Below are 114,342 nucleotides of genomic sequence, written 5' to 3'. Positions count from 1 at the left end.
GGAGGGGGCACCCCCGATTCTCCAGGGCCTTCCTGGCTCGGCCCCGCCTCCACACCCGCCACTCTGCTTGCCCAACACTAATAACAGCAACGGCGGCTAACTGGGTGCAGTGGTCTGAGCGCTGTGCATGGGCACGCACACGATTCCTCAGCACTGCCGAAGAGGCCCCGTCATGCACTGTCCTGTGTGGCTCGCAGCGGGGGAACAGGCGCAGAGAGGCCGGGGACTTGCCGGGGCGCACGCCGCCAGTTCACTGAGAGCGGACTAAGCCCGGACCCCTGGCCGCCGCCTGAGACGCTCTAAAGTCACCATCGCATTGATTCTTCTCGGCAGCTCTCTTTCTGTCTCTGTTTCACAGATAAAGTGAGGTTCAGAGGCGTGTTCAGAGGCTTGCCCGAGGTAAACGACTGGTGCTAAGACCGGCAGATTGCACCCCAGGGCTGCATTCGTTGCTGGCCCGAGGGAAGGGGAGGAGGCAGGAGCGGGAGGGGAGGCGGGGGCAGAAGGTGGGGTGGGAGCTTCCGAGGTCGAGGAGAGAGTGGACCGGGGATAGGGTGATGTGCTGGGTACCAGTGGTACGAGCTGCGGTCATCAGTCAGTGTTTGGACCCACACAGGCCCTACCTCTGGATAATGGCATCACCGCTCTGAACCCTCTTTCATCTGTCAAATGGGCGCCGCGCTCCCTGCCTCTTGGATGTAGATGTGATCACATACACAGAGCAATAACCAATGTTCCACATTCCCCGAAGCCTGGCAAGGCAGGCGCCTGAAATATATTTGATGCCGTTTGTGAATATCATTATTCACTGTTGGCCCCATCAGTCTGAATAGGGACCCTCCTCACCCTCTCCCTCAGGGAGCCCACCAGGCTTGCACAGGCTTCTCCCTCCCAGAGGCCCTCCATCTCACCCATCCCAGTCAGCCAAACCACAGGATTCCCCTTCTGATGTGGGGCTGGCCAGAGTTCCCTTGCTCCGGGGCTCCAGGGCTCCAGGGCTCTGTGCCAAGAGTCCAGACGCTGGAGTTGGCACGGTCCCCACTCCTGGGGAGAGCAGATGGTGTCTGAAAGTGCACTTGGCTCAGCCAGGGTTTCTGGCAGACGACAGGCGGGGAGACCCACCAGAGGGCAGAGGAGAGGGACCTGGAGCCAGGTTGTTTTATCTGGGAGAGATAACCTGTCACTAGCTCCTTAACTTGGCTCTGATTCTTTTTTTTTTTTTTCATACAGCTTATCACTACGAAACATATTGCATATTTCTGTCGCTGGAAGGGTGAATCCTCTCCCCATCAGTATCAGCTTCAGAAGGGCTGGGATTTGATCTGATCGCTTTTGTTCGCTGCTGTGCCTCAGGGCCTAGAACAGTGCCTGGCACAAAATCGCCCTTCAATACATATTTGTAGGAAATGGGGGCGGGGGAGCGTGAATTCCCACCAGCCTGTTTTCCACCAAACCTTGGAGCACTTTCTACTATCACTTGGCATATCCTGCGGCCCAGAAATTCCACTCCGACCAGACGTGAATGTATGTCCACCACAAAGCAGATTTCCTGCGATGGATGGGGTAAATAAGTTGTAGCATCTTCACACCAAGGAAACTACGCAGCAAAGAAAAGGAAAGATCTACAGCCACATGCAACAGTGTGGATGAGGCACACAACTGAAATGCTGAGCAAAAGATGGGAGACACAAAACAATACTTAAATGGTGTGATTTCATTTATATAAAATTCAAAAGCAGGCAAAATTAAGCCGTTTTGGTAGAGGCTCTGTGAGTAGTTACCCTCGGGCCTTGGGGGCACTCTGGGGAAAGGTCATGTTCTTCTCTTGAGCTCACTTGTGATTATCAGGTGTGTTCAGTTTCTGGAATTTAATCCCATTGTTCACTTATGATTTATGTCATTTTCTATATCGAGATTATACTTCAAAACAGTTTAAAAAAAAAACAACAACAACAAAAAACAAGTGAGTTGGCTCTCTACAGACTGACCTGGGGAACTTTCTAAGATGTATCAGTGAGGGGAAAAAAGCAAGATCTAAAACAATACCTACAGTTGCTATGGAAAGCAGTATGGCAGTTCCTCCGAAAATTAGAAACAGAGTTACCATATGACCCAGCAGTTCTACTTCTGGGTACTTACCCTGAAGAACTGAAAGCAGGGTCTTGAAGAGGTCCATGTTCATAGACGTTGTTCACCATAGCCAAAAAGATGGAAGCAATCCTAGGGTTCATCAGTAGGTGTCTGTATGAAGAAAATGGGGTATCTATTTATAATTCAGCCTTAAAAAGGAGGAAGAAGGGGCGCCTGGGTGGCTTACTGGGTTAAAGCTTCTGCTTTCAGCTCAGGTCATGATCTCAGGGTCCTGGGATAGAGCCCGGATTGGGCTCTCTGCTCTGCAGGGAGCTTGCTTCCCGAGCTCACTCGCTCTCTCGATCTTTCTCTCTCTCTCGCTGCCTGCCTCTCTGCCTACTTGTGATCTCTCTCTCTGTCAAATAAATAAATAAAATCTTTGGGGGAAAAAAAAAGGAGGAAGAAAATTCAGGGGTGCCTGGCCAGCTCAGTCAGTAAAGTGAGCGACTCTTGATCTCAGGGTTGTGAGTTCAAGCCACATGGTGGGCATGGAAACTCCTTTTAAAAAATTAATTAAATAGGGGTGCCTGGGTGGCTCAGTGGGTTAAGCCTCTGCCTTCGGCCCAGGTCATGATCTCAGGGTCCTGGGATCAAGCCCCGCATCTGGCTCTCTGCTCTGTGGGGACCCTGCTTCCCCTCCTCTCTCTGCCTGCTGCTCTGCCTACTTGTGATCTCTCTCCCTCTGTTAAACAAATAAATAAAATCTTTTAAAATAAATAAATAATTAATTAAAACAAAAAAGGAGAAGACTTTGATGCACGTGACAATATGGACCACCTTGAGGACATTATAAAAGGACAGCTGAACCATTCTACCCCTGAAAGGCATCCAGACAGTCGTAGGAATAGAGACAGAATGGCAGTTGCCAGGACTGGAAAGATGGGGGTGGGGTGTTGGTTTTTGTTTATAGCTTGTATGTTTGTTTTTATTTATTTTATTTTATTTTTAAGTAAGCCCAATGTGGGGCTTCAAGGCATGATGCTGAGATCGAGGGTCACAAGCTCCACTGTGACAGCCAGGCACCCTTGTTTGTTTTTAGTTCAGTGTTTATTTGTTCGTTTATTTGTTTGTTTTTTAAGTATAGTTGATGACACACAGTGTTACATTAGTTTCAGGTATTAACATAGTGACCCAAGTGCCCTAAACCTTATGCTATGCTCACTACAGGTGTCGCTACCATCTGTTACCCTATAGGTGTCATTACAGTATCACTGATCATACTCCCTATTCTGCACGTTCCACCTCCAACTCCTTCATGCTGCAGCTGAAAGCCTCCTCCTCCCACTTCCCTTCTCGCAGCCTGCCCATCCCCTAACCCCTTCCCTCTGGCAACCATCAGAAAGCATCAACTTGGGATGTTGTTTTTTATTTTTACTTATTTGTTTATTTATCTTTAGACAGGGAGAGAGGTAGCAGAAGTGGGGGGTGGGAGGGGCAGAGGAAGAGGGAGACAGAAAATCCTAGTGTGGAGCCCAGTACAGCGCCTGAGATCGTGACCTAAGCTGAAACCAAGAGTCGGATGCTTAACTGTCTGAGCCACCCGCGGGGCCCCAGGGACATTTTTCTTTCATGGGTAGAGTTTCAGTTTTGCAAGATGAAAAGAGTTCTAGAGATTGGTTGCACATTTATGTGAATGGACGTAATGTCACTGATCTTTACCATTACAAATGGCTAAAACATAACACCTATGTTATATATCTTTACCACAGTTCTTTTAAAATTTAAAAATACCAAGTAGTTATTCAGTTTGCTTCTTGAAAAAAAAATATGTAAAATATTCTTGTAAAAAAAAAAAAGAGATGTGAAATGTTCCATTTCAGTAACAACACCACCAACAATGAAACCCATCAAGAATAGCAAACAGGCTGCACCTGGGGGACTCAGTGGGTTAAGCCTCTGCCTTTGGCTCAGGTCATGATCTCAGGGTCCTGGGATCAAGCCCTGCAACAGGCTCTCTGCTCAGTGGGGAGCCTGCCCCCCCCCATCTGCCTCTCTGCCTACTTATGATCTCTGTCTGTCAAATAAATAAATAAAATCTTTTTTTTTAAAGATTTTATTTATTTGACAGGCAGAGATCACAAGCAGGCAGTGAGGCAGGCAGAGAGAGAGAGCAGGAAGGAAGAGCAGGGAGAGAGGAGAAAGCAGGCTCCCCGCTGAGCAAGGAGCCCGATGCGGGACTCGATCCCAGGACCCTGAGATCGTGACCTGATCCAAAGGTAGAGGCTTAACCCACTGAGCCACTCAGGCGCCCCAATAAAATCTTTTTTTTTTTAAAGGGTTAAATAATCATTCTTCCTATTTGCCAGGCACCATCCTAGATTTATTACATATATGTATCAGTGATCTATTACACCATAACAAGTCATTCCCCCAAACCTTGTTGCTTAAAACAAACATTACCATCCAACATAGTTTCTGCTGGTCAGGGATCTGGCAGCGGCTTGGCTGGGTGGTTCTGGTCCCAGGTGTCTCATGCTGGCCAGAGCGGCAGTCATCTCAAGATCTGACTGGGGCTGGAAGATCTGCTTCCAACATGGATCTTTCACCTGGCGCTGAGTGTTGGCAGGAGGCCTCAGTTCTTCCCCATCTGGGTCTCTTCACTGGCTGCTTTTCTGCTGTCACAACATGGCGGCTGACCTCCCTCCCAGGGAGCCACCCAGGAGACAGAGCAAGAAAGAGGCTTCAAAGCCTTTTATGACCTAGTCCTGGAAGTCACACAGCAACCCCTATGCCATATTCTATTGGCCAGAATCAAGTTTTTAAGTGCAGCCTGTAATCAAGGGCGAAAGGAATTCCCTTCCATGTATTGAAAGAAGGCATATCAGGGGCACCTGCCTGGCTCAGTCAGAAGAGCACGAGATACTTTTTTTTTTTTTTTTTTTAAGATTTTACTTATTTATTTCACAGAGAGAGAGACAACACAAGCCCAGGGTTGTGGGAGAGAGAGAAGCAGACTTCCTGCTCAGCGGGGAGCCCGATGCTGGGGCTCCATCCCAGGACCCTGAGATCATGACCTGAGCCGAAGGCAGAGTCTTAACCCACTGAGCCACCCAGGCGCCCCCTGGAGCATGAGATTCTTGATCTCAGGACTGAGTTCAGGCCCCACCTTGGGTGTGGAGATTAAAGAAATAAAAACTAAAATAATAATAAGAGTAATTTAAAAATAATAATAATAGGGGGCGCCTGGGTGGCTCAGTGGATTAAGCCGCTGCCTTTGGCTCGGGTCATGATCTCAGGGTCCTGGGATCGAGCCCCGCATCGGGCTCTCTGCTCTGCAGGGAGCCTGCTTCCTCCTCTCTCTCTGCCTGCCTCTCTGCCTACTTGTGATCTCTCTGTCAAATAAATAAATAAAATCTTAAAAAATAATAATAATAATAAAAGGCATATCAAAGAACCTGTGGAGAGGGGTGCCTGGCAGGCTCAGTCAGAAGGGCATGCCACTCTTTTTTTTTTATTTGACAGAGAGAGAGATCACAAGTAGGCAGAGAGGCGGGCGGGGGTGGGGGGAGGGCAAGCAGGCTCCCTGCTGAGCAGAGAGCAGGGTGTGGGGCTTTATCCCAGGACCCCGGGATCTCGACCTGAACTGAAGGCAGAGGCTTTAACCCACTGAGCCACCCAGGCACCTCAAGGCCATGTCACTCTTGATCTCCAGGTCATGAGTCTGAGCCCCACAGTTGGGCATAGCACTTACTTTAAAAAAAAATAAAAAGAAAGAAAGAAAAGAATCTGCGGGCATAGTTTAAAACAGCTTGGATGATATTAAATCATCCAGTCCTGACAACAGTCCAATAAGGTGGGTCCTATCATTCGTCCTCACGTTACAGAAAAGAAAACCAAGGTGCAAAGAGGTTATTGGTCACACAAAAGGGGCCGAGCCAAGGCTTGAATCCAGGTAGTTGAGCTGGGAACCATTTTTGTAATCACTAATATCAATCAGTAGGGAGAAAATCAATTAAAGAGAAAATATTTAAGGACCACTGCAGTGGGGGGGGGGGGTTGCCTGGGTGGCAAGTAGGTTAAGCCTCTGGTTCTTGGGTCTGACTCATGACTCAGGTCATGATCTCAGGGTCCTCTGGCTCCTCACTCAGCACAGAACTGGCCTGGGATTCTCTCTCTCTCTCTCCCCCACTCACTTTCTCCCTTTCTCTCAAATAAATAAATCTTTTTAAAAAATGAATGAGCATTGACAGGACTTGACTGTTTAGATGTAGTAAGTGATGGAGTCTTGGATGACACCCAGTCACAACCTCCATATTCCTTTAAATACTGAAAGACATGCATCCAAGAAAGGAAGGACAGCAGAGAGGTTAAGAACATATGGTTTAGGGACACCTGGGTGACCCAGTCGGTTAAGCATCTGCCTTCAGCTCCGGTGATGATCTCAGGGTACTGGGATTGAGTTCCACAATGGGCACCTTGTTCAATGGGGAACCTGCTTCTCCCCTTGCCTGCTGCTCCCCCTACTTGTGCTCTAGTCTCTCTTTCGCTGACAGATAAATAAAATCTTTTTAAAAAATTATACAAGGGGGTGCCTGGGTGGCTCAGTAGGTTAAGCCTCTGCCTTCAGCTCAGGTCATGATCTCAGGGTCCTGGGATGGAGCCTAGTATCAGGCTCTCTGCTCAGCGGGGAGCCTGCTTCCCACCCTCGCCCCCCACCCCCGCCCACTTGTGATTTGTCTGTCAAATAAATAAAATCTTAAAAAAAAAAAAAGTATACAAGGTTGAGGGATAGAGTTAGACAGAACTATAGTTAATTTGGTTTAAGGTAAAGGATTGTGCCCTAATTTCTTCATCTTAAAGAAAGCTGATATTATTAACCACTCTGTAGAATGTCTGAGGATTAAACAAAATCATCCAAAAACGACCAGCTTACAGGGTCTGGCACAAAAAAATACTCGCTAAATGGTAGCTTACAAATAGATCTCTTAGTGAAATGTAATCCTATTGAATTATTTATATAAATACTATCCTATTAAAATGTCCCTTCCTTGTAATTTTGAACATTTTTTTCTTACTTTGCTGAAAAACAGGAAAATATGGAAAATACAGACTAGAGTTCAAGTGGTTTTAGAAGGTGGGGAAGGCGCAGTGCTCAAGAAATCACGGGCAGGGGCGCCTGGGTGGCTCAGTGGTTTAAGCCGCTGCCTTCGGCTCAGGTCATGATCTCAGGGTCCTGGGATCGAGCCCCGCATCGGGCTCTCTGCTCCGTAGGGAGCCTGCTTCCTCCTCTCTCTCTCTGCCTGCCTCTCTGCCTACTTGTGATCTCTCTGTCAAATAAATAAAATAAAATCTTTTAAAAAAATGAAAAAAAAAAAAAAAAAAAAGAAATCACGGGCAGCGCCTGAGTCAGTCGCTACTTGTACCCATTACACAGATCCATTAACTGAGACCTGGAGCCGTGCAGGGTCACAAGACAAGTTACTGGCAGGGCCCAGCCTTCAACAACCAGATTTTCGGCAGATAAAGGGGCCTCGGTTCCTCATTTCTCATACCCCCTCCCCCACGCTACCCCCCTTTGCTCAGAATCAGTACTAATAGTGAACTGGGCGGCACGGAGAAGGAAGTTGCATTTATCATCACTTGAGGAGCCACGGGAAACTCTGAAAAAAGGAAGGAAAACCCCCTCCCAAACTTGAGTCTCTCTGAAGGAGGAAGGATTTTTTTCTCATGATAAGACCTCGGGATGCACGCAACGACCATAAGGAGCTTCCCCCTTGGTCCTGGCTCAAATCTCTGATTTGTGGTCCCGGCTGGAAGAGAGTTTCAGCAGGCTCGCAGCGTGGAGGGCTTCGCTTATTTTGTGAGAAAGGTGTCCCGGAGAAGCAGTTGGCGCGCAAAACTTCAGCCACACTCAAGAAGGTAGCTGCCCGACCACGCCCCAAATGGCGGACCCACGAGTCTGGCTGGCAAAGACGCTTTTCCCAAAATGGAGAGGGGAGAGAAAACGTCCATCACATTTTGGCCCCGCCCCCGCCAGCCGCTAGGGCCAATTAGCGGATGGCAGGGCGGGTGCCAGACTAGGAGAGGAGGCTGTTGTTTCCCCAGCAACAACCTGGGAGCTCGAAGGCCGGCGCAGCCTCGGAAGGGTCCGTGCCTCGGGTCTCTCGCTGCCAGGAAGCTCCTAGGAGACGCGCGAGCCGAGCCTAGGAAGTCGGCGTCCGTGGAGACAGGGACAGGTCAGGCCCATGAACTGCAATCCCCGCTGCCTCTTCGCCCCACCTAACCGTTAGGTGCTCTGAGGTAGGAGTAACGCATGCGCGGGCTTAGAGGCGGGGCTAAAGCCGCCCTGGACTGAAGACGCATGCGCTTCTTGCCACTCGGCGGTCGGCCGCGAAGAGGTGGAGCTTTATGTTTGTGGGTGGGACCACGGACCCTTGGGGCGGGGTTTTCCTCCGAGCTGAGCAGAAGAAAGACGTTTTAGTGGCGGGTGGTTAGTCGCCAGCTCCTCACCCAGCTCTCACCCCACCCCACTCATTTTTCCGGGGCTCTCCTGGGGAGGCGGTCAGGATCGCGGTTAAGCCTGCAACCTCAGTAGTTTGACGAAACTAGCTGGGAATGCTAGTACTGCCCCTTGACTTGGTAGGCCTCAGTTTCCCCATCTGTCAAGTTGGAGATAACAGTACACTGACTTCCTAGGGCTGTGATTACATTTTTCCCTTAGGGCCATGGCTGAGGTGCACGTGATCGGGCAGATCATGGGGGCCACCGGTTTCTCGGAAAGTAGCCTCTTCTGCAAGTGGGGCGTCCACACAGGTATTCTGGGACCTGGTTCATTTCCCCACCCACACCCCCAGCCCAGAGTTTCTACCCTCCTTCCTTCACCCCCCTGGCCTAGTTCCTGATCCTCATCTTCCATGGCTCCCAGGACTCCCATCCATGGCCACACTCTGACAATGTGAATCGGGCATTGTTCGTCCCATCCCATCTCTCTGAGGACTCTGGCTCCTCTCTGAACACACAGCCCCCAAAGGTATGGGGTTAGACATCCCCCCCACACACACTCCCAATCCTCAGAACACTAGCCAGCCTAACCCCACTGAACTTAGTGGTGCCCTGGGTCCCTCCTCTATCTTCATTCTTTGCTTTATTGAGTTCTAACTGTGAAATGGGTTTCCATCCCAGATTTACAGAGGAGAGGCCACCCTCCTGTATTTGTAATTCTCTATGAGAATGGAGGAACCCCTTCCAATCAGTCATCCATGTTCATCCACATAGGACTAGGAGGGACTGCGGAGACCCCAATTTTCATGTCTCCCCATCAGAGGCAGCATAGCAACCAGTGTAACGGGTAGGGCCATAGGCCACCAGCTCTGGGCTCAAATACTAACTTCCTCACCTAGTGATTGATGGCTTTTAGATCTGACCTTTGTGTTTCCTTGTCTAAAAATGAAGCTAACAGCAACTAAGAGGCAGCAGAGTGTTGAGTTTAAGAGCAGACTGCCTGTGTTCAAAACTGCATATTAATTATGTGGCCTCCGGCCCTTGTCTTTGCCTTGATTTCCCTGTCTGTACAATGGGAATAATAACAGTGCTTGGTTCATGGGCTTGTGTTGAGGGCTAAATGAGTATCAACAGCACTGAGAAGAGGGCCTGGTGCAGTAAGTGTTTGCCTGGCTTGTAGGAACTAGATGGGGTTCATTAGTAAAGCCTTGCGTGTGCTGCCCCACAGAGAGGAAATGCTCACAAAATGAGTGGCTTTTGCCATTGTCATCTCTGGAGGTCCTGGGTCCTTTGCGATTTCAATGGAGGGTAGGATGGTGGGTGAGATCTCTGGGGAAGGGAGAGGGAGGTCTGATAAGAGGCAGGCTCCAGTCAGACTTAGTTTCCAATCTGGACCCTACCACTCACCTGCTCTGAGACCCTGGCCGGATGCTGTCCCCTCTTGGAGTCTCATTTTTCCTCATCTGTAAAGTGGGAATATTTGTCTTTCAGAGGAGTGCTGACAAATCTTGTACGTGAAGAGCCCGACTCAGGGCCTGGTACTTTCCTCACCTGGCCCAGGAGGGAGCAATAACTAACATGATTGTTAGTAGTTCAGGGGCCCCTTGGTAGGGGTACAGTTATTCCAACAGAGAGCTCAGGAGCAGCCAGATCAAGGGCTTGGGCCCTGTAGTCAGAGAGCACAGTTTGAGTCCAGCGTCACCATGGGACAGTAGTCAGCCATGTTCCTGCTGTGCCCAGCATGGGCAACTGTGCTTGGCACACAGCAGGTGTTCAGTAAATGTTAATGGAATAAATGGCCAAGTGACTTCCCTTCTCAGAGTCCGTTTCTGTACCTGTAAAATGGGGATTATATTAGCACCAACCTCCTATGAGCACTTATTTGTCCAGCAAACATTTATTGAGCACCTTTTGTGTACTGAGATCAGAGTTTGAGGTCCTGGGGACTCAGCAGTGTGCAAGAGGTGTGGTCTCCCAGGGTTCCCAAGTAGAGGGACAGAAAATTTTTAAAAAGCAGGTAAGGAAATGAGCACAGGGATCACTGTCAGTGGTCACTACTGGAAGAAAGGAGAGATGACATGCCAGGGACTAGCGTTCGGATAGGAGGATGAGGGAGCACCCATCTGTGAGAGGCAGCACACTTGAGCTCAACCCTGAAGGATGAGAAAAAACCAGGCACGGGCACATCCAGGAGCAGAGCTTTCTGGGCAGAGGCCAAACCCAGTGCAAAGGCTCTGAGGAGGGGAATAGAAATCAGGCCAGTGAGGCTCGAGGGTGGTGAGGGATGGGGAGAGTGGTGGGAGGTGAGTTGAGGACTGGGGCACAGGCCAGGCCATGCAGGGCCTTATAGGCTCCTGAAGGGAGTCTAAAGTGGGGGGGGGGGGGGATAAAAGTCCCAGAGGGCGGATTAAATGAATTCATGGCTAAGCCAAGAGCACAGCATCTGGCTTTCTGTCACTATTATTGTCAGCCCCGTCTATTGCTATTATTATGTAGCTTTCACCATGGGCTTGAGCTCTTGAAGGACACCTTCAGCCCCATCTTCGTCCTTGGACGAGGCCTAACATGGGCTGAGAAGAGCCACAAAACGCTATCCAGCGCTTAAGCAGCACTCCCTGTCCCAAGGGCTTTCTGTATATTGGCTCCTTCAATCTTTTCACAAGAGGGATGTGTTCTTATGCACCTATTTTACGGAAGGGGAGACCAAGGCAGAGGCAGGTAACTCGCCCGAGGTTGCACAGGCGGGACAAAGTAGTACCAGGATCTGAACCCAGACATTTGGCTCTCGAGTCCACACTTTGTAACCCCTGACCCCCCCACTGCCAGGGAGAGCCAAGGGTCCTCCAGCCCCATGGCTTCCCCTTCCTGATGTCTGCTTCCCACCCCTCCCTGCAGGGGCGGCATGGAAGCTCCTGTCAGGTGTGCGGGAGGGCCAAACGCAGGTGGACACCCCCCAAGTAGGGGACATGGCCTACTGGTCCCACCCCATCGACCTGCACTTCGCCACCAAAGGCCTCCAAGGTGGGTTCCCAGCACAAGCCCTGGAGCAGACTGAGGGGAGGGGGGTCAGCAGCACCCAAAGCTGCTGCACCTGGGCACACCAAGCCCCATCCCTGTTCCCTAGGCCCTTTGGGTCCCTTTCCTGGCCAGACCTGGCCCCAGAGAGGCTGAGCTGGGGCCTCTGCAAGCTGGCTCTGGAGTCTGTAGGACTAGGCTAGAGGCCAGGGCTGCAGGGGGTTGGGGGAAGGTGGGGGACCAGGGAGAGAAGGGAGGTGGCTTTCAAAGAGACAAACAGGAGTCTTCAATCAGGAGCAGGCGGGAGGGGGCTGTGAGGGAGAGAGGCAGGGCCTGCAGCCCTTCTGTTCTGCAGTCTCTGCTCAGCTGCTCACAGAGGAAACGAGTATGCGGGGGAGGAAGGGTATCAGAAAACCTTTTCTCGTGGAAAATTTAGATCACTGGAGAGGAGTGGATTCTAGGAAATAGCCCAGGTAAACATGACATGTATTTCAACAATATAAATAATATTGACTGAGTGTCTGCCCTGTGCCCCGCCTGTGTTGGGTGATGACGGGGAAATGTTGGTGATTGAGACAGCACAACCCAGCCCTGTCCTCACGGGGTTCACCATCTCCTTGGGAGAGACAGAGCTGTCCCCGGACAGGGCAGCCCAGAGTGGGCAGGTCTGGGATTGGGGGTTGGGGATCCTACAGGGTAGGGGAGCCCCAGAGGAGATGCCTGACTGCCAGGGAGTTCAGGGAGAGCTTCCTGGAAGAGGGGATGCTTGAGCTTTGCCATAAAGGGCTAGTAGGAGCTGATAAGGTGGAGGGGTGGAAGTGGGTTCTAGGCAGAGAGCTGTGTGTGAAAGGCCCAAAGGGGAGAGTGAGTTGGGAGCATTTGGAGGATCAGGGGTAAACAGGAGGAGGGCCAGGGGTGAGGTGGCAGGGGAGAGGAGACAGGCCATAGAGCTGAGGCCATGTCCTGAAGGCACCAGGGAGCCACAACACGTGACTCACGAGTCAGATCTCAATTTTAAAAGATCCTTCTGGGTGTCTGTGGGGGATGGACTGGAGTATGAGACAGGCAGCCTGTCCTCCAGCTCTGCAGACCCCACATCCTCTAGAGTGGGCCCCATTCTTGCCTCCTCTTTCCTCAACCCCCATTCTGCCCATCGGCAAACCCCTTTGGTTTTACCTTTGAAAAGTATCCTAAATCCCCCCACTTCTCTCCCTGGGCCCCCTAGTCTTCCCAGCCTCACCTCTTACCTCTCTCTTGGACAGTGATAGCCACCTCTTCTCTGTGCTCCCATCCTGCCCCCAGAGTGGGTCTCTCTATGAACACCCAAGTTGGGTCCCATTCCTTCTTTATGCAGAACCCTCTACGGTCCCCATCTCACTGAGGGTAAAAGCCAAAGCCCTATCATGGATCCTTAAGGCCCTGCTCAATCTGGTGTGCCCCTGCCCTTCCCTCTCCCTCTCGCAGACCGCTCCAGCCACGCTGCCCCCATCAGGTGGCTCCCACCTCAGGGCCTTTGCACTGGCTATTCCCTCTCCTGGGTCCTTCTTCCCTAGATATCTGTGTACATGGTCCACTCCCTTCCCTCCTTAAGGCATTCACCCACATGTCACCTTCTCAGTGAAGCTTCCCTTGCTCACCCCTTTCTAAAACTGCATCCCTACCCCCACCATACACAGCTTTATTTTTCTCCAGAGCGGTGATCACCATCTGACATACCCTATAATTTGCTTATTTACTACATTCGCTGTCTAGGATGTCAGGAATTTTTGTCTGCTCCGTTCACCACTGTGTCCCCAGCTTCCAGAATAGGGCCTAGCCCAGAGGGGCACAGAAAGGAGGGTGAAATGGGGCCAGATCTCCTAGGGCTTTGCCTACCAGGTTGAGGAGCTGAACCTCATGTTCTAAGGACATTGAGAAACCCAGGGAAGCGGGAGAACGGTGCTTCCAACCTCCAGATGGAAGGTGTAAGAAGGCTGGTCCTGGGCCCAGAGCACACAGAGTGGGACATGGTGAAGGAAGAGGGAGGTGTCCAGCACTAGGCCCAAAGTGCTTACCTGGGGACTGCGCTGCCCTGATTGGGGGACACAGAAGAGGAGGCTACAGAGAGGGATGTCAGCTGAGGCCAGATTCAGAATGTTGAGGTTGGACTTATGCTGAGGGCACTGGAGAGCCACAGAAGGGTTTTTAGCAGGGGAAGAACACAGATTCAGAAGGATCCCTTTGGCTGCCTTGTGAATGGGCTCCCAGAGAGAAGGCTGGTGCAGACAGCCAGTGAGGAGGGGGCCCGGGGCTGTGGAGATCGAGGAGGAGGAGACCAGGGCCGGGGAGACCGAGCTACACCATCTACACCATCACTCCTTTCCTTCCTCCTCTCCCCCCCTCACCACCATCCTGCAGGCTGGCCCCGGCTCCATCTCCAGGTGTGGTCGCAGGACAGCTTCGGCCGCTGTCAGCTTGCGGGCTATGGCTTTTGCCACGTGCCCAGCAGTCCAGGCACCCACCAGCTGGACTGCCCCACATGGCGGCCTCTGGGCAGCTGGCGGGAGCAGCTGGCGCGGGCCTTCGTGGGTGGCGGCCCTCAGCTGCTGCACGGGGACGCCATCTACAGCGGGGCTGACCGCTACCGCCTGCACACAGCGGCGGGTGGCATCGTGCGCCTGGAGCTGGGGCTTCTGCTGCGCCACTTCGACCGCTACGGTGTGGAGTGCTGATGGTGCCTCCAAGGACAGGCGGGTACCCGCACCCCTGCTGACCTGCCCAGGGCCAGGATGGCCCAGTGCTCAGAAGCGTGGGCTCTGGACACTGTCGGATCTGACCCCAGCCAACAGCTGGCATGGCTTCTGTCCTGGCGAGCACCTCAGGCCCATGGTTTCCCCTTCAGGTCCAGTTTCCCCATCTGTAAAAGGGGGGCAGTAAGTGTGTGGGGTCGCAGGGTGCTGGGTGAAGAAAGGTTGCTTTGCCCATGGAAGTGCTCAATAAAGGAGAGCAGTTCTTACAGGTGTGGGTGCTTTCCTGACTTCCTTCTTGGGTCAGATGTCCTATGCTCTATCCTCCCACTGACACCCTCCTTCAGGCCCTCACCTCCTGACACACCCACTTCCCCCATCCTCTGCCTCAGCCTCCCCACTCCCCACTCCCCTCAGCCCGTCCTCCCCACTCTGGGTGCCCCTCTCCTTGGGGCTTCTCCCTCTTGTGCCCCTCTCCCCACTGGGACCCCATCTTCTGGCTGGTCCTCTTCCTCAGCCTCCCACTCTCTGTCCGCTGGGATCCCCACCCTCTGATCCACCCGACCCAGTGTCCCCAACCTCTGAGTGAGCCCTCCCCGCCTGGTCTTCATTCTCTCCGTGACCCCGCGCAGCCCTCAGAGCCACACGCAACCCATCTGCCCGCTTAGGTCGCCCTTGGCCGCCAGGAGGCAGCACCCCGTTCGCGGGGCGGAGCCGGGGTGCCCGCCCCCTCCCCCCCCCGGGGCTTAAGGGACCCCCCTCGGAGCCCGCCCACGCGAGATGAGGACGGTGGCCCGGCCCCCCCATGTCCTCCCCCTGGGGGCCGCCCCCGCCCCGCGCGCTTCCTGGGTGGGGCCGGGGCGGCTTCAAAACCCCCCGCCGTCCCAGCCGGTCCCCGCCGCTGCTGCCGCCGCCGCCGCCGCCCTTCGCGCCCCAGGCCGTCCCACCCCCTCCTCCCGCCGCGGATCCGTCAGACAGCGAGGCCCCCGGCCGGGGGCAGGGGGGACGCCCCCTCCGGGGCACCCCCCCGGCTCGGAGCCGCCCGCGGGCTGGCCTCGGCCGGGAGCGGAGGAAGGAGCAGCCGAGGAGCAGCCCGAGGCCCCAGAGTCTGAGACGAGCCGCCGCCGCCCCCGCCGCCGCCGCCGCCACTGCGGGGAGGAGGGGGAGGAGGAGCGGGAGGAGGGACGAGCTGGTTGGGAGAAGAGGAAAAAAAGTTTTGAGACTTTTCCGCTGCCGCTGGGAGCCGGAGGCGCGGGGACCGATTGGCGCGGCGCTGCCCTGCCAGGAGGCAGGACTCGGGGACCCCCAGACCGCCCCCACCAACGCCTCGGACGCTTGCTCCCCCTGCCCCCTCCACGGCGTCCCCCAGGCTCCCCCATTCCGGACCAGCCCTCAGGAGCCGCCAGCTCGGACTCCCGCGAAGACTTGACCCCAGACCTCGGGCGCACCCCCCTGCACGCCGCGCCCCCACCCCCAGCCTCTCTCCTGAGCCCCCGCGCATCCAAGGACCCTTCTCCTCCGGGATCCGGGAGACGGGATATCTCTCAGACCTGCCTCAACTCCCCTCCTCAAGACCACCCACCTCTGGTACCAGATATCGCCCATCTCGGTTTTTTCCTTGGGATACCGAGAAACCACCCATCAGAGCCTCCCCTCCACCTCCGCTCCGTTCTCCCTGAGGGCATCAAGCCCCCACCCCACCCCGACCCTCCTACCTTTCTTCGGGAGACCCCCGGCCCCTGTAGGGGCGGGGCCTCCCTTTTCCCACCCCAGCCGGGCTCACGCTCTCGGCAGTGCCGGGGGCGCTGCCTCCCCCATGCCGCCCTCCGGGCTGCGGCTGCTGCCGCTGCTGCTGCCACTGCTGTGGCTACTAGTGCTGACGCCTGGCCGGCCGGCCGCCGGACTGTCCACCTGCAAGACCATCGACATGGAACTGGTGAAGCGGAAGCGCATCGAGGCCATCCGCGGCCAGATCCTGTCCAAGCTGCGGCTCGCCAGCCCCCCGAGCCAGGGGGAGGTTCCGCCCGGTCCGCTGCCCGAGGCTGTGCTGGCCCTGTACAACAGTACTCGCGACCGGGTGGCCGGGGAGAGCGCCGAGCCGGAGCCCGAGCCTGAGGCGGACTACTACGCCAAGGAGGTCACCCGCGTGCTAATGGTGGAAACCACCAACAGTGAGCTCAGAGGGGCCGGGGACCCTGGAGGGGAGCCCCCAGGGGGCGCCGGAGTGCAGGGGTCACGGGGGAGGAAATTACTGGCAGAGGAAACTAGCCAGAGGAAGAGGACCCCCGGGGTTGCCGGGAACGCGGGCGGGGGGTCTCAAAGAGGATAGGACTGAGCTCTCTAGCTCCCAGGTATCCGGCCTTGAAGACGAGGAGATAGTGAGCGAAGGGGACCGCTTCTAGAAGAGACCATGGGAACATGCAGTATCGTGGAGGCAGTCCCCTAGAGGGGGGGAAGCGATTGGGGGGGGGGGGTGGAAGGGTAGAAAGACTTCCCTCTCTACCCGGCACTAGAGTGTGAGGGGTCGTGGGGTGAGGGCTGCAGGGAGGGGAGCCCGCTTTGGGAGAAGCGAAGAGCCCAACATTTGAGAAAGGAGAGGCAGTGGGGAAAGCTGACCCAGAGCTCAGGGGTCACGAGGCGAGAAAATTCAAGAACAGAAAAACTAAGTGAAGCGAACCCCGGAGGTGCCGGGAAAGTGGAGAGTGGCCCCGCTTGCAGCTTTCGCGAACAGGCGGGATTGGGGGAGGGCCCACAGAGAGGCGGCGAGGGGGCTGATGAATGCGGGGAATCGTGGGGTGGGGGGAGGTCAGAGCGGGAGAGCAGCGGAGACCCTTGGGGGACGCCGGGGATAGGCGCGAGGTGCTCCGAGTATTTGGCATAGGGACGTGAGAGGAGCAGGCTCAGCGGGGGAAGTGAGCCCCCAAGACATCTACAATATTGGGTGGTGGGAAGGGGTTTAGAGAGAGGGGAGACAAGCACGAGAAAGGGGAGACCGATAGGGAGTACAGAGAGCCATAAACAGTGCCGTCCTGGGAGCAGCGAGCCCCCCACGTCGCGGGAGGGGAGGAAGTGGGCTGAGGAGTCGAGCCCTAGAGGTGGGTGGGTGCGACTCTGCAAGATCGGGGTGAGAAAACTGACTGGGTCGGGGTAAGGGTCAGGGAGCCCCACGTGGGTGCCACGCGCGAAGGGAGGAGCCTGCCCTCTCGGAAGCGCGGGGGAGGAGGACCCCGCGGAGCTGAAGGGGGAGAGTCTGGACCCCAGAGTCCCAGTTCCTCTCGGAGAGGCTGGGGAAACCCCAGCGTCCGGCCGCCTCGCCCTCCCTTCCCTTTCCTTCCCGTGCCCGGGGGGCGGGGATCGCGCGCGGAGCCTGGGGCGAGACGGGGCAGGTCGGGTCCCCGCCCTCGCGGCGGTGGCACCTCCCGCCCTCTTCAGCTCGGGGCGGGGCTGCCGCTGGGCCCGCCCACCGACCCCCTCGGGCGCCCACGCGGGGACGGCTGCATTTGCCCTTTCGGTCTTGGGTGGTGCACCTGTGGGTCCCCGGGCCTTGCGCGCGCCTAGTTGGCAGCTCCAGCTAGATGACGCCTCTCCCCACCCACCTCTCGGGCTCACCTTTTCCGTGGTCACTTCGCCCTCCTTGTAGAGATTTAACACCGCACCTTCCATCCTCGTGTCTCCCCTCCCAGTCAGCCTCCATCTCGCCCCCAAACCCTATGTTCCTCTTCCCGTGTGTGTCTGCCCCATCTCTGCCTTCCACCTCTCCCACATCCCCATGCATGGGTCTCCACGTTTCTGTTTCCTCCCTCTTTCTCCCTCTTATCTCCATGCCCTGCTCCTTATGTCTCCCATCTCTGCAGTCCCTCCATCTCTCCTTCTGACCCGTCCTGCCCCTCTTTTCTCTTTCCTCCCTATCTGTCCCCTCTATCCCCTTCAGTGCTCCTGCCCTACCCTTCCTTTGAGGTTTGCTGAGTAACCCTTGGGTCAAGATAGGGCTTCTTTGTGGGGGACAGGGGCTGGCCTAGCTAGAGTAGGAAGGAGTAGAGGCAGGGACCCATGGAGGGAGCTTCCTCTGCCCTTTCTCATCAGATCCTGTCTCCACCATTTCTGCACCCCTACTGCAGGGACCTAAAGCATGTGCCCCAGTCCATCCAGAAGGTCACGGCCTGCCCACTCATCCCAGACTTTTCCGAGACTACAAAACACTCTTCCTAACTTTCTTCTTCCCTGCCCAAAGCCATTCCTACCTAGAATGAACTTTGCATTATCTAACCAGCTGAGGGAGGGAGAGAAGAGAGGAAGGAATTAGTAATAATAGTAGTAATAATAATAATATAATAATAATAATAATAATAATAATAATAATGTCAAAATAGCAGGGAGGCAGCATAGCCCAGGAGTTAAGAGCGCAGTTTTTGGGACCAGACTGCTCAAGTCTGAATCCCAGGTCTGTAGCTCCCTACTTCAGTCGGCCTGGGGCAAATGACCTGCTTCCCAGCTCTAAAATGGGTATAATAATCGTCTTTTCCTATGGGGTGGTTGTGAGGTTTAAACGTCTTAACCCTTGTAAAGGGTTGTGAATAGCACCTGGCAAATAGTGAGCACTCTTTAACACATGCATGCCTCCCCCCCCAACGCGGGCTCTGCTGCACGCCTTACCTGTGGTGTCTCACATGATATCCCTGTGGTCAGTCATTCTGCAGGTGAGGGTCTGGCTCAGAGGGTGGAATTCCCTGGCCCAGAGTTACACAGCCGTCCATGAGGAGAGCCTGGTTGGGAGTTAGGGCGCTCCATGTGGTTGCCGGTTCCTAAACAATAGCAGGAAAGTGAGGCTCCGGAAGGAATGGGACTTGCCCAAAGTCACAGAGCTGGAAGGCAGCAGAGGCCAAGGCTGATCCAAATGCTCTTGATCCTAATTTGCACCTGAGGCTCCGAGTGGAGGACTGAGCAAGCACAGGGGTCCCCTACTGCCACATACTAAGGGGACACTTTACCCACGATGGGTGAGAAGGGTGGGTCAGACCCCGTTTTACAGAGCAAGGAGACAAACCCAGAGAGGGCAAGCCATTTGCCCAAGTCCCACAGCCCAAAAGTGTCACAGTCGGGTTCCCAGCAGCGGTTGTCAGCCCTGGAGCCCAAGCTCTTAGACTTGGGGTGTGCCTGCCGGCTCCCCGCCAAACCCCTGACATCCCTATCCCCCCCCTCTGCTCCTCCTGTCTAGGAATCTATGACAAAATCAAGAAAAGCCCGCACAGCATATATATGCTCTTCAACACATCGGAGCTCCGAGAAGCGGTGCCCGAGCCCGTCCTGCTGTCCCGGGCAGAGTTGCGCCTGCTGAGACTCAAGTTAAAAGCGGAGCAGCACGTGGAGCTGTACCAGGTGCGGGGCAGGGGGGCCAGACCGCGCCTGCGCGCTGGGGCCGAGGTGGGCGTCGGGAGGCTAGTGGCTGCCAGGTCCACAGAGACAAACTTGCGGAGAACTTAGGCGCACGCCCAGTGGAATCGTAGGACTCTTGGAAACTTAGAGACTCCTAGCACCCCTAGGGTATTAAACACCCAGAAGGCTGGGAGCTTGAAAGTTCGCCGGCTCTGGGCCGGTTCTGTCCAATAGGGTAGCCACTAGCCACACAGGGCCATTTAAGTTGACTACAATGAAATAAAAGAAAAAAATTCAGTTCGTCAGGCTCACTGGCCATATTTCAAGTACTCCGTAGTCACATGTGGTTAGTGGCTGCTATTTTGGATGCCACAGATAAAGAATATTTCCATCGTCAGAGAAAGTTCCCTTGGATAGCTCTGTTTTAGAAGATTTCGAGTCTCTGGGAAGATTGGGGCCCCCAGAAGGGCTGGAGTCTCCAGAAGGTTATGTGACCTAGAATCCACGTCCTTTGGAACTGAGGTTTAACGGTGGGCGGTAGACTCTTAGAACAAAGGAATCTAGTCTATTGTCAAAACTTCTTGGAGTCTGGAAAATTCAGCTTTGCAAAGCCAGCGCCTGGAGTGTTCTGCCTGGCCGCCAGAGGATCCCCACACAGGGTTTGGGAGGCGTCAGTAGCATTTGGGTTTGGGGCGTGTAAGACGGAGTTCGGTGTCCTCAGACTTCTCAGGCTCATTGAGTATGTAATTCTAGGGGTGCTCCCGAGCATTGGCATTCTGGAATGACTTCTAACAGAAGCCCCTAGAAAGTTACAGCCTCTCAGAAGTCAGGGCGTCAGCTTTGCAGAATTGTAGGCTTGCTCCATGGACCTCAGGATGTCTGTGGATGATCTTAGCGTGGTGGGCTGTCTGAGCTGAAAGGGGCCTGGCATTTCACCAGTGAGAAAACTCAGGCCTGGGCTGGGGGCAGACGCTGAGCCGTCCAAGTGCCTTGAGCCCTCCCTGGCCCCGGGGTCTCCCTACTCTCATCCCAGGGCAGCTATGCAGGTGGTGTTTCCTGCAGGGCCCCACAGTGTGGCTGTCTGGGAGGGGACCATCTGAGGGACTCTCTGGAGGCCTGTTTGGTGGAGCAGAAGGAGTGGGGGTACAGTCAATGCATTTGGGGGGTGTGGAGAACCATCTACTCACTGTTTCCCTCCCCCCACATTCATCATCTCCTAGAAATACAGCAACGATTCCTGGCGCTACCTCAGCAACCGGCTGCTGGCGCCCAGCGACACGCCAGAATGGCTGTCCTTCGACGTCACTGGAGTCGTGCGGCAGTGGCTGAGCCGCGGAGGTGAGGACAGCTTCTTTGTCCCACCCCTATTTTGTAATGGGAGACATCTCATTGCCTACCAGCTGCCGCCCCATGTTGGTGCCAGAGAGCCAAGACCTGGCCTTCCTCCCAGACCCTCGAAAACCTGAGTGATTCCCGCTTAATCCATTTTCTGAGCACCTGCCTAACTCTGGGGGATGCTGGGGATGCCGCAGTGACCCAAAGAGCCCCATCCTTACCCTCCCAGAGCGCTTGGTCCATTGTTGGGGGAGGAGAAGGGGAGAAAGATCTGAAAACTGGGTAGGGCTGGCCTGGGGAGCCCAGAGGAGATATCTGACTCAGTCTCGGGTCAGGGAGGGCTTCCTGGAGGATGGGACATCGGAGCTGATATTTGAGGGATGAGTGGAATCAGCCGGGGAAAGGAGGGGCAAGAGTGTTCAAGGCAGTCCCTGAGTCCAGGGAGTGCCTGACACATCTGATCTGTCTGTAAGAGGACCGGTCAGAGGACTGTGTCTGTCCTGCCCATTGGAGTCCATGGTGCCCACGTCCCTTTCCCTAATCTCCCACTTGATGCTGGGGACGCAGTGGCAACTAAGACCACTTCTCGATCCTGCCCTCGAGGGGCCCACAGTCACTTCCAGACATCTAGAAATCCTTGCCAAAGCCGGAGAAGGCCATGATAACCGGAAGGAGCAGTGTGGGGGTGGGGAGGTGCTCAGGCACCTGGACCCATCGGAGGGCTCTGGGAGGGCTTCCTGGGGGAAAGTGATAGTGTTGAGACCTGTGGGATAAGTGGTGGTTCGGCCAGGTGTTGAAAGATGAGGGCTCAAGAGCAGGTGGAAGCTGGGAGGAATGTCCTGTGCAGCTGGACAAAGGCCAGCCTCGGTCACTGCCGAATCTAGAACACCCAGCATGGGGCCGAGCACCTAGGAGGAGCTTAGAAAATCACCCATTCATTCAAGAAAACTTTTTCCCACAGCGGCCCTGTGGGTTTGCCTCCCAGCCCTACATTTTCCCACTTGGGGCAAGTCCTCTCCCCTCCGTGGGGCTCAGCCTCCATGTCTGCAAAATGGGGAGCTTTGGTGAGGGTTGAAGGAGAAAATGCTCCCATGCTCACAGAGTGTTTAGAACAGGGCTCCTCAGTAGATGTTTTTATGACTGTGGGCTAGGCCCAGCGGGGAAGGAGAAAACAGGCATCCCTGCCCCCATGTATCCTGCTTTCCACTGAGGGAACAATGGGGGAGATAAATAGCCAAACACAAATGTCAGGGAGGATAAGTACTATGGAGAAAATAAAGTGATGTCACTGTGGAGGAGGGACCTGTGTCCTGGAGGGCCTCTTGGAGGAGGTGACCACTGAGCTGAGGCCTGAAAGGAGGAGGAGGAAGCAAGAGGATGCAGGGAGAGGGTAGACGAGGAAGGCGGCAGACAGGACTCCTCCCACCTCAACCAGCGTTGCTCCAGCCCCCTGCAGCTTCAGGGTGAGCCTTACCTCACACTGCGTTCCCTCTCTCCACTCCCACAGAGGAAGTAGAGGGCTTTCGCCTCAGTGCCCACTGTTCCTGTGACAGCAAAGATAACACACTCCAAGTGGACATCAACGGTGAGGCCCATCTCCCTGGCCCGGCCTCATGGCGGCGTGCGTGCATGCGCCTGTGTGTGTGCGTCTTCCTCCCCGGTCCCTGCTCCGGTTCATCCATCTGAGAGTGTGTGTTTCTGCTTCCCCCACCCCCCGCCCCTCCAAACCAAAGCAGGGCTCAGTTCCAGCCGCCGAGGTGACCTGGCCACCATTCATGGCATGAACCGGCCCTTCCTACTCCTCATGGCCACCCCACTGGAGAGGGCCCAGCACCTGCACACCTCCCGGCACCGCAGGGCCCTGGACACCAACTACTGCTTCAGGTGACCTTTCTGCCTTCGACCGGGGGCTCCTAGGCTGGGGGACATGACGGTTGGCTGCTGACCAGGTGCTCTCCGTTGGGCACTTGGCTATGCATGGCCCGGCCTCTCCTCCGGCCTGGGAGGCTCGAAAGACAAGCACTGGGAGTGCTCAAATGCTGGGATGGGTGCCCTGGGAGCCCTCGAATGTTGAGGTCACTTTGTCTTCTTGGTGGTGTGCTGGAATCAGGCTGTTGAAATGAGGGACACAAGCGTGTGGGAATTCATTGGTGGCAGGTTGCGGATCTAGAAGGTTGAGTCTAGGATACTAGGATTCCGTGTGAATGACATCTGAGAACACTGGACTCCAGGAATGTTGGGATCCTAGAATTTGGGAATTCAGAATTGGAAGAAGATGCATGTTGGATTCCTTATGCCATGGCATACTGGAGTCCTTGAATATTGGGATCATGATGGGGGAAGCCTGTGTTAAAATACCAGCATCCGCAGATGTTGGGGTTGGAGAAAGCCAGAGTGGATCCTAGAGTGTTGTGGTGTTGGAGTGGTAGAATCTGGCAAGGCTGGGATCTTAGGAAGTGGCAGCTTGGACCTCTTGAGTGGATGGGCTCCAGATTGTGGGATGCTTCGATGCTATATCGAAATGGTGGAACCCATGAATGGCAGGACCCCAGAGAGCGGGAATGTAGCAATCCCAGCAAGTTGGAAATGCCAGTGGAGTGTGAGAACCTTGAGATGCTCGAGTACTACAGTCTAAGAAAGTCAAAAAGTTGGATTCCTTAGAATGTGGACATTCAGAGTTGGACTTTGCAGAGTTAGAACGATAACCTGACCTTGTCCCTCCCCTGCTTAATATTCTGATGGTACATCTGCTCTTTCTTATATGCCGTTTCCCTGCTGGAGAGTCATTTCTGCTCCCAAACCCAGCCTTCAGCCCAGCAACCCTGTGAATGAATGCACGAATTGAGGTCTTGAGTGCTACTAACATTAATAACCTTACAAAGGGAGGCAGCCAGTCATGTGAGGCTCTGTAGGGAGGGACACAGTGTCACCCAGGAAGCTGGGCCAAAAAATTGAATGTGCAACTGATCGAGACGGTGGATCCAACTGCCAATTTTCCAGAAACCCAGGGATAGGGAAACAGTTTAAACATTACCATGCGCTTGCAATCAGCCACAGTTAGAAGGTGGGAAACCTGACCCGCTTTCTTCAACAAACACAAGGCAGAGCAGGGGGTAGGTGATGATTCTGTAGATTTCTAAAAGAATTTGAAGAGATAGATCAACCAATTGCAATGGGTGGAACTTATTTGGATCCTAATGCAGAGGAGTAAAAATAAAAGACATTTGTGAGACAGTCGGGGAAGTATGAACTCTGACTACGTATTTGATGATATCAGGGAATCATTGTGGATCTTTCTTATGTGGTATTGTGGTGATGTTTTAAAATGGTCCTGGGTTTCTTGGAGATATGTGTGGAGACTTCTGTGGATGAGATGTCATGGTGGATGTCATGGTCTTCGAAATCATCCAGTGGGGGAGAGGAAGTGAGAGGGGGCAGAGATGCAGTGAACTTGGCCATGATGTGGGATTGCGGAAGCTAGCCTCCCTATACGCTTCCCCAGCATCCAAGGACGATGTGAGGCCCTTTGGCCTGTCCTGGGGCCCCAAGTGGGTTTCTTTTACCTCTCAGGCCCTGACTGGGTGGCAGAGGGAGTCTGCAGGAGGTTAGCAAGAGGGGCACCTGGCTGGCCCAGTCAGTAGAGCATGTGATTCTTGATCTCTAGCTCGTTGGTTCAAACCCACACTGAGCATAGATTGTACTTAAAAGCTTTCCAAGAGGCCTTAACTCTTACTGAACACATGGGTTACATAGTGCCTCAGAGTCATCTGCAGGCTGTCCCCCAGCCCCAAGCCAACCCTCAGTTTCAGACTCAGTAGGTCGGTTGGGCGGGAGGAGAATTTGCATTTTGCACAACTTCACAGATGGTCCATCTGCGGCTGTGGGGACCGCATGTGGAGAACGTCCCAGGTGGGTGTTAAGAGTCACAGACTATTCAAATCTTAGGACCTCAGAACCCTTGGTCAGAGTTGAACCAGAAGTGAAAGATTATTCTGGACAGCGGTTCTTTCCCTTTTCTGAGTTTAGGACCCCCTCAAGAAGTGGAAAGCCGGCAGTCATCGCAGAAATAAGTCTATAAATGCACACGCATATGCCCGTGGTTTCGGGAGCTCAGGCCCCTCGCTGAACCCACACAAGGACTTCCTGATGCCTCCTTGGCCCTTAACAATACCTTATTTGCTCTAACATCCCCTGGGTCTTTGGACAGGTGGGGAAACTGAGGCCCCACCAGACTGGGGAGGAACTGGGCTGAGCTCATAGGGATCTCAGATTCCTGGCTCCTTTCTCAGGGCTCTGTGGCTTTTGGAGAGGATTTGTCTTGCCCCAGCGAAATGCTGTATCATCTCCTCTTCCTGCTCTGCCTGAGCTGACATGGCCGTGCTCAGGCTCCCGGGTGGCGCAGGGCTGGCTGGGAAGCAGGCCCCAAGCTCCATCACTTACCCGCTGTGCAGGAGCAGCGGCACTCCTTCTCTGGGCCTCCGTTTCTTCACCCTTCCAGTGGGAATAGTAATAAGGCCTGCCTCCCAGCGTTTTGAGATGAACTCGTTCCCTGTTGATTAATTTCTGGCTAGGTAAATACCTGCATGTGGACCAAACCCAGACAGAATACTCAGAGACCCTCCAGCTCTGACCTCCCCCCCCCGAGGAGGAGGCAGCTGGCTTTATTGTCTCTGTGTCTCCTTCTAGAGACAGTCTTTGAAACACTTATACATAACCCTATATATATATATTTTTTTTTAAATATTTTATTTATTTGACAGAGAGAAATCACAACTAGGCAGAGAGGCAGGCAGAGAGAGAGGAAAGGAAGCAGGCTCCCTGCGGAGCAGAGCACCTGATGCGGGGCTCGATCCCAGGACCCTGAGATCATGACCTGAGCCGAAGGCAGAGGCTTTAACCCACTGAGCCACCCAGGCGCCCCCATAACCCTATATTTTTTAAAACAGATTTTACTTATCTATTTGACAGAGAGAGAGGGAGAGAGAGAGCGAGCACAAGCAGGGGGAGTGGCAGACAAAGGGAGAGGGAGAAGCAGGCTCAATCCCAGGACCCTGGGAACATGACCTGAACTGAAGGCAGATGCTTAACCAACTGAGCCATCCAGGCGCCCTTCCATATATTTTTTGTTTTGCCCAAATTGTAGAATCCTTTGGGGGGGGGGGGGCTGTGTGGAGAGGGTGCTGCAGACTTCTTCCTCCCTCCCTCTCTCTCCTCCTATCTTTTCCTTTCTTCCTTCTTCCCTCCCTTCCTTATTCGAAAAGTAAAATTCACCCACTGTCAAGAATTTGGAAAATTAAAAAAAGAATTTGGAAAATACGGAAAGGTTTCACCCATCACACCTCCACATATAAAAAAGTCAACATTTGAATATAGTTCCTTCCAGTCCTTTCACGCAAAAACAGAGTTTGGATCATACCATCCTTGTAGCTTTGCCTAGTGTTTCTTTCATAGGTTATGAACCTGGAATATAAAGCGTACTCGGCTGCCGATGAATCAAGCTTTTTAGCCAAGGTCCCTGCCCAGCTCAGACCTGGCCCCAGAAGCCAGCACATAAAATGTCCCAGTTCCTTCCAGACAAGCAGAAGCCTGGGCCCCCGCTGGGGAGGACTGGCTTTTGCTTTCTGAGCCTGGAACAGAGATTATGAACCCAGAGCTGTACAGTATTACACATCACTACTCTCCAATGTGCTTTTTAAAAACCTAACATACACACACATACAAACGTATATTTATTTTAATCTCTAGACCCAGTGGGGGCTTGAACTCACAACCTCAAGATCATGAGTTGCATGCTCTCCTGACTGAACCAGCCAGACACCCCATGTGGCAATAAGTTTTAAGAAGGAAAATAAGTCAGAGGAAGAGGAGAGGGGAAAAAAAAAAACCCAAAAAACTAGATATCGGAGACTATTCTTCTTATTCTGGTTAAAATTTTCTTCTATTATGGAAAATTTGAAATGTGGACAAAAGCAACGAAGATATAGTATAAAGAAGTCCCATGAATTCTCACCCAGCTTCAACAAGTATTAAGATTTCTCCCACTTGGCACACCTACTTGGCTGGCTCAGTCAGGACAGCGCACGACTCTTGATCTCTGTGTTATGAGTTTGAGCCCCACGTTGGGTGGAGATTACTTAAAAATAAAATCTGTTTTTAAAAAATTTGCCCCACTTCAAATATAGACATTGCCATATTTTCTTGCATAACTGAAATGTAATTATTATTACACTGAGTGGAATTCGTGATCATTTGGATAGGTATTTTGGATATCAATTGAGCACTTGCTGCATGTCAGCCAGTGTCCTAGGAGGTAAGGCCCCTGCCTGAAGGACATCTGAGCATACATTTAAATGAACCTGAAGGACCGAGCCAGAGTGGGTATCTGTGAGAATAGCAAGTCAGGAAGAGGGAAGAGCAAGTGCAAAAGTCCTGGGCCTGGACTGTGTTTGAGGAACAGGGAGGATGCTAGTGTGGCTGGAGTCAGGGAGAGTGGGGAGGGAGTTGTGATCAGGTGGCCAGGCAGCATCTTGGGGTTCCTGGTGAGGAGTTGGGCATTTGCCCCTAGTGACGTGTGAGCCATGTCAGGAGCCAAGGAGCAACATGACACTAGCATGTGGCCCCAGAAGGCAGAGATTTCTGTCTGTGTCGTTCATACTGAGTCCCTAGTACATCCCAGCCAAGCACAGGGTAGCGGCTCAACAAACAAGTGGTGCACACATAGAACTTAGTGCATGTGGATGGTCATTTGGCTTCTTGCACGCTTGTTCGGAGCCTGGTGGGAGATAAGGTTTACTGTGATGCCCTTAGCACAGGGCTTGACTAGCTGGAGTGCTTTATCGGTGTTAGTGCCTATGGTTGCTATCACAGCTATTGCTTTTACTGTCACAGGCGATGCAAGGGACACTGAGATGGGGACTGTGCTGGGGGTGACCAGGGTGTCCCCCGCCCTCCACCCTGCAACCCACTCCCCTTGGCCCTTGCAGCCCCTGCCCCTGACCCTGCCTCCTCCCTCCCGCCTGCAGCTCCACGGAGAAGAACTGCTGCGTGCGGCAGCTCTATATTGACTTCCGCAAGGATCTGGGCTGGAAGTGGATCCACGAGCCCAAGGGCTATCACGCCAACTTCTGCCTGGGGCCCTGCCCCTACATTTGGAGCCTGGACACGCAGTACAGCAAGGTGTGTCTGGCCTGGGGCAGGGGAAGGGCTGGGGGGAAAAGGGACCGAGGGAGTGAAGGGAGACGAACAGGTAAAATCTGAGAGGAATGGGCCAGCAGGGGGAGATCAGAGGGGGCGGTGCAGAAATGGGAGGAGACTGGGTCAGAGCTGGTAGAGAGACTGGGCACAGGGGTGAGACCCAGGGAGACACAGGGACTGGGCAGCCTGGGAGGAGGGGAGAGTCAGTATGCGAGAAAAAGGCCAGAGTCCACAGACCGCCACCGAGATGGAGACTGAAGACAAGGCAAGAGACTGAGACTGAGAATACAACAGACCGAGATGAGAGAGAGGGAGGGGGGAGAGGTGGGCGAGGGTGGGGGCACCCTGCCCACGCCCCCCACCCCCCACCCTGACCCTGACCCCGCCCCCGCCCGCAGGTCCTGGCCCTGTACAACCAGCACAATCCTGGCGCGTCGGCGGCGCCGTGCTGCGTGCCACAAGCGCTGGAGCCCCTACCCATCGTGTACTACGTGGGCCGCAAGCCCAAGGTGGAGCAGCTGTCCAACATGATCGTGCGCTCCTGCAAGTGCAGCTGAGGCCCCGCCCCGCCCGGCAGGCCCCGCCCACCCGGCAGGCCCGGCCCCGCCCCTGCCCGCTGCGCCGGGCTATATTTAAGGACACCACGCCCCAGGCCCCCCCCCCCCCCGGGAGCCATTAAAGGTGGAGAGAGGACTGGGGTCTCTGTGCGTGTCGTTGGGTCCCTGACTGGGGTCTCCCTCCCAACATTGCCAGCGTTCCCGGATTCCCGCTCCATCTGCCCCTCTTTCGCTGTCTCCACCATTCATTTCCTCCCACAAACACCTGCTGAACCCTCCTCAAGTTCCAAGTACTCCCCAGACGCGCGGCTAGATTTATTTATTGAGCCCCTTGTGCCCTGTTCCAAATGCCTTATATTGACTAACTCATGTACTCACCGTAACAGAACTCTGAGATACAGTGTCATCTGAGATAACACTTACTTTAAAGTTGAGGAAGCCAGAGCCCAGAGAGGTTAAGGGAATAGTTCCTGCCCACCAGGCGCCTACTTTCTGTGGAGGAGACACTTTCTGTGGAGGAGACACTTTCTGTGGGAAGTGACGCTAAGAAAGGAAAGCAGGACAGAGTAAGAGATGGTTTAGGGGAGGAGGGAAGGCCCCTTGGAGGAGGCAGCATCTGGGACTTGAAGGAAGTCAAGAAGGCAGTATGGGGGAGCAATGGGGAAGAGTGTTCCCTGTAGGAAGACCTAGGCACAGCCTAGCCATGAGGATGAAGTTGGAATGAGTGACACAGAGAAAAGGCCAATGTGGTTGGAAGGGAGGGACAAGGGCAAGGGGACTGGGAGCTGACTCAGTTGATTAAGGCTCATGGGGCAGAGAGTAATGGTATTTCCCCCGCCAGGTATGGCTGTAGGAGCTCTCCGCATTCTCCCCGCAGCCCAGCAGAGGAGGGGTTGGCAAATTACCGCCCGCAGGCCAATTCTGGCCCGCTGCCTGTGTCTGTAAAATAAAGTTTTATTGGAGCAGAGCCGTGACGCTCATTCCTTTGTGGACCACCTCGGGCTGTTTCGGTGCTACAAGGGCATGGCTGAGTAGAAACTATAATGCAGAGTCACAAATAGTTACTATCTAGCCCTTTATAGAAACAGTTGGCCAGCTCCTGCTATAGAGATCCTTTGTTTCCCCCCTTTACGGATGGGAAGACCAAGGCACAGAGAGGTTTAGTTACTTCAGTTAAGGTCACACAGCTAGCACATGGCAGAGCTGGGATTCGAGTCCAATCAGCTAGAGTTGAGGATCTAGGCACATGATCTAGGCACGGGCACTGCTTCCCGGTCCACACAGGGCCTGTGGGAGTCTGTGGGAACTTGTACTCTGAGGGCAGGGCGATGGGAGCCCTGTCAGTGTTTGGAGCAGAAGAGGAGTGTGAGTGGACTTCAGTGCTCAGAAGGTCCCTCTGGCTGATGGTTGAGTACACTGAACAGGGGTGAGGGGAGCTACAGACAGAACCATTTGTCCAAGTGAGCAGTGCTAGGGGCTTGAGCCAGAGTAGCTCCCCGTTGGCTGTCCTCTTTCTTCCCATCTGCTCTGGTCTTGCCCATGAACTCTCCCCTGCCTTCTCTTTCTCAGCCCCTCCTGTTTCCCCTCTTTGTCCCAGATTTTGGTCCCCCCTACTCCCCCATGCTCTCTTGCCCTTCCCAGGGCTGGGCCCTGACCTGCTCCTGGCCCAGGGATGGCTCTCGGTGGGGTCACTGTGTAAGGACATGCTGCCATTTTCACCAGCCTCCTGTGTGCAGACTCTCGCAGGCGCACGGTGACACAGACCGTTGTCCCTGCAGCCTCACGAAAACGCGGCACAGCTACACACAGCTATACACATGTTCACACTCATGAGAGAGGTTCAAATGTGGACCGCGTTGCACAGTCTCACAGACACGTTCACCTTTCAGAGCCACAGTGGCTACACAGAAACGTGCGACACTAGTCACAGTCCACATGTGCCGCCACATTACCCATGCACAGCCCGGCCTCAGAGCTTCACCTGGAGTGGCAGAACACAGTCACACGAACACGGCCACTGCAAACCAGGTACGGATTTCGAGAGGGTGCCCCGCGCAGACACACACCTCCCAGGCTCAGAGGCCCATCAGGAAGTAACACAGAGACTCCTGCCGGGACTCACCAACAGTCACACAAACAGCCTCCGTGGGGACATGCTCACAAACAGGCACAGCGCACGCACACACAACCGGACACGACACGTCCCAGTTCCACCCAGACACACATCACACACGGATACACACGTCATGATCGCGCAGACTGTGGGCCGGCTGTGCCCACTCAGTCTGACATCTCACGGCCCCACACGCTGAGGCCTGGGGAGTCCCACGAGGCCCCACAGACAGCAGCTGGCCCCGTCATACCCAGACACGCTGTCACACCCCGGGTCCCAGACGGAGCCATCCCACACACCCAGACACACCCCCAGGGTCGGGGCCCTCACACGCCCAGCCCGTGCCTCGGCTTGAGGACAAGTCCTGGCCGCACACCCCGCGGTCGCCCTTGCCACGCCCTCGTGACACACCCCGCCCACCTGCCCGCCTGGCTGAGTTGGCGCAGAGGCCGCCCAGGAAGGGAAACTTGCGGGCTCAGCACCTTCCTGGACTGCCTGCAGGCGGCCCCTGCCCTGCTACCCAGCACCCCCAGCCCCGCAGGGTGGGGTCGGTCCGGGGGGCGGGGGGAGTCCTGGCCCTGGCCCAGCAACCAGAGCTGGGGCAGGACCCTGGGGTTCAAGGAGACCCGCCCCCCTCCCCCACTCCTGCGGGCTGCCCCGGGAGGGGAGGGAAGTCGTGGGGGGAGCCTGGGTTCCGGCTGGAGCCCCAGCTTCCCGTCCAGCCCCCACGGGGCAGGAAGCAGGGCTGGGGAGGCCAGCTCAGGCCTTCCTGCCCCCTCCCCCCAGAGAGGCCTGGGAGCTGGGTCAGCTGGAAGGAGTGGGGAGAGCAAGGGAGGGGGAGGGGGGATGAACGAGAAAGCTCCTTCTGCCCTCAACCTCATGATAGGTGTCTTTTGTGTTTCTTATGTAAAGTTGAACAGGTTCAGGACACGTGTGTGTGTGCGTGTGTGTGTGTGTGTGCAGGCTTTGTGCAGTGAATTTTGTGTGTCCAGCATGAGGGGTTTCTAACACACCAGCGGGTGCCCGCCAGGTTCTGTCCAAGTGTGTGCCCCTGGCACGTGTCCCTGTGGTGTGCCCGACTGTGCTGCGTACGGGTCCGAGTCCCGCGTTTCCGTCTAGAAGCTGGTGTGCTCTCTGGGCTCTGCAACATGAGTCTGCGTGTAGGAGTGGGTTGTACCCCTGGGACGCATGGTGTGTCTGATTATTTTCTCAGCCTCTTTGCTACTGTTCTCTGTGTAAATTGGTGCCCTCTTCGGTGAGCATGACTCGAAGTGTGGATGTTTTCTGTGCACGTCTGTGTGTCTGGGAGGGAGGTGCGTTTCTGGGAGCTGTTGCGTTCTGTTTGCTAGCTGAGCTGTGTTTTCAGCGCGTGGCGGGGGGCAGTTCCCGGGGTTTCTGTCTGTGGGCGACCTGTTTCTGGGGAAGGCTTGTGAGTGGTGTGTGCCTCGCTGGTATTCTGAGCACGTTGTGCCTGCGGGGTGTGTCTGAAACATGCTTGCTGTCATCCTCCTCGTGTGTTTGTGTGTGTGTCCATTCAGAGACTGGTGTCCTCAGTTCTAGGAGCAGATGGTGTTTGCATTTTTGTCTCCCTACATGTGGGCTGGTGACTTCGGTGTGTGAGCTGTTGTGTGGGTCTTTTTGGCATCACGAGATCTTTGAGGTGTTTTGAGTTTTCAGCCGGGTGGCAGTGTGTCCTGCAGGTCTGCATTTTGTGCTGGTGTTTCCAGGGCAGGAGGGGCATGGTGTGTCCCCAGGGAAGCCACCGGCATCCCGAGCGACACGCCCAGTGGCCTCTGTGCTGAGTGGAGGCTGCGTCTGCGGTGTGTCCCCTTGTCGGCTGGTGCCACGCTGGCTCAGGGCTGGCTGTGGCGGGCGGGCAGGGCAGGGGCTGTGGTGGGCACTGGACCTGCGCCCGGACCTCAGTATAAATATCCCAGCTGCCGGCGGCTGTGTTTACTCAGCCCCAGCCCGGGGGCGGTGGCGGCCCGGCAGGTCCTGGGGGCGGGGGTGACCAGGCCACAGCACAGACGCTTCCTTCTGGCCAGACAGGCCACAGCCTCAATGCCCCTTCCCGCCCCCTTTCTGGATGGGATTGTCGCAGTGACCTCTCCTCCTGGGCTCCCAGGGGCCACCAGTGACCCTCTGACCTGGACGTCCTCACAGGGTCTGGGAGACAGAGAAGAGGGGCTAGCCGATGGGGTGAGGGGCAGGCCAGGGGCCACAGGGAGGGAGATGGGGTGGAGACTCCGGGAGGAAGGCACAGGAATGGTCACCACTGCTCAGAGACCTGGTGTGTTGGAATGGGCAGGAGGCAAGCAAGAGGGGTGGCTGAGTTCCTGGGCAGGACTGCCCGGGAAAGAGTGGAGGGCTGAGAAGGGAGGTGGGAAGTGATGGAAGATTCAGGCAGCTAGAGGCACAGAGGCACAAGAGGCAAAGCAGAGGAGGGAGAGAGGGAAAGGGACAGGAGGTGCGGGGGGTCAGATGGGGTGCGGGTGGCAGCCAGCAGGAGAGACGGGGTGGGGCCAGATGCCCACAGAGGGGCTCTCCCCCAGCGGGCCCTCCCTCCCTGACTCAGCCTCTCCGTCAGCCCTGACCCGCCTTGGGCCAGGCACCACCCCCCCACCCCAGGGCACCTCCAGGTCGCAGCCACGGGGGCTGTGTCGGGGGTGTGTCTCCTGCAGTCCCTCTCCACTGGCCCCACCTCTGTCTCCGCGCAGAGGCTCCCGTCTCCGCCATCTGACTAACCCTAATTCTGACTCAGCTGCTGCTGTCTCTCATCACTTTATTATGTAACAAATCTACGTCCGGCAAAGTATATCACAAACAACATTGACGATCCAGTGGCAGCCCGACGAGACCAGAGCGGCGCACAGCATGCAGGGGGGATCCCTGCCTTGGAAGAGCTCTCCAGGCCTGCGGGGGTGCACACGGACCCGGGGCTAACACTGTTCATCCCCCAGCTCTCTGAGGGCACAGTCCTGGGCTTCCCCAGGAGCCGGGGGCAGCAGTGCGGGTGGCACGAGCTGCGCAGGAGTGATGGTTCTGGTCCAGGTCCAGGCGCCGACTTCCATGCCCTCGACACGGTTCCAAGCCCATGTGCTGGGAGAGGCTCCCCCGGGAGCTTAGTAGCTGGTATCACTCTTGACAGCCGCCTTTCCTCAGTCTTCCTGAGGAAGTCCGTGCATCTGTCTGCTCCGCGTGGCCCTGACCTGATGGCTGACATGCAGCCCAGGAGGGCAGTCTGCACGACCTGTGAGGTTCTAGACCTGGGTTTCATTTTCACTGGCCGTGCGGCCTGGAGCAACTCACATCTCCCTTCTGGCCTCCCCTGACTCACCTACAGAATGGAGACAAGTCCCCAGTTCCCAGGGTTGTCTAGAGGATTCCATGTGGCGCCAGGCCCAGCAAACGACAGGACTGCTCAGGAACCGGAAGCTCCCATATTGAACAGTCTCCCGGTGTGAATGTCCCTCAGCCTTCAGGCCAGTTCTCACTTTCTGTGTCTGGCTCTAGTCCTGTCTGACCCAGAGGGCAGAGCTGAGACCCAGGGGTCAAAAGCTGTGGCCCCAGGATCTCCCTCTTACTCTGGGCCATGTGCCTGAGGAAGTGGTTTTGAGGGTCCTTCAGGCTTGGCTATGGTGGGGTGCCATCATTCTGTCTCCCAGGAGTGAGGGGTCACCAGGCCCCACTCTCTGACCCGTGGCCCACAGCCCTCCCCAAGCAGCTGAGTCCTTCTCCGTATGCTTGTCTACTAGGGGAGCAGGAGCCGGGTGTGGGGGCATGGGAAGGCGGGACGCCTGGGTTCCCACAGGCCAGTGGCTGAGTCACCGGGAGGCCATCTGGCTCCCATTAGCCTGGGGCGGCAGGGGGCTCTGTGGGGCGGGCCCTGTGGCCAGCTGGGGGGCAGGGACGCTGGGGCAGGCTGTGTGTGGGATGACTCAGGACCCATGATAACAGCCTGTGCGTATTTGGGGAGTGTAAACAGGAGAGGGAGAAGGAGGCGGAAGAAGGGAAGGAAGGAACGTTGCGGCTAGAGAAAGAGAGGGGCCGGTGGGGCTGAGAGGGAAGAGCACCCCCTTCCCATGCCTCCTCCCGCCACACCCAAGCCAGCAGGCCCATGGCCCTGATGCTGCCCCTGCACCCCCCTCCCAAGTCTGGGTCCCGAAGAAGAGGTGACAGCTGGTAGCCAGCCCAGCAAGGTGGCCTTCCTCGGCAGCAAGGCCGGTGGGGTGGGGGGATGACACGGAAACCAGAGAAAGAAAGGCTGAGGGGCAGACAGGGCCAGAGGCGGCATGGAGGCCAAGATGGGAGCAGATAGGTGGGAAAAAACAGAGGCCTGGAGGGGGGCTGAAGGAGGTAGGAACGAAATAGGAGCAAGGAGGCATGAGCTGCATCAGCACAGAGGTGGAGAAATGGGCAGAGGCCAGGGTGAAGCCAGGGGCTCACCTGGACCCCACTGGGCACTGATGTCCACTTGGCTGGCACCAGCTACAAAGTGCATGCTGGCCTCAGTCAAGGGAAGGTGTTCAGCCTGGGCCCTGTCATGGGAACAAAGGCACAGGGACAGGGAAGGGGATGGAAAAAGGCAGAGGAAAGACAGTGAGGTGCAGAAAGAGAGGGATGCAGAAAGCAAGAGACAGAATGGCAGGGAGGAAAAGTGAGTGAGCCAGAGAGACAGCGTGAGACCGAGGTGGAGCTGGGCGGGGGGCAAGGTAGGCAACCCCGCACACAGAGGGGGCAGGGAATCGGCGGGGATGGCACCAGAGCCAGTGAGGCTGTCCCCTAGACGGAGTCACGGGCGAGGCGGGCAGCCACAGCCATCAGTCCCCATCCAGCTCTGGGCTGGGCGCATCCTCGGGCTCCTCCTCGTCAAAGTACCTCTCCTCCTCATCCCGCGATACGATGTCCAGGTTGTCGAAGTCGGGGTTGTCGTCCACGGTGCTGCAGGAGGAGGGGGCTGTCAGGGGCTGGCTCTGTGGGCCCGGCCTCGCTGCTTCTCACCCTTCGGAGGAGCTGGGGCTCCCCAGGTCAAAGGTCACATGCTTGCAGCTGTCAGTGGGAGCTGCCCCCCAGCCGGAGAGGGCCAGGCATGGCACCTCTCAGGGCTTCAGACAAAGGGCAACATTTTCCAAAGCAAAGATTCTACACGAAAACTTACGGTTTCTCTCAAAAAGCTGGAAGATGTGGGGATGGGAGGACCCTCATTCCCCACAGAGTGGTTCTCAAACAGGAAGATCCTGGCCCTCAGGGGACATGTGGGGACAACTGGAGATGTTTTGGGTGTCACAAGTGGGGTCTCCTACTGGCACCGAGTGGCTTGACACCAGGGACGCCTCTACTACCACGCACAGGTCGACGCTCCACACAAAGAATGATCAGGCCCAAAACGTTAGCAGTGCAGAGAAGTGTCTGCCCTGAGGTGACAAGTGATCCTAAACTGTCGGGAGGACACTTGCAACTGGTGTTCCCCCTGCTGGGAACACTCTGAGCCCAGATATTCATGCTATCCCCCCTCCAGCCCCCCACACACTCTGCATGTCTTTGCTGAGACGTCAAAATGCTCAAGAGCCTTCCCTGGCCACCTCATCCCAACCCCCCCGCCCCCGCCAAGACCCTGCCTTAATTTTATAGCCCATCAGCACCAGATGCTACATACTTCTTTTGCTTCCTCATTACAGTGGGACTCCCGTCAGGGCAGGAATCCCTTTCATTGGCTTTGGTCACTGCTTTGTCCCCAGAGTCTGGACATAGCAGGTGCCCGGCACATGGTGGCTGAATACAGAGGAGGGACTCACTGGCCCCGCTGCCCAGCAGCTGCCCTCCAGCGGGGATGGGCTTTGGTCTCTCTGCACCCCTAATCCTCACGCTAGGCCCAATTTCCTCATGGGCACCTGGCTTTCTGGGGGCTCCCCATGGCCCAGGGACTCTGCACTCTGAAAGGTGCAAAGCCAGCTGGAAGGTGGATAGCCAGACTTGTCTCCGGAGCCGGGGGGCCCTAGCTCAGGCCAGCGGTTTCCCCCACTCAACTGATGAGGGTTGGTCTGTTCGTGTGTCGCTGGGGCTGTGTCTGAAGCCAGGCCCTCGGCTTGCACACCTACCAGGCCAGACTGCCTTGACCTTTTATCTCTGATTCTGATACTTCATTCTTCCGTGTCCTTGCCAAAGCAGTGGTTGTGTCTCGCCCTGAGGTCACAGTGGGGATAGCAAGCAGACTGCTGCGCGGCCACCATAGGCCCCTCCATGCTAGGCATCAACCCTGCCAGCGGTTACCTACTGCAGTGAGAAGGTGTGGGCGCGTGAGGAAGAAGCTGGTGTGCCTGGGGAAACCTAGAGGGCTTGGGGCGGTAGCATCCTCCCAGGCCACCACCACTCACCCGAATAGAAATATCACAGTTTTTTTTTTTTGAGTGCCGACCATCAGCTCTGCTCAGTCCCTTCTTCAGGTGAGGGGACTGATACTCAGAGATGGACAAAGCTAGTCCAAGGACACACACTCATCTCGGGTTCTTCTGAGGCCCTTACGCCATCTGAGTCGGGCCGAGGGCCGTGGGGTGCTGGGCTGGGGGCGGGGCCGGGGTCACCTGTAGTCAAAGTCCCCGTCCTTGCCATCCAGGAAGCGCTGGTGCATCCGGCTGGTGAACTCTTCCCGCAGGATCAGCCTCTCTTCTGAGTCGGGTACCCAGGACTCCGAGTCTTTGCTGGGGCTCTGGTCTGTAGGGGCGGACACCACAGCGGGGTCAGGGGGTAGGTGTGAGTGGTACACTCGGGGAGGGGCTGAACACACGGCCACAGAGAGCTGCCTCCTCTGTGCTGGTGGCACTGGGAACACAGTGGTGACCAAGACAACCCTGGTCCTGCCCTCCAGGCCATATGCCAAACACACAATGACAATACAGTGCTCTGGAGGTTGGAGAACAGGGTCAGGAGCTGATACCTGGAGGGTGGTGAAGGGAAGGCATTCTTGGCAGAGAGAATGGCATGAGCAGTGGCCTGCAGGAAGTGACTGCTGCATGCCTTCGAGGAGTGGGGGACAGAGATGCTGGAAGGACTGGGAAGAGCCTAGGCACTCAGGGCAGGCAGGGGAGGGATGTGAGGTCTGCTTTTACAGGTCGGGAGCCCAGGCTGGGAGCCCCCTGGTACTGGCCCTCACCTTCCTCATCACTGTCCTCCTCCTCTTCCTCCTCCTCCAGGCAGGCCTCCTCCTCCTCCTGCTGCTGGAGCAGCCGCTGCTGCAGCTCTCGCTCCTGGTAGGACTGGAGCAGGAGGTCAGAGAGTGGGCAGGCAGGGGTGCCGAGGGCGCCAGGCTTGGGCGGCTGGTGGGCCGGGGCACGGGCACTGAGCTCCTCCTGGGTTAGGTACTGCCCAATGTACTGCTCGTACAGCAGCGGGGCCCGGAACCGCATCTGCTCATCACTGAAGTACTCGCCGCCTGCATGGAGACAGGGTGCACTCAGGCTCAGGGGTCTGGGTGTGGGCTGAGCCTGTCTGGGCAGATGCGTGTCCACGACCATGCTTGTAGGAAGCCATGCACGCACAAGGGCAAGCGTGGCATGCACACTGAGACAGGTGGGAAAGCACGCAGGGACCTGAGGTCACGTGGCTGCGAGTACGCACGCGTGCATCTGAGCTGCATCTAAGCATGTGCGGGTCATCAACCCCGGATCTGCACGTGTGCTCCTCTGTGTGTGCACACTCAGCCGTGGCCACCCTGGCCCAGCCTATTGCCGAGCCTGGTTACACAGGTGTGCACACCCTCCTGCGTGTATGTCTAGGAGTGTCTCCGAGTCAGCGTGCAGGAGGCCATAGGCGGGGGTCCTGGACACCAGAGCCAGGATGCAGATGACGTGTGGCTGTCTGTGTACACAGCTGCATGTGCCAGATCGGGGGACCCCTGGTAGCCTTCCAGACCCCGTATCTCACCTCTCCCGAGAGTGCTCTCCCCTGCAGCCATCCCTCGGGCAGGCTTGGCTTCCCCACCACCCCCTTCCTGTCTCCCCCAGCTGCCTGTTCCTACAGGTGGCTCTGTCCCTCAGAAAATCATTAAGCCTGCCCAGTCCCTCCCACACACTGGCCTCAGCCCTGCCTTCAGAGCCCAGGGTGAGAATCTGCCCAGAATCCTGGCCTCTGCAACACTGAGGTCTGTGGCCATCCCTGTCCTGCCCCCTCTCTTAACCATCTCTGTGTTTCTGGTGTTTCCCACCATATTGTTTCTCTCCCTCTGTTTCCCTGGTTCTGTTTCTATCGCTCTGCCTCCCCCACCTGTCCCTCCTGCGTTCCGTATCTGTCACCTCACCCCCCATTCATTCACCCCTCCTCCCTCCCACCTCCTTCACTCCCTGTCGCTGCGCCCCACCCTCTCCATCTCCCTGGCTCTAGGGCCTACATCTTCACAGTACCCAGAATCTTCCCTCCCTCCCTGCCTCATTTGCTCTCATCTTTCCACTTTAGTTCTGGTGTCTTTGGTCACAAAGATGCTTATAATTATACTGTGGTCAAGAAGGTAGTGTGCCTTCCACAGGCGTGCCTTGTTTCAGAGGGCCTTTCTGTCCCCAGGGTCAGAGAGAGACTCCCCTGGGTTTCCTCAGTGCCTCTGTGTATGGTGTGAGAAAGGGAATCTCATTTTCCTGAGGAGTAACCACTGACCGCAGGGCTGGGTTCTGTGTCTGTGGCCCACTGACCTGAAATGGCACTGTGTCATCTACTGAATTCTGACCCTTCTCACTGCTGGTCCCATTCTCTTCCCTGGGTTCATGTCTGTCTCTACCTATCTTGCCTCATGGCTTCACATTTCTGTTTCGACCTCCCTGTGTCCCTGTCTCAAAACTCATCTCAAGACCTTTGTCTATGTCTCCACTCTTGCATCCTAGTTTCTTACTTCCTCTGCCTCGGTTTCCCTGCCCACCCAGCCCTCCTGTCCCCACACCTTGGATGAGCTCACGCAGGGCAGCATAGCGCCGGTTACGCAGGCGGGTACGCAGGGTGCGGGGTCGGGCACTGCCCTGCCGGGCCACCTCAGCACAGTAGAAGTCTGCACGATGGTCGCCGCGCAAGTGGCCAAAGCAGGCCAGGTGCTCCTCGCGGAGGCCCGTGCGAAAGCGCTCCAGGAACACCAGTGGCTTCTCATGGTATAGTTGGCCCAGGATGGCCACCTTCTCCCGCTCGGTGAGGTCAGGCTCGCCCTGCTGCTGGCTGCACACTGGTAGGCGGCTGGCGGCCACAGCACGCAGCATGGCACTCACCGCCGCGTTCTCAGGCCCAGAGGGGTCATCATCCGGGGCCCTTGGTGGTCCCTCTGCGGCTTCCACCTCGTCCTGGGATCTGGGTGGGACCAGCGTCCAGCTCGGCTCTCCCCAGTGCCCAGAACCGGGCTGTGTGCAGCCTGTGGGGGGAGGAGAGATGTGTCAGTCCTGGGATGGGAGTGTGAGGGAGGTGGAGTGAGTGGAAAAGCCTCGTCTTACATTTACTGAGTACCTACTACGTCCCTGGGCACTGTTCTAGGTCCCAAAGATACCAGACTAAGCGCAAAGTTGACATTTTAGTGGGGGACACAGACCATGAAAAACATAATTATTGAAAACATACAATGTGTTAGCAAAAGTACAGTCTGTTGGGTGGTTCCAAGAGATATGTAGAAAAATGAAGAGGGAAGGAGGCGAGAATGGGGTCAGTGGAGGGCAGGCTGCAATTTAATTTAATTTATTTATCTGAGACAGAGTGGTGAGGGGCAGATGGGTAGGGAGACGGGGAGAAAGAATCTGAAGGAGACTCGGTGCAGAGCATAAGCCAGATATGGGGTTTGATCCCATGATCGCAAAATTATGACATAAGCCGAAATCAAGAGTCAGATGCTTAACTGACAGCCACTCAGGTGCCCCAGGCTGCAATTTTAAATGGGAAAGTCACAGAAGACCTTGCCAAAAAAGTGACATTTCGGTAGAGACCTGAGGTAGTGAGGGACTGCGCCGTGACATTTTTGGCGGAAGAGAGTTCTATGGAAAAGGGAATAGCCAGTGCAAAGGCCCTGACGCAGGAGCATGCTTGGTATATTTACTTGGTTCTTTATCTCATTCACTGACTCACACAATTCTTTACCTTTTCATATGTTCACAAAATGACTAACACATCCACAACTGTTCATTCCCTCTCTTTCTATCCTACTCACTCACATACTCACCCAGCCATTCTTCAGCAATTCTCAATGTGTGCGAGGACCTGGCTGGGCTGCACTGAGGATCCATGGAAGCAAGCGAGCCAGCCCAACGCCTGCCCTCAGAAAATAGCCAGGGTGACGGGGGGAGCCAGATGGTCAAAGACAACACGGGAGGTAGTAACAGGCAAACTGTGTGCCAGGCAAACCTTGTTGAGAGCTGTCTCTCAAAAGGTGTGGTAAGGGGAGCCTGGGTGGCTCAGTGGTTTAGGCCGCTGCCTTCGGCTCGGGTCGTGGTCTCGGGGTCCTGGGATCGAGTCCCACATTGGGCTCTCTGCTCGGCGGTGAGCCTGCTTCCCTCTCACTCTCTCTGACTGCCTCTCTACCTACTTATGATCTCTCTCTGTCAAATAAATAGATAAAAAAATCTAAAAAAAAAAAAAAAAAGGTGTGGTAAGTGGAGTGAGGCTGAGCAGGCAGGAAATAAAAGAAGAGAGAAAGTACAGGTAAGTCCTTTGGGCAGCTTGGCTGGGACAGGGAAGAGGGAGGGGGTGAGGGTTATAAGGGCAGTGGGTGTCAGAGAGGGTTGTAATCACTGAGACCAGAGAAGACCAGAGTTGGACCAGGGCAGGGGCTGTGCAGGAGGGCACAGGAAGGGGTGGTGGCTAGAAAGATGTTCAGGAGGCTGAGGAGATAAGCCATGGGGCTGAAGGGCTGGAAGACAAGGGATGGATCCAGTTCAGGTCTGGGGACTAGTCAGATTGTCCTTGAGACAGTCATGGAAAAGGAGCAGATCTGGGCATGGGAGGAGATGCTGAGGCCAGTTTGGGACATGGAAGGTAGGTTGGGCCCAGGGGACATCCACGGGGAGCATCTAAAAGACTACAGGTCTGTGGGGCTGGAGACTTCTCAGGAGAAAAGCGTAGGGCTGGAGACAGAGCTACAGGGTCGGCATTGCCAAGACAGGAACCAAAGCCGAAGGAAATGAGAGGTCTTGCGGGGGGAAGGTGAGTGTGTGAGGGATGAGAAGAGTGGATAGGAAAGAGCCCCAACTGGATGGGGAGAAGCCATGCCTATGACGGAGGCCACACTACAAAATCGGCCTCTGAAAGACAGCCACGCTTTAATTCCTGGAGACTGTGTGGTTGCTGACGGCCAAAAAATGGGTCTCTGCAGATGTGAAGTTAGGGATCTTGGGACGGGGGATTATCTTGGATTGTCCAGGTGGGTCATGATGAGTAACAGAGAATCCGAGGGAGAAGGCCACGGGAGTGATGTGGCCACAAGCCAAGAACGTCAGGAGCCACCAGAAGCTGGAAGGGCCTCTGAGAGAGCCTCCACGGTCCTGCTACCACCCTGATTTCAGCCTTGTGGTACCAATTTCAGACCTCTGGCCTTCAATACTGTGAGAGAATAAATTTCTCTTGTTTTAAGCCCCCCAGCTTGTTGTCATCTGCTGCAGCAGCCATAGAAAACTGACAGAGACTGAGCGGGAGGAGCCTGAGAGAGGGGAAGGAAAAGGAAAGAGTGGTGTCACAGAAACCAAGGGGGGTGCCTGGGGGGCTCAGTAGGTTGAGCCTCCCACTCTTGGTTTCAGCTCAGGTCATGATCTCATGGCACTTGGAATAGAGCCTCGGGTTATGGGCTCCTTTATCAATGGGGAGTCTGCTTGAAGACTCTCTCCCTCTGTCCCTCACCCCACTCTCTCCTCCTTTTTCTCTAAAATAAATAAATCTTAAAAAAAAAGAAAAAAAGAAAAAAGAAGGTAAGGGACAACTTTCAAGAAGGATGGAGGGGTCAATGGCATTGAATTCTCCAAATAGCTTAGTAAGAGAAAAGCTGAATGGGGTGACTCCATTTAACTACAGGGGGGAGGCCACTGGCAACCTTGATCAGAACAGTTTCTGAAGGTAAAAGCCGGACTGCAAATGGGTCGGAGGTGAAGAAAGGGAGGCAGGTGTGCATGACAATTTGGAGAAGATACCTGACATGGAACCAAGAGATAGATTTTCTTTTTATTTTATTTTATTTTTTAAAAGATTTCATTTATTCATTTGACAGACAGAGATCACAAAGCAGGCACAGAGGTAGGCACAGAGAGAGGAAGGAAAGCAGGCTCCCTACTGAGCACAGAGCCCGATGTGGGGCTTGATCCCAGGACCCTGAGATCATGACCTGAGCGGAAGGCAGAGGCTTAACCCACTGAGCCACCCAGGTGCCCCAGATTTTCTTTTTAGATTAAAACATTTTTTTAAGTGGAAAATTTCCAACATGCACAGATTTAGAGAACAGGATGAAATGCCCACCCCACCCCATATACCACTTCAACAACGACCAATTCTTGGTCAGGGACGTTTCAGCCAGCCTCCCAGCCACACCTCGCCCCTCCTGGGACGACTCTGAAGCAGCGGGAAACGATAGCGTTTTAGATACTGACGGGAAGGCATGGGGAGAAATAAAGAGACTGAAAATGCAAAGGAGATGGAGGGAGCACAGAAACGGATTAAGGACTCGAGGAGGCCGATGGCACTGTGGCCTTTGGGGAAAGGGGAATGAGAATGAAATGGGGGAGCTGTAAATCTGGACTAGGCCGAGTTTGCGTGGGACAGGAGGAAGGTCAGCCTTGGGCAAGGGAAGGGTCAGTGCCATGCGGGGGTGGGGGGGGTAACTGAGAAGCAGGGTTGACTGAGACTCAGACAGGACAAGGGGGCAGATTTCTGGTGACCTGAGAGTTAGCCTGGCACGGGGGAAAGGCTGGCCTGGAACTTGGAGGGGCTTAATTTCGGGCGAGGAGACGGGGTAAAGGACTGCAGCTCGCAACAAGAGAGGCATTAATCTGGACAAAGTGGCGAAGTGGGCTGGTAAACCCGAGGGCTGCTGTGTCCCCCTGTAAAGAGTCCTCCTGCGCGCCCACGGGGCATCATTTCCCAAAGACATCCCCACCCTCCCACCGCCTCCACGCGGCCAGGACCTCACCTTCATCGGGTTCCCTGGCCGCCGCTGCGGTCGCCACGGCCTCCATCCTGATTCCTAGTTAACCCCCGCGGTAGCTCCGCACGCTGATCCCGGCCCCAGGCCCTCAGCGGCCACTTCCGGCTGGGCGCACTCTGTGGGACCCCGTGCTCCGCCAAGCCCGAAACAACAGTTCCGGGGTGAAGGCGGACCTTCCTATGCGCATGCGTGTCCTCGTCAGGTCCCGCCCCCTCGCCGCCGCGAACGGAAAGGGCGTCGGGGTCAGAGGTTCTTCCACGCCCCCCACCCCGCCCCCATCTGACCTGCCAAGAAATTGAACTCTCAGGAGGATCTGAACCATTGTTCAACCTGTTCACTGCTGGGACTCAGAGCCTGGCATGCTTACCTCTGAGATGGATAGGTGAATGGTTGATGGGCACCGTTCAGAGCCTTTTGAGAGTTTGTGCTCTGGTTTAGACTCCAATCCACTCCCTTTTCCTTCACCACCTCAAAGAATATCTACTAAACTTTGTTTCTTGCTTCTGTGATCAAAGCCAGTCCCCGGCTAGCATATGGGTGGTGAGATGACAGAATTTCCCACTGTGTTCCAGGACTCGAAGAATTTGCAGATGTGGAGGGGAACAACCCTGGTACCGATCACTCAGGTGTTACCAACGAAGTGGACAGACATATCACAAATGACCACCCTGAGTGGCCTCGACTCTGATGGGGTTGTCTGTCCACCCCAGCCTAGAAGGTCAGGGAAGGTTTCCTTTTAGGAGGAGAGGACACCCAAGCTGAGACCTGAAAGATGAGCGGGAATTAAAGAGGAAGGTTTCAGGCAGCAGGGCAAGGCAAAGACCCAGAAGGGAAGGCAGGCATGGATATTTCTGGCTACTGCAAGGACTTTGGTGTGGTCAGGGCATAAAAATGTTCTAACTTGGAAGGCCACTGTTGGGCTGCAAAGGATTTGAGAACCTCTTGAATATTAATGCAAAATTCCAGGTGCATGTGCACTTTCTGAAGCAGAGTTGATGGCATTTGGATTGAGATTTCTGACTCCCCAGAACAAACCACCGATCTGAAGTTCAAAGAGGGAGCAGCAGAAGATGAAGCCAGACAGGTCACCAGGGGTCAGGGACACAGGGCCTCATAAGCCACACTAAGTAGCTTGAGTTCCTTTATCCTCCTGGTAGCAGGAGGGAGTGGGGAAAGCATGAGGGTAAGGGGCCGGAGGTAAGGGAGATCTGTGAGGATGTGGTGCAATGATCCAGACACTGTGGACCAGAGCAGAGAAATAACTTCCCATTTGCATTGACGGACGAAGGGACCTAGAGGCCTATTTGCCACAGCCCATAGGTGGTAACTACCTTCAAGACAGATTACTCAGAGAGGCCAGCAGAGGGTGCTGTTGCCCAACACGTGGACCAGCAAGGGGACTTCCCGGAGAGATGCAGGCCCTTCCCCTGTGCTCTACCTGAGTGCAGAGGGAGGCACTGTAGGGTCCCATTTAGCCTAACTAGCCACCAATTTTGGTTCCATCTCACATTCAGATGCCTCATCCCTGATCTCAAAACTAGTAGGCCTTTCTCCTCCTCTTGCAGCCTGTGTTCCATTCAGAAGGCTCTGAGGTACTTCCTGTAAGGGATGGGGCTCAAATGGCACTCCTGCGCCCCAGCATTATCCTTTACAAGGGGCCGGGAACACCACATATCTCCCCACCACATATGGGGGAGAGGACACTAGGCTATACGAAGATGCAGACACAAAGTCTTTTAACGTGGCTACTTAAAAAATTGTTCCCTTCTCCAGGAAGACTTCCCCTTACCACAGTCCCTACCCTCAGGCTTTCACAGCTGACCATGTGGTGTCACCATCCGAGGACAAGTCCGTGTTACCTCTGGACTGGGAGACCCGTAAGAGCAGAGCTCCAGCCTGCCTTGACCATGCTGGATCCCCAGCACTGTCCAGAGAGAGTGAGGCACAGAATAAGTACGTACCACATAGTGGCTGGATAAAGAAGTTCCTGGAATCCCCACTAGCCTGGATCCAGGAGTGCAGGAAGGACCTGTCCTAAGGCCAGCACCCAAAGCCAGGACCGAGGTGGGTGGTCCCCATGATGACCCCCAACAGTCCAGCCCTGGTCTCCATCCCATCAGTCCTATCTCACCCTTTGCCATGCCTTCTAGTCACAAATTCCTGGAGATTTGGGGCTGTGAGTGGACCAGAAAGAGCAGGGACCAGAGAATTACTTTAAAATGAACTAGTGGATTTTATACTGAGAGCCCCAGGTTTAAGGGGGGCATCCCCAGCACCAAAAACAGGGCCAGGCAACACAAAACCCTCAGTAAGTGTTTAATGGATGAGTAAGTAATGTCCCCTTTGAAAAGGTCCCACCCCAATTAAAGGCCAACTGCAGTAACACTTCAGGGTTTCAACCCTGCTTCCTTCCTGCTAGGAGGTGCCATGTCATTTATTGAAAGAAAACAAAACAAAGCAAACACATTTCTTAATAAGTGCAGTTTGTTAAAATCCTGTTAAAACATATGGGTCAAGGGGGAGTAAAAATAATCAGAGGATCATTGTAGGAAAAACCTTTAGGTCTGGCACCTGGAAGACCTCTGGAGAGGAGGCAGTGGGAGAAATTTCATGTTCTGCAGGGAAGGAGCCCCCCCCCAACCTCCCCTTCTTCCCTCTCACCCACTTAATCCCACCAGAAACTACCAAGACGCCTGGAATAAAAGGTTTCAAGTTCAATAGTCACACTCTCTCCAAATACAAAAAGCAGTTACAATTCAACTCAACACAGAAGCTTGTGTGCAAGGTTACGGGAAACTGAGACTTCGTATAAAAAGTTAGGTTAAAGATGATTTTGTGGTTCTGTTTTGTGTGTGTTTTGTTTTGAGGCTGTGGCTCTTCCTCATTCACCTGAACTCAGCAAAGAAATGGTTATCCTGATGAAATATCAACAGCCACGGTAAAAACAGAGAAATTCTAAAAATTAAAAAAAAAAAAAAAAAGCATAATTACCAAAAAATATTTGTCACTGCTTCCTCCCTCTGCATTTTACTTTTTAAACTTGTGTGTTTTTGTGTTGGGTTTTTTTTTTTTTTAAGTTTTTGATTTTTTTTTTTTTAAATCCTGAAAAGTAGACAGTAAAACAGCTCCTGGAAGAATGTACAACCAACTGCAAGAGGGTCTGGGAAGCTGAGGGGCTGGAGCAGGGCTGGGAGAGGTGGGCAAAAGGGGCCCTCCCTCAGCCACTGTAGCCTCACTGTATGACCAAGGGGCAGGGGAGAGGTCTTTAGTCAAAAAGGAGGCAGGAAGGAGAAAGAACAGGAAGAGGAAGAGGAAGAAGGTGAGGGGACAAACAGAAAATAAAAGATCATTGTTGCCTGTTTGAATCCAGAAAAAAATGCCCGGCCCTGTGTTGGGGAAGAAGCCCCGCAGAGGGGAGGCAGTGGGCTGAAAGGAGGCAGCCCTGGGATGACCCGTCCCCCAGCACCACAGGACCCAGTGTGGGTAGACAAGGGGGCCGAGGTGGGCGCTGGTGGAGAAAGCCGGCAGGGGCCTCCGGAGCACACTGGCTACTGTGTGCTTGTGCCTCCCTGTGTGTTCCCGGAGTAGCTCCCGTAGTCGTAGTTCCCGTAGTATGGTGGCCACTGGCCCTGGTTCTGATAGTACTGGTTCCACTGCTGGGCATACTGGAGAGAGAAATCAAGAGTACCATGTTGTCCTTACCCAGACCCACATCTGGCTCCTGTCTCGAACCTACTCTCACCCAGGGGAGAGATGAATGCACTGACAATAGCCAACACATGGGTCCCCTGGAGAGATCAGGTCCCTTGGGAGGATAAGTGACTAACCTGATGTCCCATGGGTGGGGAGTCAGGGACTGAAGCCCAGACCTCCTGGCTTGCCAACCTAATGTCCTTTCAGGTATAGGCAGATACCATATTCAAAACACTGAACTATAGGCAGGAGGGCCTAGCACCAGCCAAGGGGCATGGACACTGGCCATGGTGCTGAAGCAGGATTCAGAGGCCCCTGCTATGCCATTTGCTGGCTTCAGTGGGGAGAAGAGGCTCAGATACCAGCCGCTGAGCAGCCAGTGCAGAACGTTCACTAAATGGAATGGCTACATCAGGCGAATGCCAGCTGGAGACCAGCCCATCTCTGTAGTATGAATAAAGACGGACCCCAGTCTCAGAATACACATCCATGCAGGTCCCCTGAAAGTCTCTTTATGTGCACCCTCCCTCCGCTGCCCCACCCGAGTCTGGCACCTACCTGCTGATACTGGTTATAGCTGGGCTGAGGGTAGGTCTGTGCAGTGGGGGGTGGCGGTGGGGTGTAGGGAGCAGGGTTGTAGCCGCCATAGCTCCCATAGTTGTAGGCAGGTGGTGGTGGTGGCGGCGGTGGTGGGGCTGTGTAGCCCTGGCTGTAACCTCCTTGGTTGTAGGGTGGCTGGCTGTAACTCGGCTAGAAAGTGGGGGGAAATAGACAGGGTTCAGCTGGGATGGAGGAAGGGCCTTCATAAGCTGTGCGCCACAAAGGAACTTCCCTGGGGGAGGTTGTTTGCGGCTGAGGAAATGGGTCAGCTCTGTGACATGGTGGGACAGGGAAGGATTCTGGACTCTACTCCCAGCTCTAAGACTCTGGGGGAGCAAGGCACATAGCCTCTCTTCAAATTCTACTGCTTTTTTCCCTCCCGTAAGATGAGAATTACAATGGAACTAGCTCTTCTGACTGCCCTGCATCTTCAGGAAGCTTGAGTGTGCAAGCCACCGGGCACTCCCTAAATGGCGGTAGTTGTTTTGGGAAGGTCCGCTGAGAAGAGGAGTTGCAATTTCCCAAGTGCTTCCACATGCAGACTGGATCATTAATCCCTCTAATTCCCGCATCAACCCTGTGAGGCAGGTTCCACTAGCCTCATTTTATAGAGAAGGAATCTGAAGCTCAGAGAGGTAAAATTAGTGGACCCAAGTCACACAGTAAAAAGTGGTGGAGCTAGGACTTGACCTCTGGTCTGTCTAGTTCCAGAGTCTTAACCCGCAAAGCTAAAATACCACCCATCCCTCATAGCAAACCTTGCAAATGAGTTCTACCACCAACTCCATACTCTTTTACAAAGACAACGAGGGGCAGAGAGGTGTCACTGTTTGTGCAAGGTTATAGAACCCAGACATTGTGGGGTTGGGGTTTGAATCTGTGCCTACCCATCCTGTTCTAGGAAACATTCTGGTTAGACCAGGACTGGGAGCCATTCATCTGTCTCTTGGCAACTGTCCCCAGGCCTGGCATGTGGAAGGCACTCAGGAAACGGCTGTGGACTACTCTGGCTAACAGCGCCTGTGCATTCCAGAGCCTGAGCACCGGCTTTTGGAGAACTGGAACTGAGCCAGGAGCTGCTCCAGAGTGAAGCTCTCAGGACACGGGGCAAGACCTCCCAGGCTCAGGGCGTGGCTCCATATGCTGCCAGTCTAGGCAAAAAGAACTCCAATCAGGTGCTTTCTTGGGGATTCAGGAGAGCCCAGCGACAGCGACTTAAGCAATAAACACTCACAACGCATGACTGTGAGGGGTTGGGAGAACAGGTAGGTTCCTGATTTATCTGGGTCTGGAAGGAACACATAGGGTCCACTGCAGTCAAAAGGGCAGGAAGAAGGGCAGGGCTGGAGGAAAGAGTGGAGAGGTGTGGCCAGGACGCCCGCTGCCCATTCCCCTGGCCCATCTCCTCTGGCCTGTGGACACACACGCGCCTTCTCTCACCTGTGGAGGGCTGTAGCTGCTGACAGTGGGGGTGCTGGTATTGGCGCTCGAGCCGGGGATGTTACTATTCTTGCTGTAGCTGCTGGCCCCTGGAGGGTTCCGAGCAGGGCTGTAGCTGGGTGGTGGTGGCGGCTGCTGGGGTGGGGGCTGTGGCGGCGGCGGCTGCTGTGGCGGTGGCTGCTGCTGGGGAGCCCGGTTGTAGCTGCCTCGGTTGTTGGAGTTGTTGTTATCCCGGCTGTTGTTACCCCAGCGGTTCTGGTTGTAGCCACCACCTCCGCTGCGGTTGAAGCCTGTGCCGAAGAAGCCAGGGGAGAGGCCCTGTCACTCTGAACTGGCGACCCTCAGGAGCAGGGCTCCACTCTGGATCTCCCAGATCCCCAGGCACGTCCCCTGTGCAGCCCTGATAACTCAGTCATCACTGTCTGCTGACAGGCTTGTCTTGTCCATGGGACTGTGAGCTTGGGACCAGGGCTGCTTGGTTCCTATTGTGTCCCCAACATCCCAACAGCTGCTGAACAAATTGGAAGATATGATTAGGCAGAGGGCAGGACATCCTCTTCATGCTTGGTCAAACGGGTCAGTCTCCCCTGAGCCCTTGAGCAGCTATGGCTGGGCCCAGAACCCTGCCCCCTGCCCACTCCCACTGGTCTCTGGACCTCAGCCTAGACACTGGTGTCTTGGGAGGCCTTTCCTTAGTCTGCTCCCTCCCAGCGTGGATCAGGTGTCACCAAGCTCATGCTAACCCAAGGCTTTGCCACTCAGCCCAGAAGCCTTCTGGATGGCCACTACAGGCTGATGTGTCTGTCTGGGTCATGGCTGTGTCCCCAGAACCATCCTGCTCAACACTGAAACTAAGTGAGGTGTGCTAGCTAAATCATGACCATACACTTTGCTTCAGAAACAGCAGAACTTAATAACAGGCCACTTGGTGCTAACTCTAGCTCTGGATTCAGTCAGGCAACTCTTGGGCAAATTAACTTCTCTCAGCCCACTTCTCTACTTGTTTTAATACCAAACACCAAAAACAGTCCTAACATTTGTCTTATGCTAGGTCCTGAGCTGGAAACTAAGACCGGCAGTAAACTCGTTCTGGCCACTCTTAAGCTGCTTACAGTCAGATGGCAGAGAAGATTTGCAAAAATGACACTAGAGTGAGCTGCAAAGGGGCATGGGCTTCAGGAGCAATGCCCAGGGGAAGCAGGACAGCGGGGGAGTTCCCCTGAGGGCCTACAGTTTGACTCACCACAGTTCTCCGCCAGAACTCAGCCCACAGCCTACAGCCCATAGCGGGTGCTAGGAAAATTCACCTGCTGACACAATGCCCAACCCTGGGTCACAAAGCCCAACCCTGCCCTGGGAGCCAAGAGCAGAGAGAGCGCTGTCTGAGATGTCTCACCTCCTCGGTAGTTGCCTCCTCCACCGCTGCCGCCCCCTCGGTTCTGGAAGCCTCCTCGGTTGCCCCCTGGTGGGCCTCTGTTGTCATAGCGCTGGAAGCCACCACCACCTCCGCGGCCCCGGAAGCCACCACCACCTCTGTTGTCAAAGCGCTTTTCAGGGGGTGGCCCGGCCTTGCGACCTTCCTCGTTGTACTGCCTTACCAGCTTGTCGGCCTCTTCCCGCTGCAGCTCAACGAACAGCACCTCGTCCAGGAAGTCCCCGACATCCGGCAATGTGAAGTTGGCTGGGAAGAAGGCAGGGCCCCAGAGGGAACAGGGAGAGGTCAGCACCTTCCCCCGTCTGGTTCCAACACCCCTGGGACACTGGCGTGCCAGAAGTGAGATGGTAGAGGGGATGAGTAGTGAGTGACAGAAGCGAGAAAGGGTCTCAACCTAACAGTATTGAAGGTTAACAAAGACTCTCCTGTCTCTCTTCTGAGGAAGTGACCTAAGCGCCACCAAATATAAACACTCCCTCCAGCCTCCCCAGGGAGTGGGCCAGGCAGGTGGAATCAGCATCCTTGTTTCTGCAGAGCAGCAGACGGAAGCCAGCTCAGTACAGCACCGGTGGGTGCCAGAGGCAGCGCTGGTCGGGTCTTTCAGTGTCTACTCCCACATATCCTCTCCCTCATCCTGGCCCAGCCCCACTGAGTCCGAAACCCATGCGCCAAAAGATTTCTGGTAACTCTTCCATTCACAGCTGCACCAGACAGGAGTTAGAAAAGAACGGACAAGATCAACAAAGGAATAAGCCAGGAGCTGGGGAAGGGACTGTGGAAGGGGCTTTCCTCCAGAGGACCGCGCTGTACTATCCCCCTGGGAACCGCTCATCTCCTACCTTTCATTTCAAGGACCGCGTGATCTGGGACATCCTTCCCTTCCTCGTCGGTTCGCTTTATTGTCCGGTCTTTTAGGTCCTCATCAGTGGGACAAATTACAATGGCTTTGCGCTGGAAGCCTTCAAACGGTCTCATTTTTCGTCTCTGGGCTGACCCATAAACATTTGTCTAGGGTAGGTAACAAAAGAGGCAAGAGATGGTACATTATGAAATGGGTTTTTTCCTCCATCAGGCATTATGTAGGCCAGGAACAAAAAAGGATGCTAGTTCTCCAAAGCAAAGAAACTCAGGAAACCACTCTTTTTGTGCTTTTAAGATTCTTGAGCCCATCCTCAGAAAACTGACTTGGGAAAGTGGCTGCTGACAGTCACAGGACAAGGGGTTCCCTGCGGTTGCGTGGTATGCCACCTTACAATCTCCCCCCAATTCTAAAAGTAATACAGGCTCATGGTAAACACTTTAGAGTACAAGGCAGAGTAAGAATGTAGAGTAAGAATCCCTTCATCCACTTCCTGCCAGTCCTCCTTCCCCAAAATGACTTGTACTGAATTTATGTATTTCTAAAAAGATCTGTTTATTTTTTTTTCTTTTTTAAAGCACTTACTTTGAGACATGATGGGAAAGTCTTAGAGGTACACATGGAAAGTGTTCATGTTAAAATATGGAATGCTTTGTGAATCCATGGGTCATCCTCACACAGGGGCCACGCTAATCTTCTCTGTATCGTTCCTACTTTAGTGTATGTGCTGCTGAAGGCAGCACAGATCTGTGTGATTTTTAACACAACTGAAGGGGTATCCGGGTGGCTCAGTCAGTTGTGTCTGCCTTCGGCTTAGGTCATAGTCCCAGGGTCCTAGGATCGACCCCCGTATCAGGCTCTCTGCTCAGCAGGGAGTCTGCTTCTCCTTCTCCCTCTGCCCCTACCTGCCCTCTCCTGCTTACATTCTCTCTCTCAAATAAATAAAATCTTTAAAAAACAACAACAAACAGGGGTGCCTGGGTGGCTCAGTGGGTTAAAGCCTCTGCCTTCAGCTCAGGTCATGATCCCAGGGTCCTGGGATCGAGCCCCGCATCGGGCTTGCTGCTCAGCAGGGAGCCTGCTTCCCCCTCTCTCTCTGCCTGCCTCTCTGCCTACTTGTGATCTCTGTCTGTCAAATAAATAAATAAAAAATCTTTAAACAACAACAACAACAACAAACAAAAAATAACACAAGTGGAATCAGGCTACATACTGTCCTGAAGGCTTTTTTTTTTTTTTTTTTAAGATTTTATTTATTTACTTGACAGACAGAGACCACAAACAGGCAGAGAGGCAGGCAGAGAGGAGGGGAAGCCCGGGATCATGACCCAAGTCAAAGGCAGAGGCTTTAACCCAATGAGCCACCCAGGCATCCCCCTGAAGGCTTTTTCACTTAATGTTTCTCTAATTAACGTTGCCAGTGTTCTCTTTTAATGGCTACATATTTACAGAATGGTTGCCATAGCTAAGTGGCCCTTTGACAGTTGTGTGGACTCTTGTCATCAACACTGTGGTTCCTTTATTTCCTCAGTCCTCCTCTAAAGCATCAGCCTCACCACAGGCTTTTAACCAGGAGCTGGGCAAGGCAAGAGCCTGTGCATTTCGCAAGTTAAGTTTTGCTGCTAATGTTTCCCTTCCTCTTAGTGATCCGCAGGTGCGTGCTGGGCTGGTGGCAGCACAGCGCGGCACTCTAGAACACACAGGACCAAGAGCAGCAGTTGCCAACAGCTTCCATTTGCGGAGTACCTCCTATATGCCGGGCCCTCTGGAACTGGGGCCCGGCCCATGGGACCCCAGAATCAGCCTATACACCCAAATCACCTGGATGCTACTGATAAAGAGAGCAGCCCTAATGCCACTCGGAATTCCCAAACCCGTCTCTGGAGGTGGGACTCAGACACCTGTATGGGTATCCGACCTATTTAAACTTAAGACACTCAACACAACTGGAGTGATGAGGAATATCTGCCTTTGAACAACTCTGAGAGGCTCTGACAGACTGAGGGAGAAGCCACAGCAGGGAACAGCCTCTAAAGGGGCGTGCACACGAGAATATACTGCATGCTGAAGCAACGGCCTGGCAGGGTGCAAAAGCCCCGGGTCAAGTCCTAGTGCGGCCGTTAACTCACTCTGGCCAGTCCTTATAGTTGCTTCACTTGGCAAACAGAGATGAAGAGCCTCCCTGCCAGGGCTGGTGAGGAAGGAACAGAAAAGGATGACAGAGAAACAGTCCCCACGTGAGGAAGTCCTTGAGCAGGGGTTCTGAGGCGGCCTCCAGCACAGTAGCTGTCCTGACGCAGGGAGTGCGTGCGTAGGGGTTGCCTGGCACACCCCAGCTCGCAGGCAGTGTGCGTGTGTTTAGGGGTGGCTTGGCACACCCCGGCTCTAATCTGACTTGCTCAGGTCCCACCCACATGGCCCTGGGTGAACAGTGCCACTCAGCCTACTTGTCCGTAAAATCAACGTACTGTGCATTTAATGAGTCTCAAGCCCTTAAAAAGGAGAACAGCGTGAATGTCAGACGCTCACCATTAAGACAGCGGGAGTTCATGTGTGTAAAAGCCCTTGGTTAGCCCAGGGCCTGGCTCACAGCCAACAGTCAACAACTGGGAGCCACTGTTGTTATGGCTGTTACCGGGGAGGGACGTGTGCTGTGGTTAGCCTCACTGTAAAGTAGATGTGAAGAAATCCACACCTAAGACCAGCTATAGCTATAGACCAAGTTATAGCGAGTTCCCATCAGAAAGGGAAGCGGCGGGGGGCGCTTGGGTGGCTCTGTTGGTTAAGCGTCTGCCTCTTGGTTTTGGCTGAGGTCGTGATGTCAGGGTTTTAATATTTGGGCCCGAGTCAGGCTCTGTGCTTAGCCTGGAGTCCATCTGAGAGTCTCTCTTTCCCTCTCTCTCCTCCTGCCCCCACTCTAAATAAATAAATAAAATCTTCAAAAAAAGGAAGAAGAAGGCAGGGACAATGAGACAGGGTAGAGCAAATACGGGCTCTGGGGAGGAAGCTTGGGGCTGAAATCCCAGCGGTGCCTTCTACTACTTGTGAGACTGCAGACAAGTCACCTAATTAGCCCACGTCTCAAATATCTTCATCTGAAAGACAGGGATCAGATCACCCACTTTCTGGCTCTGGCGAGGATGTGCAGATGTGAAAATGTCTGGCATGTTGTGGGGAGGAGGCAGGGAAAGTTCCAAGTCAAGTCAACACGCACAGGGTGGATCTGAAAATAGGGCCAACAGGACTAACACTGTCCCAGGAGAGACTTCCCAATGGAAAGGATAAAGGAAAGTTAAATGAAGAAAAGACAAGTCACAAGAGATCCTCTCCCAAGACATGGAACAGGAAGCTGGGCTGTGGGTCAGCCAGAGGCCAGGGACCCCAGTGCACATGTGCTGGAAGATCTGGGTAGTGCGCGCGGTTGTTCTCTAAACCAACCAGACGCCTGCTTCTGACACACACCAGGTGGGGATGTTCCTCCCCTGTTCCCCGGGGAAAATGTCCCATACTTCAGGGACAGGGAGGAGGACCGTGTATGCCGCAAGCACACATCCATGCCGTGAGGACTGGCCCAATGGAGAGGCCTCAGACTACAAATGGTTAAGAGGCACATCAGGTTACAGAGGAAAAGTCCCTCTCCCCATTGCTCTTCCTGGACTCATTCCTAAAAGCAAAGCAGAAGGTGGCATCTGATCACAGCAAGATAGAATTTGGCCTCCTCTCACTAAATAATGAGGTTTTCTCCTGGCACAAAAGCCACAGTGACTGTGGCCCTAAACCAGTCTGTGGACAACCCATTCCATGGTTCTCGCCTGGAAGAAGTGATCCTATTTTCACTGCCTTGAACCCCAAGGACAGAGATAAACACCTCCTGGAGGCTTTCCAAGGGGGAAGACCTGCCCTGTCAAGGTGCAGAGGAAGGGGCAGACAGAAGCAATGCTTTCAAGAATGCTAGTCCCTGCAGCTTCATGGGGTGGGGGGAGACGGGGCGGAGCAGCCTGGGCTCCAATAATAGCCAGCCTCTGTCCCGGGAAGTGGCTAGACTCTGAGGGATGGCTCCTCAGACACTCTGGAATGGAGGTGCTGAGAACACACTTGGCGAGTGTTTTTAAGACTGCCTTTCCCTCCCCTTGTTCCTGGGCTGGGGGAAAGGAAGAAGAGTGTCTGAACCAGGCCAGCAGAAATGCAAATGCTTGGCTTCCTGGAGAAAAGGGAGTTCGCTGTTCGAGGCTGTTGCTACAGCAAACACAGTGAGGTCAGAGCCCTTAGGTCGGCCCAGCACTGCTCTGGTCACTGGGGGCTGCTGGTGGCTGTTGCTAGGAGATCAGCACAACAGCTAAGTCAGCTTTTCCAGCTGTGTGGGATCCCTCTGCCCAGCTCCTGCTTCTCCCAGTCCCACCCTGCTTAAAGATGCTGACTCTAAGAAGGTCTGGGGTTGTCTGTGTTCCTTGGCTTCCTGGCTATCCCCAATCCCTAGCAATGTGTACCAAAGGATAGGAATTGGGTTTCTCCAAGAAGCTATGTGGGTAGTTCTGGTGTGTGATGGTCCGAGGGACTGAGGGAGAAAAACAGAAGGCTGCTCCCAGCCTGAGTTCTCTGAGAGTCCCACTGTCCCCTGCCCAGAGCTCATCAGGGTCAAGCTGGTGTAGAGAGAAACCTGGCTGGACCCCAGAGGAGGACATTTAAAGCCAATGACAAAAGAGCTCACTCTGGACGAGGAGCAAGGTAAACCCAGTGGAAGGAACCACACATGCAGCAAGAGAACGAGCTGGAGTCAACAGTGGGACAGGCCGAGGCTCTGGGGGTGGGGAAGGTGGAGAAGAGAAACACCTCCCCCTCCACCACCTGCCAACAAGAGGCGGTTTACTCTGTGCCTCTACTCTTGGCTCTAGGTTTCTGTCTCATGCAAAGGCATGGCACTCGTCAACAGGGACCCAAGCAGGACAAGAACCACACATTCTGCAGACTGAGGCGCGGCTGGCAACACTGTCACATCCAGCCCTGCTTCTCATTACTGCCTGGCCTGCTCTGGGCTGTTAGAGCCTGAAGGGGAACTCCTAGCTTGCAGTCCCAACTCTGGGGGTGATTTGGGGCCCTCACAGAGGACCCTGCAGAGGCCTTCTCAAAGCCTCCAGGACAGCTCCTGCTCCTGTCCTGTCTTGAAGCCTGTAGTAGGCCAGGGGCAGGCCAGGCAGCACCTCATTCCAGAGGCTTTCCACGGATAAGCAAGAATCCCAAAGAGCACTTGAAGTGATGCAACCTCCTACTTCTCTGTTCCCTTTCTCTTCAGCCTTTCACCAGCCAAAGTGAGCCCTGTCCCTCCCTGATGAAAACATGACCACGGTTCACCACCGCCCCCAGGACAAAGTCTCAATTCCTTTTATCATCGTCCATGTCCTGGCCAGGCACCCCACCTCCAGAAAGCTTTCCTTATTTTCCACCATGGCCCCCACCAATCTTGGCTGTGACTTTCTGGGAAGTCAGCAGAGGCCTGTTCTACCAGTAAAGCAACTGCAAACTTCAAACAGGTTCCTTTCCCAGATGAGGCCTCAGCTTCCCCTCTGGACCACTTTGCTCCTTGCCCTCCTCAGATGTCCCACAGCTGTAACACCCCCATGATCTTAAGAGGACTCAAGTCATCACAAAACATAGTCCAGGTCCCTACACACCTAAGAGCTTGTGCTCAATGAGACACATCCTGGGAGAGGGGCCGGGATCCTGGATGAAGGCAGAATCCTGGCTCATACAGCCTCTTTTTCCTTCCCACTCAAAGATGAGCATTTCTGAGGCCAACCTACACAGGAGAGCCAAATGCAGGGAGGTCTGACCACTCAGGAAAAATCAGAGGAAAAAGGGAGCAGAGAGACCTGAGCTGAGACCCTGGGACTGCAGGATCTTTGCCTGACGCACTGTCTCTGCTTTGGGAGTTCTACCTAGCTCAGGAGATAGCTATGCATCAACTTGCCCCTTATCACCGTTGACGCTGGTGGAGTGGAAAGTGCCGGCATCTGGCCAGGGGTCTGCTCTGAATCTTACATCCTACCTCCAGGCTTTTCTGGAACCCACTTTTGGAGCTTAACACAAAAGAGGTCAAACCACTGGCCTTCGACCTCGTCCTGGGCCTGAATAACCTATAGCTTCAGGCTCCAAGTCAACCCTCCAATCTGTGGTTAATCCCAGAACCCTCCTCCCCCTCCTTCAGAGTTTAAGTTATTTGCCTCCCTGTTGGCTTGGTCACTGGGCGTGACAAGTAGGTCCCTCCACCAGGAGACCAGCAGCCCTAAAGAACACAGGTGCACCTAGTACAGCCCTGGACCCTGTCCCTGAATAAGCCAGCACAAGTTGAGAAGGCCAACAAGTGAGTCTTTACAGAGCTCAGCTGTTCTGTGTGTGGCTGACAGGCTGGGGGCCTGACTTCTAGGGATAGCCCACTTAGAGATGCTGAACACAGATATTAAGACCATCTATCCCTAGGACTATAATCCTTCTCCACCGGGCCACATATTTGAAATGGGTTTCATAGATCATTTAACCAGAAAACTGGGGGTGGAGAAGGCAGGTATCTAAGTATCTAAGTTATCTAAGTGTCTAAGTATCTAAGGTATCTTGGTATCTAAGCAAGGAAACCTCAGGGTATAAAAACACTACTGCTCTCTACTTTTCAGGACCCAGAGTCCCACTGAGACCAAGTCGGACTCTAATTTCAAAATGCCCTGACAAGAAGAATGGGGCAAAGTGAAGCTTTTTTAAAAGACAAAGTCTTTGGGATGCCTGGCTGGCTCAGTTGGTAGAGCACACAATTCTCAATCATGGGGTTAGAAGTTTGAGCCCCACGTTGGATACAGAGATTAATAATATAATCTTTATTTTTTTTTAAGATTTTATTTATTGGAGAGAGAGAGAGAAAGCATGCATGCACTCACGCATAAGCAGGACGCACAGAGGGAGAGGTAGAAAGAAGCAGGCTCCCACCTGAGCAGGGAACCTGATGTGCAACCTGATCCCAGAACCCTGGGATCATGACCTAAGCTGAAAGCAGATGCTTAATTGACTGAGCCACCCAGGTGCCCCAAGAATAAAATCTTAAAAAAAAAAAAAAAAGAAAGAAAAATTTTCAAAAGTTTTTTAAAGGGGGAGGTTGGCTGTATGTATCATGAATGGGGCTGTGCTGCAGCAATAACCCTGGGTGGCTCGTAGAGTATCTTGTGCTCAACTGTGGGTTTTTTGGTTTTTTTTTTTTAAATTAGTTCAGTGAGTTCTCTCTTTTTTTTAAGAGTTTATTTATTTATTTGACAGAGAGAGATCACAAGCAGGCAGAGAGAGAGGGGAAAGCAGGCTCCCCGCTGAGCAGAGAGCCCGATATGGGGCTTGATCCCAGGACCCCGAGATCATGACCAGAGCTGAAGGCAGAGGCTTTAACCCACTGGGCTACCCAGGCGCCCCTCAGTGAGTTATCTTTATCAAAGTTTAGTATTATGAGATCATGTCCTGTGTTCTTTACAAATTCAAGTCTTCAGGGCTCAATCCTATGACTGCAGCATTGCTCACTGGATGAAAATACACCTTTTCAGGTCCACCAGCTCATCTCACATCTCCGCCATGAGGTATGGATGACAAAAGCATGGTGCAACCTCGGCCAATGTTTAGTTTTTGTAGCATGCTGTTTCATCAACAGACCACATATTTCCACTCTCAACACTTAACTGCTTAGCAAGATCTTTTAATTTGTCCATCATAAAACTATCACCAGCTAATAGCTTTTTTTCTTTTTGTCTTTAAGGACTAATTTCTTCTTGGGACACCTGGGTGGCTCAGTTCGTTAAGCGTTCGACTTGACATCAGTTCAGTTCATGATCTCAGAGTCATGAGCTCAATCCCCACATCGCATTGTGCTCAGCACTCAGAGGGGAGTTGGTTTCTCTCTCTCTTCCTCCCTCTACCCCTCCCCCAACTCGTGTGCCTCCTAAGAAATAAAAAAAACTTAAAAAAAAAATCATTAAGAAAAAAAAGAACTGGGGCCCCTGGGTGGCTCAGTGGGTTAAGCCTCTGCTTTCAGCTCAGGTCGTGATCTCAGGGTCCTGGGATCAAGCCCCGCATCGGGCTCTCTGTTCAGTGGGGAGCCCGCTTCCCCCTCTCTCCCTGCCTGCCTGCTTGTGATCTCTCTCTCTCTCTCTGTGAAGTAAATAAATAAAATCTTTAAAAAAAAAAAAGAAAAAAAGAAAAAAAGAAAAAAAAGAACTAGGGCGCCTCGGTGGCTCAGTTGTTAGGCGTCTGCCTTCGGCTCGGGTCATGATCCCAAGGTCCTGGTTTCGAGCCCCGAGTCAGGTTCCCTGCTCGTCGGGAGGCCTTCTTCTCCCTTTCCCAATCCCCGTTTGTGTTCCCTCTCTTGCTGTCTCTGTCAAATAAATAAATAAAATCTTAAAAAAAAAAAAAAAAAAGAACTAGCGTCTTATTATGCGCTCTTTAAAATGTTGACTATGAGGCCTCATTTGTTCCACTATAAGCAGCAGCTTACTGGTTTACTATGAAAAGGATGTAACTCAGGAACAGCCACATGGAAAAGCAGCTTCGGGCAACATCACAGAAGGGGCACAGAGATCCCGTGCTCTCTGAACGCTCCCTTCTTCCCCAATCTCCACTGTCCACCAGTCTGGGAGCTCCTGCTCAATTGTTTTGTATAAGATGCTCACTCCTATGGTTCCCTGGTTTTCAACCACCTTTCTGACAAGCCTGCCACCACCACCAGCTCTGCCCTCACGGAACTCTGAACTCCCGGGAGCCGTGGGCTACGCACATGGAAGACACCTTGGTAAGGCTTCCAGGACGGGGTGCGACAGCTCACACATCTGCACTCAGATTTTTAAGAGAGCACAAGGGCAAGGTTAAGGGGAGCAGAGACTTATTCACAGATCCCCCATTATGAGGTCAGCTACATGAGAAAGCCTTCGGGACAATGTCCAATGATGTCTCACAGGCGGTAAACATGAGGAACTTGTTACTCTGAGACAGTAATCCGTTCTTAACCATGTTTGGGTCACTCATCCTTTTGAGAATACTGAAAACCACAGACGATCTTCCTATCTTAACTCAAAACTGTCCAGTGGTTTTTTTTTTTTTTTTTTAAAAGGACGTATTTGTGCCTGCATACAAAATTTTGGTTAATTTCAAAGGTTTTCAGATCACCTGATGCTAACAGCCTTCCTCTTAACAATATGTAGACTTAGATACGTACCGGACAGTCATAAAAACATGCTAACAGAAGCTGGGACGTACCTGTTTCGTAGAGTAATTAACAACAATCTCCGATTGCTACGATACACCAGACCGTGTGTTATAAGGGAACCATTACGATCTCCCTCTTACAGACCAGGAGACTGAGATTTGGAGGATGAGGTCAGCTGCTGCAAGCATGCAGCTAGGAAGTGGCAGAGCTCGGATTCAAGCCCAGGTTTGTCCAGCTCAGAAATCCATGTCCCTCCCATCTCACTAAATAGCTCTCACCTGATGATGTTCTTTTGGGCTGCTGAGAGCCTGAGTTACATCTGGATCATGGCCCCAGACCCCACCCACCGACTGGACTCAAAGAACTATGCCAAGAGTCTGGGACCATGTCATCATGTATGGCTGACCATACATGATGATCAGCGCTGCAGTCCAAGTATTCTGGGGAAAAAAATGAAAGTACCAGGCACCCAACAGGCCCCTTTCCCTTCCTGGGACATGACGGTCACCAGCAAGTACCTGATCTAGGATATAGTTGCGTTTCTTGCGGGCGGCGATCTGGATGAGGCGGTTGAGACACTGGGTGGCCTGCTGGATGAGGACATCCCAGCGGCCAGCATAGTTTCGCTGCCGGCGTAGGCCCATCACCTGTGGGCAGAGGGTGGTGAAGCGGTGGGTGGTCCTGGCTGCAGGGCAGCACTGGGCGGGGGGGGGGGGGGTCGTCTGTATGTAGAGACCAGGAGCCATCCTTACCCGCATTTTATCCATGATGGCATTGGTACCCAGAATGTTGTACTTCTTGGAGGGGTTGGAGGCTGCATGTTTGATGGCCCACGTGGTCTTACCGGCAGCAGGCAGGCCCACCATCATCAAAATCTGTAAGAATGGGACAAAGAGGGGCACTGAAGCAGTAGCAGTGGGTGGCATGGAGGCCTGGCACCACCCTCACTCACTACTCACTGGTGACCTCAAGGGTAACCCAACCTCATGGCTGCCTCTGGAAAACAGCAGCAGTAACTGCGTCTACACAGTACTGTTGTTGGGATTCAAAGACATGAGGGCTGTCAGACTCTTAACAGATGGTCTTGCACGGGGCAAGCACAAAATCAAGTGCTGTTCTTGTGAATATTTACACGTTGGTTCAGGCAGGATTAAGCTGCTTTTGATAGGGAAAACCCCGGACAGGGTCACACACTGAGAATGGTGCATGTAGTGGCCAGAAGTGGTACAACCCTCCTAGAGGCCGAGAAGGGGACAGAAGATACACATGAGGACAAGCATGGTCTTTCAGTACATTCAGAATCTGGCCAACACTAGATACAACCTAAATACCCACCAAGAGGGGAGCAGTTCGTTTGTCAGGCCATTAAAAATGGGTTTAAAAAGAGGGTTTCATGTAGTTGGCTAAAGCTCACAAAATAATGTTGAGTGAAAAGGACAGATATCAAAATGCTTATACTTTATCATCTCAAATTATAAGTGTGTGTATACAAAACAGGCACCCAGCACAGCAAAAAGGATAGACAGCCTAAGCTCGAAAATTTTATTGGTGAACTTATTTGCAGATAGTGGAATTATGAGAAATTAACTTTCATGTTTAGTTTTTTAGGAATAAGCATAAAAATCACTTTTGTATCTGAAAAACCATCATTTTGAGAGCAAAGCTCTCTGTTAAAACTTCTGCAGGCAAATCACCCCCAAGATCTCTTGTCATTTTTGTTCATCAGACGGTCTTGGACTCCCTGAAGGAGCCATGTGGAAGAAGCCACATGACACTTTCTTCAGGAACCTTTCCAAGACTTAGGTCTCTCACCTCAGCCTCTCCCTCCTCCGCACAAGCCACACCGTGGCTCCCCTCTCCTCTCTCTCCCAGCCCTGGGAAGCCTAGAGGAAGTGGTCCCCCACCCAACCCCAAGGTTACTCCCTTCCCGAGCTATGCTCTCACCACCTGGCTGCAGTGTCTCCTCTCTGCTTTGGCACCAACGTGGCTCTGGAGAAGTGGCCTCCGATGCGGCCTTCCAGGCCCACTCACCTCACACTCTGCCTTGCTCTTTGGTCCGACGGTGCCCCGGGTCCGCTCACTCAGGGGAAGGTGCTGGATAAAGGTGAAGCCTGGGAGGACGGAACAGTAGGGCTCTGCCCGCTGCCCGAAGTTGAACTCCACCGCACAATTCTTCACCAGGACATGAGGGTAGAGGGCCTGACCGCCCAAGGCTTCCTTCTGGATCCGGAAGGCAATGCCCATCCACTTCCCATTCTTGGTGAAGGAGAGTTCCACATCATTTCCACATTCAAAGTCCTAGGAGAAAGAACCAAAGGAAGATAACTGCCAACGCTCAGCTTCAGACACTGGGAAGCAAAGCTAGGAGGGAGCAGATGCGGGGAGTGGAAATAGAGCCGCCTTCCCACATTTAAGTGTCCCCCCCACCCCCCAACAGCAGATACATGACGCAGTGCCAGGGAACAGCTGAGAAGGTGCGGCCAGAGCCCTCCTTGCCCCCAAATCCCAAAGTTGGGGGGATGTGACACGTATCATTTTAGGAAGCTCCAAGTCTTGTGCCTAAGACAAATGTTGACAGAAAAGGCAATTCCGTCTGTCCTCAAGCCCAGCAAGAGTAGTCTGCAAAGAGAACAGATGGAAGGAAAGCCACAGCAGGGCTTCTCGAGTGAAGCCCAGCTCTACAAACGCTTTCATTCGTTTGTTTAACACGTGTTCTGCAGCTCCTGCTCTTCCTGGGGCATAGATCTGTCGGTGATCCAGGCCTGACGGAGCACGGGGCCTGGTGGGGCATCAGACGAGGACACTATCCTAATTTGGTAAGAGCACCTACCCAGGAGCAAGATTCTCTGAAGAGGGGACCTGCAAGCCAAGTCCTGAACAATACATGGAAATGAGCCAGGTCAGCGAGTGGAGGAGAGTCCTACAGAGCAGTGTTGTTTGTGTACAAATCCGATGGGGAGAGAAAAAAAGGATCAGCCTGGCTGAAGCACGCAAGATGAGGAAGAAGGAACTTCAGGTGCGGTGGGAGAGCCAGGCGTGCTTGTCCATTCAAACCCCACCGAGTTCCTATGGAGCAGCTGGAGCTCAGTGGTTAAGACCGTCTGGGAAGGCAGACTGCTTCAGCTCTGCTATTTACTAACCGTGTGACCTTGGGGTTCATCTACAGTTTCCTTATCACACAAGAGGGGCCATGACAAGACTATGCTGCAAACTGGGGTAATGGGACCGATGAGTCCGAGATGCCAAGCACTGTGGGGAGACATGGTCCCTGTCCTCTGCATTGTGAGGGGCTCTCTGTCCCCTCGGGAGTTTGGACTCCATGCTGATGGCAGAGCAGAGCCCCTGACTTGTTTCAAACAGGGGAGGGGATTGGTCAAAGCCACTTCAGGAAGATCACTCTGGCTGCAAAGCAAAGGTTTACATTTAAGGGAGACTCAAAATGTGGGATCAGATGGCAGCCTGAAGCAAAGCACAAGGCCAGGTTCCGGATAAAGTACAAGATTTTTTGGTATTCTTTTCCTCTGGAGTGGGGAACACCACCTTGGAACCTGTCCTTTAAGAAGTGGCAAGAATCCCTTTCTCTAAGGAGCTTCCTCACCAGTGTCCTCAGCGCTCACAGGACACAGCTCGATATGGTCCTTATCTGTTCATCTCTAAGTGCCCGCAGAGGTCAAGATCACGCAGGGCAGACACCCAAACATCTGGCAAAGGGACTCCTGCCCAATCCCTGTAGCAGGATCCCCACTGTACCTTCTCATGTGAGCAAGAGTGGCCGAGGTCACCTTTGCTCTCACATGGAGATGAGCATCTCGGGAGTCAGTCTTCCTTATGGCCACCAGCCTCACTCGGGGAGCTTACTATATTGTACAGAAACCAGCACCCTAAACTGACAAATCTACCACCCATGGGGCCATCTGTCCAAGAGGCAAGGGTGGTCCTGTCAGTCCTGCTAAAACACCCTGGTGCCAGTCCAGGGTCTCGAATCTCAAAGTCATCATGCCCAGTGTTATACTCGGTCGTCCGTAAGGCTCGAAGCACAATACTGACTTAAGGTCTGTTGAAATGGGTTCTAGTGTTCTCGCTGCCTGACAGCCATTGTGTCCTCTTCTGTGAATGTTGAGAACTTGGGATCTAACACAAACGGGCTCCCCCTGGCTTCCCTCGGGCTCCTAGTCTTAACACCTTCTCCAACCCATCACCCCCAAGTCTTCTAAAAAGTTATGGCACCCTTTGAAAAAAGGAAACTGTGCATGGGATCTTCAAAACAGAAGGAGTGGGGTTCCTGGCTGAATGATCTAGTTGTAGCAGGAGTCAAGGCCTGTAGTTACACACTGGCACATGCTCACAGAACCTCATGCTCTGATGGGACAGAGTCCAGGGGATGCTGCCATACACTGAGGACGTGTTAAGGTGCCACAGCCTCTCTGGAGCGGTCTTGGTGGCAGCAACCAAAACTTAAAAATACACCTCTGATGGTGCCTGGGTGGCTCAGTCGTTAGGCGGCTGCCTTCGACTCAGGTCATGATCCCAGGGTCCTGAGATTGAGTCCCACATCAGGCTCCCCGCTCTGTGGGAAGCCCCACTTTCCTTCTCCCAATCCCCCTCTTGTGTTCCCTCTCTTGCTGTGTATCAAATAAGTAAATAAAATCTTAAAAAAACAAAAAAAAACCCACCTTGGACCTAGAAATTCCACTTTCAGGAATAAACACTACAGGTAGATTCTCACAAGAATGCAAAGATGGATGTGGTGCCAAGCACTTAGCCCAGCACTGCCAACTGTGCTCCAGTGGGGAAGTGGGAGACCCAGGAGATCCAAGTGTGGAAACACAAAAAGAACCCCAAGATACTGTGGTACATGGGGACAGGACAAGCCGTCACTGCAGCATCAACTACGCCAGCAGACCACTTCCTGGGCCATTGACAGGAGATCGGCTAAATGAACACCAGGTAAACTGATGCCTGCATCAGAACACGAGGCAGCCATCAGATGAAAAGGGGAGACACCAAGCAAACGTCCACTAACAGAGAACTGAACATATGAACATGGTAGGTGCACACGACTGCAGACTATGTGCAAGGACCAAAAGTCTAGGTAGTGACAGCAAAAATCTCTAAGATAAATAATTAAGCAAAAACCAACGTGAAACCACGTGCTACCTCTTCTGTAAAAGAAGGGAGATGACCATCATCCTTGTATTTGGATGAAGAAATCCCGAGGACCGGGGGTTCCTGTGTGGTATGAGCGTATGTGACCAAGTGTGGAGGGGGAAGGCCTACAGGAGACTTTGCACTGTGCATCTTCTGACATTATCTCTCTTGATATCTTTGGAAACCAGATGAATTCCTTAACTCATCAGAAATGTTTTTAACTGAGCTAAATCTACATTATTTGCATGAAGAAAAGACAGCCAAGACTGACTGTTAAATGGGAAATTAAAATGTAAGGTTTAGAGCAGTTTGTAGAGCATAAATGTGGTGAATTTTTGGTTAAGAAAACATGTTTTTTATTAAAAAGATAATGAGGTCATGAAAGACAAAAGAAGGCTGGGAAACTATTTCACACTAAAGAGCCCTGACAAGAGAACACAATCCATGACCCTGGACCAGAACAAAATTGCTCTAAAGGATACTGCTGGGACAACTGACAAAATTTAAATGTGACTGTGGAGGAGATAATAGTATTATATCAATGTTAAATTTGATAACTGTGCTGTGGTTAAGACTGCAGCTTTATTCTTACAAAATGCAGGCTGAAGGACTAAAAACCAAAGACATGACGTAGGCACCCTACTCTCTAGCGGACCAGATGCCAATAAGACACAGATACCTCTATGTTGAGAAATGGTAAAAGCAAATTGGCGAATGTTAGAATCTGGGCAAGACTGAGGTTTCTTAAGGGTTTTGAGTTTGAAATCATCTTCCAGTGAGAGTGAAGCGGAAAAAAAGAGTCCATGGGTACAAACAAGGGTGGGGGAGGAGAACAAGACCAAGAGGAAGCACCCGGGTAGCCACCTCGCCTGAGGTCTCATGGCACTCTTGATGACATCGAGAGCTCCTGATAGTAACAGCTGTTAAGTAGTATTTACTGAGCACTTACTCTGCTCCAGGCATTGACAGAAGTGTTCTAACAGACTGGCTTAATGGCCCAACACCCAACTCAGCAGACTCTCATAGAGGGCATGCTGAAATACGGGGGTGGGGGGTGCAGGAGGGGGGCCGCCCAGTGCTGTGAGTGGACAAGTAGGCGCTGGGTCTGGGGAGTCTGGCCCCAGAGCCACAGCCATTGTGTACAGCACCGTCAAGTGTCCGTCACTGTTCTCAGGGACTGAAGTTGGACCGTAGACAGCCATCCTTTATCTTGTTCTGTTCAGCATCCACCCCTGCCCTTCTAGAAGACACTGCACTGTAGGAAGCCTGGCTCAAGCAGTGTTATGTGAAGGAAGGGAGATGTTTTGGGAAAAGAGGGTGCCACAGTGGGGCGAGAGCCAACAGAACTGCCTTAAAGAGAGCAGAAAGGCTATTCCAAGCAAGGAGGAAAGAAATTCCTGGGTGTGTTTAGAAAATATCCCTCTGGTATCTAGGACTGGAGGAAGGCTGCACACACCTGACAATCTCAAACCTTTCCAAGGTGCCATGTGACAGCTTCGCACAAAAGACCAAAGAGGGTAGAATGGCAGAATCTTGCCCAAAATGAGAACCAACATTTCCATCTGATAAAGAGACAAAGAGCTGTGGCAAAAGCTGTGGACACAAGGCAGATAATGGACAGAGGTTTTCTGAGAAAGAAGCCTGCAGGTCCAGCTGATAGGACCAACGTCTGGCTCTCCCAACTCCCACAGGCTGCCGGCACTCACCACAAAGCAGCCAATCACGTCATTCTCTGCAAACTTGTCTCCATAGTTCTCAAACCGGCTGTTGGTGGACTTCTTCCCAGTGCCCCCATATCCGTAGGAGAAAGGCTCTTCACCTGATGGAAGAAACAGGCAAAAGCCGGTTAAACCTGCCATGGTCCCAACAGCCTTTATGGCTGCCACAAACTTTTGGAGAAAAAAAAAATTAGTTTCTTTACTCGTTTTACTAATTAGATGCTTTTGGGTGGATGGGTGGGTGGGAAAGTGAGGAAGGTCCTGCTGAAAGGAAGCCCCTCATTATGCAGCACTCTAGGAGGCTTGGTAGGTTTAGGGGTGAAGTCTGGGAATGGGAGTTGACCTGAACCGCTGCACAAATAGAAGGAGAACCTGGAAAGAGAGGGAGGAAGGGAGAGGAGCTAGGACAAAGGCGGGATGCATGTAGGGGCACAACCTTCCTCGTGACACTCAACATTCAGCCGAGTCTACCAATGACATCATTTTTGGTGCAGGTTCTGGGCAGAAATCAGGCAAGGGCCTGGGTTCTGCTTCTGGAGACCGTGAGGTTTACACGCTAGGGAAGGCACTGGATTTGCAGGCCACAGAACTGGGGGCTGAAGCAATGGGAGGAGGAGTAAGATCCCGAGGGCCTTGTGTGACACTGGGGGTGTATGGAGAGCCTTGGCCAGAAAAGCAGGCGCTGACAGGCATGAATTCCAGGCCCAGTGCTTCTACACACCAGCTACTGGCCCCGGACATCTGACTGCTCTGGGCTTTGAACCTTTACCTGTATCACCTACCCACCACTTACACCCAAAAACCGAGACAGGGAGGACTCGAGAGGACATGGGCACCTGAAATAAAAAGTGTGAATATCTACCCCAACAAAACTGCACACTCCTGACTTTGCGTTTCTGCTTTTAAGGATCAGTCTTAAGTGAACAGTTAGATCATTACACACAAGGATAGCTTAAGAGTTTAACTGCAAAAGTTGCAATCAACTTACATGATCCACAAAACATTTACAAATAAGTGACACTACTAAAAAATGGAAAACTATGCAGTGGTCAAACAGCTCTACTTATTCACAAAAATATGCCCAGCATCTATCAAGGAGGAAAAAAGAAACCAAGCTACAAGATAGTAGGCACAGTGTGACCCAGTTTGAGATACACAAAGAACAAAAGAACTGTCCAGAAGACTGTAGATAAAAATGTTAACGCCGCTTATCTCATAGGTTTGGGAGGATTTTCATTCCCCCCTCTCCAGATGGCCTGAACTGTTACAAAGAGTACACATTATTTTCATAATCAGAATTTTATATGACCAAAGCAAAAGGTCTCAGCATGGGTCCTCGAAATCGGTCGCTTGAGGCCAGGGTGTCACTTCAGGCCTGCTGAACTTCATTCAAAACCCCTCAGTTTGCAGCCCCTGCCTCTCTCTGCCAACCAGCCCCCCACTCCCTGCTTCCCCTTCTACTCTGGGTCTGGCTCTGGACAGAAAACCCCAGACACAAATGTACAGGGCTTGAAGAACTTATTTTCAGCATGGTTTGAGGACAGAAGACAAGTGGTCTTTTAAAGAAGAGGGTCAGCCTTCTAAAGAGAACTGTGGATCCTCCCCTAAAAGATGAAGAAGCAATTTTTCATAGAAAAGTTAAGAGGACTGCAGTCCCTTCAGCTGACTGTGGTCCGTACAGTATTGTACGCCTGAAGACAGGCAGGTGCACCACCCTGGGCTAGCTGTGCTCTGGGAAGAGGAGCTTAGGAAGCTGGAGAATCCAGGGACAGAGGCAGTTCTAGTACCCAGACTGCTAGGCCGCCCTCCCCTTACCCAGCTGCGTGCTGCAGGAGTCCAGGGACCAGCCAATACGGACAACGTGTGGGTCGGGCTCTGTGGAAGGAAGATGCTTCACGGAGATTTCCTCATTGATCTGGGGACAAAGAATAAGAGGGCTCAGAACTGACGCTTGGAGGCTCGTGGATTATAAGGCGATACAAGGGGGCAGCACACAGGCATTAAAAAATCAGCAGTGGCTCTTGCTACTGGGGAAAAGGTGTTGAGGCCGCTCAGAAGGGCCCGTGGAAGGGCTCAGGAAAGTACACGGCCACAGAGACAGGCACTTTAAAATACAGTTTTTTTAAAGTAAGTATTTAATTATTTGACAAGAGAGCACAAGCAGAGGGAGCAGCAGGTAGAGGGAGAGGGAGAAGCAGACTCCCCATTGAGTAAGGAGCCCAACTCAAGGCTCGATCCCAGAACCCTTTTAACATGCTGCAGGGGAAATGGAGACTCTTATATTTAGTGTAAAAGGATAAACTGGCACCATGTCTTTGGAGAGCAATTTAGCAACCTCTGTCAAAACCGCAAAAGCTATGCTCTGTAATCCAGCGATTTAACTTCTAGTTTACTCTACAGATGCACCCATAGGTGTACATGTGACCACATGACACGCGCACAAGGATATTCAGTGTGACACTGTTTGTATTAAAAACAGCTCTCCCCACCCACCCATCAGTAAGGCGCTGCCAAAAACAAAAATAAATAAGGCATGCCACGTTATGGCACGTCCGCACCACAGAAGAGATGAAGCAGCCAGACAGCGAAGCACGGCTGCGGCGCAGGGACAGGACTTGTCATTCAAGACACAGCACTAAGTACAGGGAGCAGAGAGAATGAACCACACCTTCTGACACCTTACAGGTTAGACTGCCTAACAACCATACGCAGCTATATTAGTTGGAGGCTTCTCTAAATTAACCTATTCTGTGGACTTCTGGATGCACATTTTCTACATTTTCTGTGTCCAAATCAGGGTAGGTATTATAAATGATGTGGTAAGAAAGCACTCTGGAAGTTTAACTAAGTATTTCTCTCTGACAGGCACACAAAATGATGCGCAAATCACAACCAACAGACTTAATCAAAAATGATAACCCTCGCTCAGCTCGCCCCTCTAAGAAATGGGGAGACTAGTGCCTATTTTATGATGTATGGCGGGGATTAATGGAGATGTCCATGCAAAGAGCCTGGCACCATATCTAGTTGTACAAACGGTTCTGCAAATACTAGCAGTCATAAACAAGTTTGGGGAAAAAAATACGTTTGGATTTACAAGGGACATACAAGAAATTGTTAACACGTATTATTTCTGGACAGAATAGGGTTTGAGGGTTTGAGTCTAACTTCTTTTTTTAACCCTATGCTCTTCTGTGCTGTCTGAATTTTCGCTGAACATGAGAATGTGTTGTTTCCCTAAACATAACCTGACATGAATCGTGGGGAGACGATGGTAGAGGATGGCCTGGTGGCAGGACCGCTCTTTGTCCAGCTCTCCTTCTGGCCTCACTTTAACTGGCACGGTCCACTTCCATTCTTTCTAGCTCATTTTTCTTCCATACAACCCCTTTTCCCAGTTCTAACAAACATGTTATCCCTAGTGAGGTTGGCTGTATAATACCTGGGTCAAATCCCACTGAAGGAAAAAAAAAAAATCCCACCAAGGAAAAAAATCAGCTTGATGAGGCAATGTATGGCTGGCTTGCTCTCCCGATAGGGCGCTTGGCAATGGCATGGTTCTCTAGAGTCCACCACGCTTCTCTTGCTTGAAAGTACATAGTCTATGTTCAATCTCTTTCGCAATCGTGGCTCTGAGCAAGTAGCTGATGAAAGGCTCATCCCAAAAGATGGACCTGCTTTTTGTTCCTAACCCCTCAGTTGCTCCCACTCACCTTCATCTCGAAGCACACACGGCCCCTTCTGACTCCATAGCTGGCACGGGCTCCTGACCACAGGTAGGCAAAGCCCTCAATCGTGAGAGGGTAGCCACTACTCCGGTCTCGGGCCACCTTGAAGTGGAGATCGCAGTTATCTGTGAAGGAAAAAGTGGGGAGTTTAGCTGATATTTTAAAGATCCAAGAGAAGGACAGGCACAGGCAAAGGTCAGTCCTCTAAGAGTGTTAACCAGGAGTACACAGGCAGACACATCATGAGGGCAGGTTCATGAGAAACCAGCCACACTGACTAGCCATTCTCCCACTCGGTAGCAAGACTCCAGACTACTGCAAGCTGGCCTGCATGGGACCAACACAGCCATCACACACAGGAACTGAGTTCTCCACCTGGCTGGACTCCAAGGATGGCAGTCAGAGGAACCCCCAGAAATCATACACAAATGCACGTTACGGGAACGTACATTTGATAGGGAAAGGATCCGTATCTCATCATGTTCAAGGGACTTAGCATTTTACAAAAAGGCTAATCCCACAGCTATACACTTTAACCATTTCCCTGAGCAAAACTCCTGCTGCCAACAGCTGCACAAGCCTCTGACCCGGACCCATGCTCACCTCCCAGGCACCACCGTCCAGGTGCGCCGTAGGCTCCCACTCCCAAGCTGGAGCTCCGACTCTTCCCACTCTTCAAGGAGCCCATCAGGCCTCCAAGAAAGTCTTTCCTGACTACCCCATCTTTTCTGTAAAAGCTGAGAGTTGTGATCTGTACATCTTGCATTTGATCGGCCACTGCTTCACTGACCACTGCCACCCCATACTTTAAAAAAGTTTAGCTTTATTCTCGGTATACGGGCTTTGAGATCCTGTGATAGAAGGGACCGCGTACGAGGTGTTTGTCTCTCTTCCGAAGTTCGTAGCCACTACTCTATAAATGTGAGCTAAGTAAAGAAACACATGAGTTGCCAGTAAGGTTCTGCTCTGCTGAAAAGTACTGTGTTCTCAGACCTAATCTGGCTTCATTTAAAGTCAGATTCCCAGGTTCTACCACTGAGATCTTGTCTGAGGAGGGGCAGGGCCTTTTATCAGTGCCACCCCATGGGGGGCGCCTCAGTGGCTCAGTGGGTTAAAGCCTCTGCCTTCAGTGCCACCCCATGGGTTCAGATGCACCATCAAGGGGAAGCCACTTATCCAGTGGAAAGAAACTGGAAGACGGAGAGCAGGGCGGGCCAGGCTAATGCCTCAGAGGACAAGGTGGCATTAGTTTCACCAGGAACGTGAGCAGTAGATGGAAACTGGGGACTGGTCATCAAAGAGTTAAGTTTCCCTAGCTGCACTCAGGTTCCCTTCTTTATTAGGTGACAACCCCCGGGGATTTGGGGTTTTCTAAACTGCCCTCATGCCCATTCTGAGGAGTGTTATTGAAAGTTCTCTGAAGTATCAAGGCAGGATTATACTTTCCTAAAGGGAAGGTGAGAGAAGAAAAATGACCTGCCCAGAATCCCAGGTAGAACTGAGAGATCTTCAGCCTCCAAACCAGCACCCTCACTCCAGAGCCTGGTTTCTCACATCCCAGTTTCCCAATACTGACTGTAAAGCAGAATCAGATAGGCACCCCAAGGACTCACATGTGTCGATGGCAACAAGGGTGTCATCAAAGTCATCTTCATCCTCTTCAGCGGGAGGTTGAGGAGAGCGGCCCCTGTCAGGGAAAGGTGTTAAGTCTCATGAGAACGGCTGGATCAGCACAGAGGAAAGGAAATGAGGGTTCTGTTGGAATTTACAAGTGGCCTCCAGATGGCTTCCTGGATTTCAGTTTCTTCCCACAGAGGTTAGTTAGCAAAAGCACTCAGCCGCCCTACGCCCTTGTCACAAGAGCAATGATTGTTGACTTCTAGAGTGGGGAAGGGGACTAGAGAGGGCGCCCTCTGCTCAAGAGAGCCAGCAGAAGCATTTAGCTAGCTCGTCCAATGGCTCTCCTCTCACACCCTAGGATTCTGAGCCACGCCCTGTGCCAGCTGAGAGGTGCCTCCGTACTGGCCTCTGTTACCAACTGGAGGACACAGTAGTCCAGAAGGGACTGGACCATAAAGGGGACTATGCAAGGGCTCAGATCAACCCCAGTCATCACAATCTGTCCACAACTTCCTAAGACTCTGCATCCGCAAGTGTTTGAAATGACCCATTTTTTTCAGTCTCTTTCTGTCAAGTGTCCTAAATTATGAATGAGACTCATCTCCTACCAAAACACCAAAATGGACTAATGTTAAAATACCACTTAAAAGAATAGAGAGAGACTAGAAGGATGGGGCCCAATGCCCAGGGTCCTGCCTGGGACACTGGACCCTTGTCCACCGCATGCTCAGATCAAGTATCCAAGGCCCATCTGGGAGGCTTCCCTCTGGTGAGTGCCCTTCCAGTCCTACCAGTCTAGGGCAAGCACAGAGCCCTGGACAAAGAAGGACCGCGTCACAGATTAAGTTTCATCCTAGAAAGCTTTCCCTGCCAGCCTCAAATCAAAGCAAGTATTCCTTCTTTGCTCTCCATAGGCAGGCAGTCTAGGCCTCTGCACTGCAGGAGGCACTGGGAGAAACTCTTAAGAGGTACTTCCAAATCCTACCTTTAGACACAGCCAAGAGACCCAGGCCCTGTCTCAGAGTCACAAGCCAGAGAGGATGGCCTCTCTGGAAAGTAGGAAATAAAACGTGTCAGACAACTGTCTAGACGAGTAGAGAAGAAATGGTCATTCCTAGTTTCTGTGATCAGAAAACTCTTCATGCAGAAGCCGAAGGAGGGAGGGGAGGACTGGGGCTGAGCAGAGGGGTGGAGAGGGCTCGTCAGGAAAGGAAAATGACCAGGGTAGAGGGGCCACTCCCTCCTCTAATCTTCTGACACTCACAAGCACCCTGTGCACCCTGCCTACTAGCCCACAGGGTGTGGCATACTTGTGTGTCTATCTTAGGCCCTACATTGGGACAAAAGAGGTCAAAACCCACTGTCTAAATCCTCCGTGTCCGCAGTGTCCAGCCCAAGAGCAAGCATCTTATGAAAGGGGCACGAGTGCGACAATGAATAAACGACCAGAGGGATGGAAGGGTGTGCTTGGGAGAAGGGTCAGGAAACAAATCTCTCCAACAAGGGATATTAAGCAGCCATGGAGAATAGGCACAGCACAGGACAACTGGGCGGTGAGGCAAAGGACTGAAACGGCAGGCTGGCACCTCACGTGTGAAAGGCAAAGCATTTGGACTTTATCCTGCAGGTAATGAGAAGGGAGGAGCTGAGGGAAGGAGCAAAAGTTTAGCAAAGCTGAATCTGGCAGTGAGTGCAGGGAGGGCTGAGGGAGGGCTGAGTGAGGGCAGGGAGCGCTCTGCCCCATTCGTTAGTACAAAGGTTCCAGTGGGAACAAGGCTATGGACACAAAACCTACTGAAAAAGGGGAGACTATCGCCTCACACACCCACCTCCTATCCTCTCGGTGCTCGAAGTACCCCCGTCCCCGGTTTTCTTCGTAAGGCCTCTTGCGACTCTGGAATTGTTGTCTGTCTGGCTTGAGTTGAGATGCTTCGGGCGGGAGGAAGCTGGTGGGTGCTTCTTGTTTCATCTCTGTCTTCATTTCTACTGTCAGGACAAATCCAGACAGTCAAGACACTTACGAACTCCCTAGCTATCACTTTTCTGGTCCCTTTCACCTCAGGAGATGTTGGCAGGATCCTGACTGCAGTGACGATGGGCTGGGCACAGGCAGCTTGCTGGGTTCAATGGAAGCCTGCCAAGGGAGCCAAGAAGGCTGTACTGGAGAACAGGGCCAAGGTAAAGGGAGGCCAGAGATGGCCAGCTAGGCCCATTAGCACCAGCAGTTGATGAGGTGACAGATGTCAGTCTGGTAACTCTCAGGCTTCAGGGGGAGGGAAAGGGGACTTCAGTACTGAATAAAGTCAAGCTCTCTTCAAGGCCTAGCCAAAGACAGAATGACTGCCTTTGGCTACTTTGTCAAAGGCCCCATGAAAGCTGGCAGCTACGTGGGCCCGCACCAAGTGGGAGAGAGCCCTAGAAAATTTCTAAGATCCCTTTAAACGGAGATCCCATGATCCGACATTCTACAATTTCTCCTTCCAGATAATCTCTCCACCTTAGTCCTTATAAAGCTTCTTTAGTCTGGCAAGGGAGTGGGGGGAGGTTAATTCAACAGGACACTGTGGTCCCACAGCTAACTCCACTGGCTTCAATCACTCTACCACAAAGCCCAGACTCAATCACTCCAGGTGCAGAGGGTCTGCACTTAAGCCAGCCTACAGGTGTGATGGCCTTATTAAGTCACACCACAAACAGAAAGTCAGGATGGGATAACATGCTGTAAACCATGGGAAAGGCCCAGTCTTGGGCAGACTTCAAGAATCAGAAGCAAGAATCCAAGAACCTACACGAGAGCAAACTGGACGTAGTACCCACCACTGTGGATCTCTCATATCTCCCCATTGCAGCACTCAACCCCTGACCACCTGGGATCACTCCCCAGCTCTGGCATATACAGAGAAGGCCCCGGGGCCTCCAGGGCAGGGACTGTGCTCACCCATCTTTAGAGAGCCTCCGTAGTCCCAGCACAGACAATACTCTCCTTGGGCCAAATGATCCCAGAAGTCTCACAGAGCCTGACACAAATCTGCAGTTTAACCTACATTGAAATTAAAATCCTGAGCCACCCTCAAGAAATGCCTGGGGATTTCACTTTGTGGATGAACCGAGAAAGGAACTAGATACGATCAACTAGATTCACTGAGAAAAGGCACCGGGGCCACAACACAGTGAAAGGAACACAAGACTGGGAGGTGGTCCTGGCTCTGTCATTACTCAACAGTGGGACCTTGCTTTCCAAAAATAGGACACAAATGGTTGGGACTGCTCCTCATTACCAACAGCAGTGGCCCAGGCACTGGTTTCCCAGGTTCTAACCCCAGCTCTGCCATCAGACAAGCCACCTCCCCAGTCTGTAAAATGGGAGGCAAGAACGGAGTTACATCTGGCATTCCCAAACTGACACTATGGGGAACTTTGTTCTACAAAAACATATTTGGGAAACCCTGGGTTTAAACAATATGCCACAGGTTTGTGTGTGTGTGTGTGCACGCGCACGCGCTTTTTTCCCAGTCCAGGACTTTTCAGGGCCTTTAATGCTCTGAGTACAATGATTCTCCCAGGGGTGGGATAGCATGTGCTGCATTTTCCAGATGTATTCTGGCCAGGGAACTCTTTCCTGGGAAGTCCCTAATGATATCTCCTGGAACAACAATCTTCAGAACATGGGAACAACTGGACTAGATTTAGGTCTTTGCTGGATTCTACATTCTAAGATTTTAAATAAGACTCAAATATGGCCTCTGAGTCTAAACTTTCCAGGGTACTGATACTAACATCTGAAAACAGATACCATAAAGACTCCCCTCTCTCAACACCTGGGAGCAGGATTAAGTTCTCTCCTTCAGAAGAACCTTGCCAGAGTGACAGAGCCCAAATGGACTGCCCAAGAGGAAGACAGGCTTTAGGCAGAGGGTACGGGCCACGTACAGATTCTATTTCCCTCAAAAGATATGTACAACGTGTGCCTTCCCACCTGGGCGATAGGCCTGCTGCTGCTCCATTTCCAGCGGTCTCCTCTCGTAGCCAGACTCGTTCTCTTGCTTGATGACCTGGCTCTCATAGAATTGGTTTTGCCTGGTAATATTGTCCATGACATCTTAAAACAAAAAATGGCCAGTTAGAAGGGCGCTTCTTGGGACCGGAGGTGGCTTTTAGGTGCTGTATGATGTCATCCCTACTAGATTTAGTAGCTAAAAGGTATGACACCACCTTCGGATGGATAGCTATCTGGGCAATCAGTGGCCCCAGCTGCTGAGGATATGCCCTCTTGTCCCTCAAATGGTGATGCGTCTGTGACTGGGTTGTACAGAATCCCAACAAACAAAGCCAATGGAAGTACAACTGCTCTGGTTAAAGTGAGGAGATGGCAGGGTCAGAGAAGGTATCCAGCTTGACCTTATCCCTAAGTCCCCACTCCAGGGTTGGGGCAACTCTACAGACACCTAGGACTCTATGCAGCAGTTTAAAATCCACCAATCTAGCTGTCCTCTGACACTGTAACATGTAGGGAGGCTCTAGGGCACAATCTTAAAAACTGCTCAGAGCACAAATTAGTCCTTTTGCCCAATTCACTCCCATCTGCACAGTCAACCCTCTTTACGAATCTCTTCCACTCCACAAAAGCTACAAAGATAAAGGTATCCAGGGGCGCTGGGTGGCTCAGTCGGTTGAGTTTCTGCCTTCGGCTCTGGTCATGATCCCAGGGTCCTGGGATTGAGTCCCACATCAGGCTCCTTGCTCAACAAAAAGCCTGCTTTGCTTCTCCCTCTGCTTGCCACTACCCCTGCTTGTGCTCACTCTCTGTGTCAAATAAATAAATAAAATCTTTAAAAAAAAAAAAAAGATAAAGGGTAGCCAACCCAGCTGAAGGGGAAATGGAAGGTGGGGAGGAAAGGAACTGTTAAGGAAACAGGAGTCCTAACAGGGGCCTTTAGACTCATTAGGGAATAAGTCCTGAAATATCTGGAGCTGGGTGGGAAGGATCCTAAAAAGGTGTCTTTTTTTTTTTTAAATAAAGATTTTATTTATTTATTTGAGAGAGAGCACAAACGGGGGGAATAGCAGGCAGAGAGGGCAGGGAGAAGCAGGCCCCCCACTGAGCAAGAAGCCCCATACAGGGCTCTGATCCCAAGACCCTGGGATAAGACCTGAGCTGAAGGCTGATGCTTAACTGACTGAGCCACCCAGGCACCCCTGAGGTGTCTTACGGAATAAGACTAAGAATAGAAGCTTATTCTTACTAGAATAATATTAACTATCCATAGAGTGCACACTGCACACCAGACCCTGGGGTACAGCTAAGAATAAGCTCACCCCACTGAAGCCTTCAGGTTAGTGAAATGGACATACATTAAACAAATACTTAAAACACAAAAAGCAAATTCTAATCGTGTTCACGTCTACGAAGAAATTAAGACAGGGACCCAGAAAGTAATAGAGAAGCCTTGACTCAAAGGATACATAGGTGAGAGCTCAGTGATGAGAGCAGAGAAAACATTCGTGGGGTTGGAATAACATGTGAAAGCTCAGAGGTGAGACTAAAACCAGAGTAGCAAACTCAAGAAGACCCTTGCAGCCAAAGCCAAAGAGAAGTTTGGAAACCCCAGAGGCATGCTCTGCTAGGTGCCTCTAGGGCCCTACTCGTGGCTTTGCCAGGACCGGTAGAACCACAGGGAAGGAGAGACTCTCCTGCCACTTGCTAACTGATTGGATCCTTTCTCAGAGGACAAATACATCTGCGCACAAACCAGGTGCAGCCCAAAGAGAGGAAAGTAACAGATCACGTGGTCTGCTACAGCCCTGTTTACCAGAGCTTGAAGGAAAGGTTGCAGCGGGGCAAGAACGGGGCTCAAAGGATTTTGTTGTTGGGATAAAGGGAAAAAGGATGAAAAAGTATCTCCTTAATTGGAACACAGGGAGGGTTTTCCAAACCATTCGGTTTCTTCTAGGCTCCAAGCACAGTGCTCTTCTTCCCACAAATATTCACCTGTCTTTTCTCAAGAATTTCTCCTGTGCCCACAGAGGAAGTCTCACCCGGACAAGCCATGATTCTGGGGTTCTTCTCCACTCTCTAACATATCCACCTCCTAATAATAGGCAGGCCCAGTGCTAGGAGTCCTACACATGTGACCTCATTCATAACAACCCTGGGGGGCACTATTAGTATCCCTGTTGTGCACACAAGGAAACCAGTTGGAGGTACACTGACTTGCTAAAGTCATAGAACCATCTTTAAAACAAAGTCCATCTGAGTCTAACATGCCCTCTTCTGAAGCACCTCTGGCCACTGGGCCTTCTTCCTAGGTATTCCTGCCAGGGCCTCTCCTATCCTAGACATACACATTGGGCCACTCCTCCCTTCACAGGTCTCTGCAAGGGGAAGTATTCTTTCCTGCATAGACACATGGGCCCGGGACAGTACCCAGGCTGCCCCCACTGCAAATCTATACAGAGGACATCCCACCTCTCATGAACCAGTAAACACCCAGTGCCAATTCAATTTGTCTCTTCTCTCTCCCCCTTGCTCTCCTCATTCTCTTAACCCCACGGCATCCTCTTTTCAGAGAAATACCACAGTCGCTGGAGGCCAGAGTCTTTTCTACTTCTAAACTCCAATCCCCACTCCACAGCCTGGCTAGAAAACCACGCTCTTCTTACTCTAGATTTCCTCCCTTCCACACCAGAGTCTTCTCTCTTCAGACAATCATACATCTATCCTATAACCTCTCGTTCTGAATCATACCTTCTGGTTCTTGCAGCGGTTCCCTACTACACCCTGAGACCTGCATTCCCTGGGCACACAAGTAACTGTGTCTGGGGACCAACGAGGCTTCTTGTGGAGGAGACACTCAGCTTCAGAAACACTCCCCTCACTCCATCCTGAGGCCCCAAGCCAAGTCAACAGGTTTTCCTTCTCTCTCCCTTCTATACTCTCCCCTCTCCCATATTTGCGAGACCCATATATGCACTCCTGTACTGGACACAAGGATCCTCTGTCCTCCAGATACTCCATCAACTTCAAACTCCACCAATTTGCTATCTGCCCCACCCCACCCACAGCTACCTCTGTTCTCCAAACACTCCAGACTGTTAATCCAAAAATGATTCCGCACCTGTCCTCAGAACCTACCCAGCTCAAGACCTCTAGGTTCCCTACCCAGCATAGCATCCTTCCGTCCCCAGCCTGCCTCCAGTGACCAGGGTTCCCTAAACCTTCTCTGGAAGCCAATCTGAAGGTCCCTAGACTTTCCAGCACCAAATGCCCAAGTCGGCCCTACAATCCTGGATCTTAGAGTCCCCCGGGGCCATCTTCAGAGGCGGGTCCCTCCGAGTCCAAACACATGGCAGCCTCCCACATTCTCTAAATGCTCACTAACCAAATACCAGAGCACTCAGTCCATCAGATCGCCCCCCTGGCCAGACACCAGCACCTCCACCTTACCAGCCCATCCCAGTACCAAACAGGAGAATTCCCCATACCCCACCCAGCAGCAAACTCCAAGATCCTCTATTCTCAAAACTCTCCCAGCCCTAAAAATGCGGCTCCCGACACCCAGCCTATACGCTGGGCTTAGCAGAGTCCTCAAGCCCACCCAGCTTCAAACCCCTGAAACCGTCATTTCCAAGACCCTCCTCGGTCACCGATTAGAAAGCCTCTTGTTCTTCCGACTCTTCAGCTCCAGAAACCACGGCTTCCGGTCTCCGAGCACTAGACTCCGGAATCCTCTACACCCCCCGGACCTTCCTCATCTCCGAAACCCTGAGCCCCCAGTCCAGTATCTCCCTGCCCCGAATGCCAGGGTCCACCCTCCAGTCGTCCCGAGGCCCACGGCCCTACATCCTTTTCAGCGGCGGGTAGCGGGATCCCCCAATCCTCAGACCATCTCCCCGACCTCAGGCGCCGGACTTCGCGTCCCACAGCCCTTCCTCGGCCCGGACTCCGGCTCCCCGACCCCCAACCCGCGCACTCTCACAATGTCCGTCCGGCCCCGAGTAGCCGCCAGGCTCCGGGTGCGGCTGCAGCCCGGACGGCGGTGGCTGCGCGGTCCCCTCCAGCTCGGAGCCCCCCTCGGTCTCGACCTCCTCGTTGTGCCCGGGTCGCCCCGGTTCGTTGTTGGCTTCGAGCTCCCGCTCGTCGTCGGGCTCTTCGGCCTCCAGCGCCGCCTGCAGCCGCTCAGCAAGCTCGGCCTTGAGGCCGCGAGTGTCCAGGCCGCGGCGCTGCAGCTCCTCGCGAAGTTCGTTCACCTTCAGACGGCGCACATCCATGGCCCGGGCCCCCGGGGCGGCCCCCGAGCCCGGCCCGGCCTCCCAGGGCTCTGTCCCCCTTAAACCTTTCCTGTCAGGAGGCGAAGGGGGAAAAGGGGGGGGGCCGCTCCAATGGCGGCGGCGGCTCAAAATGGCCGCCGCCGCCGCCTCCCCCTCCTCCGTGGCCCCATGCGATGCAACACGGTTGCCAATTGGCCACCGCGCGAAGCAACGGGCGCGGGCCTGGACACTCAGCCAATCAGAGCACAGCTTTCAAAAGAACGGCAATGAAAGGGCTCAGGAGCAGCCAGGGAGGAAGCGTTGGCCTACGTCGCTGCCGCCGCCGGGGCGGAGGGCGGGAAATGGTGGGAGGCGGAGCACGCAGTGATTGGGTAGTGCCCGCGCGCCCGCTCCCGTAGGGTCAAATGAAGAAAAAGGAGTAAAGACTTGGCCCAATCAGCGATGGGATCTCAGAATGAAAACCACTCTCGGCTTTTCCAGCGCGGTCCTTTCATCAAACTGGGTTCTCCTGTAACACATACCCTGATTGGTCTAGATCTCCCGCCCCTAGAGGAGTCCAAGCGGGTAAAACCCCTAGAACCAATCAAATGGAGGGTCGGCCAACCAACTCCCCCGCCTTCTTTCCCTGTTGCCTTTAAGAAACCGGAAAGATAAATTCGCGAAGGACCCGCCCCTTGCCGTTAGGGCGGTTTCAAAACAATCTGCCCGCCAATCGCAATTATTGTCTTATCTCACTACAGCTAGTAGAGCCGGATCGCTTCAGGAAAAGCTAACCAGATTGGCCGTTCTTCAGCGGACGGCCTCCCAAGGGTCGGCGTAGAGGGAGGCCGACGAGATAAAAGTAGATAAATTATCCCTAATCTGGAAGAAACTCAGTTGCCTTTGTGGAAAGGAACCTTTGGACTTCAGAGAGTACCGAAAGTTTGGAGACCGAGTCTAAGCTGTCAACGGGAGAGAAGCTGTAAAGGAAATCGCATACTCTTCCCTTTGAGAGTTCATCTCAAGGGGCGCCTCTGCCCACGATCACAGCTTCGCCGCCGTCTTTCTCTATGGTTGGTATCTTACGTGGAACGGGCGCTCTGCACGCGACCATAGAGCCTCCCCCCTCCGGGACGACCTCCGCAAGTGCGCGGGTCTCTCCACCAGAGCCTCTGAACCGCCCTGCCGTAGCTGTGGCTCTTTGGCGTCGACGCCCAAGTTCAAACACACAGGGCTCGTAGTTCAGCCGCACGCTACGAACGCAGAAGCCACAGAGTGTCGCAGCCTCTGCCGCTGCACCACCTGTCGCCTCTGACTACAAACACACAAAAAAACCTCTAAGATACACAATCGGGATCCGCGGGGCAGACGCCCGATTCCTCTGAGCCATACCGTAAACGCACAAAAAACCACACAACGCCTCTCCTTCGACAAAAACACGCACGACACAGATAAGCAAATGGCCGTGGGTCGGATCAGATGCATCCCTTAAGGGGATAATACCCCAGGCTGCAGTGTCGATGTGGTCACTACGGTCCGCACAGGCGAGCGGCATCAAATGATAAAGACAAAGAACAGCAACGCTACAAGCTGACACGGCGGCCCCGACACACAGCACCCACTCAGAAACGGGGCAGACACTCACGTGGGCCCGGAGGTTCCAGTCCAGACACTCCGCCCCTCGCCCACGTCCGACTTCCTCTCTCCTCCCAGCTTCCCACAAGGATTTGGTCTAAAAAAGTTTGTGGCCCGGATTGAACTGTCCCCCGTTCTCAGGAGGCGCCACCGGGGGGCGTCCGGGCGCTGCCAAGGGTTTCTCCATGTGCCGCGGATACACCCAGGAACCGGGGCCCTGGATGGCCTGCAAAGCACGGTGGGGTTGTCTTGGCAGGAATCTCTTTCTGAGCCCGTGATGATTGGAGGTGTTCTGTGCCCGTGTGTCCATGTGAATCTGAACATTTGAGTTTGTGAGTACCTGTCGTACTCGGTGTGTCTCTGTGTTTACTTTCTGTAGTCTGTGTTACTCTAGTTTCTTCCTATGCCTGGTGAATATCTGCCTTTCCTATGTCTGTAAATATGTTTGTAGCTGTATAATTTTTCGCATGTTACTCTGTGTGTCCGAATTTCAGTGTCTTATTTGTGTCCAAGTGTGCCTCAGGGTGTCCTAATGGGTCTGTTACTCGAGTGGGGATGATAGTGTCTCTGACACTTGAGTAAGTGTCTGTTCCTCACTAGGGATTTTGGAGAGTCTGTTTCTTTGTGTTTCATGTCTTTCTGTCTATGTGTATGCTCATTTCTACCCTCTTTGTAAATCGAGAACTCCTAGACCCCACCAAACCCTTCTTTTTACTGATGGGAAACAGAGCTGCCCAGGGAAAGGGGCTACATGACAGCTGAGTGGAAACAAGATGAGACAGAAGAGTGGTTATAAAGTTTTATGTGATCTGAGCCCCTCTGGAGGTGCCAGAGTCCGTCCACACCTCTGTACAACGGGGGGCTTGAGGGATTGGCTCAGGGGGTAGCATGGCCCAAAAGGAGGGAAACTGCCTCCTGGGGAAAGGAGGCATCCCCAGTGCATTCTTGCACAGGCTTGAGGGGAGACATACCCCCACAGGAGGGGAGGAGGAAGCAGAGGTGGCTCAGAAGGGGAGAGTCACCCAGAAGAATACTCTAAAATTAGAACCTTGGCATCATACCTTGGAATTAAGACCTGTAGACCTTTAGACTCTGACAACATTTGAATTGTAGAACTACAGTGCCTCAGATCTTAAGACTTAAAACTGGATTCTTGGGCCCTTAACTAAAATCCTAGAAAGGTGGAACGCAGCATAGAACCTAAATGTGTCCAGCATTAGAAATGATTAGAACTTTGGTATCTAGCTAGTCACAGCTAACTGTAGTCTTATACCTTAGATGCTAAGGATCCAGAATCTTGGCCCACTAGAGTCTAGGGTGTCTTGGAACATAGAACAGAACAACATTAGAATCTTAGAGTTTAATAATCTAGAATCTTGAAGCGTATGGTCTAGAATCTTAGACACAGAATCTAGGTTCTTAGACTAAATCTTAGAACATCCCATCTTAGAACATTAGACCTTTCAACCGCTATCTTTACACTCTTGGACTTTTTGAATTGCAGATTCTAGACTCTTTAATCTTTAGGATCCAGAATCTCATAATGAAGAGTTTCAAGGATCATAAAGCCTTAGAACTTATAATTAACCATTATTAGAATCTTAGAACTTGAGAAGATAAAATCTTGAAGACTTATGATGTAGAGTCTTAGAGGCTGAGGATTTACAGTCTAAGAGGCTTAGAACTTCAAATTTTAGAACATCAGGCCTCAAAAAACCTCCGTGTCTAGAATTGTAGAATCTAGAATCTTATACCCTAAGGACTCAGAACCCTCGAATAACAAAATCTAGAATGATAGAGCCATGGATTCTAGAACTAGAACCTTAGAGCTTCAGAACCTAAAATCTTGGTGGGCTGTATCAAGAATTCTAGAACCAGGAAAATCTCAAGCCACAGACTCTGAGGGCCTTAAAATATAGGCCTCGAAACTTCACGTCTGGAACCTTAGCACTTTAGAATCAGAAACTTTGGGATTTTAGGTCCTTAGAGCCAAAGACTAAGAGCATCTTTGAAACCTCAAACCTTTGCTTCTAGACTCTTTCAAACTTAGAATCTGGAATCTTGGAATGTTAGACCTGGGAGGACCCCTAGGAATCGCAGCCCAACCCCTTCCTTTTACACACGGGGACACTGAGGCATGAAGGAGAGAGAGAATCTGTCTGGGGTAGAAGTGGAATAGGTAGGAAGAGGAGGTTGTAGTCGGGGGTGAGGCCTGGAGTGGGGAAAGAGTCGGGGGGGAGGCTCCCCCAGTGGCAGTGCCTAGCTCGGGTCCTGAGAGGGAGTCCCAGGTAGAACGTTGTCTCAGGCTCCATCCTCCTGCCCTGGGGGAGGTGGGGAGCTCCTGTCAGTGGGCACGGTGGGGCCAGGGGCTGTAGAAGGGCAGAGGACATAGCGTCCAGCAGGATGGACCTCAGCTGCGGTGAGGCAACTGCAGGAATCCTTAGGGTCAGGCTGGGTTGGGGGGTCAGCTCCTCCAGCAGCTCCAAGTGGTTCAGGATGACCCCCGCCCTCATCCATGTTGACATAGAGGATCTCGTCTGGCTCCTGGGCAGGGGGCAGGGCCTTCAGCGTCTTCTCCAGATCTTCCCGAAGCTCTGAGAAACTCGGCCGGTCCCGGGGATTTAGCTCCCAGCACTGAGACATTAGGGCATACCTGGGGCGGCAAAGTGAGGGGTGAGAGACAGCAGGAGCTCAGAAGGGGAGCATTCTGGGAATTTGGGGGCATTTCATGGAACTGGAAGGAACCGTGAGCAGTTTGGGAGCTTCTGATGGGATTTGGGAATTCTCAAGAGTTTCCAAAGGGGAGTCCTGGGAAACTTGGGAGCTGGAAAGGGTCTTGGGGAAGCTCTCTGGGTATCGAGTGGTGTTCTAGTGAGATTTGCTAGAGCAGATTTTGTCCCTGAAAGCGCTAGATCAATGTTCTGCTCTCCTCTACGTGCTGTGAGACAGCAAATTTTGATAAGCTCGGTCCTGAAGGATCCTGAGGCTATCTCCGAGGAGACCCATGAGTTTGGAGAAGCTCAGGACAGCAAACTGGAGGGCTGGCGGAGGGTCCCAGGTGTTTAAGAACATTGGGGGAAGTGCGAGAGCTCAGGAGTCTGGGGTGAATTAGAATTTGGGGGCAGCGGGGGGACTCAGTGTGAGTTCCTCAACAGTCTGAGGGGTTCTGTGCAGGTTGTGGAGGGTTAGGGCCATGTGGGGGTGCTCAGGTCTTGGGAGTGAAATCTGGGATGGGGGAGGGGGTGGGGCGGGGTCCTGAGGATCCTCACAGTCCATCCAGACAGCCCACAGGCTGCTTCAGCCGGTTTCCCTGGCACAGGTAGTCGTAAATCTCGCTGTTCTCCACTCCGGGATAGGGGGTCTGGCCCCGTGTGGCAATCTCCCACATCGTCACCCCAAAGGACCACTGTGGGGGGCAGAGGGGAGAGAATTAGAGGGTCTGTCCTGCACAAAGACACCCCCAAACGCATGGGTTCATGGGTACACCCACATTTTTGTGCGCACGTGTCCATCGTTATCTTAGCAGGTGCCTCATTCTTCTTCACTGCAACACCAGTGCAGGGACACGCTCACAGAGGTCACTTTTGTGCACGTACAGACGTGCTCATCCATGCACACATCTACACACATACACATACTTATCGCCATCTCTCCCAGCCTACATTATCCACACATTCCCCGTATGAACCTGCCACCTCCTAAACCTGTACATCTCCCCAGCATGTCCACACCGCCATTCACAGACACCCAGCACAACCCCAGACATGCCTAACCATTACCACCAGGCCCCTGTGCTGTGAAATGAACAAGCCACTGACTCCCCACTCCTGTGGGGAATCTCCACACCTACCACATCGCTCTTGCTGGTGTAGACACGGTCAGCCAGGCTCTCGATGGCAATCCACTTGACGGGCATCTTGGCGATGCGTCCCTGGCGGTAGTAGTCCCCATTGTAGATCTTCTTGGACAGCCCGAAGTCCGCCACACACACAGACATGTTCTCATTCAGCCTGTCCAGATTGGGGAGAGGAACGGGGTGACCGTACTGCCCCCTCCACCAGGAAGCCTGCCCTCACTCTCAAGACAGGTCTCCATCTGCCGGTCTGACTGTCCCTCCTTGGGGGTGAGAATATGTCAAGCCCAGACTGAACAGAAATGTGTCCCGTCTGGTTCGGTTCATATGAAGTTTCATAAACACACCCATGTAACCAGCACCCAGATAAAGAAACAGAACATCATGGGACATCATCTAGATAAGGAATACCACAGAACAAAGAAAAAGAAGGAACTAACCAATAAGTACAGATACACAGGCTAACCACAAAAACATCATACTGAGCGAAAGAAACCAGACACAAACGAGTACAAACTGCACGAGTGACATTTATGTGACATTTAAGAACAGGTGACTCAAGTCCAGAATAAGGGGTTTTCCCTTGGGGCAGTGACTGGGAAGTCCATTAGGGAGACTGCCAGGGCCTAGAAATTTTTTTTTTTTTATCTTCATCCAGTACTGGTCATTTACATGAGTCTACAGACAAGTAAACATTCATTGAGCTGCACATGTAGGATGTGGGTGTTTCAGTGTATGTAAAATAAACATTGATTTTTTTTTTTAAAGTATAAGAAAGAAGAAAACACATTACATTATCAGTCCTTCTTCCTACCCCTCCAAGGGAAGCCACAATCTTCCTTTCTTTTTTTCCCCCCCGCAAAGAACTTTCTTTTCTTTTCTTTTTATTTGTTTACTTTTTAGGAGGTGGGGGAGGGGCAGTGGGAGAGAGAATCTTAAGCAGGCTCCATGCCCAGCACAGAGCCCGACATGGGACTCCATCTCGAGACCCTGAGATAATAACTTGAGCGAAATCAAGAGTTGGATGCTTAACTGACTGAGCCACCCAGGTGCCCCCAGGAACTTTCTTTAAAAAAAAAAAAAAGATTTATTTATTTATTTTTAAAGTAGGTTCCATGCCCAGCGTGCAGCTTGAACGCACGACCTGAGATCAAGAGTTGCATGCCATACTCCCTGAGCCAGCCAAGCACCCCTTAAGATTTTTTTTAAAGTAATCTCTACTCTCAACATGGGGCTCAAAACCACAACCTGGAGACCAAGAGTTACACACTCCACTGACTGAGCCAGCCAGGCACCCCTTGATAATTTTTTTAACTTAACAATAACAACAACAACAAAAAAACAGGTGCATAACAATGGGTTGTCTGCTCCCATTTTCAGTGTCATTGTTTCATAGGGGGCTTGCTAAGAATCAGCCCAAGTTGCAGAAGGAAAGGAAGTTCTATTTTGATTGAGTCTATTGAAGACTTTACATACATTTTCCAGTTAACATGAAATACAGGGAAGAGAGGAACAAGGCAAATGCCACCACAAGGAAACAGACACATATATGTCATATCCTGTAAGACAACGGGCCTGGTCTCTTCCAAAAGAATATGCTGTAAAAATATAAAAGGCGGGGGAGGGAGGCACCTGGGTGCCTCAGTCCATTAAGCATCAGACTCTTGGTTTGGCTCAGGTCATGATCTCAGGGTGGTGAGATCAAGCCCTGCCTTGAGCCCTTTGTAAATTTCCACACTTAGTGCAGAGTCTGCTTATCCCTCTTGCTTCCCCTCTACCCCGACCCCTGGCATGAATTCAGTCTTTCTCTCCATGAATAAATAAAATATTTTAAAAAAATATGGTGGGGGGGAGGCTATTCCAGATTAAAAAGGCCCAAAGGGGCATAGCAACCAAATGTGTGTGTTGGGGGGGGGACCTTGAATAGATCCTGATTGGGGGCAAGAAAAACAAAAAAACAAAGCAAAATAAAACAAACAAACAAAAAAAACCATCCCTAAAAGACATTTTGGAGGACAACTGAAGATTCTAAATATGGATTGGATGAATATGAAGTTATGTTGTGGAATTATGGTTACTATTCTCAGGTGTGACAAGAGAACTGTAATTTACATGTAAATTCTCATTCTTAGGAGATAACCTATTGAAGATTTAGGCAACTTGCTTTGAAGTGGTTGAGGAAAGAGAGAAAGACAGAGAAGAGAGGAGAAATATGGCATAATTGCCCTCAGGATGGTGTATGGGTGTCCCCTGAACAAGTCTTCCAGCTTTTCTGTGGGATTGGACTTTCTCCACATAAAGAATTTGGGGGAAAAGAAAGAGATGTTCATGTTCCCGAGAGTTGCGAACGTTTACCCATCTTGAAGAAGATTTCGATTCTCCAGCTCCTGTTTCTGAGTCCAATATTGTAATGAAACTAATAGTCGAAGCCTGTGTTTGTATATACATGCTCCATCCTGACCTTAGTTTAATTCTGGCCTATTTTCTGGGATGTCTGTTGGTGGGGGAGAGGAGGGTGTCTGGTCTCCTTATTCAGTATGGCTCCTTGCTAAGGGCAGCCCCAGGCAAGATAGTCAGCATGGAGGGATACAGAGATGAGGCTTCAATGTCCCCACTGTCATTGGTCATCTCTGCCCCTTTGCTCACATCATGCCACCCACTGAATCCACCCTCTTGCCTCTCCTCTCTCCACATTCAAACACCCCTCCAGAATCTCAGTTCCAGGGTCCCCTCCTCCAGGAAGGCTTCTCCAATCCCCTTGCTGAACTTTCTATCCCAGTCCTGAGTTCTGGCCTGCCTGAGAGGTATGTGTGTCTAGACCCCTCTTCCCTCCTAGGAGGGATGCAGCTCCCCTGAGGAGGGGACCGGGTGGGGGTGGGGCAAGTATCTGTAGAAGGCTTAGCACTCACATGCAGTTCCTGGCAGCCAGGTCTCGGTGTATGAATCTCTTGGTACTCAGATACTCCATGCCACTGGCGATGTCTGCCATGAACTTCACCAGCATCTGAGTGGGCAGGAACTGGGGCAGTGTGGGAAGGAGTGGAGGTCAGCGGAGTCCCTGAGATCCATCCCTCCTCCCTCCCTCCTTCTTTCCCTTCCTGTGTGTGCCTGTCTCTGCCTTGCTGTGGTTTCCCATGGCTCCAAGAATATATATAATCGCCTCCTGCCCTCCCATCCAAGTTGATCTCCTACTGCCCTTGACCTGGACGTGCGACCAACGCTCCAGCCAAGGGCTTCCTTTCTGGTTTTCAGACAAGCTATGCTTGTTCCCGCCTCTAAGCATTTTCCTCTGTGCTATGTCCTCTGCCAGGACTGCTTCCCCCCAGATCTCCCCACCTCCCGCCAGTTGGCTCTTCCTTCAAGGTCACCTCCTCTGTAAGACCTTCTCAGCCCACCCAAACTACCTGCCTGGCCTCTCTGTTGTTCACTTGACTCTCTTGCTTTCCTGACAGTTAAATTTCTCTTGCTTATTTATTGGTTAACTTCTTTACTGCCTGGTGCCCTCAATGGCAGACAGTTCCACAAGAACAAGCTCTTGGTCACCGTGGTGTTCCCAGTGTCTGAGCGGTGCTGGGTACCTGAGAGGTGCTCAGTGGATACCTGGGAACCAAACAAGTAAATGTCCCTCACCACTGGCTGGTCCCCAAGCCGGGAATAGAGAAGGAAACTGTGCAGGTCTCCATGTTTCATGAAAGGTAAGATGACCACGGGTGCCGGGAAGCCCTCTCGTTCAGAACCCTGGAAACAGACGCCTGAGGCCCCCCCCAGGCAGCCCTGTCACTCCAGTTGGCCAGGAGGCGAAGCCATCCCCTCCCTCACTTCTCTCTCTCCCTCCCTCTCAAATCTAAGTTCCAAACTGTTGGGGGTGGGTGGGTGGGGGGTGGGTGGCAAGGACCAAGCTTCAGAGAAGCCATTTCCAGCACTGTTCCCAGGGAAGTTTCCAGAGCCCTCCTGGGGACCTCAGCTATTTCTGGGAAAGGTCAGAGGTCACATTCCAAGCTGAGGGAAAGAAGGAGGGGGGAGCTTGAGGGTAGGGGGAGCAGGGAGCCTGGAGGTTTGATCTTCCCAGTGCCAGAGGGAGGGGTCTTCCTCCTGGAGTGGCCTCCATGGAGTCCGGGCACCCCCAAACCTGCCCCTCCCTCACCAATGAGCCTCATGACGTTGGGGTGGTCAAATTCCTTCATGCAGACGGCTTCACTCAGGAAATCCTCCAGCTCGGACCTCGTACAGATAGCAACTTGGGGGAGAGAGGAAGGTGGATAAGGAAGGGGGGAGGTGAGGGGAGGGAGGACTCTTTCCTCCTCTCCTTCATCATCATCATCATCTGTGCCTGGTGCTGCACTCAACATTCTATATATATATGAACTCATTTAACCCTCTGAGGGGAGACTATTATTCTCTCTGTTTTAACAGTGGGGAAACCAAGGCACGGAATGGTTAAGGAATCTGCCAAAGGGCACACAGAGCTTGCAAGTGGAAGAGGTAGAAGTGAAGGCCAGGTGGGCCGGCTCTGAGGTCCAGGTGCACACACCATGCTAGGCCGCTTCCCTAGGGATCCATCCCATTACTCCCTTTTTACAACTCGGGACACTGGCTCAGAGGGGCAAAGCGACTCGCCCAAGGTCACACAGCTGGGACTCAAACCTAGGTGGAGAATGTAACCTGGAACATAAGTGTTCAATAACGAAGGAATGGGGAGACACTGATGGCTCCATAACCCAAGCTTTTAGCTCCACTGATTGAGAAATGATCCCCCTCCCTCACCATCAGCGGCAGCCTGGCCCTCAATGCCTCTTTCCCATATGGAAAAAACTTGGCCCTGGACTTCCCGGGCTGTGTGACCCTGGACTGGCTCCTGCCCTCTCTGACCCTGTAAATAATATAGTCGTAGTCCACATTCCTTGCACAGACCACTTACCACCCCAGCATTAAGTGCTTTGGCTCACCCTAGGAGGCAAGGATATTATGATCTTTTTTCCCAAATGAAGAAACGCAGCTCAGAGAGGGAGAGTCACTTGCCTGAGATCACACAGCTGATAAATGATGAAGCTACATTTCAGACTTCCCCCCACAGGGAGCTGCCCGCCCCCAAACTACATTTCCCAGGCTCCTTTTTGTACTGTTCATACTGTTTCCTATTTTCCTGTTGGAGTTTGCCAATGGGAAGCACTGACGGGAGACTGGCAGGTGGGTGGGTGGAGAGGGAGAAGTCAGGGTATTTCACCCTGTCCCTTACCACTTCCAACATTGCCTTGATGGTGGCTGTGTGTTTCAAGCTTGCACAAGGCAGCCTCTAAATCTGCAATCCCAAATCCTACCAGGCATCCCTGGCCGTGGCTATGGTTGACACCACTTCTTCCCTCTGGCCTCAGGAATGGGGATGGAAGTATTACTGCGGCTAATCTCCAGCCTCACTGTTCCCCATCGTTCTGGCGCCTTTGCAGTAAGTCTCTCCATACTAAATCCCTTCCATTAAAGCACCTAGTACGGACTCCACTTCCTGTCTGGAAACGCTGAGATTCTGTGGCAAGGCTGGTTTCGACTCACTCTTCTGCCCTTTGGCCTCATTAGGGCCATAGGGAAAAGCCTGCGGGTTAGGGGTCGGGGGTCCCATCCATGCGGACATGCAAGCTCAGACTCACTCTTCATTGTTTTCACAGCCACCTTGAGGATGGAGTCATCCTGGTTGAGCTGGCCCTCCATCACGGCTCCAAATTCGCCTGTGGGGGACAAGAGGGAGACACTGACCTCAGGGGGTGCTTGTGGGGACTGCCTTTCCTGTGACTGGGTACGGGTGGGGAAGTGAAGGACTCTGTGGTTCAGGGGAATGTGCGTGTGTGCTGGGCGGGGGGGGTGGCGGGGGGCTCACCTTCTCCCAGCGTCTTGCCCAGGGCTACCTTATGTCGGTCTACCATCACATCCCGAAGCTTCTCTTTCAGCTCTTCGCTGATGCCCAGGCTGTTCACTGCATGGGGCAGGGGTGGACAGAGACATGGAACAGGGCTGACACTCAGGAGACATTTGGATGTCAAGAGGGATGTGCCCATTGTTAAAATACTGAAATACTTCAGCATTTGTTCAGAAACAGCTACTGGGGGCGCCTGGGAGACTCAGTGGGTTAAAGCCTCTGCCTTCGGCTCGGGTAGTGATCCCAGGGTCCTGGGATTGAGACCCGCATTGGGCTCTCTGCTCAGCAGGGAGCCTGCTTCCTCCTCTCTCTCTGCCTGCCTCTCTGCCTACTTGTGATTTCTGTCAATAAATAAATAAAATCTTTAAAAACAAAACAAAACAAAAAACAGCTACTGCCCTGAGCATAACTCCTGCCCTAACTCCTCCCCTAGACCCCCCAAATCTTCTCCCAAACCAGCAGCAAAAGGGTTAGAGCCTGTCACATAATCTTGCACCACTGGGCACCCTGATAGGTCAGTGGTATGTCACAGCAGTTGCTAAAAATATTTCTTAACTTTTTATTGAATTACAATCTGCATAAATCACAAGGGAGCAGCTCAGTGATTTCTTTCTGAGAGAGAGAGAGAGCACACGCTCCCAGGTGTGAGATGGGGAGGAAGGGCCCAGAGAGAGGGAGAGAAAGAATCCCAAGCAGACTCCCTGCTGAGCGAGGAGACCAACATGGGGCTCAATCTCACAATTCTGAGATCACGACTTGAGCTGAAATCAAGAGTTGGTTGCTTAACCAACAGAGCAATCCAGGCGCTCCTGTCTACTTTTAAAAAAGATTTCTTTAGGGGCGCCTGGGTGGCTCAGTCATTCGGCATCTGCCTTCGGCTCAGATCATGATTCCGGGATCCTGGGATCAAGCCCCACATTGCTCAGGGGGAAGCCTGCTTCTCTCTCTCCCACTCCTGCTGCTTGTGTTCCCTCTCTCACTGTCTCTCTCTCTCTCTGTGTCATATAAATAATAATAAAAAAAAGATTTATTTATTCTACAGAGAGCACGCCGGCCAGCGGGGCGGGGAGGGGCACGGGGAGAAAATCTTCAAGCAGATTTCCCGCTGAGCAGGGGAACCCCACCCGGGGCTTGATCTCACAAGCAGGGAGCCCCACCAGGGCTTGATCTCACGACCCACGAGGTCATGACCTGAGTTGAAACCAAGAGTTGGATGCTCAACTGACCGAGACACCCAGGTCCCCCAGCTCAGTGGATTTCTACAAAGCGAACACAACAGTGTAACTAGCACCCAGGTCAAGAACAGACCATGACCCGCCCTCTCAAGAGCGGCCACCTTCCTGATTTCTCCTATCACAGACTGGCCTTCTCTGTTTGGGGATATTATTATCAATGTGGAATCACATACTGTGTTTTTTTTTTTTTAAGATTTTATTTATTTATTTATTTGACAGGGAGAGATCACAAGTAGGCAGAGACTCAGGCAGAGAGAGCGAGAGGAGGAAGCAGGCTCCCTGCTGATCAGAGAGCCTGATGCGGGACTAGATCCCAGGACCCTGAGATCATGACCTGAGCCGAAGGCAGAGGCTTAACCCACTGAGCCATCCAGGTGCCCCCTGTGTTCTTTTTTGTGTCTGTTTTCTTTCACTCAACACGGTGTCTATGCGACAGCTATAATGTAGCTATCACACGTAGATTGTGATTTATTTTCGTAGCTCTAGAGCAACAGTTCTCAAACTTATTGGCCTCAGGACCCTTTCACATTCTTCAAATTACTGAGGATGGCAAAGAGCTTTCATTCAGGGGGCTGACACAGATCCACACTTACTGTATTTTCAAAATTAAAATGGATGGGGGTACCTGGGTGGCTCAGCGGGTTAAGCCTCTGCCTTCCACTCAGGTCATGGTCCTGGGGTCCTGGGATCGAGTCCCGCATGGAGCTTTCTGCTTGGCGGGGAGCCTGCCTCCCCCTCTCTCTCTGCCTGCCTTTCTGCCTACTTGTGATCTCTCTCTCTGTGTCAAACAAATACATAAAATCTTTAAAAAAATTTAAAATGGATGGAGTTTTCAAACACAAGAATAAAGAAGCAGACGTTTGTCAACCAAAAGAGTGATGACATCATCACGTATTAGAGAGCTTCTGGAAAATTCCACAGAACACGTGTGAGAGAGTGAGGCTGCTAAAGGGCAAATAACATCTCGGGATTATTACGAAAATAGTTTTGACCTCATGGATCCCCTGCAGTCGTCTCAGGGACCCCCAGGGACCGGGATCACACTCTGAGACCCGCTGCTGCACGTTACCCCACTAGAGCGCCATGACCTCCTTGCTTCCTATTCTTGCTCCTCTTGAATTAAATGTCTTTCCCAGCCTCTTCCAATATCTCCCTGGGGCCCCAGCAGCCTTCTCACATGGTGTGCTGGGGAGAGACACCGCTTTCCTTCCTGGATCTAAGTTGCCCCAGCGGAAAGAGGAAGGGATTTGATGACGTGGCCTCTGGGATCCCTTCATGGCTGGGACCCTCCATAACTCCACAGTCTCATGGAGAGTCCAGAGTTCTAAGAGTCTCTGGCTTTCAAGATCTTAAGGGTCTATGGTATTGATCCTGGAATTGTTTCAGCCAAGCTCGACTCTATCTCTCTAACATTCTTTAATTCCAAGAGGCAGCTTAGAGGATGGACTTTCAGAGCAAAATGACCTGATTTCAAAGCCCAGCTATCCAATGCGCAAGCTGTGTGGCCTTGAGGAGGTCACTTAAACACTCCAGTGCCACCGCTTCCTCATCTGTGCAGTGGGGGTGGTGGGGAAGGATGTTCTTGCCTCACTGGGCTGTCATGAGGATTCAATTAAATGACGTGTGTAGCACCTGTTATGTAGGGACTGCTAGGGTTGGCTGTCCCCCCTGTCTTCACGATCATCTTACCATCCTCGTCCTCTTCATCGCCATCATCATCACATTGTTCTAGGATCCTGTGGCTCTAGGGTTTGGTCTTCCTATGATTTTTTTTTTTTTTTTTTTTTTCTGTCTAAGACCCTATTATTCTAAGGGTCTGCGTGATTTCACAGTTCTGTTGTTGTTAGGGTCTGTGGTTCTAACGTCCTATCATTCCAAGGTCTTCAGGAACTTTTGGTTCGGGCATCAACGGAAGCCCAGCAGGCCCCAATCTCTACGCTCGTCATCCCCCCACCAGGGCGGGGAGGCGTGGGGGTTCACTCACAGGTGGCTTCAGTGGTCCGGCGACTGTAGGACTTGCGAACACGGTATCTGACCACGAGTTCACCCCTTTCCACTGTTGGTTCGAACACCTCTCTGGGGGGGAATGGGCAGGAGGTGAGGACAAGGCCGAACCAAGTGTAAACCCCTCCTTCTGAGAACAGCGAAATTGAACACCATCCTAAGCCCAAGCCGCCCCCCCGACCAGCATTTGCTAAGCATGTCTGGGACTTCTACCCTCTGCCTTCCATTCATCACCCAGACCCTGGATCTCATTCTGATTCTTAATTGGAATCTTAATCAGTAATCTCTTGTCCCACACAAGCCTCCTCACGGTCTCCCTGGCCCCAGCCTCTCCATCCCAGTCCACACAAGCCTCCCTACGCACATAGTTCCAACTTACCCATAGCGGGTCTCCTTCCTCCGGCGGTGGACGAGGAACAGAGCCAAGATGAGGACACAACCAGCGGCCACAACAGCTCCCAACAGTACGTACCACCAGGGCCATGAGAAGGCAGGGGCGGGGGGCTCACTCACTGTCGGGGGTATGGCACACAGGTCATGGGGGAAGCCCTGGATCCCGCTCCCCGGACCCCAGAGATGTGACGTTGAAGGGAAACAGATGTGGAAATATCTAATGAGGCATGGGGTAAGTAGAGGCATTGACTTCTCCGAGGAGATGGACTTGGGTGTGGAAAACAGGGGAGCGGGGGAGAGAATGCGTGGAGTGTAGGATGGTTGTGTGCAGCGTGTGCAAGGAGTAGGAGGCTTATGGACAAACGGCCAAGGAATGGTCTTGAGGAGTGCGTGCTGACGATGGAGGGGTTTCCATAAAGCAAAGGATGGGAGAGAAGTAAGTATGCAAAGGACAGTGCACAGAATGTCAGAGGAGTGTTGGAGGAGTCTGGGATATGTGAACGAGGAATAGTCAAGGAGTTTCAGATACAAGTAGTGAGCAGTGATTTGTAAGGATTTAACTGTGGTGTGAAAGGAGCGTGGGCATGGGATGAGCTGACATAGTGTGTAAAAAGGTGGGAATGGGTACGTGCTGAGTATCCCAGGAGTTTGGTGTGGGTGTGTGCAGAGCGGGAATGGGTTAGGACTGGCAAGGGGTGAGGAGTGTCGATGGGTGTGCACGGAGATCTGAGGACTGTGGGATCGCGTGGACCCAAAGTTTTCCAGGATATATGGATATATGTGGGATATATGGTGAAGGTGTGAAAAATGTGCAGAGTTTGTGAATGAGAAGAGTGGTGTGCCCTGTATTTGGGAGGCATGGGTAAGGAACCAAGGACTGTAACAGGATGACTGGGAAAGGAAGCTGGGATGAGTGTGGGAAGGGTATGGAAATAAATGTAGGAAGGCACGTACAGAATACTTAAGGCTAGTAGGTTGGGTTACAAGAGGTGAGCTGGAACAGGGCTAGGAGGGTGTAATGGCTGTAGGAGGAATGTTCGAGAATTGCTGGAGAAATATTGAGAGGGATGGATTTGAGGGGAGATAACTCATCTGTCTGCCCATCCGTCCATCCATGCGCAATTCACTGAGTACCTATAATGTGCGGGGCCATTCCAGGCGACTCCATCAAGGACCACACAAACCCCAGAAATAGAAGATTAGAGTGATGAGTTTGGGAAACATGAAAGCAATGGCAATGGGTATGTTTGTGGCGATGGGGTCCTCAGTGGGCGTTGAGGGAAAGGAGGGAGGAGAGAGGGTGCGAAGCCTTACCCAGCTGGTGGACTGGTTGTCCTTGCCCTGTGAGGAGAAAGGACAGAGGCAGGACATACTCAGAGAGGGTAAGGCTGGCGTCACATTGGCGAGACTCTCATTAAGCTTCCAGGTGGGAAAAGAGTCTAGATTGGGGTAAGTAACACTGAAAGGTACAGGGAGAAAGTCAGGGGCATCTGGGCGAGACAGGGTCCTTGAGAATGGATTGAAGGGGGCTGAGCAGGACTGGGACTTACCTGGACGCCAGGGCTCCAGGGGCACAGGGAGGCTCCAGGGTCCATCCCCAGCGGCAGTGTAGGCCGCCACACACACTGTCAGGTTGGGGACAGTCCCGTCCCCCCGCAGCTCCAGGATCACCTCTCTTTTTAGCCCTATGTCCATGAGCACCTAGGATGTTGGATGGAGTGTCAGGGTAGAGTGCCCCCTACCTGCCCTTAACTCTTAAAACTTTACCCTCAGCCTCAAGTCTCCATCTTTCCAAAAGCCCCCTCTTCCCCCCAGCCCATCCTCCCTACCTCCTCCCACCCTTCATCCCTCGCCACCACCCCTACCTCCATTCTCCATCCCCACGCCCACTCCACCATCAGCTCCACGGGACCGGCTCTTTGCCTCATTAACTGCCTGTCGTCAAGTGCCAGCAAGGGAGGACTGAATCCCCATCTTTCCACCCATGTTCCTCTATGCCCTCTGACCTCCCACCCTCTCTCCCACCCCATCCCTCCAACCCAGGGTGCTGCTTGCTCCAACACTACCTCTGTGCCCATTAGGAAAAGTCACCCCTTCTCCAAGGTGTTCTAGGATTATCTGCTATAAAAGCGTCACAGGACATCTGGAAGTCTACTGAAACGCTTTTTACACTGCTTTTAAATAGCCATTCCCTACCCCTTCCCTGGACCCCTTAAACCTCCCCAGAATGTGCTCTCCTAGGTGCCGTATGATCTCGTACTATCCCGACCCACACCACTGTCCTGTCCACCCTGCCATTTCCTCCCCATCTCCCTCCTCCAAGCCACTCCGCCCCAGCCCCGCCAGCAGCACCCACCTCGGGGGTGTCCTGGCCTCGGTAGGCCAGCCGGTACCCCAATAGGGTGCCCTGCAGGGGCGCCCTTGGCTCCTGCCAGCGCACCAGGGCTTGGCTCCCATTCCGCACGGCGCTGACATTCTCGGGGGGGCCCAGGGGCACTGGAGGACAGGGAAGAGGGGAAGCTGGCACCCCCACCTCTTCCTGACCCCCTCCCCTGTTCCCAGGAAGCGGGGGCAGAGTGCAAAGGGAACGCGCGTGGGCACCTCGTGCAGGCCTGCCATGAGCGGAAACACAGGGGAGAGGTCTGGGAGAGATGCCAGTGGGCCACGCTGGGGAGTCCGGGGCTGGGCGGGAGGGACTGAGGCCACTTGGGGTTAATGGGTGACAGGAGATGCCTGGGGTGGCACAGATGTGAGCCGCTGCAAGTGACGTCTGCGTCACACCAGCCCCTTCTTACCTCCCTCCGGTGTCTCCACAGGAAGCCAGTGGGTCCAGGGTGAGGGGCCCTGGCTACTGGTACAGGCGACCCGGATGTGGTAAGGAGTGTGAGGACGGAGGCTGCCCAGTCGAAGGCGGTGAGGGGGAACCGACGCTTGCAAGGTGACAGGCTCCTCTGGAGGGTCTGGCTCTCCCAGCCAGACGCCCACCCCGTCGTCTGACAGCACAGCCTGGGGAGAGGGAAGGGGCGTGAGGATGGGACGGCCAGGAAATCTCAAGAGGGGGCTCACACGAGTTGGTAGGGGTGGTCCTGGGGTGATGACACAACTTTGCAAGGGTGTGTGCGTGTGAGAGAGCGAGCTCCGTGCCGGTATAACAGGGGCTCATGCAGCTGCAAAGTGAGAAGGCCACCTAGATGCGCGATGTGGCTTTGTCATCACTTGCAAAAGCCACCTCTGGCAAGACTTGCCCTCTCTGAGCCTCAGTTTCCTCATCTGCAACATGGGCGTTTGGAGGAGCAAATGCCTTCCAGGGCTGCCTAAAGGCTGAAGGTAGGACAAGCTGTGTGGAGCAGGGCCGGTGATCAGCATCAATAAAATGACAATGACATTCAACCACAGACAAAAGCAACATCCTACAAGAGAAATCAGAAGAGTGGGCACCGCTGGGGGCTCAGGGGTCCTTGTGGGCGGGGGAGCTGGTGGGTGGTGATCTGGAGGGTGGTGACATGGATGAACATTTGTGTTTAACAATCTAGGTGCACACTGAAGATTATGCACCTTATGCATCTCTGAATAAAAAAGCAAAGCCCTTGACGCATCTGAGCTCGTTTGACCCTCAGCTCTGTGTTTGGGTACCATGGGCATCCCCACTTACAGATGAGGACAGTGAGTCTCAGAGAGATAGGATCACTTTGCCCAAGGTCACCAGCTTGTCACTGATGAAGCTGGGAACTAAACCCCAACCTGTCTTCAAACCTTTTGCCTTGGGGCGCCTGGGTGGCTCAGGCCGTTAAGTGTCTGCCTTCAGCTCAGGTCATGATCCCAGGGTCCTGGGATCAAGCCCCACGTTGGGTTCCACACTCAGTGGGAAGCCTGCTTCTCCCTCTCCCTCTGCCCTCTCCCCCTGCTGTGCTCTCTCTATCTCTCTCACTCTCAAATAAATAAAAATCTTTAAAAAGAAATAAGAACATTGGTGATAGTAACAATACTTCTCCTCTGTTCAGAACTTGGTGCTGAGCAGAGATATTGGATCTGGGATTCAGATCCTGCCTCTACTAGCCCCTAGCACTGTGCCTTAGTTTCCTCGTCTGTAAAATGGGATAACAACAATGTCTCCCTAACTTGCAGGGTTGAGTGAACTGATGCTTGCAAGCGTTTAGAGGAGCCCGTGCATGGTGAGTGTTTATTGCTATTATTGTGTGTGTGTGTGTGTGTGTGTGTGTGCACGCAAGACAGAGGTTGCCCGGCTACAAGTGGCAAACTCTGCACGCCCTACACAGCGTCCCCAGCTGGGACACTCACCTGGTCCCCAGGAATAACACAATCAGCATGGCAGCCTGCCACACAGAACAAAAACCCCTCTACAGTCACACACCGCAAGGATGCTGCCACCTCCCCTCAACCCCCGGGGAGCAACCACGAGACCCAACCACACTGTCACACTGAGTGTTCTCAGAGGGAAGTTTACTGCTTACCGGTGTGGACCCAAAGAATCTTGGATATCCAAGTCCTGGCTTGGGTATCATTTGCTGTGTGACCTAGAGTGGGTGTCTTTATTTCTCTGAGTCTCCATTCCTATCTCTGGAAAATGGGCATCTAAGAGTTCCTACCTGGCAGGGTGTGAGGCTGGATGACACACTGCACGGAAGCTGGTTTGTGCATCCTATCAATGGTTAACGTTTCCCGAGCGTGGACTCTGTATCAAGCACCCCAGCAGGTGCATCCCTGGTTGAACTCATGGTCTTTTTGCCACCACCCTCTGAAGTCAGTTTCTTTTTTCATTCCCATTTTACAGATGAGGAAACAGAGGCCCAGAGAGGTTCAGCAGCTTGCCCAGAGTCCCACAGACTGCGGTGGGGAAAGGATCCCACCACGAGGCCTGGGAGGGTGGATAATAGGATGGGGGCGGGCGATGGAAGCTGTCCCATGCCCGCTCTCTGACCTGCAGTGACAGATGGGAAGGGGAACCTCTGCTGGGACAAAGGGGACACAGGGACATAGGTCCAGACAGTCAGCCTCTTGGTGCCCACTCCCACTTCTCTTTTCCCTGCAGCCCTCCCATTCGAACCCTCCTTCCCCAGGCCAGGCACAGCAGGAAGTGAGCCCTGGAGAAGGAAGAGGACACACTTCTGCTTTTCTTTGACACTGGATGCATGTGGGTTGGGGGGTACAGCTGCTGCCTGACCTGGCATTTGAGATCTCCCAAGTGGGCCCACGCTTGGGGATTGAATCAGTTTTATCCTTTAAAGCCCATGGGGAGGGCAGATCACTTCCCCTCTCCGGGCCTCAGTTCCTTCCCTTGAAAACGGGAAGATTAGCAGATTACTTTCTAGGGTTAAAATGACAAGTGGGTGAGATAATGTCCAGGGCACGTAATTACAAGAAAGACAGCTCTTATTTGATCAAGTGTTGGTTCTGAACGGTCTCCAAGGAGGTGAAGGGGGCTGTTTGGGTTTGGGGAGATGAGGGTTCGAATCCTACCTTGGCCACTTCCTGGCTGTAATCCTGGCCAGGTTGCTTAACTACTCTGAACCTTAGCTTCTACATCTGGAAAGCGGGAGTCTCCATAGACCCTGCCCCCACAAACACACATAAACACATAAAGTCACAACACAAGGCCCACCACAGAGAAGACGCTCCATAAACACTGGGCATTACTAATTATTGTCATCTGTCCTGGCAGCCACTGCCCCGCCCTCACTCCAACTTCCAGATCTCAAAGAACTTCAGGCCAGAACTGGGTCTCGTATTCAGAGATCTGCATTTGTTTTTCTTAGTGCAGACTAAGAACGACTCTGGTGCTGAAGGCTGGGTCTAGAACACTTCAGGTCAGGGACTCTTCCAGCAAACGTGTCCTACTCTAGGTCGGACCCTGCACTGGGCAATCGTGAGGACCCAGTGGTGACTGAAACAGGCCAGGACTGGTCCTCCCAAAGCTCCCGGTCCAGTGGGGAGACAGACTCACCCCCCAGACAGCGGCAACCCAGAGTGATCAGAGCTGGGATGGGAGAAGCACAGGGCTGTGGTCACCTGCTGGTGACAGAGAAGGCTCTGACCCCTGCTGTCTTAGGATTCCCGCTCGGGCCAGAGTAATACTGATACTAATACTAATACTAATACTAATACTAATACTAATACTAATACTAATACAGCGGATGGTTTATTAGGCATTACCTATGTTCTAGATACTATTTTAAGATTGGTCCTTGTATTCACTCATTGAATTCTTACAACAAGCCTATCTGCCCATTTTACAGATGAGATGAAGTCCAGTGAGGTTAAGTCACAAGGTCCCATCTCCTGCAGCTATTGGTGGTGGAGGGGGGATCTGAAGCCAGGACATCTGGCGTTGACTCAGCTCAAGGCTCTACTGCCTCTCAGCACATGCATGGCTGGGAAGGGCTGGTCTCCCAGGGAGGGGCGGGGGGCTTATGTGTGGTGAAGGAGGAGGGCTGAGCCAAGTCTAAGGTCTCACCTGTAGGGTGCAGTGCGTGAGGGGGTAGATACCGCTCAGGCCTGGGGTCCAAGCCACCTCCAGCTCTGTGGGCTGGTGGGAAATCAGGTGGAGGTCACGGGGCCGCTGGGGGAGCACTGTGGAGACATGAGGGGAGGGGCTGACCCTGGGGGTCTTTGCCCGAGGCTCCCCCCTAAATCCCCCTGCCCTCTACCCCAGCTCTGACCTTTGAGCCAGACCCCACACCCTCTGACGCCCAGCTCCCCAGCTCCCTTTCCTTCACCTGTGATGGTGGCCGTGCGAGACGTGGTGACCCCCTTGGCGTTATGGGCTTCGCAGGAGAAAGAAGATGTCTTGTTCAAGCCTGGGGAGTCATAAAAGGAGAGGCCCAGTGTCAGAGAGGGGAAGGACAGTTTCCCAGGCCATGCTGGGCCACCTCCTACCACGCCCTGCCTGACAGTCAGTGCAGCCCACATGGGCTCCTGCTGGAAGGGAGGTGGGGGTTGAGTTGGGAGCACAGGCCTGTGTCCCCAGACACAAGGACAGGCTGGCGGCCTCAGTCCTAGTACCCCACCACGTAGACACACACACACACACACAGAGTCACACACAGGCATGCACACAGATAGAAACACACATACATATACATACACTCACACACATTCATACACAGAGACACACACACGCCCACACAAACAACACTCAAAAACACACACACCGAAACACACATACTCATACGTGTACACAGAGATAGTTACACACAGACACACCAGGCACATACACCAACACATAGTTATACACACACATACAAAAGTACCCATACTCATACCTAGACACACACACCAACACACACAGACATACACATTCACACACTCACAGACATGATCACACTGAGCCGAACAGACACACATGGAGGCATATATCCCTAGCAGACACACACTTAAGAAACAGGCCCTCATGGCTGTGTGTAAAGCTAGAGGTGTTCGCTCATTTACCCGCTCTAAGCTCAGCTCCTACCAACTCCCATCCCCCTCCCCCACTTCACTGGGCTCCAGATGTTTCTGGAACTCAGATATCAGACACGTTCCCATCTCAGGAACCTTGCATCTCTGTTCTATCTTCCCACAGAAGTGCACAGGGCTCTCTCCCACACTCAATTACATTTGGGACTCAGACCCCACCTTTTCTGTCACTCTGTCCCTGGCCGCCCTGTTCAGAGCCGGGACCTCACAGCCATATCTAGACTCTCCCCAGCTTTACTTTTCCTCTTTGGCTCTTTTCTCATCACAACATACTTTACCCATTACCTGTATGTCTTGCTCACTGTCTGTCAACCCTGCTATAGGAGGGCAGGAGTTTCTGTCTGTTCGGTCCCCTGCTGTATGCCAAGGCTCATACAGGTCCACAATAGCCTTGCACACAGTAGATGTCCCATAAATGCTTGTTGAACAAGTGAATGACTTTATGTGTATGCCTTTGTGTACGTATGAGTGTTTCTGGGTATGTATGTAGAAATATGAGCCTGTGTAATTCTATGGATAGGTGACTTAATATGAACAAGTGAATGACTTTATGTGTATGCCTTTGTGTACGTATGAGTGTTTCTGGGTATGTATGTAGAAATATGAGCCTGTGTAATTCTATGGATAAGTGACTTAATATGTGTCTTTTTAAAAAGATTTTATTTATGTATTTGAGAGAGAGAATGAGCAGGTGGAGAGAGAAAAGCAGGCTTCCCGTGGAGCAGGGAGCCCCAGGTAGGGATTGATCCCCGGACCCTGGGATCATCACCTGAGAGGAAGGCAGATGCTTAGCGGACTGAATCAGCCAGGCGCTCCAATAAGTACCTTGTGTTTCTGGGTGTCTGGGGGTAGACTGCCCCCTCCCCCGCCCAGTGTGCTGGTGGTGGGGACACAGGCAGACACACACGCACAAAGATGCAGGTAGAGACAAACAGGAGACACAGAGGCACACAGACACACATAGGACGCCCGGCTATGCAGCACCTGGAGATGCACACAAAGGGAAATACGGACACACATAGCGTGCGAATGAGGGGATGTAAGAGCACCAGGTCTGGAGTCTGCACAGTATGACCGCAGGTCTGCGTGTGTCTATGGATGTTGCAGGCTTGTGTGTGCCTCCTGCTCGGTCTGCGTGTGAAAATGGGTGTGTGAGAGCGCGCGCGCTCTCGTGTTCCCACCACCACCACCATCAACCCGCAGACACAAAGTTTCCTATTCTCAGTCGGCAGAGGGAGCGGAATGAGGGAAAGTCGGCGGAGGCCGGAAGGGGGTGGGCAGGGAAGCTCCCCAGCGCCGCTGCCCAGGCGGCAGCCCGCAGCCAAGGTCAGGTGCCCGGCCGGCCGCAGCCCCCGCCGGCGGGGGAGGGGCAGGACAGCCCCGGGCCGGCTGCCGGAGGGGGCGGGGAGCCTGGGTCCAGTCCAGCCACCTGGCACGTGGGGGCCCGCCAGGGTCACCGCGCAGGGGCTGGTGCTGCCCGCCCAAAGAGCCCCGGGGCGGGAGGGAGTTCTGGAGCCGGGTCCTGTTCCGACCGCAGCATTCCTGCCCCCGCGTGAGTCACCGGGGTGCCCCCTCCCGCTCCGGCACTTCCGGTGGCGGCCGGGGGGGGGGGGGGTCGCGCGGCGCAGGCTCCCCCCTTCCTCGGCCTCAGAGCGCACCTTGAGGACGAGGAGAGCAGGGATGGAGGGGCCTGGGACCCGTCCCCTCCAGCCGGCCCACTCCAGATGTGCTTCCCAGACGCACTGTCCCTCTCCCTCTCCGCTCCCGCTCCTCCTCTCCCCACCCCCGCGCTTTTTCCGAGGGAATCAGAGGGATGGAAGGAGAGAGGGCACGCCCTGAGTCAGATCGAGGGACAGACACACATAAACGGACAAAATTCCTTGACACAGCACCTCCCCCCACCCTCACGCTCACACAATGAATCACGCTTAACACACAGGGGCCGTTACTGGCACAGAAATAGAAAACCGGGCACCGGCTAAGCTACATTAGGGGCTGATGGGGTGGCAAACACCCCGCAACACCAGTATCCAGCCAGTGACTTGCACGTATCTATCTACACAGGGTCTGACGTTGGCACACATACACAAACACATATATCACAAAGACACACAGTCAAACACCTAGCAACGCAACATCCAGCGCCGCCGCCCCCCCCCCAAAACTGACAAACACACACACCTGCCTGTGGAAATACACACAGGGAGCCACACACAGACCCTGAAGTTGGAGTGGTCCAACAGATACGCACAAGGACATGAATAAGGTTAATGTTGACTTGCTTGCAAACAAACACAGCCAGTCCTTCAAACACAGCTGGACACTCAGGTCGCTTCGGACACATTTACGGAGAGGCAGACTATACAAAAACTCGCTTGCATAAACACTGAGGCAGACACATAGCTGCCATGTGCCTAGAGGTGACACAGACATGCACACACACACCGGTTGGCAAGTTTATCTACCAAGAGACAATCAGGGCTGGGGCTGATGTGTGGGGAGACCGGACAGAAGTAGAAGAGAGCTGTTACCAACCTGCTGTAGATCTCTCTCTTTCTCTCTCTCTCTCTCTCTCTCTCTCTCTCACACACACACACACACACACACACACACAGATGGGGGTCTATGTCAGAGTCACGAACCAACACACTCACCTCAGGACCTACGCATGGGAACCCCAGAGACATGCGTGGACACGGACAAATGCGTGGATAGCCACAGTGAGTGGAAACACACCGAGGAACACTAAACTGTCCCCTGACAACATCCTGCCTCCACAAGGAAACAGGTGTCCACACCAAGACACACGACACCCACAGATGCACACCTGTGACGTGACATTGTCACTTTTCTACAGGGAGCTAGATGCAAAATAGCCACAAAACACTCCCTCCCCTCACTTGCCATCTCTCCCCACAAACACACACATACACACGCCACCTTCACACAGCGAATCACAGCTGTGAACAGGCAAGCGCACAGGAGGACAGAGGCCAGGCTGACACTGGTATTCTTAGACACACATACACACACACACAAAACACGGCCTCATACACACTGAGACACAGATATAGAGGGACACGGATACATACAGACCAGACCTCACACACACACTGAGACACACACACACACACAGACACCCTCCCCCTACAGATTTACCACACACTGATACACACGCAGGCTCTCTCACATCTGTGAGGGGGCCACCCCATTGCTCCTTCCTGGGATGGCATGGGTGGCCCATCCCCCTCTCCCTTCCCATCTCCAGGGTCCTGCCAGGCTGACTCAGACCCCAGAGCCACGGGCCTGAGTCACCCCTCTGGGGGCTGGCATATGCTCACCACCTCTTCCTTGCACACTCAGAGCCCCCGGAATGTTGAGAATGTGGACACCTCCCTCTAGCCTGGGAGACCCTCAGGCAGGAGCCCCCCCACCCCGCCCCATCCCAGCAGACAGAGGCAGCAGGTTGGGGTGCCAGAAGCTGAAGCCCTCCAGGGTCCAGCTGCCCCCCTCAGGCTGATCCTCACCGGGCTGTGCTTCTCCAACCCTCCTTCCTCGGTGAGGGAGAAACCGCGGTGTGCAGGGACCCTCACACTACCTCTGACCGCGCTGTGATCCCAGGCTAGGTCCTGCCCCATCTCTGTGGTGCGGAAATGGACGGTCACTCTGAAGCTAGGTCTTCTGCTGTCACTCAGACCTCCCTGTCCGGTCACTCTCCATCTTAGGCCACCTCCGTGGTCTGTCCCTTCCCGTGTCTCTTGATCTCTCTCTCTCTCCCTTGAACTGTCCTTCTGTCTCCCACTTTCTCCTCTTTCTCTCTTTCAGCTCTTCTGATACAGAGGTGGGCAGGTGGAGGAGGTGGAGGAGAAAAGGGTCTGGTTGCTTCCGGTGCCCGGCCTGGGGTCAGGGGCTGACAAAGGGACATCAGGCCCACACACCCATTTGGGCCATGGGACAGCTCAGAGGAAACCGGGGACAAAGAGTTCTCTTCAGACAAGCTGGGGGGAATAAAGAGAGACAGAGGGGCAGGGAGACAGACACACACAGAGAAGCAGAAAGAGACAGAAACAGAGAACAGAGAGACAGAAAGGGACAGAGAAAGCAGAGAGAGAGAGAGAGATGAGGGGTAGATATGGATAGAGATGCTGAGACAGTGAGACTCAGACAAAGAGAGAAAACAGAGAGAGAGAGAAAGAGACAATGAAGGACAGAGGGACAGGCACTCACACAGGCGCACAAAAGACTCCTTTGATCCCCGCTCCCATCCTGCCTGGCCCTCTAGGCAGAGCTGGCTACTCCCCAGACTTACCTGGAACTCTAAGCGTTTGCTGGGGGCCATGGCTCATGGCCTGAGTCAGGGGAACCGCATCCTGGAGCCAGAGAAGGTCCACAGGCTCTGGGGGTCCCTGCGCCCGGCAGCTCAGATTGAAGGGGGTGTTGGCGGCCACAGTCCTGTCCTCAGGCTCCTCCAGGAAGTAAGGCAGGCCTGGGGTGGGGGGGGGGGCATGGTAGTTGCCAAGGTCCCTCTGAGCCCCCCAGGTGTCTGACTCACTACAAATTCTTTGACCCTATATCTGATCCCTCAGGACATCCGAATGTCCGTCAGAGGTCCGACCCGTCAGGCCTCTACCCCCAGAACACAGGATCCCAGTACCTGACTCCCCCACCAGCATCTGACCCGTGGGACATCTGAGTCTCAGTGAGAAAAGCGAGACCCCCAGGGGCGGGGGAGAGGCTTAAATTGTACCTCTGACTCCTTACCCGATCCCCAGAATGTCCTACCCCAACCATGTCTGCCCCTAGGACATGTCACAACTGCCGAGATGTCTTCTCCCCCAGGACATATAACCCCCCCAGGCCTGCCCCCAGTAATTCCCAGACTCCCCAGCTTCCCAACCCCCTAAATATCTTTGACACACCCAGGCTGCATGTCCCCTGAATTTTCCAGCACCCTCTGACCACTCAGGTTTCCTGTCTGCCCACGACCTCTGTGCCCAGGGCTCACCCTCCAGCCCAACGTAACCAGGCTGGGACACGAAGGTCTTTCCTCCCAGGACCACCGCACACTGGTACCACCCCGCGTCTGAGAGCTGCAGGGAGGAGATTCTAACGGGATAAGAGGAGAGACAGAAAGGTTCAGGATCAGTGAAGGGCCCTGGGTAGGGGTCATCTGAACTGCAGGAAGGGGCTCAGGACTAGAAACTCGTCAGAGCTAAGGAGTGAGTACTATTATTAACTCGTTTTACAGAAGAGGAAAGTGAAACCCGGGGTTACATCACATTCTCCAAGCCACACAGCTAGCGAGTGGCCACACTGGGGTTCCAGCCCAGGTGGGGCTCCTGCCCATAATTTTTTACCCATCATGTGATAGAGGTCGGGGGGCCGGGGGCTGGGGTGGGGACAGGGATCAGGAGGGATGCGGCTGGTCAGGGGGAGGCTGGGCACCTGAGTTGGCTGACCACTTTCCAGTCATCCTGCCCGTCTTCACCCAGGGGCACCTGGGTCTGGGTACTGTCTGCCAGCTCTAGCACCTGTCCGTCTCGAAGCCAGGTCACCTCAGGGGGCTCCCCCTGAACCTGGAGTTCACACCGAAGGGCCCCCATGAGTCCCCGGGCACCGGTGATGTTCCTTGGACTCCCCACAAAGGGGTCTGCCTCAGCCTGTGCTCCTGCGGGGAGATGGGGAAAGAGTTAGCTTAGGGACCCCTGCTTTCCTCCCAGCCTGCCAGGCCCTTAGGTCCACATAGTTGTAAAGTGACCTCAGCCGGGGGGTGGAGGGTGGAGGCTTTGGGGGAGGATGGGAGCCTTCCCAGGGGATTGGGGTCCGGCCTCCATCCTTCCTAGGGGCCCCATCCTTGGTCTGTTGGGAAGTAGGCCGGGGATCTGGCAGCCTCCCACGCTCCGGACTGACTGCCCGGCAGGGCCAGGCCCTGCTCCCGCCCCTGCTGCCCTCCTTTAGGGTCTCTAGAGACTTGACAGATCGGCTGGTGGTGGATGGCTGGTGGTAGACGGGTGCTGGTAAAGGGTAAGGAAGGAAAAAAGGTGGGGAGGGAGAGGAGAGAGAAAGAGAAACAGGGAAGGAGAGACAGAGAGAAGCCAGACAGAGCCAAGCATGAGGAGTCAGAGACAGCAAGGGTGGGAGATCAGAGAGACACAGAGGATGAGAAATGAGGGGAGAGATACCCCTGAGAGGGGGACAAAGTTGGGGGAGAGACACGGAGGCAAACAGACAGAGAGACAGAGACATTATAGAGACACCTAGAAAGTAGGGAGAGAGAAAGCCGGAGACTGGGAGAGAAAGAAAGCCCCACAGAGATGGCAGACTAGAGCCAGAGCCGGAGACCCCCACCCCAGAGTTGGAGCAGACAGACCGTGATGGGGTAAGGACAAGTGTGTGTGGGGGTGACAGTGACAAGGGTTTCCCCCTAGAGCTCTGGAGTCCTCCTCATCCCACTGCCTAACTTCGTGCTCCTTTCTGGAAGATTCCTTCCGGAGCAGCCCCCAGCTCAGCCCCTCTCCCTAAGCACCCCCACCCCCAGTCAAGTTCAGCCCCACTCCAGCCCCCAGGTTCTCTGTCTCTCTGTCTCACTCTGTGTCCACTTCTTTCCGTCTCTGACTCTCCCAGTTTCTGTTTCTTGTCCTGTTCCTCTCTGAGCCCCTTTCTCTCCCTGGCCTCTCTCCTCTCTCCCCATTTAACTCATTTAACTCGGTGTCTCCTTGTCTCCCCCTCTGCTGTCCCAAAGACACTCCTTGGGCCAGCCCAGACTCCCCTCAACACCTGCCATCCACCCCCCACTCCGCTCCCTCCTGCCCCAGCCCAGCCCCGGATCGTCCCGACCCCCACCCCCAGCAGGGCCCCATCACTCACCCTTGGGGGCCACGCATCCCCAGCAGCACAGCGCCAAGCACCAGGCCAGCGGGACCCTGCCCATCCTCGGGGCACCACGCAAACGATGCCAAACTTTCCTCAGAAGTTGTTGGGCACCCTGCGGGGGAGGGGGCAGGGCCGGGCTGTCCCCAGCCCTCCCCCCCAGCTCCGGGCTCCCTGGACTTGGCACTGCCCGCCTGCCACGGCTGGGCCCCCCCCCCCGCACTGGCTCTGGGCTCTGCTCAGCGGCCGCCTTCCTTGCTCCCCAGCCTCCTACTCTTTCTCCTAGACTTCGGGCAACCCTTTCCCCGCCCCTGGCTCCCCCTCTGCCTCCGCCCACCAGCCCCGGAGCCCAGGGGGCCACCTGGGCTTGGAGGGGTTAACTCGGGGAGGAGAGGACCAGCCCTGTCTTAAAGGGGCCCCGGAGGAAGGCTGAGGAGGGGGAAGGGGCTCCAAGGACTGCACCCCAAATCCTGGGCCAGCGAGGCAGGGAGGCTGTGCGGCTCTCTCTCCCGGCTCTGGGCGCTGTCCCTCTGGGTTCTCTCCGCGTCTGGTAAACATTCCTCCAGAACTCCACTCCCTTCTCAGCCCTTGCGACAGCCCCCTCCCCTGCCTCCACCCCCCAGCCCAGCCCCAGCCAGGCACTCCCCCTCACACTCCCAGCTCCTCTGACGAGGACACACACACACTCAGATGTCATCCACGCACAGAGGCTGGGACCACAGGAGGCATGCAGAGGCACGCTTCTGGCCCACGGACCCACTCGACAAGCCGGATCAGGAGCGCCATTCCTGCAGAAAGTCAGAAACCAGAAACGGGAGGACCCAACTGGGTGGGCATCCCGGAGGTGGGGGTGGGGGGCAGATAGACTCCCGCAGCCGTGGGTCCTCATAACAAAAACGACCCACGCGGGCACAGAAACAGGACACCAAGGTCTGGACACTCACAGGGGTACCCCAAGACCTGGGTTTGAAGCCTAGCTCTACCTACAACGGTGTGATCTTGCAAGTGACTGGCCTCCCTGAGCCTCGGTTTGCCCATCTCTAAGATGGGAATAGGAAGAGAATCCATTTAGTAGGCCAAAGGGAGGATGTCTTAGGTCAGAGAACATGAAGTTCTTCGCACAGGGTAACACAGCTGACAAGGAGCCCTTGAGATTTCGCGCCTGGTCTGTCTGTCCCTCATCTGTGTGTCTCACACGGCTGTTTCCCTCTGGTGGGACGGTGTGGCCTGGTCCTTGCAGATAGATTTGGTGCCCTGTGTTGGCTTGTCCATTTCCCGGCCCCTCTGTGTTTTGCACGTGGTGGTGGTGGATCTCTGCAAGCCTGGACATCTGTGCTCTGGGCCATTCTCTTTGTGTGCTGGTATGGTCCTCCCTAGCCCTGTCGTCCAGCCCCATCCTTCCCCACAACGCTACTGGCCTGGCCTCCACGTCTGTCTCCACTCGGCCACAGGGATGTTTCTGAAACTCACATCTGTCCCTCTCCTGCTTAACCATGACTCCCATGTGCTGGGGCTGAGCTCCCAGCCCCTCAGCCTGGCTCTCAGGGTCTTCCCTGAGCTGTCTCATGGCTGTCCCATTTCAGGGACAGCCTCAGCTGTCCTAAGGGTCCTCTTGGACGTCCCCCTCCCAGCAGTAAGTTACTAAGTCCCTGTGGAGGACCCAGCTTCACAGCCATCTCTCTTCCCCCTGACCTCACCCTGTCCCAGCCTGGCCTCCTGCCTGGTCTCCAGCCACAACCACGACAGTCCCTCCCTCTAACCTGTCACCAGCAAGACAAATGTTGCTCAACCCCAGATGGGATCTTTTCCCTCCTTTGCCCCAAACCCTCCAAGATAAAAATCTCAAACGGCTTACCTCAGGTCCTCTTGCCTTCCATGTCCCCTTGCACCTCCCTTTCCTATCCCCAGGCTTCTCTCCCATCCCACATCCTTCGGCAGCCTTGTGGCTGTGTGCCTTGCCAAGTGGAATCCGTGTTTGCCCACTCAGGAACAATTAGCTGAGCACTTGCTTATGTGCTTGCAATCGACTTCCAAGTGCATTTAGAACAATGAGAGGGGGGCGCCTGGGTGGCTCAGTGGGTTAAAGCCTCTGCCTTCGGCTCAGGTCATGGTCCCAGGTCATGGTCCCGGGGTCCTGGGATTGAGCCCCACATGGGGCTCTCTGCTCATCAGGGAGCCTGGTTTCTTTCCTCTCTCTCTGCCTGCCTCTCTGCCTGCTTGTGATCTCTGTCAAATAAATAAATAAAATCTTAAAAAAAAAAAAAAAAGAATGAGAGGGACACGTGCACAGAAATGTTCCTGTGAGGGGGGCTGGGGATTCTGTAGTGGGCAAGGTGAGCGTCTGCCTCATGGAGCTCATATTCCAAAGGGAAGGGGGAGAGATCATCACGACCAGATTTATCAAAACATTTATCAGGGCGTAATATGCACAGTGCAGAGAAACAAAGCAGGAGAGGGGAGAGCAAGGTGAGATTGCCATTATAAACGGGGTGGTCAGGGAAGACCCCTCTGAAGCTGTGATTAAGATCTGAAGTAAATCAGGGCCGCCTGGGTGGCTCAGTCCTTACGCGTCTGCGCTTGGCTCAGGTCATGATCCCAGGGTCCTGGGATGGAGTCCCTGCTTCGCTTCTCCCTCTCCCTCTGCCTGCCTCTCTGCCTACTTGTGCTCTCTCTCTCTGTCAAATAAATTAAAAAAAAAAAAAAAAAAAAGATCTGAAGGAAATTAGCAAGTGAATCATGGAGGAAAGGGCATTCTAGGCAGAAGGAACAGCTAGTAGGAAGGCCCCGGAGGCAGGCATGTGAAGGACTTCAAGGAGATGGGTGTCTGGAATGGGTAAGGTTAGGGAGGGCGTTGGCCCAGCAAGGAAGACACAGGACATTAGTTTCGGGTGCACAGCATAGTGATGTGATATTTGTATCTATTTCCAAGTGATTACCACAATGAGCCCAGTTACGGTCCGCCACCACACAGGTAAAAACGTTTTCTTACCTTGTGGTGAGAAGTTCTTTTTTATTTTTATTTTTAATTTTTTAAAAGATTTTATTTGACAGATTTTATTTATTTATTTATTTGATTTATTTGTTTTTTAAAAAGATTTATTTATTTGACAAGTAGGTAGAGAGGCAGGAAGAGAGAGAGGAGGAAGCAGGCTCCCCACTGAGCAGAGAGCCCAATGTGATATGATGTGATTTGGGGCTCGATCCCAGGACCCTGGGATCATGACCTGAGCTGAAGGCA

The 114,342-nt window shown here is 53.2% G+C and overlaps 5 protein-coding genes and 1 non-coding gene across 13 annotated transcripts; 2 read left to right on the top strand and 4 right to left on the bottom strand.

The window, feature by feature from the left end:
* The first annotated feature begins 7,761 nt into the window (after positions 1-7,761).
* On the top strand, positions 7,762-14,583 carry B9D2 (B9 domain containing 2). Its single transcript, XM_045986878.1, has 4 exons — positions 7,762-8,306; positions 8,792-8,883; positions 11,467-11,592; positions 13,984-14,583. The coding sequence occupies exons 2-4, from the start codon at positions 8,796-8,798 to the stop codon at positions 14,295-14,297; spliced, it is 528 nt and encodes a 175-aa protein (XP_045842834.1). The 5' UTR covers positions 7,762-8,306; positions 8,792-8,795; the 3' UTR covers positions 14,298-14,583.
* Positions 14,584-16,121: 1,538 nt separating this feature from the next.
* Positions 16,122-29,728, top strand: TGFB1 (transforming growth factor beta 1). Of its 2 annotated transcripts, none has more exons than XM_045989035.1 (7): positions 16,122-16,483; positions 19,528-19,688; positions 20,906-21,023; positions 22,528-22,605; positions 22,757-22,904; positions 28,043-28,196; positions 28,613-29,728. In XM_045989035.1, the coding sequence occupies exons 1-7, from the start codon at positions 16,129-16,131 to the stop codon at positions 28,769-28,771; spliced, it is 1,173 nt and encodes a 390-aa protein (XP_045844991.1). In that variant the 5' UTR covers positions 16,122-16,128; the 3' UTR covers positions 28,772-29,728. The 2 variants fall into 2 exon arrangements, with proteins under 2 accessions (XP_045844991.1, XP_045844989.1); XM_045989033.1 differs by having other exon boundaries at positions 22,754-22,904.
* Positions 29,729-33,655: 3,927 nt separating this feature from the next.
* Positions 33,656-44,772, bottom strand: CCDC97 (coiled-coil domain containing 97). Its single transcript, XM_045989152.1, has 5 exons — positions 44,008-44,772; positions 39,808-40,263; positions 38,035-38,313; positions 37,466-37,595; positions 33,656-35,825 (listed from the first exon to the last, which is right to left on the bottom strand). The coding sequence occupies exons 1-5, from the start codon at positions 44,051-44,053 to the stop codon at positions 35,705-35,707; spliced, it is 1,032 nt and encodes a 343-aa protein (XP_045845108.1). The 5' UTR covers positions 44,054-44,772; the 3' UTR covers positions 33,656-35,704.
* Positions 44,773-46,488: 1,716 nt separating this feature from the next.
* Positions 46,489-83,397, bottom strand: HNRNPUL1 (heterogeneous nuclear ribonucleoprotein U like 1). 6 transcript variants are annotated; one of them, XM_045989150.1, is made up of 15 exons: positions 83,379-83,397; positions 77,463-77,585; positions 75,316-75,469; positions 73,480-73,553; positions 71,852-71,991; positions 69,954-70,053; positions 68,127-68,239; positions 63,304-63,570; positions 62,025-62,147; positions 61,791-61,919; positions 52,030-52,198; positions 51,152-51,436; positions 49,756-50,045; positions 48,274-48,465; positions 46,489-47,687 (listed from the first exon to the last, which is right to left on the bottom strand). In XM_045989150.1, the coding sequence occupies exons 2-15, from the start codon at positions 77,578-77,580 to the stop codon at positions 47,571-47,573; spliced, it is 2,271 nt and encodes a 756-aa protein (XP_045845106.1). In that variant the 5' UTR covers positions 77,581-77,585; positions 83,379-83,397; the 3' UTR covers positions 46,489-47,570. The 6 variants fall into 6 exon arrangements, with proteins under 6 accessions (XP_045845106.1, XP_045845105.1, XP_045845102.1 ...); XM_045989149.1 differs by having other exon boundaries at positions 75,316-75,472; positions 83,379-83,396; XM_045989146.1 differs by lacking the exon at positions 83,379-83,397 and adding an exon at positions 81,463-81,907 and having other exon boundaries at positions 75,316-75,472.
* On the bottom strand, positions 52,686-52,792 carry LOC123931925. Its single transcript, XR_006816346.1, has one exon. It is a non-coding gene; the product is annotated as a U6 spliceosomal RNA (small nuclear RNA).
* A 1,316-nt stretch (positions 83,398-84,713) lies between the features above and the next one.
* On the bottom strand, positions 84,714-111,735 carry AXL (AXL receptor tyrosine kinase). 2 transcript variants are annotated; one of them, XM_045989144.1, is made up of 20 exons: positions 111,567-111,735; positions 109,680-109,810; positions 109,240-109,340; positions 108,544-108,720; positions 103,496-103,576; positions 103,234-103,349; positions 99,557-99,767; positions 99,118-99,257; positions 98,312-98,462; positions 98,076-98,102; positions 96,748-96,880; positions 96,349-96,440; positions 93,091-93,186; positions 92,864-92,941; positions 91,366-91,458; positions 90,852-90,973; positions 90,131-90,240; positions 87,219-87,378; positions 86,638-86,774; positions 84,714-86,021 (listed from the first exon to the last, which is right to left on the bottom strand). In XM_045989144.1, the coding sequence occupies exons 1-20, from the start codon at positions 111,660-111,662 to the stop codon at positions 85,670-85,672; spliced, it is 2,604 nt and encodes an 867-aa protein (XP_045845100.1). In that variant the 5' UTR covers positions 111,663-111,735; the 3' UTR covers positions 84,714-85,669. The 2 variants fall into 2 exon arrangements, with proteins under 2 accessions (XP_045845100.1, XP_045845101.1); XM_045989145.1 differs by lacking the exon at positions 111,567-111,735 and adding an exon at positions 111,102-111,473 and having other exon boundaries at positions 109,680-109,902.
* Between the last annotated feature and the right edge of the window lie 2,607 nt (positions 111,736-114,342).

Source organism: Meles meles, chromosome 19, assembly GCF_922984935.1.
Source record: "Meles meles chromosome 19, mMelMel3.1 paternal haplotype, whole genome shotgun sequence".
Taxonomy (NCBI): domain Eukaryota; kingdom Metazoa; phylum Chordata; class Mammalia; order Carnivora; family Mustelidae; genus Meles; species Meles meles.
Note: the sequence above shows the minus strand (reverse complement) of the source record. Positions and strands in the feature narration are given on the sequence as shown.

What these genes read in the sequence shown, in the direction of transcription:
- B9D2 (XM_045986878.1), top strand. Translation starts at nt 8,796, where the DNA reads ATGGCTGAGGTGCACGTGATCGGGCAGATCATGGGGGCCACCGGTTTC. An exon ending in CAAGTGGGGCGTCCACACAG is followed by an intron (nt 8,884 to 11,466) that starts GTATTCTGGGAC and finishes CCCTCCCTGCAG; the next exon opens with GGGCGGCATGGAAGCTCCTG. An exon ending in CGCCACCAAAGGCCTCCAAG is followed by an intron (nt 11,593 to 13,983) that starts GTGGGTTCCCAG and finishes ACCATCCTGCAG; the next exon opens with GCTGGCCCCGGCTCCATCTC.
- TGFB1 (XM_045989033.1), top strand. Translation starts at nt 16,129, where the DNA reads ATGCCGCCCTCCGGGCTGCGGCTGCTGCCGCTGCTGCTGCCACTGCTG. An exon ending in AGCACGTGGAGCTGTACCAG is followed by an intron (nt 19,689 to 20,905) that starts GTGCGGGGCAGG and finishes ATCATCTCCTAG; the next exon opens with AAATACAGCAACGATTCCTG. An exon ending in GACACCAACTACTGCTTCAG is followed by an intron (nt 22,905 to 28,042) that starts GTGACCTTTCTG and finishes TCCCGCCTGCAG; the next exon opens with CTCCACGGAGAAGAACTGCT.
- CCDC97 (XM_045989152.1), bottom strand. Translation starts at nt 44,053, where the DNA reads ATGGAGGCCGTGGCGACCGCAGCGGCGGCCAGGGAACCCGATGAAG. An exon ending in GGCCAGGGAACCCGATGAAG is followed by an intron (nt 40,264 to 44,007) that starts GTGAGGTCCTGG and finishes CTCCCCCCACAG; the next exon opens with GCTGCACACAGCCCGGTTCT. An exon ending in GACGGGGACTTTGACTACAG is followed by an intron (nt 35,826 to 37,465) that starts GTGACCCCGGCC and finishes CTCCTCCTGCAG; the next exon opens with CACCGTGGACGACAACCCCG.
- HNRNPUL1 (XM_045989146.1), bottom strand. Translation starts at nt 81,754, where the DNA reads ATGGATGTGCGCCGTCTGAAGGTGAACGAACTTCGCGAGGAGCTGCAG. An exon ending in CTCGGGGCCGGACGGACATT is followed by an intron (nt 77,586 to 81,462) that starts GTGAGAGTGCGC and finishes TTTTGTTTTAAG; the next exon opens with ATGTCATGGACAATATTACC. An exon ending in AGAGCAAGGCAGAGTGTGAG is followed by an intron (nt 62,148 to 63,303) that starts GTGAGTGGGCCT and finishes CCATTCTTACAG; the next exon opens with ATTTTGATGATGGTGGGCCT.
- AXL (XM_045989145.1), bottom strand. Translation starts at nt 111,165, where the DNA reads ATGGGCAGGGTCCCGCTGGCCTGGTGCTTGGCGCTGTGCTGCTGGGGA. An exon ending in CCGGACCACTGAAGCCACCT is followed by an intron (nt 93,187 to 96,348) that starts GTGAGTGAACCC and finishes TGCCCCATGCAG; the next exon opens with TGAACAGCCTGGGCATCAGC. An exon ending in GGCTTGGGGACCAGCCAGTG is followed by an intron (nt 90,241 to 90,851) that starts GTGAGGGACATT and finishes ACACTGCCCCAG; the next exon opens with TTCCTGCCCACTCAGATGCT.